The 125000-nt window shown below is 40.6% G+C and overlaps 2 protein-coding genes across 2 annotated transcripts; one reads left to right on the top strand and one right to left on the bottom strand.

Moving 5' to 3' along the window:
* The first annotated feature begins 38045 nt into the window (after positions 1 to 38045).
* LOC127002299 (putative neural-cadherin 2) lies at positions 38046 to 92748 on the top strand. The gene is made up of 28 exons (XM_050868113.1): positions 38046 to 38094; positions 46169 to 46330; positions 66105 to 66221; positions 67643 to 67761; positions 68554 to 68718; positions 74434 to 74571; positions 76877 to 77288; positions 77608 to 77771; positions 78280 to 78435; positions 79286 to 79462; positions 83291 to 83479; positions 84474 to 84687; positions 84805 to 85013; positions 85401 to 85561; positions 86191 to 86354; positions 86750 to 86934; positions 87143 to 87438; positions 87570 to 87957; positions 88221 to 88508; positions 88846 to 88946; positions 89028 to 89189; positions 89266 to 89457; positions 89606 to 89787; positions 89885 to 90074; positions 90158 to 90267; positions 90354 to 90482; positions 90679 to 90876; positions 92346 to 92748. Exons 1-28 carry the CDS (start codon positions 38046 to 38048, stop codon positions 92627 to 92629), a joined length of 5301 nt encoding a protein of 1766 aa, XP_050724070.1. The 3' UTR covers positions 92630 to 92748.
* Positions 92749 to 97865: 5117 nt separating this feature from the next.
* LOC127002119 (xylosyltransferase oxt-like) lies at positions 97866 to 116041 on the bottom strand. The gene is made up of 17 exons (XM_050867705.1): positions 115755 to 116041; positions 113138 to 113365; positions 112499 to 112553; positions 111069 to 111222; positions 109943 to 110085; positions 109344 to 109507; positions 108898 to 109100; positions 107972 to 108138; positions 107358 to 107488; positions 105708 to 105884; positions 105456 to 105561; positions 104772 to 104986; positions 104356 to 104472; positions 104030 to 104260; positions 103248 to 103402; positions 102105 to 102275; positions 97866 to 101956 (listed from the first exon to the last, which is right to left on the bottom strand). The coding sequence occupies exons 1-17, from the start codon at positions 115959 to 115961 to the stop codon at positions 101764 to 101766; spliced, it is 2817 nt and encodes a 938-aa protein (XP_050723662.1). The 5' UTR covers positions 115962 to 116041; the 3' UTR covers positions 97866 to 101763.
* Between the last annotated feature and the right edge of the window lie 8959 nt (positions 116042 to 125000).

Genomic DNA, 125000 nt, shown 5'->3' with positions numbered 1-125000 from the left:
TTCTCAATGCATATAAATACTCCTTCCTACACGAACTAGTGAGATATGGAGGTTCTCTCTCTCTCTCTCTCTCTCTCTCTCTCTCTCTCTCTCTCTCTCTCTCGAAAGAAGCTGCCTCGGGGGATGATTCTAAGTTTATTAGTGTAAATTGCGTGTTTGAGGTTGTAATTAACGAGAGAGATGAGCTTATGACATGGGTGAGGGCGGGAAGGAAGGAAGGAAGGAAGACTGGAAGGAAGGAGGGAAGAAGGAAAGCAGGAGAGCTCAGAAGGAAGGTTTGAGGAAGGAAAGTAGGAAGTGAGGAGATAAAAAATGAGGTAGAGAATGAATGAGTGAAGGAAGGATTGAGAGGAAAGAAGAAAGGAAGGTAGGAAGGAAGGGAGAGAAAAACAACGAGGATAGGATGAAGGAAGAAAGGAAGGAAGGAGGAAGGGAGGAAAGATTTAAAGAAGGAAAGTAGAAAGAAAGCTAGAAAGTGAGAGAGAAAGCAAAATTATGAATGATACAGGAAAGAAAAAATGAAGGATGAAGGAAAGAAGAAAGGAAAGAAGGAAGGAAGGAAGGAAGACAGATAAGAAAAAGGAACAGAAGGGAGGAAAGAAGGAAGGATGGAGAGAAAGGAAGAGAGGAAGAAGGAAGGAAGGAAGGCAGGAAAAAAGGAAAAGAGGAACAGAAGGGAGGAAAGAAGGAAGTAGGAGAGAAAGGAAGAGAGGAAGAAGGAAGGAAGGAAGGAAGGCAGGAAGAAAGGAAAAGAGGAACAGAAGGGAGGAAAGAAGGAAGTAGGAGAGAAAGGAAGAGAGGAAGAAGGAAGGAAGGAAGGCAGGAAGAAAGGAAAAGAGGAACAGAAGGGAGGAAAGAAGGAAGTAGGAGAGAAAGGAAGAGATAGAGAAGGAAGGAAGGAAGGCAGGAGGAGAGAAAGGAAAAGAGGAACAGAAGGGAGGAAAGAAGGAAGGATGGAGAGAAAGGAACAGAGAGAGAAGGAAGGAAGGAAGCAAGGAAGGAAGAGAAGACAAGAGGCGAGAGACGATATATCATGTGTACCTTCATCAATTAAACACACACACACACACACACACACACACACACACACACACACACACACACACACACACACACACACACAGAGCCTCTCCTGCACACCTGGATCTACACCTTAATTAACCTGAGCCTAGGATTCACTTTCCCCTTCATCTTCTTCCTCTCACAACCTGCTCATATGATTTCTCCTCCTCCTCCTCCTCCTCCTCCTCCTCCTCCACTATCTATTCCTCCTCCTCCTCCTCCTCATCCTCATCCTTCTCGTATCATCTGTATATTCTTTCAGTTTCTCTTTACTTATCTTTAAAATGCATCTTCTCTTTTTCTTTTCCCTTTTGAGTTCAGAAAATATTGCTGGTGAGGGATGAAGAGTAATAGGCCTCTCTCGCACATTTCTCCAGAGGGCTGAGAGAGAGAGAGAGAGAGAGAGAGAGAGAGAGAGAGAGAGAGAGAGAGAGAGAGAGAGAGAGAGAGAGAGAGAGAGAGAGAGAGAGAGAGAGAGAGAGAGAGAGAGAGAGAGAGAGAGAGAGAGAGAGAGAGAGAGAGAGAGAGAGAGAGAGAGAGAATGGCTATCTATCCTATCTTTGTACTAGTAGTAATAGTATAGTCCGTTTCATTCCGTCTGTCCACTCGCGGAAGTAGATGTGTCACCTGCACATTGTTAGTTCGTGATTGCAGGAAGATCAACTTTATATTTTTAGTGTTATTATTTTTATATGAACCGCAAACATGCCGATTTGCATCGATAATCTACCATATAAGCACACGAAAGAATAATTTGTATATCATATAGTATAGTCTGATCACACTCGAATCATTCATAGCCTTTCAGATACCCATATTTCATCTCACTCAGGTACATAAAGTGATATCTGACTCTGCAAGTGTCTATACAAAAGGAATTTTGATGCGTTGCATGTAAATAACACGGGCAGCCTAATATTCGAAATAGCCTAGTATCGTATTCAACAGTTATTATATACTATTTCATCTTATTCTCATTATTAATCATTAATTTACATGCAATTAATTATTAAGATATACTTTACATGCACTTCTAGAGCCAGATGTCTTTTAATTTACCTGAAATGAGCTATCAGTCAATGAATTTGAAAAACCATAGATCGTTCGAGCATGACGTGACTGCGTTATTTGATATCAGCTTGTCTTTTCGCGTGCTTGTATGTTAGATAATTATCAATGCAAATGACTCTGTTGTTTTTTGTATACATAAACATTCAAATATATTATTGAAAGCTTGAATGTCTATCACAACAGTTAATTTTCACGTATTCACGAACTAGAAATGCGCAGGTGCCACATCCATCAAAATTCCCGCTTTGTTGGTGGACAGATGGAATGAAACAGACTATAGTAGTAGTAGTAGTAGTAGTAGTAGTAGTAGTAGTAGTAGTAGTAGTAGTAGTAGTAGTAGTAGTAGTAGTAGTAGAGTCTTACTACTGAAAAAAATGTTATCTCTAAAAATCAAAGGAAAAAAATGCTTCGAGTATTTCAGGATTTTTCTTAAGCTTACTTGAAACGTTTCTCTTGAGTAGGACTGGGGGGGGGGGGGGGAGAGAGAGAGAGAGAGAGAGAGAGAGAGAGAGAGAGAGAGAGAGAGAGAGAGAGAGAGAGAGAGAGAGAGAGCACACAACACACACACACATACACATGCAAACCCAAACAAGCACAACACATAAACAAACAGAAACACACACACACACACACACACACACACACGCTCTACCCCCCTCTCTCCCATCCTTCTTCCCTCCTTCCCTTCCCTCCTTCCCTTCACTATCCCTTATACCCAACCCATCACGCACAACATAACACACACACACACACACACACACACACACACACACACACACACGCAAGCCCACTCTATTGTTATACCAAGCGCAAGGATGAGCGTGACGCCGACTAGTGAACCATTCGTTAGCTGGCGAAGTCCGGCGAGGCAGCTCCAAACGACCCTACCTAAGCCTTGTTGTTAGGTAGAGAAAACAGAGGACGTATTTACAGGGGGGGAGCCTGGGAGGGAGGGATGATTGGGAAAGGTAAATGAGACTAAAAAAAAAGGAGGAAAAAGTAAAGAGCGGTGAGTAGCGAACTTCTTTTTTTTTTTTTTTGCACTCTTTTTGTTGCCCTTGAGCCGACTCCTTTGCTGTAAAAAAAAAAAAAGTAGAGAAGAGAGAAATGAAACTAGCGAATCAGAGTGCCGATAGAAGGAGTATTAAGAGGAATGAAGGTAGGCGAAAGGAGAAGAGGATGAATATAAGAGAAATGTTAGACTATAGGAGAGGAGAAGAGTACGAAGGATACAGAAATTGAGGGATAGAAGTACAGAAGTGATAGGAGATAAGAAAGAAATGAGAGGAAAGGATAGGAAGAAAGAGAAAGAAATTAGAGACATAGAAAATAGTGGAAGTATTTAGAAAAGGGGAGATGATAGGACGGATAGAAGAATAGGAGAAAAGAGCGATAGATGTTGATAGTTATTGAAAAGTGTTAAGAGAGCAAGGGACAGAGAGAGAAGTAAAAATTAAGGAAGCAAATAAGAGGATAGGAGGGAAAGTGAGCAGGAAAGAGTGACAGAGACAGAGATGGAGAAGAAACAGGAGGTAGGAAAAAATAAATAAAACTAGGATTTGAGGAAAGAGAGCATGAAAAAGAGAGAGAAATAGATGAACGGGACTGAAAGAAATGTGAGAAAATAATAGAGAAATGAGAAGAGGAATAAGGATAGGATAAAGGAACAGGAACAGAATGAGGGAAAATATATGGACCTGGATAGAATGAAATGTGAGGGGATAATAGAGAAATGACAGAGGGATAAGGATAGCATGAAGAAACAGGAACAGAACGAGGGAAATAAGGAAACAGACAGAAATGAGAGACGGAGAGTGGAGGAAAGAAAGAGAAATAAAGGAGGAATAAAGGAGGAATAAGGGAGAGAAGGAAATAAAGAGACATAGAGGAGGAATAGAGGTAGCATAGAGTAGGAAAGAAAGAGAAAGAGAGGAGGAATAGAGGAGAAATAGAGGAGGAATAGAGAGTAGGAAAGAAAGAGAAATAGAGGAGGAATAGAGAGTAGGAAAGAAAGAGAAATAGAGGAGGAATAGAGGAGGAATAGAGGAGAGTAGGAAAGAAAGAGAAATAGAGGGACAAGGATAGATGGGAGGGATAGAAGGTAATAGAGATAAATGAGGGGCGAGATATATGAGACACCGTAACGTTAAAAAAAAAAATATTCCTACACACAACGTTTCACTGTTACTGTTTTCGTTTTTTTGCACTGGAGGAAAATACAAAACGATAGAGAAAGGTTGACAAAAAGGAAGAAAACGATAGAGAAAGGTAGAGGAAAAGGAAGACAACGATAGAGAAAGGTAGAGAAAAAGGAAAACAACGATAGAGAAAGTTAAACAAAAAAGGAAGAAAACAAAACGAGAGAGAAAGATAGACAGTAAAAGGAAGTAAACAAAACGATAGAGAAAGGTAGACAAAAAAGAAAGAAAACAAAACGAGAAAGTTAAATAAAAAAGGAAGAAAACAAAACGATAGAAAGTAAAAAAACGAAAAAAAAAAACGATAGAGGTAAACAAAAAAAGAAAGAGAAAATGAGAAAAAGGTAAACAAAAAAGGAAAAAGCAAAACGAAACAGAGATAAACAAAAAAAAATCAAATCACCAACTAAACAACGCCTATTAAAAGATGAACAGATACAACAATAAGTAAATAAAAAGTCTGAAGTACACACAAAAAAGTTATTAAACTCTACTCCAAAAAAAGTGGAGAATTAATAAAAATAAAAATAAGCGTCAAAGAGTTTAATATTAAAATACCGATAAGCCCGATCTTTTCCACTTAAATGCAAATTGAAATAGATGATCTGATAGTAACGTTTTATTATATAGTTTTGTTGGGAAGCGATGAAAAAGAACGCAATGATAGTGGAGATATGACCTTACGCTAATTACACATACATACATACATACATACATACACATACATACATAGACAGACAGACACTCAAAATCACGTCTCATTTCTCTCATTCATCACACACATACATACAAACATATAAACATTCATGGACATAGACATACGCAGACAGACAGACAGATAGACAGATATACAGACAGACGCTCATATTCAATCATCATTTCTCACGTCCATCAAAGCAAAATTTTTTCTTAACCTGATCAGAGTTTTCTTATTATTAGCGAAGTCCAGAATGCAGTTTGTGTTTGATTACGATTTTCTTGCAGTAAAACACACACACACACACACACACACACACACACACACACACACACACACACACACACACACACACACATTACAGAGCCAGACGAATCATATAGAGAAAAAACAGACAATTAGCAAACACAAACAACAGACAGAAACCAGACAAACAAACAAATTTAAGCACAAACAAAACACACACAAACACATGGATGAACAGACACACATACAGACACACACATACATACAAACAGGGCAATACAACACAGAAAAATACGATACACAAACACACACTCTTAGATTAACAAACACACAAACACAAAGACAGAGACAGTAAGACACACACAGACAGACACAGAAAGAGACAGACAGACACACACACACACACACACACACACACACACACACACACACACACACACACACACACACACACACACAGACTACCTAATATCAGAAAGAAAATCCAAAAAATTCAATCCCAATAACAACACAATTAGAATCAGAACCCATTATATTTCACGCTCATCAAATTGTCCTGATAGTGAAACCGATTTTTTTGGTGCCCCGCGTGACTCTTATCATAAAGAGGAAACAAATATAATGGACTCGTTTATCTGAGGCATTTTTCAGGTGATGGGTTCGGGCGCCGCATTTTGGAACGAGGCGTATATTGAATTACAGTTTTACCCACCGTTAATATTTAGCGGGGAATGCTGAGCCGCTCCTGCTTCTTTTTATAATTAATTGGGTTTCGTATTACTTTTGGATTGTTTTTTATTGGTATTATTATTATTATTATTATTGTTGTTGTTGTTGTTGTTGTTGTTGTTGTTGTTGTTGTTGTTGTTGTTGTTGTTGTTGTGCTTCTTTTTTAAACTGATTAGGTTTTGTATTACTATTTTATTTGATTTTTCTTATTTCTATTATTATTATTATTATTATTATTATTATTATTATTATTATTATTATTATTATTATTATTATTATCTTTACTATTGTTTTTTTTCATTATTATTATCATCATTTTTGTCATAATTATATTTTTTTTTCTTGTTATTATTGTCCATATCGTTTATTATTCTTATCAACCTTTTGTTATTATCATTTATTCTATTTGTTTACTGGTAATTTATCTGGTCGTAATTTTGGGTATGGTTATCTATAATTAATGTTGTTCTTTTTATCAGTTATATTCAGCATAATTAGTTTTTTTTTTTTTTTTTTTTTTACATGTGATCAATATACTCCAATTACCTGCTGCATTTTTTCCTTAATTAGTCATATTTAATTATATCAGTTATTTTATCTATTTTTTTATTGCCAATCAGCGGTTTCATCATTCATCTTTTCATCATTAATTATTATTTTTTCACGAAGTTATTTTATCAATATTTCTGTCATTTTCATCATTATCGTTCTAATATTTATTCAGAGCTTTCATAAAGTATATATTATTTTATCAAGACATATTTTTTTTATCATTTTCACAATATTATTCAGTTTTATCACATTTATCATTAAAATTTCATCATCAGGTTTTAGTCACTAAGAGCAAATTCCAAAGAACTCTACATTTCCATAATTCCCAGGGAGGGACTTCATAAGATTTCTCCGTATCGCTTGGTCACAATTTCCGTCAACCATTCACTCATTTTATTATCAACATTATTAATAAAACGAATATTATCATTTAAGGAAGTAATAAAAACAGGATTTCTGAAATACGTCCTTTGCATTTTTTTCATATTAATATTTTTTGGCTATCACATCCTTATATAGTAGTAGTAGTAGTAGTAGTAGTAGTAGTAGTAGTAGAAGTAAAGGTAGTGGTGGTGGTGGTTACAGTAGTAAATAGTAGTAGTAGTAGTAGTAGTAGTAGTAATGATAGTAATAATAATAATAATAATAATAATAATAATAATAATAATAATAATAATAATAATAATAATAATAATAATAATAATAATAAAATTTCGCATTCTCTTCCCACTTTCTATGAGCATAACCGTTTTCTTTTCATATTCCCATTTTCTTCGTTAATTACTTTTCCACCTATGCGTTTTTCCCGCTTACCGAAATTATTTTACGAACCCGAAAAAAATATATATCGGAGAAGAGAAAACGGAGGAGAAAAAAGGAAGAAAGAAAAGTGAAGAAATTTGAGAGAAAATGAAAGGAAAAAGAGGGAGAAAAAAGTGAAGATAAAAGGGAGGAGGGAAAAATAAAGAGAAATGGGAGATAAGATAAGGGAAGAGAAAAATGAGAATAGATAAATGAAAGACCACAAAAAAGGTAAGAAGAGAAAAGAGGAAAGGGAAAACAAGAGAAGAGAAAAGAGTAGAGAAAAATGAAGACAATATAGAGGTAGAGAAAATCGTAAACAGAGGAGCAAAAATAAGAGAAAAGAGAAGGAAAAGAAAATGGGAGAGGAGAAAATGAAGAAGAGAAAGGAAAATAAACAGAAAATAGATTGAAGAAATTGAATAAAGAAAAAAGAAAGAGAAGATAAAAAAAAAAAAGGAAACGAAGAGAGAGGAGAAAAATATAGAAGAGAAAAAGGGAGAAGAAAAGGAAGAAGAGAAAAGAAGAAACCGAATGAGTACTAAAGAAATTGAATAAAAAGGGAAAATAAAAATAGGAAGAGAAAATGCAGAAGAGAAAATGTAGAAGAGAAAATGGAAGAAGAAAAGGTAGAAGAGAAAAGTATGAGAACTGAAGAAATTGCAAGAAGAATGAAAGGAAGAGAAAAAAGGAAACGAAAAAAGAGGAGAAAAAATGTAGAAGAGAAAGAGGGAGAAGAGAAATGGAAGAAGAGAAAAGAAGAGACCGAGTAAGGACTGAAGAAACAATGAAGAAAGAAGAAAGGGAAGTGAAAATTAGGAAGCGAAGAAAGAGAAGAAAGAATGTAGAAGAGAAAGAGGGAGAAGAGAAACGGAAGAAGAGAAAAGAAGAAACCGAATGAGGATTGAAGAAATTGAATGAAAAAAGAAAGGGAAAATAAAATAGGAAGAGAAAATGGAGAAAAGAAAATGTAGAAGAGAAAAATGTAGAAGAGAAAAAAGGGAGAAGAGAAAAAGAGAAGAGGCAAAACAAGGATTGAATTCCCTCTCCACCAGCACACAGTCTGATATTATTAAATTACTAGTTCCTCCTCCTCCTCCTCCTCCTCCTCCTCCTCCTCCTCCTTCTCCTTCTCCTCCTCCTCCTCCTCGTTTTCATTCCTAATGTTTTTCCTCTTCCTCCCCTTCGTGTTCTTTTTTTTTTTATTTCTCCATTCTCTCTTTTTCTTCTTCATTATTATTTTTCTTTTTTCTTTCTCGTTTATTATTTTTTATTTATAATTAATCCCCTCCTTGTGTTCCTGATTCCTCCTCCTCCTCCTCCTCCTCCTCCTCTTTTATTTTATTATATTTTCTTCATATTGGCATTTTTTTTTATCATCTAGTTCTTATTTTTATTATTTTGCTTTTTCCAGGTTTTATATTTCTCCCTCTTCTTCTTTTTCTTCATTTTTCTTTATCTTCTCTCTCCTCCTCTTCCTCCTTTTTTTCATCCAATTCCCCTTCTTCCTCTTCTATATCTTCTTACACCCTTTTTTATTGCCTCTTGGGGGCTCGTAAAAATGACTTCCTCCACCTCTTCCTCCTCCTCCTCTTCCTCTTCTTCCTCCTCCTCCTTCTTCCTTAAGTGACTCGTGAAAACAATGTCGTTCTCTCTCTTACTTTTGGGTCAGTAAAGAGGAAAATGGAAGAAGGGGAGGAGGAGGAGGAGGAGGAGGAAGAGAAGGCAGAGGACGCAATTCCGGAGGAGAAAATAAAGATAGACGAAAAAGGAAGAATAAGAACAAGATAATAAAAATCGTTTGTCAAAGATAATAATGATAATAATAACAAGACGAACTTCATGAATAATAAAAAGAAAATAACTTGAAATAAAGGAAAAATAAATAAATAAACGAATGAAAAGCTGACAGAAAAAAGAAAAAAAGAGGAAAGAAAGATAATGAATGAAAGAAAAAAAGAGAAATACAGACAGACAGCAAGACAGATTGATAAATATAGATTAATTCATACAGATACAGATACAAGGATAGATAGAGAGAGATAGAGAGATAGATAGATAGATAGATTGAAAGACTGATGGATAAGAAAAAGAAGTAAAGAAGAAATCAATTAACTTCTGAATGAATGAAACAAAGAACCATAAAAATAAGAAGGAAAGGAAAAAAAGAAAGACAGACTGAGTGAAAGGCAATATGATACGGCGAAAAAGAAAGCGAGAGAAGGAATGAGAGAGAGAAAAAAAGGAGACAGTAAGAAGCAGAAAGAAGAAAGACCAAATAAATAAAGGAACAGACAAGAACGAGACTGCAAGGAACGGAAGAAAGAATGAGGATGATAAAGAAAAACCAGACGAAGGGAAACAAGAAAGAAAGAAGAAATAAACAGAAAATAATAAAGAATTGTGAAAAAATATACAGTAATAGAGACAGGGAATAAGATGAGGAACAAAAAAGAGAAAATGAGAAATATAAAATGAAAACGGATAATTATGAAAAGTAGTGAAAATATAAGATAATTGACCGTAGACTAAGAAATAAAGATAATGAAAGCCTAATTGAGGAAACCGTAGAGTTAAAAACGAATTAGGAGAATGAAAATCAAATAACAAAGAGGAGATAGGAGGATAAAATAATGGGAAAGGACAAAAAGAGAGGGAAAGAGAAGGTAAGATAGAGGAAAAATATGTAAATTAAGACAGGAAAAAGAAACGAAAAAAAACATCATGAAATCATAGCAAAGGAAATTAAGAGAGAGGAAACAGAAGAAAATATAAAGAAAGGGAAAAAAGAAAGACAGGAGAAGGGAAAAAAGAGTAAGAAAGATTGAACAAAACAAAAAAACAAAGTAACAAACAATAAAAAATACTAAACAAACAATCAAAACAAAAGAGAGAGAGAAAGAAAGAGAGAGAGAGAGAGAGAGAGAGAGAGAGAGAGAGAGAGAGAGAGAGAGAGAGAGAGAGAGAGAGAGAGAGAGAGAGAGAGAGAGAGAGAGAGAGAGACTAACCCACGCCCTTGGGACACGCAATAACGCAGAAAGAGACACTAACGAAGAAGAAGAGAAAGAACCTAATAAACAAACGCCAGGTATTGGAAGAGGAGGAGGAGGAGGAGGAGGAGGAGGAGGAAGAGGAAGAGGAGGAGGAAGAGGAGGAGGAGGAGGAGGAGGAGGAGGAGGAGGAGGAAAAGCTCGTATCCGTCTCTCCGTTTTCTGTTTATTGACATGATGCAATTGGCTTCCCGTTTTCTCTCTCTCTCTCTCTCTCTCTCTCTCTCTCTCTCTCTCTCTCTCTCTCTGTAATAAAAAATCAATTAACAGGTAAAAAAAAAATGAAGGAAAGACGAAAGTGGAGTGGGATAAAAAAAGTAATTAGGAAGAATAAGCGAGAAAAAAATAAAGTATCATAAAGAAAATAGAGGAAGGAAAAAGAAAGAAAAGGTAAGAGAAGATCAAGAAACAAGTAAAGAAAAAAAGAAGAAGAAATGACAGAAAAATGAAAAAGAAAGTAGGAAAAAATCGAGAAAAATATAGAAAACGGAAGAAAAAAGACAGGAAGAGGGAAAAGGGAAGAGAAAGCACAAGAAAGAAGATCGAGAAAAAGATAAAGAAAAAGAAAGACAAAGAAAGAAAGAGAAAGGAAATAACCGAAAGTAGGAGATGGAAAAACAAGGAAAGAAAAAAGAAAAAAAAAGACAGAAAGAGAAAGGAAGAGAAAACACGAGAAAATCGAAAAAAAAAGAAAGAAAAAGAAAGACAAAGGAAATAATCGAAAGTAGGAGATCAAGAAACAGGCAAAGAAAAAAGAAAAAAAAAAGACAGAGTGAAAAAGGAAGAGAGAAAAAAAGAAAGAAAAAGAAAGACAGACAAAGCAAATATTCGAAAGTTGGAGATAGAGAAACAAGCACAGAAAGAAAGAAAAAAAAAGAAAGAGGGTAAAAGGAAGAGAAAGATGATCGAGAGAAAAAAATAAAGGAAAATATAAACAGACAATATAAATAATCGAAAGTTGGAGATGGAGAAACGAGCAAAGAAAAAAGAAAAAGAAAGAAAGAGGGAGAAAGGAAGATAAAGCAAGAGAGGATCAAGAAAAAAATAAAGAAAAAGAAAAATAGACAAAAGGGAAATAATCGAAAGTTGGAGATGGAGAAACAAGCAAATAAAAAAGAAAAAAAAGACAGAAAGAGGGAAAAAGGAAGAGAGAAAAAAAGAAAGAAAAAGAAAGACAGACAAAATGGAAATAATTGACAGTAGGAGATTGATAAACAAGCAAAGAAAAAGGGATAAAAAGACAGAAAGAGGGAAAAAGGAAGAGGGTAAGAGAGAAACAAAAATAATGGACAACCATCAGAGCGCAGGAAAATACACATTGACGCAGGAGTTTAGTTTCACAGCTTCGGGATGAAACTTTTTATTTCTTATTGTTCGCTCAGACAGACAGATAATAAAGATACAGAGACAGACAGAAATGAAGACAGAGATAGACAGGCGAAAAGGTGACCAATGAGTAAATAAGTCAATGAAATGGTTTATATTTTTTGAGACTTTAAATTTGACATAAAAGTTTAGACACGTTTTTTTTTTTTTTTTTTTGTTACTGTCAGGAGTGTGGTGGTGCTAGTGGTGGTGGTGGTATAGGTCTCTCTTTCTGTCTGTCTCTCCGTCTGTCTGTCTGTCTGTTTCTGTCCATGTATGTGTGTGTATGTGTTTATCCGCGTGTATGTTTCTTTCATCTGTCGGTTTGTCTATCTCCCTTCCTGTTTGTCTCATTTTATCTACAACTTTGCCATTTTGCCTGTCTGTTTTAATTCGTAAGTCCATATATTTGTTTATCTATCTACCTATTTATCTATGTATGTCTATTAATTTGCCTACCTTCCTGTCTATCTGTCAATCTATCTATCTATCTATCTATCTACCTATCTATTTATCTATCTACCTATCTCTCTGTCTGTCTATCTGTGGTGTAGGATGCCAGATTACAAGCCTCAAATATCGGGGTTACCCAAAACTAATAAAAAAGTGCTGGAATGAGTTTGGTTTGGTCATAGTGTGTGTGTGTGTGTGTGTGTTTATGATGTGAAAATGGAAGGGATTATGTTTAAATTTCGTTGTTCCTTTTATTTCTTTTTTTATTTGTTTTTTTTTTCATTTCTGTTTATATATTATTGTAAGGACTATCTCTCTCTCTCTCTCTCTCTCTCTCATGGTATGTAAAAATATCCGGGGTTAGGTATTTTTACTCTGAGATTAAAACAAATCGAGGGAAATATTTTAGCGTTCTGAAGTTTTGTTCATTTACATTACAAACATCATAATGAGGTGACATGAAGGTACCTACTGCTACTACTACTACTATTACTGATATTGATGGTAGTAGTAGTAGTTGAAGTGGTAGGGATAGCAGTGGTGGGAGTGGGAGTGGTAGTGGTTTTGGTGGTGGTGGTGGCGGTGGTTGTAGTGGTAGTAGTAGTAGTAGTAGTAGTAGTAGTAGTAGTAGTAGTAGTAGTAGTAGTAGTAGTAGTAGAAGTAGTAGTAAAGCAGAAAAACATATAGACTGAAATGAGAAGCAAAGGAAAAAATACTCAACGCCCAATTGCAAGACAGAAAATAAAGAGAAGAGAAAAAATAAACGAAAATGCCGGAAAAAAAAGAAAAAACAGAACAGACATATCAACAAGAAGGAAAATTGCACCCTTTACCTAGCAGACTAAAACAACAAAAAAAGCAAATTAAAATAAACCAAACACAAAATAATAATACAAATACTCCAACCTTTGAAAGCACGACTCGTCAGCTTCAAAAATAATAACACACTGATTTTATTTCTCTCTCAATCATTAAAATATTCTCTCTCGTACGTGCGTGTTTTTTTTTTTTTGTTATTTTTTTTGGGGGGGGTGTAGTATTTCACATCAGTAGGAAAAGCGAAAAAAAAACAACAGGAATAAGAAAGAACGAATCCGGATGAGCCGAGGCAGAGAATTGTTTTGACGTCGAAGAAGAGAAGCAAACGTTGTCTTTTTACAGGAACGTTTTTTCTTCATGAACGTTTTTTTTATAGTAACGTTTTTCTCGTTGTTGTTATTTTTATCGTTTTTTTTTAGTGTTCGTTTTCTCGTTCCGTTCGTTCGTTCAGGGTTATGAAGTCTATAAAAAAGTGCAATGTAGTAAAATAACTGAGAGAGAGAGAGAGAGAGAGAGAGAGAGAGAGAGAGAGAGAGAGAGAGAGAGAGAGAGAGAGAGAATGTGTGTGTGTGTGTGTGTGTGTGTGTGTGTGTGTGTGTGTGTGTGTGTGTGTGTGTGTGTGTGTGTGTGTGTGTGTGTGTGTGTGTGTGTGTGTGTGTGTGTGTGTGTGTGTGTGTATCTGTCTGTCTATCTGTATATGTTTGCGTGTCTGTGTATATGTGACTCTACTTTCTTTCACCTCTCTCCCTCTCCCTCTCTCTCTCTCTCTCTCTCTCTCTCTCTCTCTGCGCAGTGTTCCAGTTAGTCGGTCATTCAGTCAGCCAGTCAGACCGTTAACGAGTGACTTAGTGAGATAGTTAGTCCGTCAGTGTGTTCCTGAAATGCTGTGTTGCACTGAAAGAGAGAGAGAGAGAGAGAGAGAGAGAGAGAGAGAGAGAGAGAGAGAGAGAGAGAGAGAGAGAGAGAGAGAGAGAGAGAGAGAGAGAGAGAGAGAGAGAATGTTTTTTTTTTTTTTGTGTGTGTGTGTGTGGAGTAGATAAAACGTTCTGAATATAGATGAGACTTGCGATAACTGTTTCTATCCGTACGAAAAAAAAGGAAAAAAAAGGAAAAAGAAATGAATTACGAAACTAAAAAATATACAACAAAAGTAAAAAATAAAAACAACAGAATATTAACCAACAGATAAAACCAATAAATTATACCAGGAAATGAAACAATTAAGTCTGCATAATCATAACGTTATCCTGTCTGTCTGTCTGTCTGTCTGTCTATAAAAAAAACTACAAAAAAAGACAAATAACGTTATTCTCTGTCTGTCTGTCTGTCTGTCTGTCTGTCTATAAAAAACTACAAAATAAGAAAAGACAAAAGGAAAAGAATGGATGAGGAGCAAGTACAAAGAGAAAGTGGAAAAGTATATACAGAAAGAAAGAAATAGAAGTCCATGAAAGAAAAGAAACAAAATAAAACCCAGAAAAGAAGAAAAAAAAATATCCCAGAAAATTAAAGAAGAAAATGGTAGACAGGAAAAAAACACGAACAGAAAGTGAAAAAGTAAAAAAAAAAGGAAAGAAAACTGTCCAAGGAAGAAAAGAAACGGAATAAAAAAAAGAAAACTAGAAAAGACATAAAGAAATAACTCAGAAAATGAAAGAAGAAAAAAAACAGAAAGAAAAAACACTTAATTATCTAAACCCAGAAATTAAAAGAGCTTATTTTCGTGTCTATATAAATGAGGAGCTTTGAAATGGCCTGCCCACGAAGCTTTTACCTGATGCTCATTAGTGGGGCTTCGGACAGGTAGGCAGGCAAGCAGGCAGGTGTCTCAGATTGCAGGTGGGGTCTAACGAGGCACAGGTGAACGTGGGTGTGTTATTAAAGGTGTGATTTTGAGGGTGGTGGTGGTGGGGGTGATGATGGGGGTGGTGATGGAGGTGGTGGTGGTCGTGGTGGTGATGGTTGGTGGTAATGTAATGTAATGTAGTTGTAGTAGTAGTAGTAGTAGTAGTAGTAGTGGAGGTAGAAGAATAGCAACACTAGTATAACAGGAGTAACAACAACAGCAATAACAACAACAACAACAACATCAATAATAATAATAATAATAATAATAATAATAATAATAATAATAATAATAATAATAATAATAATAATAATAATAATAATAAAAGGAATACAAAACAGCTCAGAACCCTTTCTTATCCTGACATTTACTCTCTCCATTAAAAAAAAAATTCACAGTCAGTCCTACGACTAGTCCACACAGCACAAAAAGAAAACGGGGTCAAAATATCCACAGTAATAGTTGCTAAAAGAGAAAAAAGAGGAAGCAAAAGAAAGGAAATAAAAAGAGTCAAAGAACATTATACATATCATTAACATACTCGGATATTCTTGCGCGCATTCTCACATTCACACACCGGCAGTTAACATTTCCGAATCTTAACGACCAAAAATAACAGGAATCCAAATATAAAAGAGAAAAAACACCAGTACATAGACAAATAAGGAGAGAAAGTGTAAATATCACGAGGAATTAAAACTTTGAAGAGCAGAAAAAAGGTATGAGGGATAAAGGGGAGATGAGACAAAAAGTAAAGGATGGGAGAGAGAAGAGGGAAGATTAGAAAAGCTTAAAAGTGAAAATTGAGAAGGGGACATAGCGAGAGTGAAATCATGGTTGAGAAAGAGAAAGAAAGGAAAATAAAAAAGAAAAATAGAAAATTAGAGACGAGGGTAAATAAATAAAAGGAATGCGTGTAAATATTTTGAGGAAGTAAGAATTTGGAATCGTTTTTTTGACGTTAAAACGAGGAAAAACGAAAAATACAAAAAATAAGAAAAATAAAAAAGTGAAAGAAAGGAAAAATTATAAACAAGGAAAAAAAACACAAACTGAAATAGAGAAAAAGTCCAAGAAAGAAATTAAATGCTACCAAAAAACAAGACAGGAAAAGCAGAGAAGTAAAAAAATATAGTTCAAAATAAAAAAAAAGAGGAAAAAGTACCAAAAGGCAGAAACAATACCATAGAAAATACTGAAGTGCAGTTAATAAAAGTAATCAAAACAAAGTTCAAAATAAAAATAGGAGAGACAAAGTACCAAAAAAGACGGAAATAATACCAAAGAAAATCATTTACTCCAATTAATGAAAATATAAAAAAAGAAAACACTAAAAATAAACAAAAAAATCGGAAAAACTACAAAAAAAGAACACAAAAAACAGAATATATAAACCAAGAGATAACACGTATGAATAATCACAGGGATTAAAACACTCGACTCAGCAAAAAAAAAAAAGCATAACGTTGAAAAATAAATCAAAAAACGTTAACAAAAGAACGTGAATATTCACCTCTAAAAAATATGAAAATACATTTGTCACTCGACTCATAAATTCTCGTTCGTTTTTTTTTTTTTTCTTTCATTCTGTAATCCAGTTTGTCCTTTGAATTTATTACGTATGCGCATCTCTCTCTCTCTCTCTCTCTCTCTCTCTCTCTCTGGTATTTATCTTCCTCTCTCTACCTTCTCTCTCTCTCCCTCTCTTCTTTTTATTTCTTTCATTTGTTGCCTTTCCTTCTCTCTCTCTCTCTCTCTCTCTCTCTCTCTCTCTCTCTCTCTCTTCCCTCCCCTTCTTCATATCTTCCTTTTTTCTCATTTATTTTCTTTCCTCCTCTCCTCCTCCCTCTCGCATCCTTTATCATCTTCTCTATTTCTCATTTCATCAGAGTTTTCACTTCTCTTATCGCTTACATTTTTATTCTTCCCTTCCCTTCCCTTCCCTTCCCTTCCCTTCTTCTTCTCCCTCTTCTCTCATTCACTGTTGACATTAATCTCTCTTACTGTCAAATATTTCACTCGACCATATGTATAGTAGTAGTAGTAATAGTAGTAGTAGTAGTAGTAGTAGCAGTAGCAGTAGTAGTAGTAGTAGTAGTAGTGGAGAGGTAGTCGTGGTAATGTCAAAAAAGTTGATTAATCGGGAAAGGAAAAAAAAAAGTTGGCCTATTTTTTCTTATTTTTTTGTGTATAAGGAAAGTGCTTAAAAGGATACATTAGAAGTTTACCTTATGGGCTGTCAACTTGCCCTAAAGGGAGGTGATGGAGGGGAAGGTAAGGAGGGAGACTTTGACCTTCTTATCGCAGGGAGGGAAAAAGTATAAGTGAAATAATAAATAAAAAAATAAGGATTAAGAAATTATGTAGTGTGTGTCAGGTATGGTATAGATGGCGCTACGGTGGTACTCAAGATATTTATTTTTTCTTTTATTTCAATGTTCAAAATCAATTACCTTTTTAGTTCTATTTAGTGAGAATCTCCCTTTTTTCATTCCTTTATTTCCTTCCACCATTTGCATTCTTTCCCTTCTTCTTCTTTTTCCTCAACTTTCTCTCTCCTTCTCCTTCTATTTCCTTCTTCTCTAATTTTCTTTCTATTTCAATATAATTAATGAGAAGCTTCTTTTTTATCTCCTTTCTTTCCTTCTACCATTTGTTCGTTTTTTTCCTTCTTTCTCTTTCTCCTCTTCTTGTTCTTTTTCTTATTTTTCATTTTTTTTCTTTTTTTTTGTTTTCTTCTTTTTCTTCTTTATCTTCTTTTTCTTCTTGTTCTTGTTCTTTTTATTCCTCCACCTCCTCCTTCTCTCTTTCGTCTTCATTTATTTTTAAACTAATCATCATTATTTTTTTCCGATCCTCTTTTTCATCTCACGTTCGGCCTATAACACTTCGTCTCCTCCTCCTCCTCTTCCTCTTCCTCTTCCTCTCTCTTCATCATCATCATTATAATTTTCTTCTTCATCTTCCTTGCTGCCTACTTTCACTTTTGTTTCTTTTTCCTCCTCTTATACATTCTCCTCTTTCTCCTCCTCTTCCACCTCCTCCTCTTCTTCCTCCTACTCTTTCATTTGTCTCCTAAACTTCCTTCGCTTAGTTATATTATTCTCCATCTTTCTGTTGTTTCATATTTTTCCCTTTTTCATTCTTCATCTCCTCTTTCTTCTTTTTCTTATTCTTTTTCTCTTCCTACTTTACCTATTCTTCTTCATACTAATATTCTCCATCTTTCTGTTGTGTCATTTTTTTCTGTTTTTCATTCCCCATTTCCTCTTTTATTCCTTCTTCTTATTCTTTTTCTCTTCCTCCATCTCCTATTCCCCATCCCGAATCCAACACCACCTCCCCATCTCATCCCCATCCTCCTTCTTACCATCCTCGTCCTCCTCCCTCTTCCTCCTTCTTCCGCTTCCGATTTCTTTCCCCGTCCTCTCTTCCTCCTCCTTCTCCTTGCCTAACAAAACCCGGAACACTTACGATACGTCTTGACACAGAAAACTCATCTATGCTTTCTTACTAATGAGATTTTCTATATAACAAAATGAAGGCTTCCTTAGTTGATTTCTGCTATAGGTTTATGGATATCATGTGTTTGAAAATTTCCTAAACTTAACCTAACCTAACATAACATAACCCCGAACAGTTACCATACGTCTTGACACAGAAAACTCATCTATGCTTTCTTACTAATGATACTTTCTATATAACAAAATGAAGGCTTCCTTAGTTGATTTCTGCTATAAGTTTATGGATATCATGTATTTGAAAATTTCCTAAACTTAACCTAACCTAACCTAACATGACCCCGAACAGTTACCATACGTCTTGACTCCGAAAAAACTCATATATGCTTCCTTACTAATGAGATTTTCTATATAACAAAATGAAGGCTTTCTTAGTTGATTTCTGCTATAGGTTTCTGGATATCATGTATTTGAAAATTTCCTAAACTTAAACCTAACCTAACCTAACAAAACCCCGAACAGTTACCATACGTCTTGACTCCAAAACATATTTGCTTCCGTACTAATGAGACTTTCTATATAATAAAGTGACCTCATTCTTTGTTGATTTATACCATAAGTCGCTGGCTGTCGTGTGCTAGATGAGACCCTTAACCTTACCTAACTATAACCCAAACAGTCACTATATATATGCACTCAGTAAATTCATAAATGCTTCCTTACAAATTAGACTTATTATCTGACACAGTGAGCTCTTCCTTTGTTAATCTGAGGTATAAGTTTCCGCCTATCTTGTGTTTGAAAATATTCTAAACTTAACCTAACCTAACCTAACATAACCCCAAACAGTTACTATAGGTCTTGACTCAAAAAATCCATATATGCTTCCTCATTAATGAAACTTTCTATACAACAAGGTGAGGTCATTCTTTGTTGATTTATACCATAAGGTGCTGGCTATGATGTGTTTGAAGATACCCTAAACTTTTACTGTTCCCTAACTTAGAACACTGCTATATTTGTATTCGAATTAAAACCATTTCAGTGTATATGAGTTTGCATTCGTATTCTATGGAATTTAAAGTATTTTTCTTCGTATTCGGATACACAACTCTTGTATTCACTCCATCCCTGTTCATCACATTATTTTCCCTCCTCCTAACGCACCCTTTCTTACCTATCTCTTTCATTCCCCTATTCCTCCTCTTCTTCCGTTTCCTTCCTATTTGGGGGGCTTTTCCAGGGGTGCTTTTATGACCCTGGTGATAGTTTAACCCTTCTTCCTATTTTCCATATTCCCTATTCCAAACACACAACTCTTGTATTCACTCCATCCCTGCTTATCCCATTATTCTTCCTCCTCCTAACGCACCCTTTCCTACCTATCTCTTTCATTCCCCTATTCCTCCTCTTCTTCCCTTTCCCTTCTCAGTTCCCTCTTCCTATTTTCCCTATTCCCTATCCCAAACCCACAACCTCCCCATCTCATCCTGCACCCTCCTCCTCCTCCTCCTCCCCACCCTCATCTTTCAGCATGCACGCCCAACGCACTCACTCTCGCACACTCAATCACTACGCTTCATTATTCCTCGCTTCGCCGGTATTAACACGCGCCTATTCCGCTCACGCACGCATCAGAGAGAGGGGGGGGAGGGAAGAGGCATAAAGGAAGGAGTGGAAGGAAAGGGAGAGTAAAGGAGGGAGAGATGAAAGGTAGCTAGACACGGTTTTGGTTCCTTAAGTACATTAGGAGAGAGAGTGTGAGGGAGGGAGGGAAGGGAGGAAAGAGGTATAGCTTTAAGGGAAGGAAGAAAAGGGAGGGAAGGAGAGAAGGGAGGAAAGAGGTATAGCTTTAAGGGAAGGAAGGAAAGGGAGGGAGGGAGGGAAGGAGGGAAGGGAGGAAAGAGGTATAGCTTTAAGGGAAGGGAGGAAAGGGAGAGAGACACGGTTCCGGTTCCTTAAGTTCTTAGTATGTGGATCAGGGGAGGAGGGAGAGGAAGGAGAGGGAGGGAAGGAAAGAAGGGGAGAGATGTGAGTGAGGTAGCTTTGCACAGTTCCAGTTCCTTAAGTTCTTTATATGTGCATCAGGAGAGAGAGGGAGAGGAAGGAGAAGGAGGGAAGGGAGAGGCCTAGCGTTGTAAAAAGGAAAGGATGGAACAAAAATAACTGGAAAAATAGTAAAGGATTGATTGATTGATTTAAATTAAGCGCCGCAACAGCCAGGGTCATATGGCGCCGAAATATTAAAGGATGAAAAATGTAAAAATCAAAGAGTGAAATCATAATGCGAGCTCCTAGATATGTTTTTTTTTTGTGTGTGTGTTCCTTTAAGTATAGTAGCAAAGTAAAGTAGTGTATAGTAGTAGCAGTAGTAGTAGTAGTAGTAGTAGTAGTAGTAGACCAAACGAAAAGTAATTGTAAGTGAAGTGTAGTGAATTTAACGAAGGCGAAAATCAGTTTAGAAGCAGCCGTTGGTTTTCGAGTCGACAATTGACATATCGCAGCGAGGGGAAGCTTAGCATACGGGCGGGAGGGAGCGGATTAGAGCTGGGAGGGGGGGAGGGGGAGGGGGAGCACGGAGCGGGGGCGTCTCTCTGGCAACACTAGCGCAGGATAAGCCAGGCGGCGGCGGGGTGGACTGATGTATATTGTTTTGATTCATAATATTGTGTTTGAATATGTATGCCAGTACAGAACCCCTACGGATCATATTCTGCCGCTTAGATGATCGCGGTGCACATCAGTATGGTTTCGAGACAGCTACTGAGGCCTCGAAATAGCTACTGAAGCCCCGAAACAGTTATTGAAGTTTTGAGATAGTTATTGAAGCCTTGAAACAGTTATTGAGGTCATGAGATAGTTAATGAAGACTCGAAGCAGGTACTTAAGCGTTGAAACAGTTGCTGAAGCCCCGAAACAGATATTGAAGTTTTGAGATAGTTATTGAAGCCTTGAAACAGTTATTGAAGCCTTGAAACAGTTATTGAAGTCATGAGATAGTTAATGAAGCCTCGAAGCAGGTACTTAAGCGTTGAAACAGTTGCTGAAGCCCCGAAACAGATATTGAAGTTTTGAAATAGTTATTGCAGCCTTGAAACAGTTACCTGAGGCCATGAGATAGTTACTGAAACATCGAAACATTTGCTTAAGCTTATCTCTGTATCCCAAACTCTCCTCTATCCCCTTCCTTACCTCTCCCTCCATCACTCATTCTTAGAACATTAATACATAGAAAGACTTTATTAATATGGCAGTTTATACCACGAGAATATTGTTAACTTGTCTCAGTTAATTTATTTCATCTTAATTCTTTTTACTTCTTCTTCCTCCTCCTCCTCCTCCTCCTTCCTTTCATCTTCGTCCTCCTCTTCTCTTCCTCCTCCTTAATGAATGATCAGTTGTAGTAGGAGTTTTTCTTCTCAATTTCTGCAACATTCGCGGTCTTCGCCTAATTTTCATTCTGTGGAAACATCATCTCTCCTCTCCTCCTCACCTTCTCTTCTTCCCTTAAACACAGAACAGGGAGGCTGGGAGGCTACTGACTCTCTCTACTACTCTGTTCCCCTATCTCAATCCACCTAGAATTTCCAAAATGTTGCGCCTGTTGCGCCCTGCGCAACTGCACACTCGTGCCCACTCCCTCTGAATTTTCTCTGAATTCCATTTCCACTTCACTGTCATTCTATTACTAATTACATACTAATCTGTACTGTGCTGTAACTCTAACACACCTAATACCAACAATGACTAAATTAAATGAAGTTGAGAATCTTGAAAGTGGAGCACTCCTGAGACCATTTCTCCTCGGAGATTTCAATGTTCACCACCAGCTTTGCTTTTCATCCATTTCACTGACCATCCCTTTGGTCCATATACAGAAAAAAAAGTAAAACATTCAAAGTGTCTCAGCAGTCAATATCAACTCAGAAATCAATGTCTCAAACCTTCCTTGCTCTCCCTTCAGTAAGAGATGTCAGGTAATACAAACTGAAATTTCAACGATAACTACTGATCTGTTTTCCGCCCTTGTTACTCTCCCTTAATAACACATCAGTTTGTATTTACTCGAAAACCAAATGCAGTTGCTAATATGTTTAACGCCTTCATTGAATTCCACGAACATCACTTCTAATCACTTTTCTCCCTGGCTTATTCTGCGTCTTACTATTACACTACTATAACATCATTTCATACCAAACTGCGTCTTACTCGTAACGCCATTAGCACGTAAAAGCGGTTCATAGAATGCTCACAGGCAACGGACCGGGCTGAGTGACACTGTTGGAATCGATATGAAAGGAATGGCCAATGAAGGGAGCTTGTATTATGGGAGCTAATGTCTACGAGCTTTTACAGTACTAAGAATTGTGGACCTCCTCCCCGTCTAGTATTGTATGACCCGAACAGCAGCCTTTTGTGACCCTAGAGAACCCTGGAGTATGCTGCGCCTCCTGTTGAAGAAGGGAGGAATGGAATGGCCTATGAAGGGAGCTTGTATTACGGGGGCTAATATCTACGAGCCTTCACAGTACTAAGAATTCTGGACCTCTTCGCCGTCTAGAATTGTATAAACCGAACAGTAGCCTTTTGCGACCCTGGAGAACCCTGGAGTATGCTGTGCCTCCTGTTGAAGTATTAAGGGTCACTTTCACAGTTCGCCATGATGAGTTAGTTAGCCTCCGTACCAATACCAAAGACTTCGAAAATTCCTTGTGTAGTGTTTGGTGATGGTATTTAGGTTAACAAATTTGAGGAAGCTATACGGGAAATCTCTTGTGTACCTGGTGTTGCGTCGATAACTTAACCATACCGGAGTGTAGAAGATTAAATAGTTTGGTTCGGGCGACTACAAAGCCACTGTGTTAGACTGTGAAATTGGCCCTAAGACTTGTGCACCTTTTCGCCGTCTAGCATTTTACGACCCCAAACAGTAGGCTATCACGACCCTGAGGAACCCTGGTACCATATGCTCAAGCCTTTCAACACCCCAGCGCACATATTTGACACGGTTTTCGTAGGAGTTTAGGGCTTTTCCAGGGGTACTTTTATGACCCTGGTGATAGTTTGACCCTTCTTCCGTACCATGAACCTAGAAAAACCCTCATGAGAACCCGATTAATCTGCTTTTTTGGACTTTGGAAATAGTTGATGTGGGAGATGGAAGTGGCTGAGAGTGCCGACCCTGGAGAGCAAGGCGAGGCAGAGCAAAATAGCATAGTATGGGAGAGAAATTCCGTGCAAGGCTCCCGTTTTCGTTTCCACTATTTCGTTTCGCGTTCAAGACCACATCTCGCTTTCCCGTCACGAAATGCATTAGTTAAGAAGCGAAGGAAACGGACTTTTTTACGCCCTACCTGGAGATTTCTTGCCACCTGAACCCCAGTACTGCCAGATTGTCGTACTCAGCCGCTTATGTTTCCCGACTTCCTACCCCCAAACTGTCTTCTGGGCTCCAATAACGGAACTCATTTATAGTTATCGTTAAAAGAGTTAGATCCTGATGTTTCTTGGCAATAGTTAGGCGTCAGAAACCGGTAAATACTATGCTCTGAGCACGAGAATCTGGCAACGGTGCTGAACCTTCCCTGTGGCGAAAGATCAATAGAATATAACTGTCCTGCCTATATATATCACCTGTCTTAACTTTTTCATCCTTTACCATCTTCCTTATTTATCATTTCATCGGAGAATTCGTTTGCTAAAGAGAGATAATCAAAAGAAACAGAAAAGGAAGACAGGAAAGTATAATATTATTCTCATTCTTCATCATCTTCTTATTTATCATTTCATCGGAGAATTCGTTTGCTAAAGAGAGATAATCAAATGAAACACAAAACAAGGGATGGAAAGAAAGTATACTTGCTCACTCTGAAAGTCTTAGGAACTCAAAAAGAACACAGTGTACCAAAAGAAACACACCAATTCGTCTGCCATAAAAGGAACACAATAAAAAAAAAACACAATGGAAAAAGGAAAACTATAATCATTAACTGGAAAAACACAAAAAGGGCAGATAAGCAAAACGAACTTCAAAAAATCCAAAAATCAAATGGAACAAAAATCAAAGCAAAAAAAACAGTGGCAAAACACAATCAAAAGAAAGAAAATCATATCTGTTAACCGGAAAACCACAAAGGAACAAACAGGCACAAACAACCACAAGCCTCAGTTGATCAAAAAGAAACCCACAAAAAGTAAAATATAATTGCTACCTGGAAAACCCCGAGAGGAAGGAAGGGGAGAAGGAAACGCCGCCACTAACAACTCCATAAAAGTCTCAGGAAATCAAAAGACCACGGCGCCATTAGACTCGAAAACCCTTCAGATCCCAGGAACTTAAGACCCTTGGTAAGACCCCCCTTGGTCCCCGCTGCACCGCTTTCCGCAATCGGCCAAGTAAATGAAATGACCTGATGTTAAGACCCGTTTTCTCAGCCGCTCCCTTCCGCGCAATACGAAAAGGAAGTTAAACGGCTTCTCATGGATTTCTTTTCACGTTCACGGTATAGAAGGCTTCGTCAAACTGCTATCAAAAACTACTATCAACAGAGTCATAAAACTTACTATGGTGGAAACAGCTCAAGGGAAAAACCAAAAAGAAAACATAGAAGTCCACAAAAGAAAACATAAAAAAGTCCACGAAGTGAAAAACGCAGAAGAAAAATAAAAGTCCGCATGTGATGGTGTTTTCAGACGCTTCTTTCCGCCTCCTGCATCAACTATTTGCAAAGGCCGAGAAGGAGTTTATTCGGGTTCTCATGAGTGGGTTTTCATGTTCATGGTACAGAGTCTTTGTCGAACCACCACCAGGGTCATAAAACTACCCCCCATGAGATTGCTCACCACAACTCCTACGAAAGTCCTGTCGAATATGTGTGCTTGTGCGCCGAAGTGTTTTAAGAGGCCCTGAGTCGCCCACTGGTTCGGTCCTGAGTGGCAGCGTAATGTTGAAGGAAAAAGTCTTGCTGGGTAGATGGATGTCCTGAGGCAAACACTGGAAGGCTTTACTAACTTTAAAAGATTTCATTCTAAAGAGAGTTCGATTTGGAGAAAGATCGCATTGAAAAGAATTGAATGGCAGTTTTGTTTTGTTTTCTTCTGTCTCAACCTTTTTATTTTTACATGGTTTGTGAGTCAAGAAGAATTGTTGTTGTTTAGTGGAAAAATGAATAAGTCTCAAGAGTTCGATTTTGAGAGAGAAATCGCTGAAATGTATTGAACGGCAATTTTTTTTCTCTCGTATCTCACTTTTATTACCGTATTACATGATTTGTGAGTGAAAAACAAATACTGAACGGCATTTTTTTCCTCGCATCTCACTTTTATTATTAAATGATTTGCGAGTCAGAAAAAAAATATCATAAGGCAAGAATCTTTTGTTGTTGCTTCATAAAATCTCAAAAAACGCACTGAAAAACACCGAATGGCTGTTTGATTTATTTTCCTGCGGCACCATTTTCAGTCTTATTGGTGAACCTCGACAAAAGGATACATCGGCAAACAAAGGAAAGATTTGGGTTGCTTCGTAAAGGTTTCATTATTCAGATTTCGATGAAGTGAAAGAACGCATCGAATTACATTTCCTCCCAGGCAATTTAATTTATCACGTGTCATGTACGATTCTTTTCTTCAATATATATCTTGAAAATCTGAAGACTAAAGTGTTATGAAAAGAATTCTTACTCAAACTCTCACGATTTCATCTTCTGAGACACCTTGAATATTCTACCACAACTGATCATTCAATAAGGAGGAGGATGAGAAGAGGAGGACGAAGATGAAAGGAAGGAGTAGGAGGAGGAGGAGGAGGAGTAGGAGTAGGAGGAGAAGACGGAGGAGGAGGAGGAGGAGGAGGAAGAAGAAGTAGAAAGGAATGAAGATGAAATAAATTAACTGAGACAAGATATCAATATTCTCGTGCTATAAACTGACATATTAATAAAGTCTTCCCATGTGTTAATGTTCTCCTGGGAATGACTAATGGAGGGAGAGGAAAGGAAGGGGATAGAGGAGGAACGAAGAGAAGGAATAAGGGAAATGATTAATTATTTAGTGTAGCAAGACGTATGGACTAGTGAAATGTGTGTGTGGGAGGGAAGAGGGAGAGAAACACGAAACAGACATGAAAAAGAAAGGAAGAAAAGGAGGGAGGGAAAGAATAAAAAACGAGCGGAAAAAAGACTTAGGAGTGTGTGGGCGGAAAGAGAGAGAAACACGAGAAAGACATGAAAAAGGAAGGAAGGAAGGAAGGGAGGGAGCGAAAGAATAAGAGAAGAACGGAAAAAAGAAAGAAAGAGATACACAAAAAGAAGAAGAAGGGATGGATAAGACGAATCACGAAATGGAAAAGAATGGAAAAGAATACAAGAGAGAGAGAGAGAGAGAGAGAGAGAGAGAGAGAGAGAGAGAGAGAGAGAGAGAGAGAGAGAGAGAGAGAGAGAGAGAGAGAGAGAGAGAGAGAGAGAGAGAGAGAGAGAGAGAGAGAGAGAGAGAGAGAGAGAGAGAGAGAGAGAGAGAGAGGAAGGCAGGAGAGAGCATAGTCCATTGGCAGTCATGCATAATACAACTCGTAACAGCAAGCATTAAACTCTGTCTCTAACTATCCATCCATCTATCTATCTATCTATCTACCTCTGCCTCACACTCACACACAAACAAGAAGCTATACATCATCAACAACAAACAACAACAACAACGCTAACAAACCCTTATCCTCAACCACCACCACCACCACCACCCTCACCAATCACTGCTATCCCACCGCTGCCACCAATGTACGTAAATGCAATCCTTCGCTGCCACCAATTAACATCGGCCAACATGTATCCGGGGTTGAGTTAAGCCGCTTTTCTCTTCACTGGTTGTAGCTTACTTTTGTCGGCCTAGCGAGCAAGTCCGCCACTAACACTCACTCAAGCACGTTAATTAGGCAGGAATGAAATTATGAGTGGAATGCAGATATAAATTAAATAGAGAGTGTTGATAAAATAAATGTGCTGCTGAAATTACATACGCAAGATGAAACGTGAATGAGAAAATATGAGTAAGGAATATATTAGTAGTGGTAGTCTAGTAGTAGTAGTAGTAGTAGTAGTAGTAGTAGTAGTAGTAGTAGTAGTAGTAGTAGTAGAACAATCGCTGAGGAGTAGAAAATACCGTGCAATGTAAGACAAAACTATTACGAAAAATTAAATAGAAAGATTTCAGACAAGCTTTATATACATTTTCCTAAACTTAATCTCTCTCTCTCTCTCTCTCTCTCTCTCTCTCTCTCTCTCTCTCTCTCTCTCTCTCTCTCACACACACACACACACACATCACTATCCCAGCCGCTCCTTTTTTCTCTCTTTTCACATTCCCTTCCTCCTCCTCATATTCTTCCCTCGTCTTTCTTTCTATCGGTTTCCACGTAGTCTCAAACTCATCACTTATTGCAAATCCCATTCGTGCGCTTTTTTCTTTTTCTTTCGTCCACGTTCCCATTTTTACCTTGATATCATTGATTGTCTAAAGTAAAAAAAATATTACCAGTTCAACCACACAGTTTTTTTTTTTTTAAGTTTGCTTCTCTCTCTTTGTGGAATGTGATTTTCTTTTCCTCTTGATCATGTGTGTGTGTGTGTGTGTGTGTGTGTGTGTGTGTGTGTGTGTAAAATCCGTCCCCACATTCTTTTTTCTCCCTTATTATCTATGATCGTGTGAGGAAAATCAGTTACAAGTTCAACCACTCAATTTTTACGGATATTTCTTTCTTTTTTATGGAATATGAAAATTAGGTTAGCTCGACCTTATGTAAAATCCGCGAGTTTTCTCATATATATTCGTCCAAATTCACAGTTTTCAATATATTCAAATGGTTTTAATGTGGTAGTCAATCCTTTTCCCATCTATATGTTTTCTCCTAAGATTCTCATGTATTATATTCGATATGTATCCTCTATCAATACGTATCATATATTTAAACGGTCTAGACATTGAAAAAGGGAAAGGATAAGACGTGGGAGTCAAAAGAGGAATAATAGAGGTTATATCACACACAGAAAACAGGATTGGAACGGGAATGAAAAAGAATAAAAAGAAAAGAAAAAGTGTACCACGTATCGACATTTTTCAATTCATAAGTGTAACATTCGCTTTGACATAAACAACACCATACTTTTTTCTTCTTTTCATTTTTACTTCTTATCATATTTCCTCTTCCACGTATCGACATTTTTCAATTCATAAGTGTAAAATTCGCTTTGACATTAACAACGCTATATTTTTTTTCTTTTTTTATATTTTTACTTCTGATCATATTTCCTCTTCCACGTATCCACAGTTTCGATTCACACGTGTAACATTCTCTTCCACTTCCCCATAAACAACATCATTTTTTTCTCTCTTTTTCATTCTTATTTCTTATTCTCTCCATTTTTTTCTCTCTTTTTTCATTCTCAACTCTTTTCCTCTCTATCCTTTTCCATGTATAGACAGTTTAATTTCGTAGGTGTAATATTCTCTTTCTCCTCCACAAAAACAACATCATTTTTTAATCCTCTTTTTCATTCTTATTTCTCATTCTCTCTTTCCTTTTTCATGTACAGACAGTTTAATTTCGTAGGTGTAATATTCTCTTTCTCCTCCACAAAAACAACATCATTTTTTAATCCTCTTTTTCATTCTTATTTCTTACCCTCTCTTTCCTTTTATATGTAGAAAGGTTCATTTTAAAGGTGTAGCATTCTCTCTTCAACATAAACATTTTTTTTTTTGGCTCCTTTCATTTGTCTCTTCCTCTCCTTTTCTCTTCCTCTTCCTTTCATTTTTTTCTCCTTTTCATTCGTTTTCATCCGGTTCTTGTCAGTGAATAGAGTTTTTCAATTCCCATATGCAAGATTCCCTCCCTACTACACACACACACACACACACACACACACACACACACGTATTCTCATGCATAGTAATAAGTTTTTTCATCTGCTTTTCCCTCGTTCTCATTCACTGCTGTCCCCATATCACCCAACAATATCCACCTCAAGGTTACTCTCTCCACCAATTTCAACACGCGAGAGGTTGCTTTTTGTATTTCATCATCTCCCCCTTCAAGATATTACACTTTTCCTGTCACATTTTCCCATTCTTTATCCTTTACCCCCCGTCTTCCATTTTCGCAATACGTGTCGGATTGTATTTTGCTACATCAACCATTCCAGAGCACACACACACACACACACACACACACACACACACACACACACACACGTACACAGACCACTTAAGCGCCTCAATACCATCCACGACTTATTTTCTATCACACTTTTCTTCTAAATTCATCATTATCATCATCATCAGCATCTCTCTCTCTCTCTCTCTCTCTCTCTCTCTCTCTCTCTCTCTCTCTCTCTCTCTCTCTCTCTCTCTCTCTCTCTCTCTCTCTCACACACACACACAAGGTAAGACCCACAAGAATCGTTTCCAGCAGCGCCAAAGGAGTCCAATGCTCTTTAGTTCTTAACACCTGTGAGATCATTACGGGAGCTTGCATCCAGGTAGGGGTATCAACAACACAGGTGGAGGAGGAGGAGGAGGAGGAGGAAGAGCGAAATGATGTATCACGAAAGGCAGATGGAGAAGACGAGGGTGATCATGTGAAAGAGGAGAAGAGGAGGAGGAGGAGGAGGAGGAGGAGGAGGAGGAGGAGGAGGAGGAGGTATAGTTGAATGAGGAGGCGAAGGAAGATGCGGAGGAGATGGCAGGTGTTGATGGTTTTGATGTGTGTGTAGGTGTGTGTGTAGATGTGTGTGTGTGTGTGTGTGTGCGTGTGTGAGTGTGTGTGTGTGCGTGTGTGTGTGTGTGTGTGTGTGTGTGTTACTTTGACTGGGCTTTAATTGCAGGTGAAAAAAGGGGTAAAAAAGTGGATTGCTGAGAGATGAAAGGGGAGAGTACGAGAGCTTAGGGACAGAGGGAGAAAAAAAAATAGGAGATTGGAAACATACAAAGTAATTAAAACAGAGAAGTCAGGCCAACACATTTCCACTAAACATTACCAGTTATACATACAAGAAAAAAACACAGCAACAGGGACTGAGAGGTGAGAATAAAAATGTCTATAAACTGATGCTAATCCGTACCTAGCTGTGGTGGAAATCAATTAAGGTAAGGACAGGTGATACTAAAAATAAACTTAGAGGAAATGAAAAATGTGAAAAGTAATCTAGAAACCGGGAAAAAACGTAGTGGCAGAAAATAAATACTTGGATGAAAGTAATCTGAAAAAAATAAACGGAAAAGCAAAAGTTGATAAGCGAGATGTGACAAAAAAAATACATAAAAAAACATGACTTGAAAAAAAATAAGAATCTAAAGATATAATTGAACTGAGAAGCGAGAGTTTATACGAAAGACAAGTGACAGAAACGAGAAAAACAAATAACAACAAAAATATAACTAAAAAAAGGAGAATTAACCGGAGGAGCAACAGCTGATAAGTAAAACAAGTAACAGAAAAGACAAAACAAACAAAAAAGAAAAAACAAAAAGAAACAAATTACAACCAACAGCAACAATTCCTACCCAAAACAAGTGACCGAAAGAAGAGAAAAAAAATAAAAGTAGTTTGGCATAATTAAAAAAATGAAAAGAAAATACTGAAAAAAAGATAATTACAAGGAAAACCAAGTGACAGTTCAAATCCGTAATTAACTAAATATGTACCAAAAACAAGTTAATCCGTACCGCACCACCTGTGAGGAAAACTAATTAACGTGGAAACAGGTAACACCAAAGACAAACAAAATAAAACTCAAACCAAAACTACAAAAAACTACAAAAAAAATGACACACAAGTGAAAAAATTATAAACCTGCATCAAATTAACTTTAAAACCAACTTAATAAGAGACAGGTGACAGTGAATGAAGGACTCGAGCCAAAGGATACTCCAGGATACCCAAGGATAACTCAAAGGACCTTCTTGTGTGTGTCCGAAGATAAAGGAGTGACAAGTTGAAGCATTCCTGAAGGACTTTGTTTCTTTCCCACTTTTTCTGTTCTCTTACAACCTATATTTTTCTGAAGCTTTTACTCTTAACCTAATCTAACTTATACTAATATCAACCTAACCTAATCTAAATTCTACTTAACCTTACCTTTTCTGTTCTCTTACAACCAATACATTTTTTAAGCTTTCTATTACTCTCTTAACCTAATCTAACTTAAACTAATATCAACCTAACCTAATCTAAATTCTACTTAACCTTACCTAATATTAACTAAACCTAACTTAATCTGAACCTAACCTAACAATCCCAACCTAACATAACATAAATCTCACTTAAAAACTAGCCTTACCAAACCTTACCTCAACCTAATCTAACCTAACCAAACCTAACCTAACCTTAACTTATCCTAACCTTAACATAACCGAACTTAACCTCACCTAAATTAACCTAACCTAACCCCATCAAACCAAATCTCAACCTAACCTAACCATAATCTTGCACCCTTTCCTCAATCATATTTATTTATTTATCTTCACTAAAGTAAGAGGGAGAGAGGCTAAGACAATCTTATCTTACTCCTCCATCCCTCAACCTTTCCTTACCTCTTCTATACCTCCTCTTACACGACCCCCAACCAAAGCATCCCTTCCTTATACCATCAAATTTAACATATCATTTTTTCCCTCTCTCTTCCTTTCTGACACCACTTCTTTAACCCATCCAGTAGCCTCTCTCTCTCTCTCTCTCTCTCTCTCTCTCTCTCTCTCTCTCTCTCTCTCTCTCTCTCTCTCTCTCTCTCTCTCTCTCTCTCTCGTCATGGACCCAGCAAGAATTCTTCAGATTATCACCAACAGCACATGGATGGGTAAGTAGTAGATGAGAGAGAGAGAGAGAGAGAGAGAGAGAGAACGTAAGGTGCTCTGATATTTGAAATTATGAGTTTCTTGGTATGTCTTGTGATCTGATTGCTCTCTCTCTCTCTCTCTCTCTCTCTCTCTCTCTCTCTCTCTCTCTCTCTCTCTCTCTCTCTAATAATCAAAAGAACACGTGGGAGTTATTTTAAAAAGTTTCCCATTATGTTTCCTTAAGTTTCATTCCGTTTCATTAATTCTAAAGTCAGTTTATGTGAGACGAGTTTCTTTTTTTTTTAATATTATAAGCATTTTATTCTTTTCTTTTATTATCTGCATATTTCTTTTCATCCTCTTCTCTCTTTCATTCATTCTTTCTTTCTCTCATTTTCTTCATTTGTCTCTGTTCCATTTCATTTTATCTGCGTCGGAGAGAGAGAGAGAGAGAGAGAGAGAGAGAGAGAGAGAGAGAGTGTGTAGTGTGTGTGTGTGTGTGTGTGTGTGTGTCCGATACCATAGCTGTTACCTGAAGTGTTTGCCGTCCTCTCTCTCTCTCTCTCTCTCTCTCTCTCTCTCTCTCTCTCTCTCTCTCTCTCTAAGTTTAAGACGACGAAGATATATGATAAGAGAGTTGAATTAGTTTGATAAAATAAATAACGTGTTGTGTACTGAGAGAGAGAGAGAGAGAGAGAGAGAGAGAGAGAGAGAGAGAGAGAGAATAGCGACACAAATAACGGAATAAATGGAGTGTGAGGAACAGGGAAGAGAGGGTGAATGAGAAAGTTACAAAAGAGAGAGAGAGAGAGAGAGAGAGAGAGAGAGAGAGAGAGAGACTTCCACCCTCCCACACAGAAAATCCAGCATAAGGAACGCGAAAAGAAATAATAAAATAAAGAGGGAAAGGATTAAAGAGGATCATGATAACGGTAGAAGAAGAAAATAAGAGAAAAAGGGAAAATAAAAAAATTGAACAAGGGACGAAATATGGAATTGGAAGGATGTTAGAGAAAAAAGGAAGAATTACATTGATTCGACTTCTTGGGAAACTTTAATAAATTCGTACACACACACACACACACACACACACACACACACACACACACACACACAGAGAGAGAGAGAGAGAATGGAGCAAGAGAACTATGCACCAAAAAGCCCATTAGGTCCATAGATTCTAACGCCACATTGCTCTCTCTCTCTCTCTCTCTCTCTCTCTCTCTCTCTCTCTCTCTCTCTCTCTCTCTCTCTCTCTCTCTCTCTGGAACAATAAGCAAAGAAAACCAATAAGACTCTGCAATGATCTTTCAATTTCTCTTCATATCGAATGCTATTTAAACCTCCCGCCCAAATTAAGACGAGTCCAGTAGGCTATTGCTCAGAAGTAAGATTTTTAGGATACCAATTTTGCCAAGGAAAAGGGAGAGAGAAAAGGCTTGAGAATGAAAGGCTGTTATGAGGAGGTCTGTGTGCTCTGAGTGGAGGAACTTGATTGAATGGTATTGATTTTTTAAGTGTTGATAAGCGAAGGCCAAGAGAAATGAGAGTAAAGAGAATTAATGAAGAAATACCAAGCCTATTTTTTTTTAGTGATAGCCAAGGCGTACCCCCAACACGATTACAAAATTTAATAGGCTATAGAGTATCCATTTTTACTTACTAATCATTTTTAATACAAGAGCTCCAAAAAAGCAAGTAACAATAGCCTTTTTCTTTTTAATGATAGCCAAGACGAACCACCAACACGATTACAAAATTTAATAGACTGAAACATCTCCATTTTCACTTATTGTCATCAGTTTTAATACAAGAACTGAAAAAGCAAGTAACAATAGCCTATTATCACACATTTCAGAGCTTACACACCCACATATATTAAGACTTTCGTAGAGGTTGTGGTGGTTATTTCCATGGGTAGTTTAATGAGTCTAGTGATAGTTTAACAAGGCTTCTGCACCATGAATGTAATAAATCACTCATGAGAACCCGACTAATCACCTTTGTGGCCTTTGAAAATAGTTGTGAGAGCCGAAAGTGCCTGCGAATACGGGTCTTTTAATATCGTAACATGTGTCCACTAGTTGTATCAATGCTAAATATATTCGAGAGTTCAGAAGAAAGTTAAATCAATCTTATTTCTCAGACAGCATTTATATTTACATGATGGCCTGTGGAAATAGTTATGAGGCCCGGAAGCATCTGAGAATTCTGATCTAAAATTTATATCTCATTACGAATTCGATATCTAAAATTAAACGGACCAATGGAACCCTGTACTTTGACTTGCCAAATACACATAAATCAACACTACCAGAAACACACAACGTTCAGAGGCAGTTTATTCGCATTACAAGGCCAAGGAAAAACAGTATTGCCAGTGCTGCGAGATCCCTTGTGATCGGGACTCGGGAAACACAAGCCAAAAACACACTATTGGGTTGTTCTTGTTTTCCTTCCTTGATTAGTACTTCAGAACGACGTGTTTGTCTCAGTCTCTGTGTGGATACAAACGTTTTCTTTCTTTCATCTCCTGACTTTGTGGCCACAGAGAGAGAGAGAGAGTTTACAGGTAACAATAGGGAGAGAGAGAGATTACAGGTTACAATAGGGAGATTACAGGTTACAATAGGGAGAGAGAGAGTTTACAGGTTACAACAGAGAGAGAGAGAGAGAGAGAGAGAGAGAGAGAGAGAGAGAGAGAGAGAGAGAGAGAGAGAGAGATTAACCACGTACTTTAAAATCATTGTGGGTTTTCCTTTTTTCTTTAAGGTGAAACTAAACAACATGTATTCTTCATTAACACAATAAGATAAAATGCAACGGTACGCTCTATTACAGAATAACAATTAATGATAAATAGATGCCTTTGACTGAGCTGTACGTATTTATTATTTTTATATAGTTCAGTAAAAAAGGTTAAGTTTCCTGAGGTATTTCATGTTAGGTTAGGTTACGTCAGGTTAACTTTGCTTTTTTAATGTTAAATGGTTGTCTTTAAATGCCTTCGTGTTAATAGCATAGTTTTCTTTCTCTAACATTACGTCTTACACCAACGGAAAGATAAATATAATAAACTGAACAATAATATGAATAGGCTATCATACCAACATTAATATTCCGCTAACTGTATTAACGGCAAGCCATCAATTATGCATATCAAAGAAAAACTAGTTCATTCCCCTTACCCAAGTCACACACCAACAGCAGCAAAAACAATAAAATAGACCTAAGCATAATAAATACCCAACGAGCTGATGACTTAACCACCTTCAGTACACACACACACACACACACACACACACACACACACATTCCAATATATGATTATCACTGAACCCCATTTTAGAACATACCAAACCACAAAATAAACACTAAAACAAGATACACAAACATATCTCTCTAAAAAAATAATGATAACAACACGAAACAGGCAATACAACACTAATTAAACAAAATACCATAGTTACTCACCAAAAGAAAACGGGAGTCACTTCACAAGGTATTATTTTCACATTATTTTCTTCTTTTCTCTTCTGTCTTTCTCTCCTTTACTCTTGTTCTTGGCTATTCTTTCTTTCTCTTCCTTACTCTTGCCTTTGTCTTTTACCACAAAAACACACAAACACACCTTTCTCGATACGTGGCTCGATTCGTTCTGTCCACGTGCAAACTTGAAATACGTGAACTGGCACCTTTGTAATATCCAAATTCCCTTATTTTCACCTCTCTGCTCGTATTTAGACGCTTCAAGAGGTTTAAACGGACGTAGGATAAATTAAGGTATTTTAATATGATGTTGCGTAATCCAGATATGCGTGTGTTGTGAAGTTTTAGCCTAAGATTGTTATTAATTTGCAGGTATTTAAAAGGTGTACAGCCATATGAAAAACACCAACATCACAAAACTGTCTTCTACTTTTTCTATGTTTAATTCTACTAACTAAATGAACATGTGCACTATATTTACGTAGATGTTTCATAATGATAAACGTTAAAAATTACTATACATATCCATTATTTATATTATTACTGTTATTTACGTTTGTAGAGAAAGATCATAGATCGGTATAGTTGGTATGTGCAGGCAGTAAAAATACCAACATAACAAAACGGATCATCGTATTTATACCGCGTGTAACTTAACAAACTAAACAAACGCTAGCACTATATTTACGTAGACTTCAATACTAATAACACTAAAAACAGTTATACGTACGTAATTTTTTTATAGTTATTATCATTTACGTTTTTAGATGAAGTTTATAGTTCCGTAGGGTTGGTACCTTGTGAGCGTTGCCATAGAAACCATGCCCGCGGATGGAGAACTTTAAAAAAAAATAATAATTGCTCGTTCAGTCTCGTTCGGATCGTTCCCTGTGTAGTCTAATACCGTTTCGTTGTCAGTGAATAACCAACGTAGGCTTCATTATCCTTTGTGAATTAATTGTATAAGCCTTGAAAGCCTTAATTAGATTTATTTGAAAGTTTGTATCAGGATTACGTCACTGTTAGCCTATTCTCATTTGCTATTACATAATTTCCTAGCCTCTAAACACCAATTATTATCACCCTCCTTGTTCCTCGTTCATTCTTTTTTTTTTTTCGTCTTTGTTCTCCTTTCCTCTCCTCTCCTTTCCTCCCTGTTGTCTGTTTCTTCTTCCTGTTTCGCCAATTTTAACTTTTCCTTCCTTTCCTTGTTTGTTTGTTTTTCCTTTAAGTCTCGTTTTATTCACTCCTCTTTCTTCCTTCCTAGTGTCTGTCTCTTCTTCCTCATTCGTTTATTTGATATTTTCCTTTCCCTTATACTTTTTTTTCATCTTTTTTGTTATCATTCCTCTTCCTTCCTTCCTATTGTCTGATCCTTCCTCTTGCGTCTATGTCATAACTTCCTTCTATCTCTTTATTCTTCCTAAATTCCGTGTATTTCATTTTTCTTGTCTTCTGTTTCTTGTTAAATATCGTCACTTCCATAGCCTATCATACTTCCTATCTCTTCCCTTATATTCTCATTTTATCTCTTCTTGTTCTTCCTCATCTTCCTCCTTCTACCTCACTTTCTTTTTTTCTTCGTATCTCCTCCAATTTCTCCTCTTCCTCCTTCACTTCTCATTTCGCCTGTCAACCTCTTCTTTCTTAATCACCTCCTTCTCCTTTTCCTCCTCCTTCTCCTCCTCTTCTTCCTTCTCATCTTCCTTTCCTGTTTTATTACATTTATTATTCAGTACTCCATCTTGTTCTTCATCAATGTCTTCCTCCTCCTCCTCCTCTTCCTCATCCTCCTCCTCTTTAACATTCCCAGACAACGAAGAAAAAAATATATTAAATCACAAACTTCATCTTCTCTTCTCGTTTCGTTATAACTTTCTTACGCTGTGCAAATTTCTTAACATCCTTTTGGGTTTCGTCTTTTATTCCGTTTTATTTCGAGGCTACGCTTTCGTGAATATTATCCGCTGTTGTAATAGTAGTAGTAGTAGTAGTAGTAGTAGTAGTAGTACCTGTTGTTGTTGTCGCAGTAGAAGAGAAGAGCAAGATTTCTTGGGTTAGAGCGAGGAGAAAGTCCATTTAACCGGGTCTGTGCTGCCACGTTCTCCCTCACAGCGCACTGAAGGGGACACTTGCTTAGAAATAAAAGTGCAATCCTAAATAATGAATTGCAATTCTTCACATGCATATAATAAAAGCTACAGGCATAGTCATATAATTATAAGTATTTAATGCAACACAAAGACAGCCGTTAAGACTTACTACTCATTAGCCTTACTCATATTTTACATAAGAGTGGATCAGGAAAACAATGCTGTGCTCATTAAAAGATAAACTTAATTTACTGCAAGTCATTGCAACATTGTCTACATATTGGACATGTATGAACATTTGGGAGGTGTGGTGCCCATGGTCCACCTCATACCACGTTAATGTAGAATGAGGTCCGTTTCGTACCGCGCCTGACCGACTCGACGGCTCTCTCTCTCTCTCTCCTGCGACATAATATAACGCGAATTTCGTAATAAATATTATGAATTAGCTTACACGGAAGAGGGCAAGGCAGGAAAAAAAAGGGAAAATATTGGTCGTTGTGAATGTTTTATTACTAAGTGCAAGAAGAGTGTAATTTATATAAGCTCAGTAAAGTAGGAAAGCGTATTAGATGCGAAGTTATGTCGAAATATAGCCTACTGTAAAATTATGGTTGTGTATTATAAAAAAAAAAAACATTGTTATTACGAGAAATCTTATTATGAGGCTATTCAGACTGGTAATTTGTTTCATTATGATCTTACTATCGAAAAAAAAAAATAATATTGAAAACAGACTGCAAATTACAAAGTCTTGAATCAGCTCTACCAAGAATTTATTATGGTAAACGTTAACCCAAAATTATATATGTCACAGATGAAAATATATGAATAGCACTTATTAATAAAGATAAAAATAATATAGACAAAGCTTTCATATGATCACGAAAAACATACCAATAACTTTAAAAGAGAAAAACGCAAAAATTTATTCAATATTGGCTGATAAATTGCGTAGAGGTAAAATAAAGCAATGTTATATTTAATACGAAAAAAAATTGGCTCGCAAACTTGACAGAATAAGTAAAATTGTAAAGCTGTATAAAATAATGTAAATAAAAAACAACGCAATTAATAAAACAAAGGAAAATAAACTAAATACCCGATAGAATTAATATGAATCACCAGGAACAGCGTAAATATGTATCGAAATAATGTTTAAAGTCCAACAAGAAGATTACAAACGAGTGTCCATGAGAGTTGAAAATGTCCCGTCTCATTCCTCCCTCACGTATCTTGTTAAAAACTTTGTGTGTGCTCTCATATTTTTCTCTGTCTGCTTGATTTACGCTCTCTCTCTCTCTCTCTCTCTCTCTCTCTCTCTCTCTCTCTCTCTCTCACTGAATTGCCAATAAACTCCCTCCATTGCGCACTAAATCATAAAGAAATGAAGTGGCGGAAAGAAAGCGAGGTGACGATAGCTATTACCGAATCTTCCTTTGCCCTTCCTGGCGAAATTGAAGTCGAAAGTTGAAAAATTGTGATAACTTTTTTTGTATATATAAGTTACATCGCTCGCTCGTTCTGTGCGTCTTATAAGGTGAAGTAAGTGGAAGTTAAGCTTGGAAAAGGATAACTGAAGGGAACAAAATATGAATGATAATCTGGATGTACTTTTAAGGCGGTAGGTTGAATGTTTCTTTGTGTTTTTGTCTCAAGGTGAAACTAGTGAAATATTAAGCTTGGCAAGGGAAATTGAAGGGAGCAAATCTGGATGCATTTAAAACATAGGAAGAGGTAAATTCAGGACAGTATGAATAGGCAATAAAACAAACGAACAAAAGAAGCAAGGAAGAGGAGAAAGATAAAGAGTACGGAGAGCAAATGTGAGAGGAAGGAAATATAACAATGACGATGGATGAGGAATAAGAAGTAAGAGATGAAATAGAATGAATATGATTAAACAGTAAGGAGAAAAAGATGAAATAGGCCAATCTATTTCATGGTGTTTTCACTCTGTACAAATGATTTTTTTTTTGGTCAGTGAAAAGAGAGAACCAATCGAAAATACCTGGAAATTAAAACAGCACAAGGGAAAAAAATATGAAACTAGGAAAAAAATGAAAAAAATGATAAAGTACGCTATTTGAATAAAAATCATTTGTTCTCTCCTGTAGTGAAGAGACAGAATTCAATCAAATGAAGCAGAAACGAAAAAACTTGAAAAATAATTTGACCTCTCTTTCGGCCACCTCTTTGGATTCTTTTTGGGAGCAGCGAGTAGCGGGCTTTTTTTTAATTATAGTTTACTTTTTTTGTGTGCCCTTGAGCTGTCTGTTGTAAAAAAATAAAAAAATAAAATTCCCATGAACAAAACGAAATCCAAGGAAGAGTGATAAAAAGTGCAGCATAGATCAAAAAGCTAATAAAATCCTCGCTCAATTATCGTAGGAATGATGGAGTTTCAGAACGTAAAAAGCAGGTGAAAAAGAAGCACCGAAAAATTCAAGGGAGAGAAAATTAATTATACTGAGAAATTAAGGTAAAAAGTTCAACTAAAACGGGAGAAAGATAACTCGTAAAATAAATCTAAAGGAAACAGAATAAAATATAGAGAAATAATGGTAAGAAATGGAACCAAAATAGAGGGATGAAAAAATGAAAAGCAATTGAAGGGAAACAAAACTAATGTAGAAAGAAATTAAGGTAAAAAGTGCAGCAAAATAGGAAAATTAAAGCACCCAAAAGCAATTCAAGGGAAGCAAAACTAAATATATATAAAAATTGAGCTAAAAATTGCAACTAAAACAAGAGGATGAAAATATCAAAGGCGAATTTAAGGCAAGATGAAATTAGTATATTGAAAAAATGAGATAAAAAGTACAAAGTTAATACAGTAGGCTATTGTAACTCTCTCATCTCTAACATATCAAATACCAATTAATATTCTCCTAATCTTATCAGCAAGAACTCCTGAGTTAATTGGATTCATTATCTGGTTACTTAAGACAAGATGTAAAAAAAAAAGTGGTATAGTCTACATTTCTGTTATTCTCTGTAAGGTTTTCAAGTCTGCCTCTGTCTGTTTGGCGGGCTTTTTATTTTTTTTATTTACACAGACACTTAGTTACATCAGGGCCTAGTACCTATAACATTACATTATATGGCGGCACTAATTTCTAGGCTAAAGGGAACAGAGTCGATATCCCCTATCTGAAAGCCTAACCTGTTCACAAATTGTTCAGCCACTGGTTCACAAACAGTTTATATTGTTGCCGGTGTGTGAACTGCTGAGGCAGCTGACCGGACGCAAGGAGACGGTTCCATATCTGCACGTAAGTGTTTATGAACTGCCTCTGGTAGTGAGTCGTCCGTTATCGCTGTATCACCAGAGCCGTGGGAGCCGCTTCCACTGACCGGGTGTTGGCTGTCACTTCCCGCTCCGGCTGGTGCAGCGTCCTCAGGTGTTCCACTTTCTCCTGCTGTATTTTGTACAGAGTGGTGAGGCCGGCCACGTCTCGCCGGTGTTGGAGAGTCTGCAGGCTCGGTAGGTGCTCCGGTTGTCGATCCGTGATGATCCTCCACGCCCTCTCCTGGACCTTGTCGAGGAACGCGAGATGGGTACTGGCAGCTCCCCCCATCGTAAGGCACGAATACTCAAGGAAGGATCGGATCTGTGCCTTGTATAAGACCTCGCGCCCTCGACTGTCCATCAGCCAGGAGATTCTGCGTAGGGACGTCAGCTTTCGTGAGGCTGCCCTTGCCAGCTGCTGGATGTGCGTGCGGAAGGTCAGCCTGGAGTGTGAGGCCCAGCACCTCCACTCCCTCACGTGGCGTCAGCTTGAGTCCCTCGAATTCAAGCTGGAGATCCACAGGTGTCCTGGCCTCTACCAGCAGCTGAGTTTTAGCTGGGGCAAACTTCACTTGCCACTTATTCTCCCAATCTGCAATTCGCCGGAGTGTGGCCCTTAGTTGGCGTGCTGCCTGGTCCTCTCCTCCTGGCTCTATTTTGTGAGTCACAGTGATGTCATCGGCGAACGCTTTGGCACTAGGAACAAGATGGAGGAGGTCATTTATGTACATGTTCCATAGTAGTGGCCCGATGACACTGCCTTGTGGCACGCCGGCGTGGATCCGTTGTGGGGAGGACTTGTGCCCATTCAGGACCACTTGGAGGTGGTGTTCCTCTAAGTAATTTTTTATCAGGAACAGAAGCTTTCCCTCCAATCCGGCTGCTCTCATTTTTTTCTAATAGGGCGGTGTGCCACACTCGGTCAAATGAGCCCTCAATGTCTAGTGCCAGAGCAGCAGTGGCTCTTCCTTGGTCCAGCTGTGAACTCCATTCGTTGGATAGTAGTAGGTGGAGATCGGCTGCTGACCGGTTTTTCCTGAAGCCAAACTGCCTGGCACTCAACAGATAGTGCCTATCCAGGTGTCTGGTGATCCGCTCAGCCACTATTCCCTCCAACACTTTTGCCACTGCTGATAGGAGGGACACCGGCCTGTAGTTTCTCACGTCCGTTCGGTCGTTCTTCTTGTGCACCGGAACAACATGGCTAGTCTTCCAAGTCTGCGGCCAGGTGGAGGTATGTAGGCAGTGGTTGAATATCTTGGAGAGGGGAAGAGCGAGTTCCTTGGCACAATGACTCTCTCTCTCTCTCTCTCTCTCTCTCTCTCTCTCTCTCTCTCTCTCTCTCTCTCTCTCTCTCTCTCTCTCTCTCTCTCTCTCTCTCTCTCTCTCTCTCTCTCTCTCTCTCTCTCTCTCTCTCTCTCTCTCTCTCTCTCTCTCTCTCTCTCTCTCTCTCTCTCTCTCTCTCTCTCTCTCTCTCTCTCTCTCTCTCTCTTCCTTTGTATTTTGTTTCTTCTTCCTATCTTGTCTATTGCATGTCTCCCTCGCTTCTATCTCTTTCTTTATTCTGATTTTCGTCTCTCTCTCTCTCTCTCTCTCTCTCTCTCTCTCTCTCTCTCTCTCTCTCTCTCTCTCTCTCTCTCTCTCTCTCTCTCTCTCTCTCTCTCTCTCTCTCTCTCATAATCATAGCAATAAACTCTCGTCCCACGTCACAAAATGGTCCATATATAATTTTCATATTTTTTTTAACCATTCTCTTTTACAACGCGACAAAGTTCATGGACAATCAGAGTTTAATATCTCTTCATTCGTCTTGGTTTTTTTTTATATAACATCTGATAATAACCTGCAAGTATAAAGAATGATGTACTTCAGGTTTAGAAGTTAAATTTCCCATGATTCTTTTTTTTCTACTCTATTTTCATCAGTCCTACTTTTTTATCGATTAAGTCATTTTTTAGGCTCAGAAGTCAAAGTTTCCATGATTTATATTTTTTCGTATTCTCCATTAATCTATAACACTTTTTTTTATCGATTATGCAATGTTTGAACAATTTATTTTTAGTTCATAATTCAAATTTCCATTCATTCCATTTTTATCCTACTTATTATTTACCAATCTGTTATACTTTTCGTCTATTAAGTAAAGTTTTATCATTTTTTTTAGATTCAAAAGTCAAATATCCTTTCACTTCTTTTTTTCCTACTTATTCTTCATCAATCACTTATACTCTTAGCAATTACATAAGGTTTTAAAAGTTATGTTGCTCTTCTATTATTTCAAAATGACTAACATCAGTACCTTAAAAAAATATCTGAACATGCAAACTATTTCCTACGCATCAAAAAGTCAAGTGACATTTTACAGAAGAAAACTTTCAAAAAACGCCTAATGCAAGCCTTTTTTCTGTAATTAAATCCTTCTCAGGCGGCTGATTGGCCAAGTTTTAAGCGTTTGCCTTCACGAAATTAAAGAATGTCTGATTTATGACCGTAATATTCCGAGACTTTTCCTTGCATATCGATTATCTGAAGCAGAGCGATGACTGGAGGGAAATAATAGCAGGAATGTGGCTGTTATTATTTATTCGTATGTTATTAGGCCAAATACCTCTTTTTTTCATTAAGGGGGACATTTAGAGATGGGCCAAATACCTTCTTTCTTTCTTCCTTGATGGACTATTTTTATTATTTTTCATTATGTTTTTGTGTGTGTGCCTTTAATAGCTACAAAAAATAATGGATTGTTTTACGTATGAGTGTAGCCAAAAATTCGAAGGCTTCATTTGTGTCTTAGGTTGTTAATAATATTCCTTTGAGGTCGACAAAGTTAGTCTGCACATAAAATAAAGGGATTGTTTTATATAGATGACTTTGACACTCCAGAATTTCATATTACTATATATTGTTCTCTCAAGCTAAACTGAATGTAGAGAAGAGTTATTATTGCCATGCTTGTAATACACTTCTTCTTTTATAATAGTTTTTCTCTCTTCTTTCATAGTTTTTTTTATTTCAGTTTTAGTTCTTTTATTTTAGTCTGACAAAGGCCGAACAATGGCTATTAATTATCATGGAAAGTTTAGTTTTTTCGCTCTGAATTATTCTTTTTTTTTATTATAACATCGTAGACCATCCCTGAAAGTTAGGCGTTATCTTGAGGGTAATTCGTTTAGGCTCAAATTCTGTCACCATTAACATTATAAAAGAAATTACTGTCACTCTATCAATGTAGCTTTCTTAATGTATATATCCACTTATTCCCCTCGCGTAGCTGAGTCGAAATAATTACCTTACTCCGTTGCTGTTATTAATATATACTTAGCGGATTATTAGCTAAGATGGAGTTGTAATACTAATGACAATAATAACAACGCTAATAAGAGGAAAGAAACAGAAAAAGAATGAAGAAGAAAGACATAATAAGATCCTTTGTGAATTGAAAAAGAGAATAGGGAGAAAAACAAAGAAAGATGATGAGGAAGATGGATAAAAAAGAGAATACATGAATGAAAGAGGAAAACAAAGAAGATATCACACACACACACACACACACACACACACACACACACACACACACACCTTCATATATATTTCCCCTTCCCTTCAAATGCCACCATGTATTCAGACATCACAGCCCCATAACCTTACTAATATCACTCATTACAATCTGCTTAATCACCCAAATGCCTCGTGGCAAGAGGTAACGAGGGTCTTAAATAATAGGGACCAGCAATACGCATAATGTAACCTAATAACATCATTTCGACAATAGCCAAGCATTTGTTTTCTTTATGTCTGTTCTCGTTTATCTTCTCCTTTTCATCTGAGAATCATATAGCAAAAGGTGACAATCTATTTAACTGTGTGTCTATCTATCTGTCTATTTATCTAATGCTTCACACATTTCCAACATTTAAACAATAGCCTCGCACATGTTTTCCATATATTTATTTCCCGTTGCCCTTACCATCTGAAAAATTTATAAGAGTAACTACGATTTATCTGTCTGTCTGTCTGCCTCTATCTATATATCTATCTACTGTATCTGTTTCTGTATCTATCTATCTAAAGCTTCACACAATTCCAACATTTCGACAATAGACTATCATTTTTTTTTCTTATCCTTATTTATCCTTTCCCTTCTGTTTTAAATCTATACAACTAAGGGTAAATTTTTATCTATGTATCTATCTATCTATCATTCTGCCTGTTTATCTATCTATCTGTCTATCTACCTTAAGCTTTTTCGGCGTTTGTGTTTGCGTGAAAATAACAGTTGGCGATCGTCGAAATGTGTGAAAAGTGACCAATTAGGTTTATTATCTCTTTCCAGGTACGTGCAATCAGAGTTTCGAGGCTTCGGGGCTTTGTTCATGTGATTTACGAAACCTTTGCTTCATCCCACCCGCTGACCGCCCGACACACCTCTCTCCTCCTCCTCCTCTTCCTTCTCTTTCGTACCCTTCCCCTCCCTCCTTCATCTCAATTCGTTTTCTCCACACTACGACCTCTTTTCACCGCCTATTCTTCCTCCTCCTCCTCCTCCTCTTCCCCTTCCTCCATCTCCTCTTTTGCTCCACTTTAAACTTTGCTAACATCTTTCAACTCCTCCTCCTAATTTTTCTCTCCTTCCCTTCTCCATTTTCTCCATTTGCTTTCCTCTTTCCTCTTCACACCTCAGCCATTTCTCATATTATGTTATTTACGTTCTATTTTGTTTATTTATCTGTTAATTCATTTATATTTGTACCTTTATCCATTTACCTCAAGCTTTTTTTTTCTTTTCTAACGTTCCATAAGCTCCAACAATACGAAAGCTTATTTTAAAACGAAACTCGGCGTCTAAAATAAATGCAGAGGATTATATATATTTTTTTCTGTATTTACACAAACGAATCTCTCATTATCCCGTTTGTCCATTAGAAAGTACGTACTGTACATTTCAAAACTCCCTGCTTTTCATTTTATCTTTATTTTGCCTCCTATTTAAACACTCCAACACCTGCAAACAATTTTCCCCTTTCCACAGCGAACACGGAAAACTTACTATCCCATCCCTTGCAGTCTTTTCCAACCCCATCCTGTCCGTCCTTTCAACAGTGCCCCATAAAATTTAGCCTCTCGTCCCTTTCCCGTTTTTCCTCGCGTCCGCCTTGTGTCCCGCCCTCCGTTTTCTCTCGTTAGATCAGTCGTGGGGTGTTTTCTGTCCTGTGAAGTGTCGTTACAAGGGTGTGCAGACGTTTGGCCCACTCAGAAACGGTGTATAAACTTCGTAAAAGGTAAAGTTGAGGACCCATATACAAAGCTTCACGGTGTAACTTCCTTCCATCTGTGTCTTTTGTGGTGCTCTCTCTCTCTCTCTCTCTCTCTCTCTCTCTCTACAGACTAGACTTCATTTTATTGCCACTTTGTTTGTCTTTGTTTCCTTCTTCATCTCTTTTTTAGTTTGTTAATGGGGAAGACTCTAAGTTAAGGACCCATACAAATAATTACACTTTGCCAGTTGACTTATCTTTGTAAATTTCGTGTCTGTTAGCTTAGAAAATGAAACTTTAAACTGAGGTCCCAAAAGATAAAACTGCGCATTGCTACTTCGCTAATCTCCATCATTTCGTCTTTTTTAGCATATGAAGGGAAAGCATTTTAAACTAAAGTCCCCCAAGCACATAACCACGCATGTTGTTATTTATCTCCTCGTATATTTCCTTGCTTTTAAATTTGTAAAGGGAAAGGATGCGAATTTAAGGACCTAATTACATAGCCTACTACACATTTCCAATTCGCTTGCATTCGTATATTTTGCCTAATTTTAGCTTGCGAGAGGAAAGGATATGGAGTTGAAGTCCTCCACACAAAACAAGGTATTGGTATTATACTCTCCTCCGTTTTGTTTGTTTTTTCGCCCTCTAAGCTTGCAAAAGGGAAAGTATTTGAAAACGAGGCCGCTAAACACATAACTACTGCCTCCCTCCTCTCCGCATTTTACTAAGCATGAGAAAGGAGAACATCTGGAGCTTAAGAACCTATACATGAAAGTAGACAAGACCACTCTACATATCTCCATAACTTAGCCTATTAGCATGTGTGAAAAGGAACATATCAAACTAACGATCCACACTCACCTGACGACACCTTACAAATTCACTCTCACCTATATCATCCGTCCGATTAACTACCTGTATACATTACGCTACTCTCTCTCTCTCTCTCCATAACTTAGCCTATTAGCATGTGTGAAAAGGAGCATATTAAACTAACGATCCACACACACCTGACGACACCTACCAAATTCACGCTCACCTGTATCTCCTGAACCAATTAACTACATATATACATCACGCTAATTACTGTCACTTTCACCCCATAATAATAATGAAAACACTAACAACTTGCATAAACTTTCTCATTTCCCGTCACTCTGTCAGTAATAATAATAAAATAAGGATAGATAATACCAACACCTCACAAACTTTCCCTTTCATTTACCGGTCAGCTGTCCATCACTTTTTCTTTTTTCTTAATGATAAAAAAGAACTCGACATTTTCATCAGGTCTAAAATATAAATGATGTTGATGAATGGACACGAAGCGAAGCCATTACGAGAACTTGTCATGAGAGAGAGAGAGAGAGAGAGAGAACCTTTACTATACCAATACATTCCTGCTCTCCCTTCCTATATCTCTTCCTCCCTCCCCTCCTCCTCCCTTTTCTGTACCGGTTAGAGGAAGAGGAAGAGGAAAATAGATAGATAGATAGAAAGATAGAGAAAAAAATAAATAATGAGAGGAGAGAGACGAAGGGGGAGGAAGGAAAGAAAGGAGAAAGGGAGGGGAAACAAAGGAAGGAAGAGAGGAGACAAGGAATAAAAGGGGGAAGAAAGGAAGGGAGAGGAGAAGAGACAGACAGACAGACAGACATTTTTTTCTCATTACTCTCTTTTTTTTTTAATGGAAGACCAGAACAGAATGACATGTATATAAGAAAAAGGAAAATAGAGTTAAGTAAAGAAAGACACAGATAGATAGATAAATAGATAGATAGTTAGAGAGAGAGAAAGAGAGCATCATCATCATCATCAGCAGCAGCACACCTGTTTTCATTAATTCAAACACCTGCGTGATCGATGTGTTCACCTGCTTGCATATTTCACACACCTGCCTTCATTAATTATACATACACCTGAGAGAGAGAGAGAGAATAATGACATAACAAAACACACATAAAGAAAAACATCCCCTTACTTTACTAACTCTTTTGCCTCTTTTTTTCTCCACTTTCTCATCCTTCCTTCTTTCCTTCTCTTTTTTTTTCTCTTCCTCTTTCTGTAGTACGTCAGTCACAGCGAAAGAGAAATAACAACAACAACATCAACTCCATTACTGATAACAAAACACACACACACACACACACACACACACACACACACACACACACACCTTTATTTACTTATTTACGCTAACTAATTACCAGCAGCGACGTTCCCCTCCATCCCATTAATCTAAGCCTGTTTTAAAATACTCCTGTCTCCTTGTTGGCTTAAGCCCCTGACGTGACATTTAACTTGCACCGTGTTTAAAAGGGTGAGGAAGATCATACGTGGGAGAGAATTAAGTATTTTCATGGTATGTTTTTTTTAATGATAATGGGGGTGCTGGTGGTAGTGGTAGTAGTGGTGGTGGTGGTGGGAAAAGTAGTAGTAGTAGTAGTAGTAGTAGTAGTAGTAGTAGTAATATCACCTCTAGACAGCTCCTTCATCTCCTCCTTCTCCTCCTCTTCTTCGTCCTATCTTGTTTTTTTGATAAGGAAGAAGAGGAGGGAAAAAAGGAAAAGAGAAAAGGTGGGAAAAAAATGGAGGGAAAATAAAAATGGAGGAAAAAAGATATGAGAGAAAGGAGATTATTATAACAAACATATATTTTTACTGTCTGTCAATCTGTTTATCTATCTATCTATCTATTTGTCTGTCTTTTTGTCTACCTGTCTGTCTGTCTCTCCTTCCCTACTTTCTTCTGTTTTTTCCTCCCTTCTTTGTTCTCTCTCTCTCTCTCTCTCTCTCTCTCTCTCTCTCTCTCTCTCTCTCTCTCTCTCTCTCTCTCTCTCTCTCTCTCTCTCTCTCTCTCTCTCTCTCTTCCCCCCTTACCCCACTCTCTTTCAGGTGAAGGAAAGTGAGAGCGATTTCCCATAAGTTCCCACGGCCTGATTTGCAAAGGTAGACTAATTAACAACCTCCTTACCTGTCTCCTTTGTTTTAGTAATTAGCGGGCAGGTAATTGGCCAGGTGTTGGTGATTAGTGGGAAGAAGTCGTGAAGGTGAGAGAGAATGAGAGAGAGAGAGAGAGCAATGTTTTTAATAGTATCTCATTTCTGTCTTTATTTTTCTCTCGCCATTTCCTCTTTTCTTTTTTTTTCTTCACTGTTTATCATCTTTTCTTTCCTTCTTCCTCTGTTTCCTCCTCCCTTTCTTCATTTCCTTTCTTCCCTCTCGCTTCCTCCCTTTCTCTATCCACCTTAATTTATCTTCTTTTCTTCCTTCTCTCCTCTCGCCTCTTTCATCTCCTTCCTTCATTCCATTTCTCTCTCTTCTTTCTTCTTTTCTTTCTTGCTTATATATTTCTTTCCTTCCATCTTGTTCCCCGATTTTCTTTTCTCTCTCTCCTATTTTCATCGCTATTTTTCCTTCCCTTCCTTTCATCATGTTGTCATTCATTCCCTCTCTCCTACATCCTTTCCTGATTTCCCTTCCTCCCTCCAACTTATCCTTCTTCTTTCTTTCTCTATCACCCTCTCTCTCCTCTTCCTTCTTTCACTTTCTCCCTCTCTCCCACATTTTCTTTCCCTTCTTTTTTCTATTTATAATCTATCACCCTCTCTTTCCTCTTCCTTCTTTCACTTTCTCCCTCTCTCCCACATTTTCTTTCCCTTCTTTTTTTTCTATTTTTAATCTATCACCCTCTCTTTCCTCTTCCTTCTTTCACTATCTCCCTCTCTTCCACCTTTTCTTTCCCTTCTTTTTTCTATTTTTAATCTGTCACCCTCTTTTTCCTCTTCCTTCTTTCACTTTCTCCCTCTCTTCCACCTTCTTTTCCTTCCCTTCTTCTTCTTTTTTGCTGCCCACTTCTTTCTCTTTTCTCCTTTCCCAACTGTTTCTCCTCCACCACCATTTCTTTTTCACTCTCTTCTCCTTTCCTTCGCTTCCTTCCCTTCCTTACTTCGTTCTCTCACTTCCTTTCATTCTTTTCCTCTCCTTCCTTCCCCACTTAACTTCCTTTCACAGTCTTTTCTCCTCCTTTCCTTCTCTCCCTTCCCTTCCTTCCTCCGTCCCTTCACTTCCTTTTATTCTTTCCCTCTCCTTTTTTCCCCACTAAACTTCCTTTCACTGTCTTTTCTCCCTCTCTCTCTTCCCTTCTTCCCTCCATCCCTTCACTTCTTTACAATCTCTTTTTCTCTCCTCTTTTCCTACTTCACTTCCTTTCACAGTCTTTTCTCCTCCTCTCCCTCTCTCTCTTCCCTTCTTCCCTCCATCCCTTCACTTCTTTACAATCTCTTTTCTCTCCTCTTTTCCTCCCTCTCTCCCTCCTCCTCCCATGTCATGTAATACAGTTATGTCTACCCTGACGTGGGCTTCAAGTGGCTCGTTAACTCGTTACGATCCTTCTTACTTTAATTAAGCGCATAATTTGAAAACACAAGCTGCAATTTACCTGTTAAAAGGATATTACCTGTCTGCGGCTGTTAATTGGCTCATTACTCCACCTTAACATCTTCGTAGTGGCAGTGGAAGGAGTTATAGTAGTAGTGGTAGTAGTAATAGTAGTAGTAGTAGTAGTAGTAGTAGTAGTAGTAGTAGTAGTAAGTAGTAAATTTATTTTATTTATTTATTTTTTTACGTTGTAGTGGTAGGCATCTTCCTAGTGGGGCCTGATGGTCGTAGTAGTAGTAGCTTCTAGTAGGTGGTGATGGTCGGTAGTAGTTCTGGCGCAGGCGAGTGTTTATAGTGGCGCCATCTTGCATACGAGAAAACAATCAGCCAGAGACGTGCAGACAGACAGAAAGACAGATAGATAGATAGATAGATATACAGACAGACATCCACAGACAGAAAGACAGACATATACAAACATACACAGACAAAAAAGGACAGGCAAATAGAAAGACAGACAGAAAAAGACACAGGCAAAAAAAAAAAAAAAACAGAGAAAGCGATGACACAGACTTTTAAGCACGGACAAACAAACAGGCACAAAAGAAAACAGACAAGAACAGACAGAGACACCCATCACCTCCCCTCACACCCTAAAAAAAAAAAAAACGACAGACAGGAACAACACACACACACACACACACACACACACACACACACACACGCTTTCCTCTTCTCCCTCCCCTCTCTCTTTCCCTTCCTTCCCTCCGTTTCATTCTCCTTTCCTCTCCTTCATTCCTTCCTTCATCTCCTTTCAGTCTCTCTTCCTCCCCCCCCCCCCCTTCCTTCCTTCCTTGACCGACGGGAGAGCAAGAGGAGGAGGAGGAGGAGGAGGAGGTGAAGGAGCTGTCTAGAGATAGTATTATTTTATCATTATCATCACTACTACTACTACTACTACTACTACTACAACTACAACCCCTAGCGAACACATCAGCAAGTCTTTCGCTTCGTCTGGCCTGTAGTTTCTCATTAGGCTCCCCAGGACGCTCTTTTCGGCTCCTGTGGAAAGCTTAGCGTGTCTTATGTAGCTATAATTGTGCTTTTCATCTTGTGTGTGTGTGTGTGTGTGTGTGTGTGTGTGTGTGAGGGAGAGAGGGAGAGGGTAGGGAGGGAGAGGGAGAGAGATAGAGGGTAAGGAGAAAGAATGAAAGAGGAAGAAAGGAAGGAAGGAAGAAATGAAGAAAGAAAATTACGATGATTGAAGGAATGAATATGAATAACTGAATGAATGAAAAGAAGGAAAGAAGAAAATAAGAAATGGAAGAGACTTATAGAGGAAAAATAGAGAAAGAAGGAATGGAGAGAGAGAGAGAGAGAGAGAGAGAGAGAGAGAGAATAAAATAAAAAAATGAACGATAAAATTTAAAGAAGGGAAGAAGAAGAAATATAGAGAGGGATAATTACCAGAGAGAGAGAGAGAGAGAGCGCTATCCATCCATCCATCCATCCCTCCATCCACCCAGACAGAGAACACTATAATTTCAAAGAGGGGTAATACAGAAAAAATGCCTCACAATCTCAGACTCTGTACTTATCCATCAACTGCTCTCTCAAGGTTAAATATAAAGACCAGTGCAAAAGGGAGTGAAATTAATCCAGAGACTCATTCCTTTGTAGTATTGACACTTCTTTGACATTCCCTTGATGAGAGAGCGGGCTACTTAATAACAGACAGACACACAGGCAGATAGACAGTATGAGGGAGATGAGGTAGAGATGAAAGGTGGAGAGTAATAAAGAAGAGCATTGTCAGGCAGTTAGGAGGAGATGATGAAGATAATGAGGAGTGGAGAAATGATAAAGTGGGAGACAATTGACACAGTGGGAAGAGAGAGATGGAGAAGGAAGGAGATGAAAGGAGGAAATATCGATAAAGTAAAAGAAAGGTATAGATAGGGGCATGTGGTGTTTCATGATGGGATAGAGAAAGAAATGAGCTTGTGACTTGAGTATGGGTGTAACAGCAATGGGAATGGATTATGGAGTGGTCATAGGCCATATTATTAAACATTTGGGGGTACACACACACACACACACACACACACACACACACACACACACACACACACACACACACACACATTAATTTTAATGAAGCATATGTAGAAGCTGCGGATATTTCCATGGGTAGTTTTATGAGCCTGGTGATAGTTTGACAGGGCTTATGTCCTATGAATGAGAAAAAAAACACTCATGGGAAGCCAACTAATTTCCCTTGTGGCCTTAGAAAATATTAGTTGTGGGAGTCTAAAGCACCTGTGAACATGAGCCTCAGCCTTAAGCGTGTGATAGTAGGCTACATTGCATTTTTGAAGGATACATTATAACAGTTACCACAAGAAAGTAATATCTGAAGCTGTGATAGATGCTTGACTTGATGGTGGTGATAAAAGTGCCTAAAAAGTTTGAGCATGTCCAGTGATGTGTATGTGAAATCTTTATTATGCAGTCTGTCATATAGAACCTCCATTACGCTACTCCCTGTCAAATGAAGCCAGAGTGTATCATAGCGCCGAATGATAAACAGTGTAAAGCCATTGAAAAGAAAAGTGTGTGAATATGCAGAAAAGAGAATGAAGAGGAAAAGGACCAACGAAGCGATATATAGCGATACAGGTCAAAGAAGAAAAAGGAAAGATAGAGGAAGAAAAAGAAGTAGAAGAAGAAAAAGAAGGTAAACAAATCATCCACGTAAAAAGAAAACGAGCAAATTATTAAAGAAGTTGCCCATAAAATTCCTTCCACAGGTGTTTTGGTAAAGATTTGCATTGCACACGTATTTTCAGCTCCAGGATAAATAGAGTAATGAGTTTCGTTTACTTTTGGTTTCGTATTCTGTTTCGTTTATGATTATTGTTTTAAGTAGAGGATGGATTTTATTTGTGTGTGTTTTATCTTCCCAAGTAATGCTCACTTTTTCCTTCTTTTCTCCCTTCTTCCTTCCATCCTTCCTTCCTTCCATCCTTTCATCTTGTTCTTTACCTCTCCTTCCTCCCCTCCCTTCTCTACTCTTCCTTTCCTTTTCTGCTTTCAACTCTCCTTCACTTCCTACATCCCTCCACCCTTCTCTCTCTCTCTCTCTCTCTCTCTCTCTCTCTCTCTCTCTCTCTCTCTCTCTCTCTCTCTCTCTCTCTCTCTCTCTCTCTCTCTCTCTCTCTCTCTCTCTCTCTCTCTCTCTCTCTCTCTTTTTTCTTATCTCTCTCTTCCACTCCCTTATCTCCATCTCCCTTCTCCCATCTCAGTCTCCCAGCATCCTTACCTCCCTACCTCTCTCTCCCTCTCTCCCTCCCAGCATCCCTCCCTTTCCCTCTCCCTCTCTCTCATTTTCCCTCTCCTTCTCGCGACAGAGTTAACCATCTTTTCAGCTCAAGTCTTCCCCTCGCGACAAGACAATTTTACCTGCCGTTTAACTTGTAATTAACTCTTGCCTTCAACACCTGTCCCGCGGCTTGGCTAATTAGCGAAGTCGAGAAACACCGCGAAGAAGAGTTTGTAAATGGCGTGAGTGGTGGTGAGACGGTGGGGTGGTGGTGGTGATGGTTGTGATGGTGGTGGTGGTGGTTGGGGTAATATAGTGGTTTCTTGATGATGATGATGTTGTTGTTGTTGGTGGTGGTGGTGGTGGTGTTTTCTTTCTTGTTCTTTTTTTCTTCTTCTTCTTCCTCGTCATTTTACATTACATATTGAGAGAGAGAGACGCCCTCACAGACACTTCAGACACATCAGGTAAACAGACACTGATGGCTTTTCGCCCACATCCAGCACCAAAGGACACACACACACACACACACACACACACACACACACACACACACACACACACACACACACACACACACACACAGAAGCATAAACCAGACACAAACAGAAAATAAACTAGAGGACGTACAGAAACAAACTGAAAAAAACTGAGAAAGAAAGAAAAAAAAGAAAGAAAGAAAGAAAGAATAAATGTCAGCTAGAGGTGTTAATAAAAACGGTTTAATCCCCAGTTTTTAATCCTCAAAACAACTACAAGAACAACAACAAGAGTAATGCCAACAAAAACAACAACGTAAACAATAACGATAATAAAAACAAATGCAAAAAAACATCAAACAAACATAAAAGAAAATGCAAACAAGGAAACAATAACAAAAACAACAACAACAGTAACAAATCAAAAACAATACAAAACAAACAAACAATAGCGATAACAACAACCCAAACAGACAGACCAAAATAACCGTAAACAATAACTACAACAAACAAGAACAAAACAAAACAAACAACTTCACAGACAATTAGCAAACAAACAAAAGCTAATCAACAATGCGTGCCAACCCTTCCCTCAAACAAACAAACAAAAAAAAGACCAGTAATTATGCGTCTGTCGAAACCAATAAAATACTAATCCATCATTTTTCCTATTCGTTATTTACACGCGGATTCGCCTCTCCGCGTGTTAATCCCTCTAATGGCCTGAATTTGTGTCACCAGAGGAAATAATAGAGTTTTGAATTGGCTGGAATTATTAAGCGTTATCACCACCAACAACAACAACAACACCGCCACCACTATATTTGTCATTTTTCATCACCGTCATCACTACCACTTGTATCATCACCACGACTTCTATGAAAATGGCCCCAAAATTCACCACCATCACCACCACTACCACCACCACCACCACACCCTCCACCTCCATTGATTACAGTTTAGCTTTCACCACCTCCATCATCACCACTCAAATCACCACTACCACCACCACTACCACCACCACTAACCTAACAATCACCACCACCACCTCTTTTGATAGCAGTTTCATCACCACTACTAATACAACAACTTCACCACTCGCCAACACCACTAAATACATAATCCTTCACCACCACCACCATCACCACCACCAAAAAGAATAATAAAAGATAGTGAAAAGTCATACACCACCGTCGTCATCTATAAATAAAAAGCAAACGCAGGAATCTTTATCAACGAACCTTTTTCTTTGTCTATCTCTTTTTCCATTCTTTTTTATCTTTTTTTTCATTTACATAATTAGCCAACGCTCTTCGGCTGCTCATTTCGTAACTGCCAGAGAGAGAGAGAGAGAGAGAGAGAGAGAGAGAGAGAGAGAGGAGGAGGAGGAGGAGGAGGAGGAGGAGGAGGAGGAGGAGGAGGAGGAGAATTTTAAAAGACATTCCCTCCCTTTTTTCCTTTCCTTTATCCCTTTCCTCAGCATCTTATAAGTGGCTTCGTTTCTCTCCCTCCCTCCTTCTCTCCCTCTCTCTCTCTCTTTTCCTCTCTTCCTTGATTTTCCTCATTTTTTCCTCCTTTGGTATTTCTTCCTCTTTCGTGGTCTACTCTTTCTCCTTTATTTCCTGGCTTTGTATTTCTCTTCCTCCCTCTTTCTCTGCTTCTCCTTTCCTCTTTTCCTTATTTTCCTTGTTTTCCTTCTTTGGCATTTTTTATTTTCTGCAATCTCATTTTCACTCCTTTATTTCCTCCTTTTCTCAGTTATTTTCATCATCGTTTCTTGTTCCTGCCTTCTACATCGCCCTTCATCTTTCTCTTCGTTCTTCTCTTTCTCCTCCTCCTCCTTCTTCTCTTCCTCCTCCTCCTCCTTCTCTTCTTCCTCCTCCTTCTCTTCTTCTTCCTCCTTCGTCTCCCAATCATAGAACCAACCGAGCACTTTGAGAAGCAGGCAATCCATATCTTTCCCTCCTCCTCCTCCTCCTCCTCCTCTTTCTCCTCTTAATTCGCCTCCCAATGATATCACAAAATTAACGTATTCGAAAAGCAAACAGTCTCTTTAAAAAACTTCGCTATATCATTCTTTATCCGCACTCGTAGCCGACTCGACGTTCTCAAAATACCGAAGTTAAAATAAATAAGTCGGTTCTTATTCTTTTCTCTCCCTCATTCTTTCCCTCCCTCTCTTTTTCTCCTCTCCTCTCTCTTCCTTTAGTTTCCTCTTTTTTTCCTTCTTTTCACATTGTTTCCTCTTTCGTGGTCTGCTTTTTCCTCTTCATTTCCTCCGATTTATCAGTTATTTTCTTCATCTTTTCTCGCTATTTCCTTTAGTTTCCTCTTTTTCCTCCTTTTTACATTTTTCTCCTCTTTCATAGTTTTCCTTTTCCTCTTCATTTCCTCTTTTTCTCACTTATTTTCTTCGTCCATTTTACTAACTTCCTTCTACATTGCTCTTACTCTCTCTCTCATCCTTTTCTCCTCTCTTCTCCTTTATTTTCTTCTTTTTCCTCCTATTTACATTGTTCTCCTCCTTCATAATTTCCTTTTTCCTCCATTTCCTTCTTTTCTCGATTATTATCTTCTTCCATTTTACTAATTTCCTTCTACATTGCTCTTCCTCTTCCTCTCTCTCTCTCTCTCATCCTTTTCTCCTCTCTTCTTCTCCTTTATTTTTTCTCTTTTTCCTCATTTTCCATGTTTTCCTCTCATGAGTTGCGTTTTCCTCTTTATTTCCACCGAATTTTCAGTTATTTTCTTCCTTTTTTCACACTGTTTCCTTTTGTTTCCTCTTTTACCTCCTTTTTACATTTTTCTCCTCTCACAGTTTTCTTTTTCCTCTGTATTTCCTCTTTTCCTCATTTATTCTCTTCTTCCATTTTACTAACTTTCCTCTACATTGCTTTTCCTCTCCCCCATCCTCCCTCCCACCCATCCTCTGCGATAAAAATAGTAATAATAATGATAGTAGTAGTAATAGTAGAGGTCATGCCAGTGGAACAGATTTTTGGGTCCGCTCACTAAAACTTTCGAGCCATCAAACTAATTGGTCAAAATACGATAACTGCTCCCCGCTTGTTGAATAAAAATAGATTGAAATGACCGAAACTGAAAGAATCATAACATTTTTTCCTTACTCTCTGTCTCTCTTTATCTATCTCTCTATCTATCTATCTTTTTGGTATTTATCCCTTTCACTCTTATTTTCTTTTCTTATTCCTCGTTATTATTACTTCTCTGTTTTTCTCTCTTCCATTTCTTGTTTTCTTTTATCTCCCTTTAATTTCTCTCTTCTCTGTCTCTCTTTTATCTCTCTCTTTATATAGTATTTTTTTTATCTGATTCTTTTGTTGTTTTAGTCCCTTGTGTCTCTTTTCTTATTTATGTCCATTTGTCTGTGTTTTTCTTTCATTCTTTCTTAGTGTTTGTCTGTTTTGTCAGCTGAGTGGTTGCTGAATGGGTGTCTTGTCTCGCTTTCCTCTTCCCTCCTGTTTCTTTTTTTTTCTTTTTCCAATTTCTATCTGCTCTGTTTTCTCGTAATTTTCTGTCCTTCTGTCTGTCTGTCTGTTTGGGTTGTGAGATATCTTGCCTTTTCCTTTCCTTTCTCTTCTTCTACTTTCTTTTCCCTCCTTCATTCATTAACTATTTCTTGGACTGGCTACTTTCTGTCTGTCTGTCTATCTGTCTGTCTTAGTTGGTTATATAAATATGCTGGGTGTCTTTTCCTGTCTAATACCTCTATATGTCTCTGTCTTTCTATTCCTTTCCTTCTATCAATAATCTAATCGAGCTATCTACTATATCTATCTATTAGTCTATTATGTCTTGTGTATTGCCTCTATAGTACGTCTCTGTCTATCTATATTTTGCTTTTCTATCAATACTTTTTCATCTTTCTTAATTTCCCTCGTTTCTGCTTCACCTCTCAGTCTCTTAGTATTCATTATTTATCTATTATATCTAGTCTATTGCCTCTCTATATCTCTCTACCTATCTACACCTTCCTTTAATTCACTACATTTTCACTTCTTTGTCTTTTTTTTCCTTTTCTTTTCTTTTTTTTTCTTTTTTCATTTCCCTTTTCATGCTTCTTCATTTCCTTTGTTTCTGTTTCATCTCCTTATCTCTCAGTATCCATCTATTATTATCTAGTCTACTACCTCTCTATATATCTCTACGTATCTGTATCTTACTTTCCTTCAATACATTTTCATTTCTTTGTCTTTTTTTTCTTTTCCTTTTCTTTTCTTTTTTCTTTTTTTTTCATTTCCCTCGTTTGTCTTCCTCTTTATCTTTTAGTATTCATCATCCATCTATTATTATCTAGTCTATACTGCCTCTCTATATATCTCTACCTATCTATATCTTACTTTCCTTCAATACATTTTCATTTCCTTATCTTTTTTCTTTTTTTTTATTTCCCTCGTTTGTCTTCCTCTTTATCTTTTAGTATTCATCATCCATCTATTATCATCTAGTCTACTGCCTCTCTATATATCTCTACCTATCTATATCTTACTTTCCTTCAATACATTTTCATTTCTTTATCTTTTTTCTTTTTTTTCATTTCCCTCGTTTGTCTTCCTCTTTATCTCTTAGTATTCATCATCCATCTATTATTATCTAGTCTACTGCCTCTCTATATATCTCTACCTATCTATATCTTACTTTCCTTCAATACATTTTCATTTCTTTATCTTTTTTTCTTTTTTTTCATTTCCCTCGTTTGTCTTCCTCTTTATCTCTTAGTATTCATCATCCATCTATTATCATCTAGTCTACTGCCTCTCTATATATCTCTACCTATCTATATCTTACTTTCCTTCAATACATTTTCATTTCCTTATCTTTTTTTTCATTTCCCTCGTTTATCTTCCTCCGTATCTCTTAGCATTCTCCACTCACTGTCTCCGTATTGCCTGTTCTATTTCGTTATTCGCTATCTCCTAAGTCCTTCCCTTCGTCTTCCCTCTCCCCTTCTTTAGCTATTTATGTCTGTTAAGATCTCGAGGAAGGAAGAAAAGCCGCTGATAACGAGAGGGAGTTTGAATAGGATGAGAGAGAGAGAGAGAGAGAGAGAGGGAGAGGGAGAGGGGGAGGGGGAGGACTTTGAACGCTTCTTAGATACAGGGAATGGAAAAGAATGTGATAAAGAGAAGACTTAGGCGAGAGAAAAAACGATAAAAAAGAAAAAAAACGAAAAAACAAGAGAAAACGAGAACGAGAACTAAAAATACGCCAAGGAAAAAAAGAAAGGAAAAAAAAGGAAGATCACCGAGAAAGATAAAAAAAAAAGAGAAAAACAGAAAAAGAGCGAATGAGTGTGTTTGTTTGTGTGTATGTGTGTATGTATGTATGTGTATGTATGTATGTGTGTGTATGTGTATATGTATGTGCGTGTGTATGTATGTGTATGATGGCGTAACAAGCTGTAATGACTCCCGGGACTGAGACGAGACGAGATGAGGGATGGGTGGGAAAGAGAGGCAAAGACCGCCGTGGGGAGGGGAGGGGGTGGGGGAAGGTCGCCTCGCTCCCCCCCTCCCCCGAAGCCGGATCAAAGGGCGAGCGGCGAGGCGTGAGGCGAGCGAGCGAGCGAGACGAGGCGACCAACAAGCCAGGTAAGGACGTTGGCCTCGGCGACGGCGGAAAACGGTGCGAGGAGGAGAAGGAGGAGGCCTGAGGAGTGAGGGAAGTAAGAGGAGGGAGAGGAGGAGGAGGAGGAGGAGGAAGAGGCCTGAGGAGTGAGGGAAGTAAGAGGAGGGAGAGGAGGAGGAGGAGGAGGAGAAGGAGGAGGCCTGAGGAGTGAGGGAAACATGGAAACATGGAAACATGGAAACGCAGGCAACAGAAAGCCTATTGGCTCATTACGAGGTTGCCCGCTTTGGTGATTTAATCTGCTCGACAGCCTGGGGCCTGGGGAGCAGATGAAAGCACCTCGACATTGAGGAGCAGATGAAAGCGCCTCGATATTGAGGAGCAGATGAAAGCAACTCAATATTCAGTTTACTCCCGACGCAGCGAAGTGACGGTCGATTCTATATTTGAAGGAGTTGATAGTATTCGCATTTACTACTTCTGAAGGAAGATTGTTCCAGTGACGGATGACTCGGTTTGAAAAGAAACTCCTTCCGATGTCTGTGTTACATCGACTAGACTGAATGGGTAAACCGTTATTTCTAGTTCTTAGGTTGGTTTGCAATTCAAAGAAATTGGAGTAATCGACGTTATTGAATTTTTTTTTAGATACTTGAAGACGTGAATCATATCTCCTCGTAGGCGTCTTTTCTCCAATGTAAAGAGATTGAGACGCTTGAGTCGTTCCTCGTACGGTTGAGCCCTTAAGGTTGGTATCATTTTCGTGGCGCGTCGTTGAATCCTTTCCAGTAAATCAATGTCCTTTCTGTAATTAGGAGACCAGAACTGTACTGCATACTCGAGGTGCGGTCTTACCATGGAATTATACAAGGATAGCATCACGTCTGGCGTTTTACACTCGAAGTTCCTCGCTATGAACCCGAGCATAGTGTTGGCTTTGTTGTATGCTTTTTTACAGCGATTCGCGTGTTTCAGGTCACTGCTGATAGTGACTCCAAGATCCTTTTCCTCCTGCATCGCTTGCAGAGGTCTCCCATTCATGATGTATGTGTGGTTAATATTTTTGGACCCAATGTGCATGACTTTGCATTTGTCAACATTAAAGGACATTTGCCATTTTTCCGACCATTCGATAATGTGATTGAGGTCTTTCTGAATGATTTCGCAGTCGGTCTTTGTGAGGGCCTTTCCCCCCACCTTAGTGTCATCAGCAAATTTCGATATTGTGGATTTCAGTCCTGATTCGAGGTCGTTGATATATATGATGAAGAGAATGGGTCCCAGCACTGACCCTTGAGGCACTCCACTAGTGACTGGAAGCCAATCGGAAGGCTGTGCGTTGAGTAGTACTCGTTGTTTTCTGTCGGTGAGCCAATCTCTTATCCACGCGATCAGATTGGCTCCAATGCCCGCCGAGTGCAGTTTCTTAAGGAGTCGCTCGTGCGGTACCTTGTCGAAGGCTTTCTGAAAGTCCAGGTATATAACATCACTGGGGATGTGGGCATCCCAGTTCTTATATATACCTTGGAAGAAGTCTAATAAATTCGTTAGGCAGGAGCGCTTGTTTCTGAAGCCATGCTGGGTGTCGGAGATTACATTATTGTCTTCTAGAAACTTAACAAGTTTGTCTCTAATAATCTTTTCGAGTATTTTTCCTGCCACTGATGTCAAACTTATGGGCCTGTAGTTTAATGCAACGCTTTTGTCTCCTTTTTTGAAAATTGGTGTTACGTTCGCCATCTTCCAGTCTTCCGGGACCTTTTTCAATTGAACAGACTGGTTGAATATGTTAGTGAGGGAAGTAAGAGGAGGGAGAGGAGGAGGAGGAGGAGGAGGAGGCCTGAGGAGTGAGGGAAGTAAGAGGAGGGAGAGGAGGAGGAGGAGGAGGAAGAGGCCTGAGGAGTGAGGGAAGTAAGAGGAGGAAGAGGAGGAGGAGGAGGAGGAGGAAGAGGCTGAGGAAGAGAAGAAAGAGGAGGAGGAGGAGGAAGAGAAGTCAAAGTAAGATTTTTATGTAACAGATGAAACGGGTCTTGGAGATGCGATATGATGGTCCTACTCAGCCTCTTATTATTGCCTTTTACACCCCAAAAACTGTCTCCTGGGCCATTATACCTAGATTTATTTATATTTATCGTTACAATCTTTAATTCCTGACGTCTTGTGGCAGTAGTTGAGTGTCAGAAACCGGTAAATAAGCATGGGGAAGGAAGTTGATTGAAAGGATAGCACTGTGAAATAGCTTGTTATAATTCCGGCAACAAAGTAAATTAGTGGACTCGAAGTGGAGAAAGAGGAATAGGAAGACGAAGAGTAAAAGAACGAAGAGGAATTTAAAACAAGATTTCTTATATAACAGATGAAATTGGTCTTTAAGATGTGCTGTTAAGTATGAAAATGGATAATATACAGAAACAGATCGAAAAGTATAGAAATAAATGTTAAGTATAAAAAAGGAAGTTGGTTGGAAACGGAAAACAGTAAAGTGGTTTGTTATGTAGCTAAGAAATGAAGGTTTAATAAGAGGAAAAAAATATATATAACAGGTGAATTAGATCTTTAAGCCTTGAATTGAGAGCACTAAGTATGAAAAAGGAAGTTAGTTGGAAGCGGAAAACAGTAAAGTAATTTGTTATGTATCTAAGAAATGGAGGTTTAATAAGAGGAAGAAACTTATATAACAGTTGAATTGGATCTTTAAGCCTTGAATTGAGAGCACTAAGTATGAAAAAGGAAGTTAGTTGGAAGCGGAAAACAGTAAAGTAATTTGTTATGTATCTAAGAAATGGAGGTTTAATAAGAGGAAAAAACTTATATAACAGTTGAATTGGATCTTTAAGCCTTGAATTGAGAGCACTAAGTATGAAAAAGGAAGTTAGTTGGAAGCGGAAAACAGTAAAGTGGTTTGTTATGTAGCTAAGAAATGAAGGTTTAATAAGAGGAAAAAAATATATATAACAGGTGAATTAGATCTTTAAGCCTTGAATTGAGAGCACTATGTATGAAAAAGGAAGTTAGTTGGAAGCGGAAAACAGTAAAGTGGTTTGTTATGTAGCTAAGAAATGAAGGTTTGATAAGAGGAAAAAAATATATATAACAGGTGAAATGGATCTTCAAGCTTCGAAATGAGAGCGTGATGCATGAAAAAGGAAGTTGGTTCGAATTACAAAACATAGAAGTGGTTAGTTCATATCGTTACTTACCAAGATATTTACGACAACAAAACAAAACACAACCACAACAGCAAAAGTGGCAACCGTTTAGGGCATTGCGACGCTCTCTCATTCGCACACACAAACATAAATATCGCTACTTACCAATAAATTTACGATAACAGAACAAACCACAATCACAGTAATGAAAATAATAACTGTTTAGGGCATTGCGACGTTCTTGCACTCACCCCCCCCAAAAAAAAAAAAAAAAACACGACCTCGATTCTAGACGGAAAAAGAAGCAGGGAAGTATTTTTATCAGGCGGGTAAGGAACAGCATTCAAGCCGCTTCCTTCCCCTCGCCAAAGGCACATACAGATACCCTAACAAACCAGCGCTGAGGACGAGTTCGTAAGCTGAAGGGAGAGTGAGAAGGTAGTGAGCAATTTGAGATGAGATGAATGGGACGGACGAGGTCTTGAGTTCATTGACACGATGGGTTTTACACGACATTCCAGATATAACTATAAGCAAGAGGGAGGCCAAAGAAACCACCGTTGAGACTTTTTTTTTTTTTTTTTAGTTTGACGTGAGGGAAAGAAGGCTGTGAGGAGACTGACATGAGGTGAATGGGAAGGACAAGAGTAAGAGTTCCTTGACACGACACATCAGACATGACAATAAGTAAAATAAAACAACCAAAAACACCACCATTGAGATTCAGTGTTTTTACTTAGACGTGAGGGAAAGAAGGCTGTGAGGAGATTGACATGAGGTGAATGGGAAGGACGAGAGTTAGAGTTCCTTGACACGACATATCAGACATGTTAAGAAGCAAAAACAAACAAACAAAGAAACCCCCGTTGAGACTCTTTTTTTTTTTTTGGTTAGACGTGAGGGAAAAAAGGCTGTGAGGAGACTGACATGAGGTGAATGGGAAGGACGAGAGTTAGAGTTCTTTGACACATATCAGACATGTTAAAAAGCAAAAACAAACAACCAAAGAAACTACCGTTGAGATTCTTTTTTTTTTACTTAGACGTGAGGGAAAGAAGACTGTGAGGAGACTGACATGAGGTGAATGGGAAGGACGAGAGCAAGAGTTCTTTGACACGACACATCAGACATGACAATAAGCAAAAATCAAACAGCCAAAGACACCACCGTTTGGAGATATTACTGAAACGACACTTTTGGCGCGAAACGACAGAAGCGACACCACACAACAGAAAACACGAAATAAACATCTTACAAGTGTTCTTAGCAACGGTGCCAGATGGTCGTGCTCAGCCGCTTATTTTTGCCTATTTACACCCCAAAAACTGTCTCCTGGGCCATAATACCTCAATTTATTTATATTTATCGTTACAATCTTTAATTCCTGATGTCTGGTGCCAGTAGTTAAGTGTCAGAAACCGGTAAATATGATGATCTGAGTACGACAATCTGGCACCGTTGGTTCTTAGGCCACTATCGAGGGTACGAAGGAACTCAGTCAATAGTCAAGGAAATCAATATAGTGGAGAAGGGAGCGGTGACGTCTCAAGTTCACTGACTCGACTAGTTTGACGCGAGACACCAGACGCGACAAAGACCAAGGCGGGAAACTTAGAGGCGGAGGTGTGGAAGATATGCAGCAAGGGGGAAGGAAGGGAAGAGGAGGCGAAGGACACAGACAGCAAGGGAAAGGCGGAAGATGATGGAAAGAAGGATAACAACTTACGTATGCATTAGACGAAGCGAACACGTACCAAAGGGAAGGGGAAGGAGAGGTGTTGAGGGAGACTGGATATATACATTCTGACCACCCGAGCAGAATTATCATGAGAGAATGACGATGCAGCAGTTGTGTTAGTAAATATATGTACTAGTTTATAAGGATGACTGCACCATTTCTATAAGGGAGATGATGAGGGTGATCTATTACGAACCTCCTGTGAGTGGATAGCAGAAACACGAAGGAGAATTTCATATAGCGAAGAAAAGAAGTTAAAAAAGGGGGGTGAGGTGGGAACAACGATTAGCCGGTCTTTTTTTAACACCTTTTTTGTTGCCCTTGAGCTGTTTCTTTTGCTGTAAAAAAAACGTTGTATAAAATGTGTAAAATGTGTTATTGTGTTGCAGTGACCCAGTAGAGTAAAATGAAGCCACGAAACACTCCTTGACTTCGTGTTCTTGTGTTGCTGTGTCCCGAAACATTCCTTAACTTAGTGTTTTTGTGTTGTAGTGATCTGAAGTACTCCTTAACTGCGTTCTTGTGTTACAGTGACTCAATGGACTAAAACGAAGCCACGAATCACTCCTCAACTTCGTGATCTTGTGTTGCTGTGACCCGAAACACTCCTTAACCTTGTGTTCTTGTATTGTAGTGACCTGAAACACTCCTTAACTCTGCGATCTTGTGTTACAGTGACCCGATGGAGTAAAATGAAGCCACGAAACACTCCTCAACTTCGTGATCTTGTGTTGCTGTGACCCGAAACACTCCTTAACCTTGTGTTCTTATATTGTAGTGACCTGAAACACTCCTAAACTCTGCGTTCTTGTGTTACAGTGACCCGATGGAGTAAAATGAAGCCACGAAACACTCCTCAACTTCGTGATCTTGTGTTGCTGTGGCCCGAAACATTCCTTAACCTTGTCTTCATGTATTGCAGCGACCGAGTAGAAGAAAACAAAACCCAAAACACTAATTAAAGTCGTGTTCCTGTGTTGCAGCGCCAAAATGCATGCCATAATCTCATGTTCTTGTTCTGTAGTTGTTCTTGTTCTGTAGTGACGGAGTGAAGTTCAAGGAAGCCCAGAAGATAAAAGAAGAGAGACATAAAAAAGAACTGTGTCTATTTCTTGTTTGTGTTCTTGTGTTGCAGTGACGCAGTTGGTGGGCGGCGACCCGGTGGAGTTCGAGCAGGCGGAGTACGAGGTGACGGTGCCGGAGAACACGCTCGCTGACCACCTTCTTCGGCTCTCCGCGAGGGTGGTGACAGGTGAGTGTGTGGTGAGGGTGGTGACAGGTGTGTGGTGAGGGTGGTGACAGGTGTGTGGTGAGGGTGGTGACAGGTTAAGTACTTGTTCTTGTAATGTCTTTTATCAAACGTTCTTTCTACTTTTATTTATGTGTGTGTTGTTCTCCTTGGTCTAGTTTGTTATTTTTTCTATTTTTTTTATCTATTGTTCTTTCTGTATTACTTGTTTGTTGTTGTTGTTTTTCCCTCCTGATGGTGTTAAATAATTTTCTTCTTATTGTTTTTTTTTTATATCTTACGTTATTTCTGTTTTACTTCTCTGTGTGTTGTTTTTATCCCCGGACGTGGTTATGTAATTCCTTCCTAATGTTTTTTTATTTTTTTATCCAACCTTCTTCCGTGTTATTTGTATTGTTTTTCCATGTTGCATTTTTCCCAAGACGCTGGCAGGTAGTTTTTTCCTAATGTCCTGATCCCTTGCTGCGTTATTTTTATGTGTTTTGCTTTTATTCACCCTAATGTTTTTTTTTTTATATATTGTTCTTTCTGTATTACTTCTCTGTGTTGCTTTTTTTCCGCCTCCTGATCTATCTTTTACCTAACTTTCTTTCTGCTTTACTTCTGTGGTATTTTTTTCCCCCTTGATGATGTAGATCCTTTCTTTTCTAGTGTTCTTTCATCTATCGTTTTTTCTAGTTTATTTTCCCTGTTCTATCGTTCTTTCTGTATTCCTTTTCTATGTTTTTTTTTTTCTTCTTCTGATTAATCTCTTATGTAACTTTATTTCTGCTTTACTTCGGTGGTATTTTTTTCCCCCTTGATGATGTAGATCCTTTTTTTCTAATGTTCTTTCATCTGGCGTTTTTTCTAGTTTATTTTCCTTGTTCTATCGTTCTTTCTGTATTCCTTTTCTATGTTTTGTTTTTTTCTTCTTCTGATTAATCTCTTATCTAACTTTATTTCTGCTTTACTTCGGTGGTATTTTTTTTTCCTCTTGATGATGTAGATCCTTTTTTTTCTAATGTTCTTTCATCTAACGTTTTTTTCTAGTCTATCTCTTATCTATCTTTTTATAATATCTTTTATCTAACTTTCCTTCTACTTTACTTCGGTGGTATTTTTTTCCTCTTGATGATGTAGATCCTTTTTTTCTAATGTTCTTTCATCTAGCATTTTTTCTAGTTTATTTTCCGTGTTCTATCGTTCTTTCTGTAATCCTTTTCTATGTTGCTTTTTTCGCCACCTAATCTATCTACTTTTTTTATATCTTTTATCTAACTTTATGTCTGCTTTACTTCGGTGGTATTTTTTCCCCCTTTATAAAGTAGACCTTTTTTTCCTAATGTTCTTTCATTTAACGTCTTTTCTTGTTTATCTTCCGTGTTTCTTTCCCCCCCTGATGCTGTTACCTCTAATCATTCCCGCCTTCATCTCCTTCCCAGGCGGCGCGGCGGTTCGGTACAGCATCAGGGAAGGTAACGAGGAGGGTCTTTTTTACCTGCACCCCGCCTCGGGAAGCCTCGCCCTCAGGCAGCCCCTTGACTATGAGTTCAGGCAGCAGGTGAGTTTGTGTGAGAGTGAGAGCGAGAGGTTTACATAGATTTACATAGATATACTGGCCTCGCAAACTCTATGGTCCAGACTTTGCATTTTTAACTTAGTAAATGTTCAGGTGGAGAAGTGGGTGTTGATTTTTATTTTTATTGATGATGCATATAGTTAGATAGACATATATAGAGAAAGGGAAGTTTACATAGATTTACATAGATGTTCAGACCACAAAAATCCTATGGTCATCACTCTGCATTTTTAACTTAGTAAATGTTAAGGTGGAGATGTGGGTGTTGATTTTTATTTTTATTGAAGATGCATATAGTTAGATAGACATATATAGAGATAGTATATGATTATTATTCTTGGTCTGACATTTAAGCCATAGATTTTACCTACCTGAGCAAACAAGACTCAGGTAAATTGTCAAAGATTTTACCTTTAATTAACTACTCACCTGCAGTTTCTTATAATAAACTTTTCTTCTTCTTCTTCTTCTTCTTCTTCTTCTTCTTCCTGTTCCTCGTATTCTGTTTTTCCTTGTTCTTGTTCTTGTTCTTCATCATCTTTTGTATCTTCATCTTTTCTTTATTCTTCTTGTTCTTCTTTTTCTTATACTTGTTCTTGCTTTTGTTCTTCTTATCCTTGTTCTTGTTCTTCTTTTTCTTATACTTGTTCTTTCTGTTGTTCTTATCCTTGTTCTTGTACTTTTTCTTATACTTGTTCTTGCTTTTGTTCTTCTTATCCTTGTTCTTGTTATTCTTACCTCTTCCTCTTCTCCCTCCTTCTGCCCCTCCCTCAGTACGAGCTGGTGGTGGAGGCGGCGGCGGGCGAGGCGCGGGGCGAGGCTCGGGTGTTGGTTCGGGTTGACGACCGGAACGACCACGCGCCGGTGTTCCTGAGGGCGTTGCACGAGACCCAGATCACGGAGGAGGATAACAGACACCTGCCCAAAGTTATCCTGAAGGTGGGTCGCGGGTGACTGGATTTTACTTTCCCATCGACATCCTGATTTTTCTTCCTTATATTCTCCGTCTTTTTTTTTTCTTGTTTCCTTCTCCATTGTAACATTTTTTCTTTTTTTTTCTTTTTTAGTTTATTTCTTCTTTCTTTCTTTCTTTCATTCATTCATTCGATCTTTCTTTCTTTATTTCATTCATTGTTTTTTCCTTTTATTTAATCTTATTCTTTATTTCTTATTAATCTTCCTTTCTCTCATTCATTTGTTTTCTTGTTTTCATTTTTTCATTCATTCATTCATTCAGTCTTTCTTCATTTCATTTATTTTTTTCTTCCTTTTATTTACTCTTATTCATTTTATCTTATTAATCTTCCTTTCTCTTGTTCATTCGTGTTCTTTTTTTTCATTCTTTTTCTCATTTATTCTTTCATGGTTTCTTTCTTTCTCTCATTTGTTCTTTTGTTCTTACTTTCCTTTTTTTCTCTATTTTTCTTTCTCATCTTATTTTCTTTCCTTCTTTCTTCCCCTTTATTTCGTCCTATCATTCTCATCCTCTTCCTTTCATTCATTCTATCGTTCTTTCTGTATTACTTTCCTTCCTTCTTTCTTTCTTTTTTCTTTACTTCTCTCACCTTCATCGCTTTCACTCCCTTCCACTCACACTCCCTCTCCCTCTCATCCTCATCCTCCTCTCCCTCTCCCTCCTCCTCGTAACCCAGTCAGGCCGGCCCTCCACCGCCTCTGTTTATACCTCGCAAGACTTGTCCAGCCCCGATCACTGCCACCCACCGACAATAGATGGCAGCACTCCTCACACGCCACCTGGCCACACTTCCTCCTTCTCCTCCTCCTATTCCTCCCTCCTCTCGCCTCTTTTTCTCCCTTCTCTCCTCTCCTTCGTTGTCTCTTCTTTCTTTCTTTCTTTCCCACTCTCCTTTCTTCCTCTTTTTCCTGACCTGCCCCAAGAGAGAAACTGATCACTTTTTCATCTTTTTTTTTCTTCACTTCAAAACGTCTCTCATGTCCTTCCTCTCTTCCTCTCTTCTCTCCCTCTCTCCTCTCTCCCTTGTTATCTCTTTCCCTGTTCTCTCTTTCATTCTTTCTTTCTTCGTTCTTTCCTGCTCTCCCTCTCCCCTTTCTCCTTTCCCTGAACTACGTTAAAGAATTAAACAACTAATTTTCTCCTTCTAACTTGAATTCCTCTCCACTCGTCTCTTCTTCCTCGTCTCTCTTCTCCCTTTCCCATCTCTTACTATAGCTTTCTTTCTTCTTCCTTCTTTCTTTCCTGCTCTCCCTCCCCATTCCTTTTTTTTAACCCAAAGCAAACAAGAAATAGACACAATTACTTTTCTCTCTCTCTTATCTTTTCAAAACGCCTGTTATATCTTCTTCCTCCTTTTACTCCTCCCTTTCTCCTCTCCCTGGTGCTCTCTTTCTCTTCCTTCCTCCCTCCTTCTTTCCTTCTCTAATCCCTTTCCTCCCCTCCCTGAATTACATTACTGAAATAGACACAACTCCTTCCTCTTTCCTCCCTCTTTCCTTTTTCCTCCATAACGCCTCTCATCTCTTCTCTCCAACAAGTTCATTTCTCCTCACTTTTGTAATTTCCTCCTCCATCCTCCTCCTCCTCCTCCTCTTCCTCCATGTTCCCTTCCTCCCTTTTTCCTCTCTTCCTTCATTGAATATTGGGTTCCCTTTCCTCCCTCCCTCTTTCCCTCTTCCCCCTCTACTTTTCCCTCGTCTCATCGCCTCTTCCTTCCTCCTCCTCCTCCTCCTCCTCCTCCTCCTCCTCCTCCTTCCTTGTTTTCCGTTTTTTTTACCTTGTTTTCTCTCCTATTCTTCTTCCTTTTTTTCCTTTCCAGTGCTGCTTTTCTTTCTTTTCTTTTTTTCTCCTTCCTTTTCTCCTTCCTCTTTCCCTTTTCCCTCCTTCGTTTTCCCCAGTTTCGTCGCCTCTTCCTTCCTCCTCTTCCTCCTTTGTCTTCTTGTTTTCCTTGTTTTCTTCTGCCATTATCCTTCCTTTTTTTTCCCTGTACTGCCCTTCTTTCTTCTCTCTCTCTCTCTCTCTCTCTCTCTCTCTCTCTCTCTCTCTCTCTCTCTCTCTCTCTCTCTCTCTCTCTCTCTCTCTCTCTCTCTCTCTCTCTCTCTCTCTCTCTCTCTCTCTCTCTCTCTCTCTCTCTCTCTCTCTCGCTCTCTCTCTCTCTCTCTCTCTCTCTCTCTCTCTCTCTCTCTCTCTCTCTCTCTCTCTCTCTCTCTCTCTCTCTCTCTCTCTCTCTCTCTCTCTCCCTCCCTTCCTTCTCTTATTCCTCCCTTACACTCATTTCTCTCTCCCTTTCTTCCCTCACCCTTCTCTCTTTTTTCATCCAAATTACTTACCTTTCTCTCTTTCCTCTCCTCCATATCTCTCTCTTTCTCCTTCCCTCTCCCTCCCTTCCTCAGCCACCTCTCCCTCTCCCTCCCTCTCCCTCTCTCTCAGCCAGACAGAGAAATGAGTCCTGGTTCTGTTTTAGTTATGTTCGCTTCGAGTCCCCTCTACGGCAGGTGTGTGTGTGTGAGATACAGGTGTGGGCGGGAGCTAATTTCCTACCTGGTATTTCCATTCCTTTGTGTCTCGTTCTGTCTGTCTGTCTGTCCTGTGTTCGTGTTTTTCTTTTTCTCCTTATTTTCATATTCGTCTGTCTGTCTGTCTGTCTTTCCTGTGTTCATGTCTCCCACGTTCGTTTTTCTTTCTTTCATTTCATTTCCTCATCTATTTTTTTGTCTTTTTTTTTCATCTGTTTGGGTCTATTCTGTCTACCTTTCTTTACTTGGAATGAACAAAAAATAAGGTATCATCGTATTCCCAAGATTACACATTGGTAGTTTTCATTTCTCTCGTCTTTCTCTTTCTTTCACTTCCATCTCCATCTCCGTGTAACTGCTCTGGCTTACATAGTTCACAGAAAGAGAGAGAGAGAATGGCAGACAGGAAGAGGAAGGGGGAGGGAAGAAAGGGAGAGAGAAATGAGTTTGTCGGAGAAATGAGAGAAGGAAGGAAGGGAGGGAGGGAGGGAAGACTGTCTGCTATTTGTCATCTAGAAACGTTTAGCGTGGTTGGCTTAAACGTTTTTCCTCTTCTTTTTCTTCTTTTCTTCCTTGTAGCTCTTACCGTAAGCCTCAAGGCACACAAAATATATGAAGACAAGGAAGGAGCTACTCTAATTAACTGATTTTACCTGGGGAGAGAAAAAAAAAAGGTGTGTGTGTGTGTGTGTGTGTGTGTGTGTGTGTGTGTGTGTGTGTGTGTGTGTGTGTGTGTGTGTGTGTGTGTGTGTGTGTGTTTCCGTAACCCTATTCTCCTATTGTTTATTTTATCCAATTCTTCCTCTTCTTTTTCTTCCTCCTTTTCTTCTTCTCCTTCTTATTCTTATTCTTGTTTTGTAACCTTATTCTTCTAGTTTTCTTTCATCCATTTCTGTTTGTGTGTGTGTGTGTGTGTGTGTGTGTGTGTGTGTGTGTGTGTGTGTGTGTGTGGAGGGGAGACCATTTTATATCTTATCTCCTGTTAGGTTTATTTTGTTTTCTCTTTTGTCTTTCTTTTCGTTTTCTCTTTTATTGTCTTCTCTCTTTCTCTCGTTTCCTTCTTCCCCGGAACCAGCTTCAGCTTGTCTCTCGGAAGCCTGATAACACACTGCCTTTTCTTTTCATTTATTTTATTTTACTTTTCTTTCTCTTTTCCTTCTATTTTCTCTGTCATCCTTTCGTTTATTTTCTCTTTTCATAACCTTATTCTTCTTCTTAGTCTTCCATCAATTTCTTCTTCCTCTTCTTCCTCTGTTTTCTATTTCTCCTTATTCTTATTCTTATTATCATTATTATTATTCTCACCCCTTTTTATGAATCGTTTAGTGTATATCCGTTTTCTATATTCTCTCTCTCTCTCTCTCTCTCTCTCTCTCTCTCTCTCTCTCTCTCTCTCTCTCTCTCTCTCTCTCTCTCTCTCTCTCTCTCTCTCTCTCTCTCTCTCTCTCTCTCTCTCTCTCTCTCTCTCTCTCTCTCTCTCTCTCTCTCTCTCTCTCTCTCTCTCTCTCTCTCTCTCTCTCTCTCTCTCTCTCTCTCTATCGGTTTTTCTCTCAAGGTCTGGTGGTCAATGTATTCTTTTTTTTCATTTTCTTTCCTTCCTTCCTTCATTTTTTTCCTTCATTCATTCATTCCTTCTTTCCTTCGCCTCCATGTTTCGTATTTTCTCTCAGTATCTGTTTCCTTGTCATCTCCTTCCTCTGTTTTTATCCTCAATTTTTCCTATCTCTTCTATTCTCTTCCTCTCTCTTTCTCTCCTTCTATTCTTCTCTCTTTCCCGTCCTTTTCCTTCCAATCATAATAACTTCCTCCTTTTCTTCCTTTCCCTTTTGTTTCCGATTTTTCCTTCCTCTCTTCCTTCCTTTCCCTTCCTCTTTCTCTATCTCTCTCTTCTCTCTTCTCATCCTCTACAGCATATCACCTTACTCTCCCTTTCTTTTTTTCCTTTCTTTCCTTCATATCATTTTCTAGTTCTTACCTCATCGACCCTCTTCTCTGATCTCCCTCTTCTTTTTCTCTCCTCTCTTCCATCCCCTCTTTATTCTTTTATTCTCTTCTCTTCCTCTCTCTCTTATATTATCTTCCTTTTTGTCAATCCCTCTCTCTTTCCAGTCCCTGTTCTCTTATCTCCACTTTCTTTTTTCTCTCCTCCTATCTTCTCTCTCTCTCCTTCTTCCTCTCCAACATAACACCTTTCTCTTCTCTGATATCGCCTTCCTATCGTCTCCTCTTTCCCCTTCTCTACCTCTTCCACTCCAGCACAACGCCCTACTCCTCCTTCTCCTCTTTCTCTCTTGTCTCTCCTTTCTCTCCCTCCTCCTCTTCCTCCTCTTTCTCCTCTTCCTCCAACACATCTTTAGCTTTCTCCATCTTTTTTCTCGGCCGGGCGGTCCAGAGAGAGTATTGCTCGTTTTTTCATCACAGACACAAGTTACGCTTTCGCCGAGATTAGAGATTTTCTGGGCCTTTTTTTAACTTTTTTTCCTATTTTGATATATACGTGGGTGGGGGAGGAGGAGGGGGAGGGGTAAGAGGGAGGGGGTGACATATACACACACACACACACACACACACACACGTCTGGCTGCATTTCATTTGGTAATTTGATAACACACTAACTTTTCTCTTTCTTTTTCTTACTTTCATTTGTTTTTTTTACTTTTCTTAACTACTATTTTTCTACCGTGTCCTCTCTGTGTTTCTTTTCTTTTTCGTAAGCTTGTAAAATGATAGAAATTACGGTAAATGCCATCTGTTAAAGGGAGAAATCAGTGCTCTATTCAAGTACAAGAGATTAGTTAGTATTCCCTTTAAAATTCACTTGACTACACTTGACTTTCTATACCATTAATATTACCACTTAGTCCTCTTTCCCTCCCTTCCTCTCCCTCTCTCTTCAACATTCATCCTCCTCCTTACCCATCTCTCCTTCCCTTCCTTCTTCTTTCCCTCCCTCTCTATACCTTCAACATTTACCTTTCAACTTGCCCCTCTCTCTCTTTCTCTCCTCTCTCCCTCCATCCCTCCCTCCATCCATCCCTTCTTCAACATTAACCTTCTTACTTACTAATTTCTCCTTTCCTCCCTCTCTCCCTCCCTCCCTCTTTCTCTCTATACCTTCAACTCTTACCCTCCCTCTTACCCCTTCTTCCCTCTCCCTCCCAGCACGTGACGGCGGTGGACGGGGATGCTGGTCGGTTCGGCAGCCTCATCTACAGTATCTCCGGGGACGGCATCTTCAGCAATGGGTCGCGGCCTTGCTTCTCGCTCGACGCTGCCTCCGGGACTGTGCTGCTTCTGAGGGTAAGACGACGAGGTGTTGGGGACGAGAAGAGGAGAGGAGAAGGAAGAAAGCAGGAAGAGAAGAGAGAAGGGAGGGGGATAAGGATTGAGAAAGAGAAGAGAGGAAAAGAGTCCAGGTGTTGAGAAAGAAATGAGGAGAAAGAAAAGAAGAGGAGAGAGAGAAAGGGAGTCGTGAATGTATTGAGAAGGAGGAGATGAGAAAGAGGGAATCGTAAATGTGATAAGGAAGGGAAGATGAGAAGAGAAAGGGAGGGAGTCGTGAATTATTGAAGAGAGGAAAGAGAGAGGAAGAGGAGAAGAGAGGGAGAGAAAGGAGGTCGTGAATGTATTGAGAAAGAGAGGAGAGGAGATAGAAAGTTGTGAATGTGTCGAAAAGAGAAAATGGAGAGGAGAGAGAGAGAGAGAGAAAGAGAGAGAGAGAGAGTCGTAAATGTGTTGAAAGGAAGAGAAGAGGAAAGGAGAGAGGAAGTCGCGAAGAAGCTGAGGAAGAGAAGAAAGAGGCGTGAGAGGACTGAAGAAGAAAAGAGAGAGAAAGAAACAGAGAGAGTTATTTAGAAGAGATGGAAATAGAGAGAAAAGTTGTTATTCATTTGGAAGGAGAGACGGAAGAGGAGAAGGAGATTGAACGTGGAGAAAGAGGAGACGGTGGAGGGGATGAGGGGGTGGTCTGAAGAAGAGTTAGAGGCAGGGAGAGGAGGAGGGAGGGGAGAGAAAGGACAGTTAGAGGACACACAATTGAAATAAAACACACTGAATAAGTAGCAACATATCAACATTAACAGACTAGGATGAGCAGGTATTGGAAAAGAGAAATGTGAACGTTTGACCTCCTCTCTTATTAATGTGGGAGACCATTGACTGCATCCTTTGCTCTAAAACACACAAACACATACACACACATTAACAATCATACACTAGGAGAAAGATTCACAGTTTGATGTATATATAAGTAAGACTAGACCAGAAAGACGAAGAGTGCGGGGAGATCTGATAGAATTATTCAGATGGGTCAAGGGTTACAACAAAGGCGATATAAGTAAAGTTCTGAGAATTAGCCTGCAGGATAGAACACGCAGTAATGGATTTAAATTAGAAAGATGTAGATTTAAGAGGGAAATAGGCAGGCATTGGTTTAGTAATAGAATATAACGCTTCATATCTTCGTTACAATCATGCATTAGTAGACAGATTTACGTTCTGAAATATATAAGAAGAACTGAGCCAAGGAGATTTGTAGCTTGATATATATAAGTAAGACTGAACCCCATAAAAGAAGGATGCATATTTCTGTTACCATCATACTCTTGTTGAAAGGCTTACGGGTTGATATATAAGTTGAACTGAGTCCCCCCAAAAAAAGGATTCATATTTCTGTTTTCTGTCGAGGGGAATTCTGTTAGTGCAAGGGGAGTGGAGTGCACCTGCGTTCTTCCCTTCCCTTCCCCCTCCCCCACCTCCATCCCTCCTCCCTTTCTTCTGCTCAAGCTGTGAAGGGAGAAAAGGCTTTGAATCGTTATTGAATGCGTTTCCGGTTCTAGTAAATGTTTATCCGGGAGAAGGGAGAAGGAATAGGAAGAGGAGAGAGAGTGTGAGAGATTTAGTGACGAGGGATATAAGGGAAGGGAAAGGTGGGCCGTATATTTGGGAAGAGAGACGGAAGGATTGGAAGAAAGAGGAGGAGAAGGAAAGGGAAGAGGAGAGAGAGGAAGCATTAACACGACTGCATATACCTGTCTTTTTCCCGCCAACTGTGCGTCTCCTTGCCTACAACCTCTCTTATCTTCAAGCCTACAGGTCCTCCATATCGACAGCCCTTTTTTTCCCGATTTCAAAAGCCCATATCTATTCACCTACGGCCCTTCCTTTGTGCCCTCAGCTCCCTCTCTCTCCCCGCCCTCCTGCTCCTCCTCCTCCTCCTTTCCCTGCCGCCAAATCCCCCCTATCAAGGCCCCTTTTTTCCGTACCAACACCACCTATCACCTCCTCTTTTGCCACCTCCGTCCCTGCTCTCCCCTTCCTCAGCCTCCTTCTTTCTTTCTTTCTTCCCGCTTCTCCTCCCTATACACAACCCGTTCTTTCAATGCCAAGAGCTTGTTTCTATCTATCTACAACCTCTATTTTGTGCCTTCTGTCCTCTCTCTCCATCCCCTTAGCTTCCTCCTCCTCCTCCTCCCTCTGCCTCTAGTTCTTCTTCAGACTGCCTCCACCTCTCCCCCACTGTCCCCTCTTTCCTCACTCTCAGACTCTTCCTCCTGTTCCTCTTCCTCCAATTCTTCTTCACACTATTTCTCCCTCTCCCCCGCAGCCCCTGGACCGCGATCCCCCCCACGGACGGCCACAGTGGCGCCTCCGGGTGACGGCCACGGACGGGGAGCTTGAGGCGCACACCGACGTCCGTGTTAACCTCAAGGACGCCAACGACAATGCGCCCTTCTTCCCCTCGCGCACGACCGTCGCCGCCGTGCCCGAGAACATCCCCGTCGGCACCTCCGTCACGCGGGTCGAGGCCACGGACTACGACGACCCCGATGAAGGAGACAACGCCAAGGTCACGTTTTCGCTGGAGAAGAACGCGATCGACGAGTCCACCGGCAGGTCCATTTTTGAGATCGACAGTGAGCTCGGCGTCATCAGCACGGCGCTCTGCTGCCTCGACCGGGAGAAGACGCAGCGCTACGTTCTTCAGGTGGTGGCTACTGACGGCGGTGGGCTGAAGGGTGAGTGTCTTGCGGTCTTTGCCATGCTTGAAGCCCCACTGACTCTGTTTTCTTGGGGTTCTGGATAAAGTCTCTGCCACATTTGAAGCCTCAGGAACCATGGACTTTCTTAGGGTCTTCAGTAGAATCTAAGGTACACTTGAACCCTCAGTAACTTTGGATTATCTTCGTATTACATAGCATTGGGATCTGTTGCAAAGGCCATTCTACCAACTACTCTTATGTGACCTGCCTTTTATATGCCAACCGGCCTCTTGCAGACTCCTTACGTTCTTATGTTCTTCTGCCCTTTCCCTTCCCTTCCCTCCCTTCCCCCCAGGCACAGGCACGGTCGTAGTGGACGTGGACGATGAGAACGACGTGTCTCCGAGGTTCTCAAGGTCGGAGTGGACGCTGGACGTGCCTGAGAGCCTCGAGCCGGACCAGGTCTTGGCCACCCTGACTGTCGTGGACCCTGACGCCACCAACGACTTTGCCTTCAGGGTGAGAGGAAACATATACTGCCTAAGACTACTGTTAACTGGTCTCTCTCAGGCTTCATGGTACTTTGAATTTCTTTGTTCTGTGATTTGTTGATTTTTCTAGTGCGAGTTTGCTTTCACGGCTTGCATTCCCATCTTCTTGTTCTCATTTTCTTCTATTCTTGTTCTTGTTGTTCTTGTCCCTCCTGTTATAGTTCATATTCTTGTTCTTGTTCTTCTTATTCTTGTTCTCTTTTATGCTGTCCCCGTTAGAAGTCATCACGTAACAATAATGAGTAATCTGATAGGGCAAACTTGACATGTTCCTGCCCCTGAAACACACATACAGTTCCGTTTCACAGTAGTATGTAAGAACCCATTTTCATCCATGTTTTTCTTTCTTAACCTTCATGTTAAAAAAAATTGTGGTCCATCTCCTTCGAATAAATTGCTGGTTTGAATGTCTGGTTTCTGGCCGTTCCCTTTACTCTATCTCCTCGTAAGTGTCTCTAGTGCTGGCTGTGTCTTAGGTGGTGCCGGGCAGCGGGCGGGGTTGGCAGATGTTCCGTGTGGAGGGCGTGCCGGGGGCGCTGCCTGCCGGGAACCTGGTGTCCGTGGAGCCGCTGGACTACGAGGACCCGGACCACCGCCAGGGCTTCACCTTCAGGGTACAGGTGACCGACAGGGTGAGTCAGGCGTGAGGCAGACATTCCTTTCGTTTTCATTCAGTCGTTTTGGTGTTGTCGTCGCGATCTCTGTTTTATTTTAACTTTTATTTTCTTCGAAGTTTCGCTTTGTGTTCATGTTTTTCAGAAGGGAGTTTGAGAGTGGAAATGGAAAGAAGATTTGGGGAGGTAATGTCTATTCAAATATATACCTTTCGTTTTCAATCAGTCTTCCATATCTCGATCTCTTTATATATTTTTAATTTTTCTTAGATGGGTTTTTTTCAAGATTCTGATTTGTTTTGATGATTATGTTCTCCGGAAGGGTCTCTCTCCTCCCGAAATTGACCTATCTTTCGGCCACTCCTATGAACTCTTTAGGAGCAGTGAGTGGCGGGCTTTTTTTTTCATTATTGTTTCTTTTTTTCTTTTTTTTACCCTGAACTGTCTCCTTTGCTGTAAAAAAAATGTTTGAGAGTGAGAGTGGAAAGAAGATTTTGGGAGTCATTTCAGTTTTTAGGAGCAGTGAGTGGCGGGCTTTTTTTGTTTTCATTATTGTTTCCTTTTTTTACCCTGAACTGTCTCCTTTGCTGTAAAAAAAAAAAATGTTTGAGAGTGAGAGTGGAATGAAGATTTGGAGGGTCATTTCAATTCAAATTTGCCTTTCTTCTTCATTCAGTTTTCTTGTCTTAATCTCTATATCTTTTGTATCCTGTTTAGATGATATACAGGATTTTAATTTCTTCGTGCTCTCCAATTAAAATAGTTCATCGTTACTTTATCTTTCTTTACTTCTACTTTACCTCGTTCCTTTACCTTCTACATTATCTTTTACTTTGCCTTCACGTTCCTTTACCTTCCTTTTCGCCAGGGTGAGGATGGCTGGGGGCGGAAGGAGCACGTGGCGGAGGCGTGGGTGAAGCTGAGCCTGGCGGACGAGAACGATAACGACCCCGTGTTTAGCGAGGACGCAGCAAGTCTATCCCTTCCTGAAGACACCCCGCGCGGCGCCCTCCTCGCTTCCTTCACCGCCCTCGACCCGGATAGAGTGAGTGAGATATGAGGCTTTGATTTTTTATTGTCTTTTTCCACTTATTTTTCTTTACCTTCCACTTTATCTTTATCCTCTTCTCTTCATTTTTCTTAATTTTCTTCTTTCTCCTTTATCTCTGTTCTTTTCTTCATTTTTTTTCTTTCTCATCTTTTTCATCATCTTCTTCGTCTTCTTATTCTTATTCTTTTTTTCTATTGTTCTCACTTTTAATCTTCTGCGTCTTCTAGTTCCCATTCTTTTTTCCTCTTCTATTTCCTTTTATTTTTCTTCTTCTCGTTTTTATAATTATTCTTCTTCCTTTCCGTTTTTTCCATTTTTTTTCTTCTCTATTTTCTTCTCTTTCATTTTCTTTTTCTTATTTTCCTTCTTCTTCTTCTTCTCCTTCTTGTTCTTGCTCTCCTTGTTCCTGCTGTTCTTGTTCTTCTTGTTCTTCTTGTTCTTGTTCTTGTTTTTGTTCTTGTTCTTCTTCTTCTTCTTCTTTTTCTTTCGCTTTCTTTCCCTGTTTATCATTATTGCTATTCTTATCATTAGTATCATTCATTATTCTTATCTCGTTTGTTCACCACCTTCCTGTGTTTCATCTTCTATTTTTATTTTATTTTCCTCCATTTTTATCTCATCCTTTTTACACTCCTTACGTCCTGCTTCAAAACCTTTCTCTCCGTTCTTTTACTATTTCGCTAATTAACCAACCCCTGTGTGTGTGTGTGTGTGTGTGTGTGTGTGTGTGTGTGTGTGTGTGTGTGTGTGTCCCTTCTTTCTTTGTTTCTTTTCTTCTAATTAATTACTACACACACACAATCTTTACCTTTGTTTTCTATCTCCTGTTTATCCTTTTTGTTGCCGGTTATTCTGTGTTTTTGTTGTTGTTGTTGTTGTTTTTGTTGTTGTTGTTGTTGTTCCTAAGATGCTAAGCTCACAAATCTATCTTTTTTTAGCCCTTTTTTTATGCAGAGTCCCAGTCACTTTGTCCTTTCCTTTCCCTTTAGCTGTAACTATAGCAACATTACTTTTCTCTCTCTCTCTCTCTCTCTCTCTCTCTCTCTCTCTCTCTCTCTCTCTCTCTCTCTCTCTCTCTCTCTCTCTCTCTCTCTCTCTCTCTCTCTCTCTCTCTCTCTCTCTCTCTCTCTCTCTCTCTATCTGTCTATCTGTATCTGTCTTTCTGTCCAACTATCTGTCTCTTTCTGCTATCCGGACGCCTGTCTCTCTGTCTATATCTCTGTCTCTCTGTTTAGCATCTCATCTCTGTCTCTCACGTACTTGTAACACCTTTCAATACTAAGATGAGACAAGTAGAAGCATTAGATCTTTTATATATATATATGCGTTCTAATCCTTCACGCCCCTATACAAAGACATCTCGGATAGACACTTCAATCCCCTTATATATTCATTCCAATCCTTCCCTCTCTCCCTCAGTCCTTCTCTCCTCCTCTATTAAATCAGCTAATCCATGACACGTTCCTATACTAAGACAACTTCAATAGAGACGTGAATCAGCTTATATCAAACGTTCCAGTCCTTCCCTCTCTCCCTCTCTCCCTTTCCTCATCTACAACAGACCAGCTCTTACTTAGCATTCCTAATTCACGTTGCTCCTCTCCCTTCCTCCCTTCCTTTCCCCTTTGCAATATGCACCGGTTCTCATTCCAGTCCTCGTTTCTGTCCCCCTTCCAGTCCCTATTTCTGTTCCCATTCCAGCTTCTATTCAAGTTTCCATTCCAGTTCTTATTCCATTTCCCATTCCAGTTCCTATTCCAGTTTCCATTCCAGTTCCCATTCTAGTTCTTATTCCAGTTCCCATTCCAGTTTCCATTCCCGTTCCCATTCCAGTCCCCCATTCCAGTTTCCATTCCAGTTCCCATTCCAGCTCCCATTTCAGTCCCCATTCCCGTTTTCATTCCAGTTCCATTCCAGTCCCCATTCCAGTACCCATTCCAGATTTCATTCCAGTTCCCATTCCAGTTCCCATTCCAGTCACCATTCAAATCCCTATTCCAGTTCCCATTCTAGTTACCATTCCAATTTCCATTCCAGTTCCCATTCCAGCTCCCATTCCAACTTCCGTTCCAGTTCCCATTCCCACCAAAAGCCAGTCCCAGCCTTTCCGCTCTCTTTACCCCTCTGCGTTTAACATTCCCACGCACTCTCCGCCCATTACCATTTAACAAGCCAGCCTCCCCCTGTCCCTTGCACGACTGACGGCTTACAGTACATACAAGAGACTTCGAGGCAACTCACGTACACACACACACACACACACACACACACACACACACACACACACACACACACACACACACACACACTCTCTCTGTTCCTACATAATGCACTATACAGTTCGCCCTCCACAAATTAAGGCTCAAACTCGGTACTGTCAGACGCTTTCACTCCTCCCATTAACTATATCCAAAATCCGAAAAGGAGATCAGTCGGGTTCTAATGAGTGTTTTTTAGGTTCATGGTACATACTACATAAAAAGGTAGCATGTATGAGTTTTCTGAGTAAAGACGTATGGTAACTGTTTGGGATTTTGTTAGGTAAAGTGATTTTTTTGAGTGAAGACCTATAGTACTGTTTGGGGTTTTGTTAGGTTAGGTTAGGTTAGGTTTAGTTTAGGGAATTTTCAAACACATGATATTTAGAAACCTAGAGCATAAATTAACAAAGAAAGCCTCACTTTGTTATATAGAAAGTCTCATTAGTACCAGAGTCATAAAACGTTCATGAGTACGTTCAAGAAGTATTCGTATTTGTATTCGAATTAAAACCATTTCAGTGTATTTCAATTCGTATTCGTTGGAATTTGAAGTATTCGTATTTGTATTCGAATACATAACTCTTGTATTCACTCCATCCCTGAACATAACATAACCTAATAAAACCACAAAAAGTTACCATACGTCTTTACTCCGAAAAACTCACTCATGTTTCCTTACTAATGAGACTTTCTATATAACAAAGTGAAGGCTTAATTTGTTAATTTATGCGATAGGTTTCTGGGTATCACGTGTTTGAAAATTCCCTAAACCTAACCTAACCTAACCTAACCTATCCTAACAAAACCCCAGACAGTTACTATAGGTCTTCACTCAAAAAATTCATATAATCTTCCTTACTAATGAGACTTTCTATACAACAAAGCGAGGTCATTCTTTGTTCATTTACACCATAAGGTGCTGACTATCATGAGTTTGAAGATACCCAAAACTTTACCAAACCTAACCTAACAAAACCCCAAACAATAACTATATATCTTGACTCAGAAAATTCTTATGTGCTTCCTTACTAATGAGACTTTCTATACAACAAAGTGAAGGCTTTCTTTGTTTATTTATGCTATAGGTTTCAAGATATCATGTGTCTGAAAATTCCATAAACTTAACCTAACCTAACCTAACAAAACCTCAAAAAGTTACCATACGTCCTGACTCCTAAAACCTCATATATGCTTCCTTACTAATGAGACTTTCTATACAACAAAGTGAAGGCTTTCTTTGTTTATTTATGCCATAGGTTTCTAGATATCATGTGTTTGAAAATTCCATAACCTAACAAAACCACAAATTGTTACCATACGTCTTTACTCAGAAAATTCATATATGTATGCTTCCTTACTAATAAGACTTTCTATATAACAAATTGAAGGCTTTCTTTGTTATTTATGCTATAAGTTTCTGGATATCATGTGTTTGAAAATTCCCTAACCCTAAACTTAATCTAATCTAAATTCATTCCTTTTCTTCCTCCCTCCCTCACCCTCGTTTCATCCATCAACTCATCTTTTCTCTTCATCCCTTCAGCCTTCTCTTCTTCCTCAGGGCGGGCAGAGTCGCGTGCAGTACCAAGTGGCTCCCTCTAGTGACCCCGCCCGCCTGTTTGCCGTGGACGAGAGCGGGGCGGTGCGTCTTGTGGGAGAACTCGACAGGGAGGCCGCGGACACTCACAACGTGCTGGTGTTGGCGGTGGATGACGGAACGCCGCCCAGAACAGCCACCGCCACCCTCGCTGTGAGTACTTGTGTTTTGTGGAGTGGGTGAAGAAAGGAAGGAAGGGTAGAGGGGTGGGTAGGTAGAAGGAGTGAGAGGGAAAATTAAAGAAATGGATGGAGGGATAGAGAAATAGATTAGGGGATAGGACGAAGGAGAAGGAAGAAAGGTGGTTGAGACGAAGCTAGAAAGTAATGAAGGAAAGGAAAGGAAAGGATGGAAAAGTGGATATTTAGATTGATAGATTGATTTGACCAAGGAGAGGAAAACGAAGGATGAGAAACTTAAAAGAAATGAAGCAACGGAGGAATGAACGGACAAGTGACTGACTATACGGTTGGAAGGAAAGGAAGGAAAGGATCGCATAGAAGACTGGCAAAAAGAAAAGGAATCCAAGACCTTCGCAATATTAGGTTCCTCGACACAACAGCTCAAGAAAAAAATATATAAACACTGAACTTTACGGTGCATTGAATTAGCCGACAGGGAAAAAAAAAATATCGACTTTGATGGAGGTTACTTTTGTCAATTATGAAGGATTTTTTGGCCCTCCTCAAACAAGACGGAAAGAAATGAGCAAGGAATTAAAATGTGTCTCATCACCTCCTGCGCCTCGCCGGTGTCAGGGCAGCTGGGCCTTGATGAAGAGAGAGGAATGTAAATAACTTGAAGGTGTTGGGGAAGGAGATTGGTAAAAGGGAGGTGTTAAGAAAAAAAAAACATGAATGGGAAGAAGTTTAAAAAAGGGAGGGAGGGAGGGAGGATGGATGAGGCAGAAGGGAGGAAGGACGAGACTAGCAGCCAGTATGGCGCGGCTGGGATGCAAATAAACTCAGGAAGGAACAACAAGAGGTAAAAAGAGAGGGATAAACGGAGGCAAAAGAAGGTAAATCGGGATCAAAAGAAACAGATGGGTGGAGGGAGGTTCAAGTGGGAGGGAGGATGAACCAGACGGGAAGACGAGAGGAGCAAGGAGGTGTAGCACCAAGGGAAAGTACCAACACCCCTTCGGCAGATCAACGTGACAGACGTGAACGACAACCCGCCGTTCCTGGCGGAGCCCCGCGAGGTGCAGGTGACGGAGAACAGTGAGGCGCAGCAGGTGGCGCAGGTCAGGCTGGGCGACCCCGACGACTGGCGGCAGGGCCACGGGCCGCCCTTCACCATCGCCCTGGACCCCCGCGCGCCGCCCCACGTCGCCGAGAGCGTCAGGGTCACGCTGGACACCCGTGAGTCAAGAGACAACACTTTTTATGACTGAACTGCCATCTTCCTCATCATAATCATCATCATCACCACCATCATCATTATCACCCGTGTCTGACATCTCCCCGTGTGTGGTGCAGGCGGGGACGACGGGCGCGGCGTGGGCGTGGTGTGGACGCGGGCGGCGCTGGACCGCGAGGAGCGCCCCGCCCTGCTGGTGCCGCTGGTGGTGGGCGACGCCGGCTGGCCGTCCCTCAGCGCCACCGTCACCCTCACGCTGCACGTTGCCGACATCAACGACAACCCCATGGCGCCCGCCGCCAAGACGGTCACCGTGCACACGCTGCAGGTACTGACGCACCATACATAAATGCCCTTTGTACGCCCTCCACAGACTCACCCTCTCAACCATCCTTCTTTTATACGCGCTGCCTTTCCTCTGACGCACATAACACAGCAGCAGCTACCTCACTCAATGCAGCCAGCAGATCACTTCCCTCATACACTCCATTACACACGCTACAAGCTCCTCCCCTCGAACACAAGGCTGGCCGGCCATGTAACACACACCCCGCCCGCCACCCGACACACCCTTCACACACATTACAATCCTCTCTTCACTTATCAGCACAACCTCACCCTCCAAGCACTCTTGAGTCAGTGAGCATCTTCACTACACCCCCCCCCCCCCCCCACACACACACAGACATAGCTTACGCCCTCGTCCCTCCTCCAGCGCCAGGGGTCGGCGGTGCCCCTGGGGCGGGTGTACGTGCAGGACCCCGACGACTGGGACGCCGCGGACAAGACCTACGCCTGGCAGGACCCTCAGGCGGGCTTCTTCCTCGACACCACCAGCGGCCACCTCACCATGGCGCCCTCCACGCCGGACGGCAGGTGGGGACAGGGGTAGGGAGATAGATGGGTAGATAGATAGATGTACAATTAGATAGATAGATACGTAGACTGATATATTAATTGGTCTAGTGATTGGTAGACTAATTGACTGATTAATAGATAAAATAATTAGCTGATTGGGTGATAGATAAACATATAGATAGATAAACTGGTAGACCGACTAACTAATAGAGAGAAAGAGTGATTGATTGACTGATTGTTTCGTTGACTGAATGGTAAATAGATAAATAAATAGATCAAGAATAAAAACAAATCAGACAGATAGACACGCACTCTCTAGTAACTCTGCCTACACCAATGATCTATTAGATTCAAAACAGCCCAAGGAAGATGTAACATAAAGAACTCGTACAAAGCCTTGGCACTTCCCTTATCTACCCCCCTCCACACAGGCTATCAACTAGAAACTATACTTCGGAATACCTTAACCCTTACCTTTAACTCCCCAAGAAAACTCTCAACAGGTAATCAACAGGAAAATGCACTTCAAAATACCTTAACCTTTACCTTCCACTCTTTCAAGTTCCTCTCCACAGGTTCTTAATAGGATAATGCATTTGGAAACACCTTTACCCTTACCTGTCACACCTCAAGGCTCCTCCCAACAGGTATGAGCTCAGGTTCGTGGTGAGCGACAGCAGCCAGGGACAGGAGGGCGTGGAGGCGAATGTGACGGTGCGAGTCATGCTTTTGTCCCGCGACGAGGTGGTCCACGCTACGCCCGTCACGCTAGCCGTCCCCAGTCACAGCGTGGTGCGGCGAGAGAGAGAGAGAGAGAGAGAGAGAGAGAGAGAGAGAGAGAGAGAGAGAGAGAGAGAGAGAGAGAGAGAGAAGTCCATATCATCCATTATTTTTTCCTATTACAACAGAAAAGTAGAATTAATATCACAGTACGTTTGTTTTTGCCATGTAGCTGTTTCCTTTGCTGTAATAAAAAAGGAAATATCTCTTAAGTCGCTTTCCCACTAAAAGAACAGTAGGCACAGCAAGGCACTTTTTTTTTTATCTCATTCCAAAAATAAACTTCTCTGCTCACCGTATATCTACCTGAAAATGCTCTCGTAAGTGTTTTAGGGCCATCAATCGGCGGTCTTGAGAGCCTTTTTAATTAGATGTACAAAAGCGTCGAAACGTTTGAGAATATGGCCCGGTTTCTCTTCATCAAGGGCGGAGTTTCGCTGCTAAACCGCTTGGTGTCCGCCGTGGCCTCGCGTGTGGGCGGGGCTGACGGGGCGGTGCGCGTGGTCACTGTACAGCCGCTCACAGAGAACGGGATGCCGGCCACGCGCGTCTGGCTGTCCGCCGTGGGAATCGCTAATTTCGACTACATCCTGCTGTATCACATGAGAGAGGTGAGTGGCGGCAGAAGACGGGTGGGCAGTGGTATTTGTAAATATTGTAGCACAAGTAGGTATGGTGGCTGTTGTAATACAAGTAGGAGGAGCGGGGAAGACCGTCACATATATCGAATCACTCGGTGCCCAGTTTGAACACATGTTGCTAAAGCAGTCATCATATTTGGTCTTGTGTTCGATTTCCTTGTTTTCCTCCGCGCCGCAGCTGAGCGAGTCGCTGGGCGTCAAGGTGCAGGTGGGCGTGGTCACGTGCCGTGAAGACCCCGCCCCGGAGGCCGTGGCAGAGGAGCGGTGTGTGGGCGGCTGCTGGGTGGGCCTAGCCGACGACTTCACTGTGGTGGAAGCCGACTCCTCGGCGGTGGTGGGGCCGCGGGTGGTAGTGCGGGGCTCCTGTGGCTGCCCCGCCACCGCCACCACCACCACGCCTGCCCGGGCCCGCCCCTGCACCCCTGAGACCTGCTTCAACGGCGGCAGGTGCCTCAGCACCTCCTCGGGAACTCGGTGAGTGTGGCGAGTGTGGCGGGCTGCCGCAGTGAAGTTTGGAACGTGAAGGGCAACAAATAATTTGACCAAAGGGCCGCGGAGCTCCAGTACTTGCAGTGTCGCCGCTTGACGCCTCCCTCCCTCCCCAGGTGCATCTGTCCTCACGGCACGTGGGGCTTCCGTTGCAAGGTGCTCGCCAGACACTTCGAGGGCGGCGGCGGCGGGCATAAGGGCAGCGGAGCCGAGGGTGCGTGGGCGTGGGTGCCGCCAATCCCGCCGTGCGCCGAGGTGCACGTGAGCCTGGAGGTGCTGAGCACGGCGGGGGCGGCGGCGCTGCTCTACGCGGGTCCAGAGCAGCAGGGCGCCGAGCAGGGGCCGGGCCGGGGCCGCCGCGACCTGCTGCTGCTGGAGCTGCGTCAGGGGCGGCCGGTGCTGCTGCTGGACCTGGGCGGCGGCCCCGTCACGCTCGCCCTCAACTCCTCCGCCTCGCTGGCCGACGACACGTGGCACAGGATAGACCTCATCTGGAAGGACGAGGTGAGGCGCGGGGCGGGGTGGGGGTTGGGACTTGTCCTGCCCTAGTGTGTGTGTGTGTGTGTGTGTGTGTGTGTGTGTGAGAGAGAGAGAGAGAGAGAGAGAGAGAGAGAGAGAGAGAGAGAGAGAGAGAGAGAACGTGTGTAGGGCGGGGTATAAACACACACACACACACACACACACACACACACACACACACACACACACACACACACACACACAAACACAAACAAAATATACACACACGCTCATCTTTCCGCACACAGCTGGTGGAGATGATCGTGGACCTGTGTCTGGGGGGCCGCTGGGACGAGCCGCCGCCCACGCCTCCTCCCACCGCCACCAACACCTCGTTCACGCCCGTCCTGCCTGAAACGCACTCCTGCCGGGCCGTCACGAGGCTGCCTAGGGGCGACCGAGTCCTCAACGCCGGCGGGGTGCTGCAGGTGGGCGGGCTGGTGCACCCCCTGCCTGCCTTTACTGGGGGCGGAGGGCCACAGCCACGCCCCCCACACTTCCGCGGCTGCATCAGGAACCTCAGAGTCAACGGCGAGGTGAGTCTTGGGAAACTCTCCGGCTGTGGAGGTTCCTTTCGCAGACGTAACTTAACAGAAGTACATACAATGCGTCATGTCATTGTCAGATTGGTGCCATTTTTGTAAATATTTGATATAAAAGAAGTAACATAACTAGGTAATGACGTATATATGAGAATGTAGCATCTAGGTGAGCATTTTAATGTTTCACCGTATCTAAATTTGGTAACCGAAATATGTGTCGGAATATAGCGAAAAAATCAACATTCTAGCCTTGCAATTTGAGGTTATCGTCAGACACGGTGATGAAGTTCAGCTGACATGGATCTTGACATGGATATCTTTCTTTCCTCAGCTGACGGACTTGGGCAGCAGCGTCCTGGGCCGCGGCAGCACGCCGGGCTGCCCCGCGGCGGACTGCCGCGCCCACCACGTCCCGTGTGGCCTCCACGGCAGGTGAGCAGCGGTACCGGGCCGTGCAACGTAACACACAGGCAAGTCTGTATCAACACCTCATTGCTGTCTTCTCGCCCGTAGGTGTCGCGGGTCGCCGGGGTCGCTGCGGTGCGAGTGTCAGCCGGGGTGGGGCGGGTCGGGCTGCGCCTCGCCCACCACGCCCGCCGCCTTCCTGCCCAACAGCTACGTCAAGCTGGCGCTCTCCTTCTCGCCGCTGGCCTACACCACCTCCATCAGCCTCAGGTAGGAGCGGCGCCTCACGGCGCTCTGTGCTATAATTGTCGTCGCCGCCACACCCTCTCAGCGCCTCCTTCGGCAGGTTCCGCACGCTGAGGCGGCGCGGCGAGCTGGTAGTGTTGTCGTCCCAGCACGGGCGGGACAGCTGGTCCGTGCAGCTGGTGGGCGGCCGCCTGTGCGCGGTGCTGCACCTCCACCCGCGGCCCCCGGCCTCGCTCTGCCTGTCGCGCGCCGCCCTCACCGACGGCCGATGGCACGCCCTCGCCGCCACCAGGTAGGTGGGCGTCATGCTGCACTGTGGCGCGGGTCACTCCTGCAGTTCGTTGCTGTAGTACTTTCTATAAAGTATTTAAAGAACACTGCTATGGCCGTGAGGTGCACGTGGTATGTTAGTCAACATGTAACAATGTGTCGTGTATTAGGTACGGCTCGGCGATCATCCTGACGGCGGACGACGGGGACGGTGACCTGTACAACGCCTCGCTGCTGCTGCTGGAGGGGCGGCAGCTGCTGGAAGTGGACAAGCAGGAGGGCGTCTACGTGGGCGGGTCTCCACACTTCCACAGCGCGGGGCTTCTCAGGATCCACAGCGATTATTTCGACGGTGAGACACAGGCCTGAGCGACAGCTTCATATCGTGCACGAGACAAGGAAAATACAGTGAGAAGTGATTGTTTACAGGAACGTTTTCATTGGTTCAGGCTGCATCGACGACCTGCGCATCGCGGGCCGCAGCGCTCCGCTGCCCCCCGCGGTGAACAGCACGCCCTGGGGCCAGGCCAGCGCCTTCAGGGGCGTGGAGCAAGGCTGCGGCGCCCCGTCCGCCTGCACCAACGTGACCTGCAGACGACCGCTCTCCTGCATCGACACCTGGAGGTCCTACCACTGCGGGTATGTGTGTGTGTGTGTATGTGTGTGTATTGAATGGTATTGTAGCTCAGGGAGCGTTGGCTGACCCCAGTCCGCTGCCGCAGGTGTGGTGAGGGCCGCGTACTGGGACGGAGTCGCGCGGCGTGTGAGGACGAGGACGAGTGTGCGTGGCGGCCGTGCCTCAGCGGCGGCTCCTGCCTCAACACCCAGCCAGGTGACCCTCTGTTCTTGAAGTCTATGAAAATAAACCTGTATACCAGAATTCAGATCCACGATAACACTGAACCCTCCACCATGCAGGCTACGTGTGCTCCTGCCCTGCGGGGTTCAAGGGGCAGCACTGCCAGCTGCCCGAGGTGGGCCACACGTCCATCCAGCTGCCCGTGGGCGTCCTGGTGACGATAGCCGTGTGGTGCGTCTTCCTTCTCTGTGAGTAGACGCCGACCAACTCGGCATACCTGCAGCTTTCAGACACGTCGGCGGTTGCGTATTGGGATAAGGCATGGATGAAGTCGGTGCCTCATGACCACCTCAATGTTTGGTCATGTAGATGTTTTATATATATTTATAGGTTTTAATTTATACTCACGAAAAAAAAAAAAATCACGGAAACCCTCCCCGACAGTGGTGCTATGCGCTGTCCTGTTGCATCGTCGGGCCGCGTTGCGCAGAAGTTTTGCGGACGCCAAGGATATCACGTCGGGCTGCAAGGGTGAGCCTCTCCCGCCGCACAGCCAGACGTCCAGCATCATGGAGCTGCAGCTGCTGAAGCCTCCCCCGGCCAACGGCCAGCCAGCCTGGACCAGGAACCCCAACATAGCAGGTGAAGGGTGTCAGGGTGTCTGGATGGCAGGGCAGGGTGTCTGGGTGGCAGGGTGGCAGGGTGTCTGGGTGGCAGGGTGTCTGGGTGGCAGGGTGTCTGGGTGTCTGGGTGGCAGGGTGTCTGGGTGGCAGGGTGTCTGGGTGGCAGGGTGTCTGGGTGGCAGGGTGTCTGGGTGGCTGGGTGGCTGGGTGGCTGGGTGGCAGGGTGTCTGGGTGGCAGGGTGGCAGGGTGTCTGGATGGCAGGGTGGCAGGGTGTCTGGATGGCAGGGTGTCTGGGCGGCAGGGTGGCAGGGTGTCTGTGTGGCAGGGTGTCTGGATGGCAGGGTGTCTGGATGGCAGGGTGTCTGGGTGGCAGGGTGTCTGGATGGCAGGGTGTCTGGGTGTCTGGGTGGCAGGGTGTCTGGGTGGCAGGGTGTCTGGGTGGCAGGGTGGCAGGGTGTCTGGGTGGCAGGGTGTCTGGGTGGCAGGGTGTCTGGGTGGCAGGGTGTCTGGGTGGCAGGGTGTCTGGGTGGCAGGGTGGCAGGGTGTCTGGGTGGCAGGGTGGCAGGGTGTCTGGATGGCAGGGTGTCTGGATGGCAGGGTGTCTGGGTGGCAGGGTGTCTGGGTGTCTGGGTGGCAGGGTGTCTGGGTGGCAGGGTGTCTGGGTGGCAGGGTGTCTGGATGGCAGGGTGTCTGGATGGCAGGGTGTCTGGATGGCAGCGTGTCTGGGTGGCAGGGTGTCTGGGTGGCAGGGTGTCTGGGTGGCAGGGTGTCTGGGTGGCAGGGTGTCTGGATGGCAGGGTGTCTGGGTGGCAGGGTGTCTGGGTGGCAGGGTGTCTGGGTGGCAGGGTGTCTGGGTGGCAGGGTGGCAGGGTGTCTGGGTGGCAGGGTGTCTGGGTGGCAGGGTGTCTGGGTGGCAGGGTGTCTGGGTGGCAGGGTGTCTGGGTGGCAGGGTGTCTGGGTGGCAGGGTGTCTGGGTGGCAGGGTGTCTGGGTGGCAGGGTGTCTGGGTGGCAGGGTGTCTGGATGGCAGGGTGTCTGGGTGGCAGGGTGTCTGGGTGGCAGGGTGTCTGGATGGCAGGATGTCTGGATGGCAGGGTGTCCGGATGGCAGGGTGTCTGGGTGGCAGGGTGTCTGGGTGGCAGGGTGTCTGGGTGGCAGGGTGGCAGGGTGTCTGGGTGGCTGGGTGGCAGGGTGTCTGGGTGTCTGGGTGGCAGGGAGAACCAAGTGAAGGCTCTCCCGTCCTCTCTGGGCACTTTTGAACTCAAGAGCATGGGAATATCAAAAGTTATCTTGGCTGTCTCCCTCACCTGACGTACGTGGTTCATTTTGAATGAGTTGCAAGTCACACTCAAGAAACGTTCCTCGCGTGCTTCTTAATGGGGGTTTTCTTCCTTATTTCTACGATATAAATCTTGAACCTCAGGTCGGAGAGGTACAAAGTCTTCAAAAAGAACGTAAGGTTGACGAGGCTTTGTTCTTGTGGCGCAGATGTGGACGTGCTGCGCGTGGACGCCATCACGCCGGCCAGCAGCGGCGAGGAGGCGGGAGAGGGCGGCGTCAGTCGTGGGTGCTCGCCGCAGCAGCGGGTGGGCAGGAGAGGCAGCAGGGGCGGCCCAGGGAGCACGCCGCCCGCCAGGGATGACCTCAGGAACTATGCTTACGAGGGCGACGGCTCTTCCCCGGGGTCGCTTTCCTCCTGCGAGTGTGTGACGAAGGACAGGCTCCGCGGCGGCTTCCTGAAGGGGCGCGACAAAGGCCTGACGCAAGTTTGATGGACAGCGTCGGGTCGTTATGCAGTGCAGGGAGGCTTCGGCGAAGAACGAGTCGCGTTACCTAACATTTTATACATTTATTTTTGCAAAAAGAGTAAAGTTTTAATAAAAATTATCGGAAATTACTACAGAGTTTTATAATACTCGTGTGTGTGTGTGTGTGTGTGTACGGAAGCCAGTCACTTCCATCTAATTCACCTTTGCTATACACAACATGCATAATCTGCGACCCTACATTTGTCTTTTAGTTGTAATGTACATGAGTAATTTTTGGATTGGAACTTTTTTAAATAACTGTACCTTGGAAAAGCTCAGGTAACAAAAGACGCATGCGCACTGACAGATGAGTATCCAGATGTCACCAGATATTAACTTCATACTCCCTAAATATCATCGATGAGAGAGTATGTGTAAGATTCACTTATCTTATATAATAACATTGATTTTATAAAGGTATCAATACGTAAAGGAATACTGCTAGTCTCCTTGGAATGAAATTACTAATACTTGACGTGGCGACTCCTGTGAAGCGAAGCGCCGAACACAAACTAAAATCAAAGGGTCAGTGCAAGACGGCAAAGCAACGTAGGAGGATGCACGTTGATCCTCTCTCATTACTTCCCCTTGTGTTGCTTCCCCGCGTTCCTCCCTCCACGGAGGTTGACATGGCGTTCAGGTGAGTTATAAACGTTACTGTGAGGAACTATGTGACTTTGGTAGATAGCGTTTTTCTAGGACGTAATTGTGGTTCACAAGCTTGTTAAACCTTGCTTGTGAACTATCTTCCTGCTCGTAACATCTTAACTTATTTTTATCCCACTAAAATTTTTACTCTTATTACATCTTACCTTAGTACATATATTATTTAATTTATCAACTTTCTTCCTTTTTTTTCACGTGCCAGCTTATAGAGCCGGTAGGCTTTCTGGAGGGGCCTGGATGGTAGTCGGCCCCAGCCCGTCATGGCGCAGGCAAGTGTTTTATAGTGGCGCCATCCTTCCTACTGTGACATCTTATTTTTCATATCTTATCAACTTTATTCTTACTCTTACATTTTACCTTACTTATATCTCTACTCATACAACTAATTGTTTATTCAACCTAATTGTTTGTAGCTTCTCAACATGATACTTGCATGCGTAGCTGACATGTATTACTGAGTAGAGTTAGTGTAGTTTTCCTGTGATGTGTACCATTATTTTTCTCTAAAGTGCTGTGGTCTAAAGTCTTTTAAATTTCATGTGCCTGTTAAGCTCTGCAGTAATGTAGCTAACTGCGAGACCACGTGAAGATAAGGGACTATGGGCCGTATTTTAAGACACCATCGCTTCTCACATCAACTATTTCTAAAGGTCAAAGAGGGGATCAATCTGGTTTTCATGAGTGTTTTTTATGGTTCATGGCATAGAAGAAGGGTCAAACTACCACCAGGGTCATAAAACTACCCCTGGAAAGGCCTACAGCTCCTACGAAGGCCATGTCAAATCTGTGAACTTGGGCGACGAAATGTTTTAAAATACGACCCTATATTTACTGAGTACTACCTCACTGAATTTCCTGCTTCAGATAATAACATAAATGGCTAACAGACAGTAGTCCCGCAAAAACTAGGAGGTAGTTGGCCGTAGCGGTGGTGGTGCGAAGTGCTTCGTGTTGCTTCAGATCAGTTTCATTCACGCTGCTCGTCTCGCTGCTCGTTCCTCAAATTTGCACCCCCCTTCCCCCCTCCTCAATGGTTGTTTTGGTGTCAGTTATCTGTATCTCCTTTTTGTTCTCCATCTATGGTTGTTTTTATGGTTATGTTCATATAATAATATTGATGTGTCCCAATAGTTTGAAAAAAGTATGCGAGATGCCTCGTTGTGCTTATTTGATGGGGAACTTGAATGACCTTGTTTGATAATTTGATCTCTTAGGCACATGTTTGACCGTTCCAGAGGCTACTCCAATATCCTCTGAAGCACTTGTTTGATAGTTTGATATCCTAGGTACTTGTTTGATCGCTCCATAGGCTACTTCAATATCCTCTGAAGCACTCGTTTGATAGTTTGATATCCTAGGCACTTGTTTGATCGTTCCATAGGCTACTTCAATATCCTCTGAAGCACTCGTTTGATAGTTTGATATCCTAGGCACTTGTTTGATCGTTCCAATATCCTCTGAAGCACTTGTTTGATAGTTTGATATCCTAGGTACTTGTTTGATCGCTCCATAGGCTACTTCAATATCCTCTGAAGCACTCGTTTGATAGTTTGATACTTGTTTGATCGTTCCATAGGCTACTTCAGTATCCTCTTAAGCACTAAGTCTTGTTTCTTTTATCTTCGAGTTTCCTACTTATTTGCGTGTTCTTCTCCTGTCTCTTGGAAGTTTTATATACTAGTGACCACATATCCAACAATGTTTCTGGAGCTCTTCCATACCTCGGGACTACATCAGTGGGTTTTGAAGTAGTAATTCTTGTAATACTAGGTCTAGTTTCGACTCAGTGTTTGGGTCAATGGCACTGAAATAAAGGGGTCATTCAGGGATCAGGTCGTTTTATAAGGATGCGAGTGCCTGAGTGCTCGTGAAATGGTAGCTGATTGAGTGTTGGCAATGGTGTGTGAGACAGGTGTGTGTGTGATTTCACCATGGCGTTTTGATGTGTAAATGAATGGTTGTATAAGAGAAATGAAACCCAGAGTAGGGGAGGTATGTCCAAGACTGAGAGAAATATCGAACATTTTTTTATGGCAGCCCCTTTTGCATATGGTAGTAATGCTCGCAGAAAGTCAGAGGATTGTGGATGAATTTTATGTGTGCAAGAGGAACAAGTTGAGTGGCAGGTCAAGTTATGAAAAGTTGGAAAGTTTCATTTAGTCGATGCAACATCTGTGGTCATATGCCGGGGTCAAGTTGGGAAAAAAAAAAAAAAAAAATAAATAAATCCACTTTAGTGCTGATCCCGCTGACAGAGGGTAATAACAGGAGGAGAGGGACAGGTGAGATGTGGTTAGTGTCTTGTTACCCCCTCTTGTAAATGTTCAATCCATTGGAGGAGGAAATACAAAGACAGCATATTTTACATATTTCATTATTTTATTGAAAATGTACATTATAGAATTTTTATACATTATACTTTTGAAATCTACAATAATATATAATAATTTGTGCAATTTTCAACCATTTGTTCACACTTGTACAAACTTTCAACTTCAGCATTTCAGAAGATCTCTCCTCATGATGCAATAACTGAAATTAAATGTATAAACTGTGACCTTCAAGCACTCGGAGGTCATTCTTGCCGATGAGACTAAAGTAATATCACTACTATGGAACGGTTTATGAACAGAAGAAATATGATGAACTTAGTAACAAATAGCACTACCAGTAATGTATATAAGAGGGGATAACTCAGCCATGGCCATATTCCTTACCCATTATGTTTTAGGTGAAAAATTAAATGGGTATCCACTATTTTTACATTAAGTGCCCATATCTTTACTCTTGAGACTTTGGGCCAGTTTCTCAAGTCAACACTCATCTCTTACCCCTGGTACAATTATCCTTCCATACACTACAATGTCTATCCAATATATCTCCATGGCACTCAACATTACTATTTCTCTCCATCTAGCTGCAGTGTCATATTGCCTTTGATGCCTGGCACATATTGTTCCCCCACTGACTCCCTCTCAGTCCAACAGTGTCATTGTAACCTCCCAAACCAAATTCTGCTCTTCATAGTGGTCATGTTTTTTACTCAGCACGCAATACTAAAGAAATTTCATGTATTTTCACCTCAATTTTCTTATCTACTATATGAACAACCATGCAATGATTTCCTTTTGGTTTGGAAGCTTACTAACTCACTGTGTTGGGCTGTGGAATTGGCCCTTAGCCCCCCACCCTCTTCTTATGAATGTATATACACCACTGGGTACTGCTGTGATAAATGACAAGCAGGATATGACACAATGATAAAATTATAAAGTAACTACTGGACTACAGAATGAACACAATAAAACTGGCCTCATTCATCCACTCCACAAGGAAATTAAACATACATGGCAATGATTTTGATGGCAAAAGCTCTTTTGAAGAAGGTGAATATATTTTAACAAGTGGCTTAAAACAACAGATGGAACACATTGCACCTAACACCACTAGATCAGTTTTGGTAAAGGCTCAGTATACTGTACACCTAAATGGGAAAAAGAGCACTGCTCCTGCAAAAGAATTAGAGAGATAATCAATTTTGGTTGGAGGTGTCAGAGTATGCTTGTAGAAGGAATGAGAATAACAATGCTGGTTAACTCTTACATTAGGAATTTGGACAGTATAGGGGAGAATTAGAGCAAAAAGTAGAGTACAGTTTGTTTTGGAAGGGTTACTGAACAATTGAGTTTGATAGAACAGAGCCCTGCAGATCCACATGTATGATACTGATTAATTTATACTGAACCTTCACCAAATCCCAGGCAAGTGAAGTTATTGGCCTCATGGTTAGGTGTTTAAGCCTTTTGACACACCACTCAGCTAGACAACCTTACGTATGACCTTAATTCACTGCAGAGGAATGGCATTGTTCAATTGCCTGATTATAAATACAAACATTGATTTTATGGTATGCTTGTTAACTGGTGGTCACCCTTCCAGCCAGTACTTACAGGAATAATGCTACACTTGATATCTGAGCCAATGCATTGAAATGAACTGCAGTAAAAGTCTGTTACTCGAAATTCTAGAGGTTTGAGAATTTCAATATCCCAAATTCTTGACTGGAAATGAGAATTCACTAAATTTTATGTATATGTTCACGTTTGCTGTAATTTGGGCTGCCACTGAATAGTCTTAACAACTTGCTGATCTAAACAGACGAGGGTTAAATTCTCTTTGGATTAACACTTTACTTTATGTACTGTCAAAACAAGGATTGATATGCCCTCTTAATTTTGACAAGTTCATTTTCAATCTCGACTCAGTTTGCTAAATTAGCTCCTCTGAGTACTAATGGGGGACTTTCAACAGTGTTTTTATGTTGATAACAGCACTGTGCTTACTGGTCCCTCAATAAGAAGTGTGTGACAAGTAAATAGATGTCCAAGGCCTAGAAACTTCTTAAAAGTCCCCACTGGAAGGAAGCATATGAATTGGTGGACATGTCTTTTCTAAATTCAAGGTAAACTATTCAAGAGCTGTAACAGTAGCACAACACTTCTCATTCAGGCTTATTGGACAGAAATGGCAAAAAAGTGAATGTTAACAACTGTAATATATTGATTTATACTTTCAAAAATTTCACAAAATACTGATACAAATTTGATCTTACAACTTCAGAATAATAACTACAACCTCAAACAAAGTGATACCTTATGCATACAGTTCTTCCCTATACCTAATGTAGTAGAGTGAATCACAGTCTCTCGCCACCCAAACTATGATATGGTTACAAACATGATAGTTTGCTCATTTCTTATTCTTTGGCATTTTCACTAACAAACAACCATAAAAATATATGTAACTGGCTAGACTCTCTAAGGACAGACTAATATATAAGAACAGGAGCAACACTTAAAGGTGATGACAGTAGGTTGTGCACACAAGACCTCGGAGTAGCTACCACAAAATGAGTATTCTCTGTCCATATGAACTAGATACACAACAAAACATTACTGTGCACTATTAACAATGTGCCAGAAGAGTTTGGGGGGAAGGAAAACAGCCGAGACACAACCAACTGAAATTGTGATGCTGGCAGATTGGCAGGTCAGCCGTTTTATCTACAGTTCATGGTTCTGTACTCAGCTGCATTGTTCCATCAACAACAACAGTACAAATAACTAATTAAATTCTTTACACTGCCCTGGGCAGAATAACTGTAAAAATGCAGCATCACAACACTCATGCTAGTGTATTAGCCAGGTGTTTGAAGGGAAACATGTACTTGTGGAAAATTATTGCCGATGTCAAGCAACATGAATATTGTTATTCTGATGCTGGCAAATACAGTTCATGAACAAATCACAAACTCTCAAATTGCAAGATGAGACATAATTATTGATTTAATATTAATAAATGCCACTAAACAACTGAAGACCGGTAACTATGATACACATTGCATGAAGTAATCTCACCACAGGTAATTTTACATGTACTCAAGCGAGGTAATGGAGACTGGCCTCTTAAAGGAATGCAATACAGTGGTCCCACAAATTTTCTGATAAACTTGAAGATGTAGAAATGAGCCTAAAACCTCCTGTGATTACTAAGACAGAGTTATGAAAAACAAAAGGAAAAAATAGTAATCTTTAGTCTGGGTAATAAAGTTCATAACAGCATGGCTAGAATTGGGAGAGTAACTTCAATTTTTGCATTACCATGTTTATGATGCTATGATGCTTGCATTACCATGTTTTTGATGCCACTTGATATGCCACCTCATGCAGTATAAAACATGTTTTTTGTAGCTGCACTTTTCAGTTTTTATGCTCATAGTATGGCACTTGTTGTGTAGTATTAAGTTGAATTGTAATTGTATGTCCCTCTTTTCAGATTTGCTCTGGTGATGACACTGTGACTGACGTGCCTTGATGGGACTCAGATTGAATGAAATACTGCAACTGACCTCTTCCTCGTGTCACAATAGAGGTTTGTTATATTTTTGAGTAAAATACAGAACTGGTGCTGTGGGAAAGTACCAGCGATTGAGTATCGGGAGAATGGTTGGTTTAAAAAAATTTGATGACCACATATTACATGACTCCAACTACAACATTCTGAGACCTCTATGTAAGTTATGTCAGTTCAACTCTTTCAACCTTCATGCTTTTGTAAACATATGGCACAAACCATTTTTAATATTGAGCAATTCATAAAGTTCCAGCTGTCATAGAATTAACCTCCTATAAGTAAAAAAGACATTTGTGCAAGATATGTAATTTAAAAGTTTTTTTGTGAAACCTGAAAGTAACTTAATCTCCCACCTCTGCCATGAACAGGTTAATGCCACTCCCTCCCCCCTAAAGGTGAACGACTCGGGTTCAGAAACAATCATGGCGCTTCTCATCACAATTTTTCGGATACAAATCTATCAACAAGTTGGCCGCTACCCTATAGTAGATATCACACGTTTCCTTCAACATGCTGATATGACATTATTTATTGCTCTAAACTTGACTCCATTTGTGCCAGAGCCAGACTGACTAGGGTGAAGTAATGGGATGAGTGGAGACAAGTTACTCTGTACAATATTGTGACCTAGTAAAGTAGAATATCAGTTTTGTGATCAGATAAGCTTAGCCTATGTAATAACAACTGGCATTTGTAACTCCTCACAAACACCTAATCAGTTAGAAATAGAATCAGAAGTGACTGCTTAGTTATATTATAAATCAGCATTAAGGGGAGAGTATGCCATCAAATATTGAAATAAAAATTGAGTTACATGTTGTCCCAACATCTACTGGCTTAGAGGCATTGAGTGGTGGTGTATTTTTTTGTCTACCATGAATTTAAATGCCCCTAGCGAAGGAGTTTAAATACCCTGCGTGTGGGCGTGGAACACTGGGTATCTTTACAATGTGCTTTTTTCAATGAATAATGCATAATAATCACACATCAGTGCATTCTAGTGAGTCTCCCAACTCAGTTAGCGCCTTTCATTATGGCACGCCATGGCCTCCACCCTCTGAGCGTGGGGAACACTGGTTGGAAGGGAACCTTAGCCGCACACAAAAAACTAGGATTAGAACTCTGAGAGAAAAGAAAAACTCCAACCAAGGGGATGAAGAGGAAGAAGGACAGTGGAAGTAACAGTGAGGAATATGCACCGGGGAACTGTTAGACCAAACCTGGCAACAACGAGGGGCTTGGTGTGTCCTGACACACTCGCCCTTGAACAGCTATTACCTTTTATAAAAGGGGACCAGGCATCATATCATTATGTACATGCATTGGTATGTGATTATTGAATCCATACCATTCATATAAAAGGAGATTTGTGACACTGCAACTTCACTGGGGCATGAAGATGGAAACCAAACTTTAATTGCGTTTTTCTGAAAACTCGAAATAAATAAAAAAAAAAGATCGCTTTTTTTTTGCATGACATTGATAAAACAAACCCCAAGTTCAACTATTAACGAAAAAACATATATAAAAAGGCCACCTTTTTTCCATATCTAATATCAAGTAAATGAAACCAGATATTAAAAAAAGTAATCACATAGGTATGTTTGTTATGATAACAGGAAAGTATATAATTTGCGAGTAAGAAAAATTGGTGAACAAATGACTGAGGAATTTGACTCCATTTTTTACAAAAGTGAAAAATAAATCTTAAAAATTTGTTTGGTCATTATTTTGAAATTATATGATGATGATGGTGCTCCTATACACACAACATTGCCTAATCACGACCGTAGGTGCAATTTAAAGCTTCAGCGTACTGTTACTGTAACTTCAATGTCACTTGTGTAGAAAAAAGGTTTAAATGCAAGTCTAAGTAAACTAGATTTTTGGTTCTCCATGTTTCCAGCATGACACAGCTCCCTACACATATAAATGTTCAATACAGGCAATCCTCAGGTTACGACAGTCTTGACCTACGACGTTTCGTGGTTTCGACTTATGATGCTTACGCGGGAACTAGTTTGTTGAGTGCAGTGGAAGAATATGTCATCACCAAGCGTTGCACTGAGGCTGGCATGTTGTTTACATTCCACTCGTATGACTTTACTACTGCGTTAGCATAAGTGGGTGCTTATTTAGGTGTGTTCCGACACGTCTTAAGGAACGTGTCTCCGTCGTAACCCGAGAACCTCCTGTATATCATTTCTATAAATATTAACTGTCAACTGAAGTATCACAATTTTTCCTATCTCTCTCTAAGACTTGAAGGCTTCCTACGTACCAACAGAACACAGCCAACACTTTGCAACATGCCAGAGCATCAGATACTATCCATATATCTATTGGCCCCAGCAATGTAATGTAAAAGGACACTAAAAGGGTAGTAGAAGGTACGTGGGAAGATATGAAAGTGGAGACATTACAGCTGCCTTCCAAGCTCGGGATGATATGGTTGATGATATTTAGAAAGGGCTCTAGATTAGTGATAATAGTTGAATATATTAATAAAAATAGGTCTTCTAAAACTCTCTATTTCCGATGCGATATGGATCCGAGATTCTTCCAGTTCTGGCGTCAACCTCACCGAGATCAGCTTTGGGGTCCGGCGCCAGGGAGCTCCAGGAGGAGTGGGAGCAGGAGTCCAGCAGAAAGCGGACACACTCGGGGACTTGCTCGCTGTCCACGTAACATGAGTCTTGGATGGTGTAGAACCTGTTGGAGGTAAGGTATGTCACTTTTCCTTCTTTTAGAATGATTATTGTGATTTTACAACTGTCAAAAAAACATTCAGGGGATTTTTCATGGGAGGGTTCTAGTAACATTTTTATAATAGAACATGCTTTAAGTATAATAACATTACCTGCTGACAAGTTCATCTATCCACTGAGAGAGTTGTGGACCATACAGGTTGGAGTGGTGGCTGATCATCTCCTTGGCTGAGGCATTGCCCGGATTACTCAGGCTGAGCAGAGCCGTGAGGTGGGAGAGGTCGTCATCTGTGTAGGGTTCTGATGGCCCACGATGTAGCTCCCTGGAAAAGGTGGAATAATTTCAGCACTATCACTTCCTCATAAGCACCCCTAATACAGTACTGTCTCCAGGATTGCGAGTTTCAAGTTTGCGATTCACCGAGTTTGCGATAGGGACCCCAAAAATTTGATTTTTATTGAAAATTGAAATCGCGATATGCCCTGAAAGGAAAAGGAAAAGGCTGTTAAAACTGGGAATTTTTCACACCTTGTTGTGGTCCTTGACTTTCAATCTCACTCTTACCCACCCCCTGGGCCTTTCCATTGGCCGCGGCATGGTGAGTGGGATACGGGCAGCCAGGCGCATGTGTGCGAGCAGCCCTGACCGCGCACTGGGCTTGAGAAGCTGATGATGGTGATGATAAGTGTCGGCGGCGTGGCCTTTGCATCGGCGCCACCCAAACGGTATTTTCATTGGGGCCCGTGTTTGTGTGGCTGTGTTTATTGTGGGCCCAGGCTCCTCAATTTGCTAATTCTTATTTTCCACATGTTGTGCGGGACTTCTTTCTTTTCTTCTATCTCCTTTTTCAAAAAGAAGAGATGGAAGAAAGAAAGGGGTCTCGTGCAACATGTGGAAAATAAGAATTGGCAAATTGAGAAGCTCAAACCCATAATAAACACAGCCACACACACACGGGCCCCGATAAAAATACCGTTCAGGTGGCGCCGATGCAAAGGCCACACTGCCGACACTCATCATCAGCCGCCCATCAGCTGTTCGGGCCCAGCGCGCAGCCGGGGCCGTCTGCACACATGCGCTTGGCCACCCGGATGGGTGGCCAAGTGCAAGATGTCGATGGTTTTCAATTTTCCCCATAAGAATAATGGTTCAAAGTTTGTGATTCAACTTCGACCTATTTATCGCAAACTTGGAGACAGTAATGTACCATACTCAAGACAGAAGGACCTACAGAGACAGGCTAGAGCTCTACGCAAAGGGTGTGTAATTAGCCTCGTTTTCTTGCCCTTCATACCTGGCCTTCTGGACCGATATCTGGCGACCCTGGATGAACTGCTGGGGCAGGACCAGGAAGGCGTGAGAGGCCACAGCAGCACCGTCAATGATGACCCTGACCGTCCAGGCCCCTGGCAGGAGTGGCTTACGCAGCGTGAAGGTGTGCGGCAAGATCTGTAGGAAGGAGGTGAAGAGTACACGGAGAAAAATGGTTATGTGAAGTCAAGAGTAGTCATTATTATTTGGGTGCCCTCAGCCAACCAGTTCCCTCCACACAAGCTTTACTTTATTCTCAAGTAGCCAGTCTTATTATAAAAATGTACACGGAGAGTCAGGAATCAAACCCAGGCATCAGAGTAGATGTCAGAGCAGCAAACCAACTGAGCCCGGGGCCACTTCTGCGTTACTTAACCTGACACCCCAGCCCACACTGTGGATAGGAAAGAAAGGTGACCCCACTCACACTTGACATTGTGGCCTGATTGAAAGCTTTGCCAGCTACAAGTGCAGGCAGGGCCACCTTTCCTTCATGTCCCCAATGTTTGACTGGGTGTCAGGTAAAGTGCCAAAGAGATGGCCCCTGGCACAGTGACCTTTTGGCTCACCAGTGGCTCAGTTGGTTTGCTGCTGACTTCTATTCTGAAGACTTGCATTCAAGTCCAGGCACTTGGTGGTTTCTCTGACAGTCTTATCTACTTTATTCTCCAGAACCCAATCTCAATAAAAGAAGAAAATGTCTTATTAGTTCCCTCTACAATGTACGGTCGAATAATGAGACTTGTGTTCTTCCTCATCTCCTACCTGTTCTCCAGACTCCAAGGTGAGGAATTCTTCAGCCACGAGTGTCATGGTGGGGTCTGCCAGGACGAGGTGAGGGTGCTGCAGGCTGTCCTCCTCTCCGGCCTGCTCCTCCACGGCCACGTCCGCCGACCAGCGCGTCACCACCGTCACGTCACTGTTGGGCCCCAGAGGAACCCCGAAGTTGCGGAAGACCTGCTCCTTCACGTCAAAGTCTGTTCCAACCTCAAGATCCTGTAGGGGCACAAGTAGTAACAGATTCAACAGCCCAATCAAATAAAGGAAGAATAAAGGTAAGGGGATCCAAGAAAAGTGTTAACATTACTTACTGTCAGCCTGTGATTGGGCTTCTCAAAGGGTGGCATGTATTTGACGTGGGGGAATATCCAAGTCTCGAGGTGGAAGGTTGCGTCATCAGCCCTCGCCGCGTACTCTATCAGAACACCCTGGAACAAACGAAGACCTTCAATCATATCCCATTCATACAGCATCCATTTGAACTTGTATTTACATCTACCAATAATTATTTACACATTTGGTTCCTCTTTACGTGAACTTTATTACACGATCTTTCATCACAAACACACAAACCTTTATTAATGAGAAATATATACAGTATCCCTTTGAATTTATAACTACATCTACCAATGGTTATTTACACATTTGGTTCCTCTTCACACACTTCAGTTAACCCTACTTTAAGGTCCACAGAAAGTCATGAGGAACAAATGCAATGATTACCAACCTTCAGAGTGTCGCTGTGGTGGTAGGAGTGGGCCGTCAGCACCGTGGTGGCGTACACTTCACATTTGTTCCTGCTGGTGGTGGCCAGCTGCCCCACCGCCCGGGTGCTGAGTCTGGCCCCGGAGTGGTGCAGGGTGAGGCCCACATCCATGCTGGTCTGTGGCATGTCTTCGTGGTGGTAGCGATTCTCCCAGTAATTCTCAAGACCGGGCGTGGCTGTAAAGAAGCAGAGTAGATTATGGTAAACCTGAGCTGGAAAGTGAAGTGGCATATATCTATCTTTCACTCTATAATGCTTTCTACCTTGGTGACATGACATCCTTCTGTCTCTTAAATACCAAAACTCTCACACAGCTCCCTATCTATGCAAGAGGTCATCACACACATCATCTAATAAATTCCAAGTTGGAGCGTGAAGAAGCATATTTCAATCTATAATGTTCTTTACCATGCTGTCTCATACACCAACACCAAACACTCCTCACAAATCACACCGAAGTAACTGTACTCCTGTAAATGTTTGATCCCTGGGTGTGTACTAGATTTAGTGCTGTTCAAATTAAAAAACTATCAATGTATATAACTACTGAAATCGACAAACTATCACTGTATATAAAAAGCTATTCAAATTTACAAACTATCACTGTAAAATGTAAATAGATGAGTATAAATAACATGGACTCACAGGTGTAGTATGGAGTGTAGAGCCAGCCGTCCACTTGGTTTATTATGGCCTGGCTTATGACGGCCTCAAACTTACGTGCGAAGAACAAATTCCTCGAGGTTGAACCCTGAAAGTAGAAAGACATTTGTTGTATATCTAAAAGAGCAATAACACTAATGGTGGAAGATTAAATTTGCTTACACAAATCTTTTCTGTCTACCACTAGGATCTTATCAAGGCAATGCAATACAATGGCAACTGAATGGGGCCTACCTCCAGCTTCCCCCAGTCAGACGGAGTGAAGTCGTTGGGGGAGCAGCCACACCAGTCCACGATGTGTTTGTACTGGCACTTGCAGCCCAGCTTCCTCTTCCAGTTGGTGATGTGCAGGTTGTTGTCGGTGAAGCTTTGGCAGAACTCAGAGTTGCGGAGGACAGTGTGGAAGAAGGACTGAAAAATGTAAAAGGCACTGCTAGAAACGAGTTGCAGAGGACAGTGTGAAGAAATAACAAAGAAATAAGAACCACTGATAGAATTGAGTTGCAGAGGACAGTGTGAAAGAAAGACTGGAGGAAACAAGAACCACTGATATATAGCTGATGTTTAAAAATGGTTGTCAAAAGTGATAACCACTAATAAAAAGGACTTCTGAAACTCACTATTTGATTATCCTTATGAGCTTAATGTTCATTAAATCACTATGGTCAACTGCTGGAGAGGTTATGAGTGTGAAAGAAAGACTGGAGGAAACAAGAACCACTGATATATAGCTGATGTTTAAAAATGGTTGTCAAAAGTGATAACCACTAATAAAAAGGACTTCTGAAACTCACTATTTGATTATCCTTATGAGCTTAATGTTCATTAAATCACTAAATCACTATCACTATGGTCACTATTTTTTCTTCCCACTCATGGTGTTATGCGGATTCATGGAGAAGATACAGAAGCAGCTAATCTTGTGTCTTGTGTCTCTTCAGGTATTCGTGTGGTTCTTGTTTCCTCCAGTCTTTCTTTCACACTCATAACCTCTCCAGCAGTTGACCATAGTGATTTAATGAACATTAAGCTCATAAGGATAATCAAATAGTGAGTTTCAGAAGTCCTTTTTATTAGTGGTTATCACTTTTGACAACCATTTTTAAACATCCATACAAGAATCCCCTTACAAAATTATACGTTCCTCTGCCTACACAGCAAGGAAGAAAAGTAATTATATGAATGAAAACTATGAATACTTGCACATTTTTTCATTATATTCCCTTTTTCATCACTTTCAAACATCCATACATGAATCCCCTTACAAAATTATACGTTCCTCTGCCTACACAGCAAGGAAGAAAAGTAATTATATGAATGAAAACTATGAACATTTGCACACTCATAACCTCTCCAGCAGTTGACCATAGTGATTTAATGAACATTAAGCTCATAAGGATAATCAAATAGTGAGTTTCTATATCAGTGGTTCTTGTTTTTGACCATAGTGATTTAATGAACATTAAGCTCATAAGGATAATCAAATAGTGAGTTTCAGAAGTCCTTTTTATTAGTGGTTATCACTTTTGACAACCATTTTTAAACATCCATACATGAATCCCCTTACAAAATTATACGTTCCTCTGCCTACACAGCAAGGAAGAAAAGTAATTAAATGAATGAAAACTATGAATATTTGCACATTTTTTCATTATATTCCCTTTTTCATCACTCAAACATCCATACATGAATCCCCTTACAAAATTATATGTTCCTCTGCCTACACAGCAAGGAAAAAAGTAATTGAATGAATGAAAACTATGAACATTTGCACATTTTTTCATTATATTCCCTTTTTCATCACTCAAACATCCATACATGAATCCTCTTACAAAATTATACGTTCCTCTGCCTACACAACCTGGCAACTTTCTCCTCACTAACCTCCGCCGGCAGGAGAGTGTAGGAGTAAACTTTCTTCAGCCCCCGCACCAGCTGACTCTGGCTGGTCACCACGTAGTCCACAAAGGCGCGGTTCAGACACAGCCAGTCACTCCCACCATCCACACGAATACCTGAAGAGACACAAGACACAAGATTAGCTGCTTCTGTATCTTCTCCATGAATCCGCATAACACCATGAGTGGGAAGAAAAAATTACGTCCTGAGTGATGCATTCTTTATTATTGTAGTTTTGTCCTTGGAATGTTTACTGCAAGAAAAATCTACTTCCTAGTCTGAACAAGCGATATATTTTTTACATAATAAGCCTAGTCAGAACAAAGGCTAAAGCTCTGCAGAGGAGGATGAGTTCCTGGATTACATTAATGATCCTTTCAAACTTCCTCCAACTTGCACTCTTTCTAGAGGGGAGAATCAGGTCACTTCTCAAACCAAAATCAATTACTCTTATGGCACTTTGTGTTATTTTCATAGGAGCAGTGTGCTGTGGACCTCCTTTATAAACTAGTAATTTGTTTTGTGCCCTGCCTACTCCTTTACCACTCAAAAAGGCCGAGTCAATAAAGAATGAGACTAAAGTTTGAGGGGTCACTCACCAAGGGGTAGATGGCGCTCCCCGATCCTCCACATGTGGTTCTCACACTCCAGGAAGGTGCGGTCCAGGCCCTGCTTCTGGAGGAACTTGTTGGTGTCGTGGCCGTGGGACTTCAGGAAATTACGTTCTTTGTTGTTTGTTAGGAATGTCACCAGTTCCTCATTCTTCCTAAAAACAAACAGAAAAAAAGATATACAAAAACTGAACAAATACTCAACTAACAAAACAATAAACACAGGGATTTGTTTCTTACAGTAAAGGAAGCAGCTTAAAGGGACAAGTAAAAAGGAACAAAGGAACCCCCTAAGTGCTGTTCCTGTAAATAGATGACAGCTAGAGTGGTTAAAGAGGGATACACAAGGATATAAGAATACAAGAGGCTGCTATATACCAAACCAAACCCTCAAACTTAGAGCTCAACAAGATATCTTCCAAGACAGAGATAGTGAGAGAAGATAAATAGAAAACTAAACCATTACAATCATACTTGATGGGATAATCCAACTCACAAAGATTAATGACAAGATAAAGATAATACAAAGAGATGGAAAGAGAAGAAAACTAGGCCGTGATGGGGTAATCTGACTCACTAAGGTTAATGACAAGAGATAATGTGAAGAAGAACAGAAAATTGAGCCAACACACACTTACTTGATGGGGTAATCTGACTCATTAAGGTTATTGACAAGACAGAAAATATAAAGAAGACGAACAGAAAACAAAGCCAACATACACTTACGGTACTTGATGGGGTAATCTGACTCATTAAGGTTAATGACAAGACAGAAAATATAAAGAAGACGAACAGAAAACAAAGCCAACATACACTTACGGTACTTGATGGGGTAATCTGACTCACTAAGGTTAATGACAAGACAGAGATAATACAAAGAAGACAAACAGAAAACAAAGCCAACACACACTTACTTGATGGGGTAATCTGACTCGCTGAGGTTGATAACGAAGTCCCAATCCCACTCCTTGATGTGGGTGATCTGGACCATGCAGTGGAGGAGGATCTTGAGCAGCGAGGCGCCCCCCCAGATGGTGGAGAGGCGGTAGCGAGACACCCGGATGTTGCTGTACTGTTCCTCCAGCTTCAACACCTCACGGTACATGTATTCTTGCCTCTGTTGAAAGGAAAAGACATTAATTTATATTTCTACAGTAAAGGAAGCATCTACACATAATTACAATAATGAAAAACTAAACAATAAAGAAAATAAGCTAATAATCATAATAAGTAAATGCATGACTTCCTATTTACTAGAACGATGAAACTAATACCAATGGAAAACAAAAACTAATCTATCACTCAATAACTTGTGCATGCTTCACCTCCAAATGCATACAAGATTAAGGTCAATAATTACGGAGTCAACATGGATGAAGAAGTAGTGGTCCCGGTGGTAGAGCGCCTTGACCAGCCTCCTCAGCTGCCGTATAGCCCGGCCATTCACGGTGAGAACAAAGGCAATCCTCACAGGCTTGTTCGCTGGGTGCGTGGACGACCCCTTCAGTGCCACCGGTGTGTACTCTGTGGAGGGGGAAAGAAATTGTAACTTGTAAATTTTTGTCTCTTTTTATAACTTCAGGACATCCTTATAACCTGGTGCTACTATAAACGCTGATGCCACAATGGGCTGGGGCCAACCACCAAGCCCAATCAAGAGAGTCTACCGGTGTCAGAGGCGAAACATAAAAAGTAGGTGAATAAATAAATATGTGAAAAAATAAAATATGTGAATAAATACAATAGGTGAATAAATATAAAAAAGGAAAAAATAGGTGAATAAATAAAAAAATGGGTGAATAAATAAAAAAGAGTGCAGCAATATGACAAACTTTTGTACAGTATCTTTTTTTTTGGCTTTTGAGTTACCTAATTTCCTTAAAAAACATATATATACATAAAATAATAACAAAACTATAAGAAATCACAACAAAATTCCATCTGGTTGGGGTTACTCACTGGCCAGTCCTGTTTGGTAAATGCTGATGTAGAGGTAGTCGCCACACTTGAACTTGGCGTCCCCGCTGCACGCCATGCCACACATATTGTCCGAGGCCTTCATCTGGAGGGGCAGGTCCTCGTTGCCGCAGAAACATTCCTTCCTGATGAACAAAAGGGGGAGTCATGTTATTTCTTTTATGGTATGTTTGTGCACGCCATTCCAATCAAAACTCACAAATGGAGGAGAGTACACTAAGGACCAGTTCGACAGTCCAACAGAGTCATTGTAAGTGCCCCCAAAACTATATTCTCTGCAATGATCTGTTATTTCTACTCAATACCAGATGCTAAAGAGATTTCCTGTGTGGTTTCCTAAAATTTCCTCCTTTCTATATAAACGGAAAACACTACACAAGGAATTTTTGTAGTATTTTGTTTGGTTGGGGAGCTACAAACTTGCTGTACTGGACTTCAAAACTGGCCATAAGTTCCTAAAAACCACAAGACTTTGGATACACAAGCTTGTGCAATTTGATCTCACACTATCCTAAACATGTAGTATGTGGGACATGCTATTATAGTCATAGAATAGGCAGAAAGTTTATATGTTTTGCTATATCAAGTCAATGCCATTAAAAGGTTCATGCCAGCCAGTCTTTATGGTATTCATTTCAACAAGTATCATGTAAAAACTGCTTACCCTATTCTCCTTTTACTAGCCACCATGGAAGACAAACAGGTATGCAATGAGCTATTATCACAAAGAAACACTGCTAAGATGCAGCCAAATAAGTCTACATAATGGACAGGCTTGTGGCTATGTCTGCTCGCATGAACTTCATAAATCAGTCCCTCTTCATTCACCATTCAGATCATTTGACAGTCCACAAGTCAGCCACATCCCTTCTCTAATTCAGCCTCCTTGTGACTATTAGATGCTGGGAAAGGTTAAATCTTGAGTGATGGTTAATGGGCTGACGGGCTTTTTTGTTTAGTTTTTGTTTTTGCCCTTGAGCAGTCTCCTTTGCTGAATAAAAAGGGCATATTCACAATGTTAATGCCAGCAGAGTATAGCAGTGGCATGTAGGAATATGTATAAACAGTATCTTCTCTATGGTTTACTACATTGGCTCGCTCCACATACCCATACTCCACGCCGGCATACATGTAGCCGCGCTGGAAGCAGATGTCGCAGCACAGGTTTGGGGTGTTGCGCCTCAGCTGGCCGGCGTGCCCCCTCAAGATCCGGTTCTCCCGGCTGTCCATAAAACAGCCCATGTACTTGCCCCGCACCTTTCCTGAAAAACAAACACTCATATGATTTCTAAGTGCATAAACTGTTTCACATATTTGAACAATCTCCTGTGACTGATAAAGAGTATGTGTAGAGTATATAAAGTCATAGTTATCTTGTGACCTGAATAGAGTACCAAGGTAACAAGCACTTTTTGTATGCATACTGAGAATGATTCAACACCGGTGCTCAAAACGGACACAAGAGTGCATGACATGCCACGTCAACAAATAAATGCATGTAGAAATTATTTTCTTTCCAAAGTAACTAGTCAGATAAAAGAAGTAGTGCTGCTAAAGTCATGTCAAGGCAATAAAATATAAGAAAAAAACATTAAAATACTGTGACATTCAGTTGTGCCAGGTCATACTATAGACAGTGAAAAGTAAAAGAAGAAAGGGAAATGAAGGAAAACAGATATGGAGAAGCTCCTTAATCAAGTAGCATTACATCATAACTAAAAGAAAGAAGAGAATACAGTAAAAAAAAGGCATAACAAACTAAAACACACAAAAAGGTGCCCATAATAGGGTCAGGGCAAAGAAAAATAGTGGATGTGCTATAAGTGCCCTAAATATAATTTGTGCAAATGCCAAAATAGAATATACATGTGCCATACATATTCAATGGAGTCGCACAGAGCATCGCCTCTAGGTTCAAATCAAAGGTGCATTTTCTAGCCAAACGCTGCTTAAAAACGTAATAAGGCAACGTGATGTCTGGCATTCCCTTACAACTTACTTTTAAATCCTGGAAGTGAAGCAAGAGAACAATTACTTTTAGGGTTTCTATCCTTATGCTTCAGACTGTATATATATTAGTGTACACAGAATTTTCATGGATATACTAGTTAAAATAAATCAAAGATCAAACTGTTACTTACTCACAGGTAGCAAGGAATATTTTAATTAACCATGACAGGCCTATTATATACAGTAAATGTCCATTACTCTCTACATTTCAATAAATTCCTGTGCTTCAGATTTCAAGTGACTGATATTTCCCAGGATACATTTTCCTGACTTTGAAAATTCATTGGTGTTTGGGGGGATTATAATTTCCCATTTGCATGATTGAAGGCTATTAAATTTTATGATCAATAATATTCTCATTAATGAGCTTAAAATTCAAATAAACCTAATTCAAAAGTATATGTTTTCACTATTTTCATGTCTTTCATCAGGTGATAAAGTCCACATATCCATAAAATTAGGCAGAACACGACATCCACAGACAGTGTTAGACTCAAAATCAGAGGACGACGAGAATTGCACTCTTACCATTGGAAGGACAGGAGCTCTGAAGCCGTTTGGGGTAAAAGGTCCCGGCTTGAATCTGTCCCAAGAGGCAAAAAGAACTGTTACTCAAACGACAATCAGCAATGGAAAGTAAAAAGTCAAGGAGGAGGCCGGGGTGAGGTCTGGCATTTTGAGTGTATTTTAGTTGGATTCATGGACGTTTTTTGTTTGAATACCCAGGGTAAGTTTAAATTTCTTGTAATGATTTTCTTTGTATTTTTGATATTTGTGCCTTTCATGTACAGCAACAAACTAAAGCAGCCTGAAAAACATTGGCCAATTATCCTAGAGAAAAAAGAAAAGGATTAAAATGAAAGATGAGATATGATAAAAATAACAAAAAAAAAAAAAAAATGAAGGATAAGCTAAGCAGTATCAATAATTATGTAAAAGATATACAAAAAATAAATAACAAAATATTTCCCAGCATTAAAACAAGGAATTAAAAGAAAAGTCAAACAAAATACAGAACAATTAACCTTTAAAGCCATGAATTCTACACAGGTCTAATAAAGCCATACATCCAGCCATAAATCTTCATAAAAGTCTAAAGGAATAAAACCTACTGAATATTGCAACTTCAAACAGTCAACAACAGAATATCCTTAGCAGTTCACCTACATGGCACGTAATGTTGGCGATGAGGGCCTTGCAGTGGTCCGTCGTGGCCCGCTTGATGGCTGACAGACTCTCCCGACTCCTGATGGTACATGGAAGGTCGATGCCCAGCCAGTCACGACTCAACTCTTGGCTGCTGGCCTCCACAGGGTCTGGTGGCCCCTTGTTGTGGCTGTCGGCATCCCCTTTGTCCACCTGGTACACTCTGCTCTCAACATCCACCTGAGATTTCTGGAATATGTGAATCTTTTTAATATAGTTGTAAGTCAAGGCCAAATAGACATGTCCGCCTGTGTGCATAAATAATTCTGCTTATAGTCAGGATCATATTCTCAAACATTAATGGGATTAAACACCCAGAGGAGGAGGAGGAGGAGGAGGAGACAGGTGGAAATACTCAAATCTGAATCACTGATTTCCTTTAGTAATAATAATTTTAACAATAGTCATAATAATAATGTTACATATTTCTCCAAAGGATCAATTCTTTTGGAAAATTCATTGGTGCTTGACAAAAAAATAAATAATCCATTCAAAAATTATTCCAAACTTCTCTAAACTAGTGTTGTGTATTCCGAAGGCATGAAAATATGATGTGTCACTGTCCCTGGAGCTGGTGCCGAGATACAAAATTGCTGAGGACACAAGAACCAAGTGTTATCAAGAGCAGCCACCACTTCCTGCCTTTCTCCCATCACTGCTCTCTATCAGGATATAAGTCAACCCTACATCTCATTGCTAAATATCTACAATTTCAAAAATCACCTAATAACAGAACTATTACTAATATAACTATTTGTTGATGAATTACCCTGAATATCTAAGACACTGTGTTGTTCCTCCAGTAATGCAAATATGTCCAGCAGTGCAAACTTAATATTTACCGAATGTTCAACTCAATGTTACACAATTTAACACTTTCCCTACCTGGCCTAACCTAACAGTTCACTCACACTGACATCATTAGGGTATTTTTCAAGTTTTACACCCATCACACTGCAGAGTTTGACCATTGTGAGACGGGTGAAATTATAGATGTTTATCCTCATTGGGTTGAGTGCATGGCTTAAGACCCTCTCAACAGGCAACTCATCTCAGACCTGGGGCAGCACATGGTAGCCAGAGTACTCCTAAGACTTACCACAGTTCACCTACATATTGTCACTCCTTACCCTTCCTGGTCTAACCTAACAGTTCGTCCTTACACTCATGTCCTCATTGGGTAGTGTCACAAAAAATACATGTGAATATATATTAATGTTTAGGTGAGTTTACTGCATATTTACCCTAAAATCACCTTATGCATCTCTAAAAGGTGATATTTTGCCTCCATAGTAGAGTTAAGTAACTGAATATGTTTCTGAACCAAAATATGAAGGCAAAAATAGATAAATACCACTGCAAAAGTCATACCAAGACCAAGACGAAGACTTTAGATGGTGGACGGCAGAGCGGGGAATATTTATCAAAAATTATTTGTTTGTACAAGCTTTCATTTGAGTTCTTATTTACCCGTTTGAAAAGGCAGGGTGAACGAAGACTTCCTGAAACTAGCCCCCAAGCACACACACCTACAGACTTTGGGCCACACACTAAAGCTGCTAAAATCAAGGCAGGGTACACATAATAGGAATATGCTTTTCTCCTCCAGTTATGAACACCTGGAACAAACTGCTGAAAGGGGTCATCAACAGCAGTGGTGTAAATGCATTTAGAAATAACTATGAGCGGCACATTGACAACCTTAAAAGAGGCATCCCCTTGTCAGCACTGCCTCCCTCGCCTTTTAACCCGGTAGCAGCGACGGGCCAAATTTGTGGATTTACTGTGTACCAGCGACAGGCCAAATTTTTGCCATGATATAAACCCCAAAAATAGATGATGCATAAACTAATCACAAATGTGTTGATATTATATTATGAAATGGTTTGCGTGAGTGATTTTTTTCATGATTTTTGCTTAGAGGGGCCTTTAATTAAGAAATATGATGCCCACAGCTACTGGATTAAGAAATCACTAGGTAAGGCAAACATTAAGAAATTTAGCCCTTTACTCCTTTGAAAGACCTAAGTTTATCTTTACACTGTCATTCTTACTGGCGAGCACTAGGAAAATAGTGAATGTTCATTTCAGGCTACTCCCAAAACATTACTGAATTCAACCCTTGCCTTGCCTGACCTAACCTGCCAGCATCCCCTCCTGTCCAGTGTGTCAGTGTCATAGCAGGCTCTTACTTATGTTTTACCCTTGAGATGGATAATTTACTGTAAGAAAAAGACTCGGTTCACCTAAATATTACTTAACCCTTTCCTAACATGACCTGACCTACCAGCATCCCCTCCTCTCCTGTGCTAGAATGTCACAGCGGGCTTTTTTTATTCATGATTTATCCTTGAGATGGTTAATTTACTGTAAGAGATGCCAAAATCACCTAAATATCCCTAAAAACCTAAAACCACCCTTCCGTCGCATGACCAAACCTCCCAGAATCCCTTCCTGCCACGTGTAAGAGGAATGTCACAGCGGCCCTTTTATTCATGATGTACCCTTGAGCTGTCAGATCTACTGTAAAAAAGGACAATAGCGAATCCTTGCTCCATGGCACCAGCCTGGCACTCACACTGGCATCCTCGCTGGGCAGGGCACGGCCGAGCTCCCCCTCCTGCGGCTCCTCCCGCGCCCGCCGCAGCCCCTGGTAGCCGGAGTATCCCTGCAGCAGCACCAGCGTGAGGCCCAGCGCCAGGTAGAGGCCGTATTTGCGGCACAGCACCCGCAGGATGTTGAGGGTGACGAGGAGCACGGCGCGGGCAGGCACCACCGCGGCCATCCCGGGACATGGCCACACACTGCCCTGCCACCTGGCCAGGGCCGCCAACCCTCCCGGCACGCGGCGCGGCCAACACACTTTCATAAACCTTAATTCACTCCTTCCGCATCTATGAATCACACTGGTGACCTTCAGGCTTCAGTTTCCTTGCCAGCTTTTTACACTCACTGCCCCGAGCAGGGGGGATGGGCGCGTTATTCCCTCACGGTCTGGTCACGTGCTGGACTCGTCACCGCCTGTCACCGCCTTCCCGGAGAACTTTGGGCCTGTCAGCTGACCCAGGGGCCAAGGTGGGACCCGATACTCTAGAATCCTTGGTGGGACCTCAGCCACCACCCTGCCACTCCCCCTTACCCAAGGGGGAACAATACAATTGCCTTTTTTTATTAAAAACTGCCTGAACAAGGCGCTCAGCGGAGTCTGACATGTAGAGCTTGCACTGTAACACTGCAAGCACCACGGGGACAGAATAACATTAATAATAGTATACATGCACGTTAATTGTAATGAAGTTCTATGTAGTAGCAATGCTTTTAAGGGGGAGGAAGGAGAACTCGGTGAAGGGGGAGGGGAGGGGGAGGACTCGTGCGTTAGTCAAACTGTTTTGTCATTCCTGCAATTCTGTATATCTTATAATCTCGTACACACACACACACACACACACACACACACTGACACACACACACACACACACACACAGGGAAACGCTGTGACCTACAAACCCACGAATACAAAAAAAATCTACGTAGCTGATCATGACATTATGAACGTTCTTGTAATGCAATGACAAGCAGGTGAAAGAAATAACATACGTAAAACACGCTTACTTAGGTTGTGGTTACCGTAAATAATAAGACAGCGGAGTCGTGTGTGCTGATAACGAACGGAAATAATGACCGTCAGTATGAACGCCACGTGACAAGGAATAAAATAGTAGTACTCAGCAATGAATGAAAACCGAGAGGAAATACAGACGACTAGAGCGTGCCAACAGATTATCATTATTATTATTATTATTATTTTTTTTTTTTACGTGTACGCCTGTAGCGCCGGTAGGCTCTCTTGAGGGGCCTGGATGGAAGTCGGCCCCAGCCCGTCATGGCGCAGGCATGTGTTTATAGTGGCGCCATTAGGATTGCGATGGCCATTGCGATTAGGAACAAACAAAATCACTTAAAAGTAAAATTTGGGGCATACGGTAAAGCTACGCGTGGCCTCGGTTCTCATCTCCGTCACATTGGCCCTTGATCCTGTGGCGGGAAATAACCCATTACCCCGGACACACTTTTAAACGAGTCTTAATTAATCCGTACCCACTTTTCCGCACATTAATGAACAAGCAGTTCGGAGGAGAGCAGAGGGAGGGTGAGGAAGGGAGGGAGAAGAGAGGGGACATTATAACCTGGGAGTGGGGGAGAAAGAAATGGGAGTTTTGGAAAAGAGAACTGCAGTTTAGAGTTAGGTAGACTGATATTGTTGACGGCGCCTCTTTCTTTATTGCCATTATCATCGAAAATTGCTAGTTTGTGAGATCTGAGCAGCTGATAAAGCGGCGAGTTAGTATATTTGTGTATAGGGAGGGGGGGGCAGGTTCCTACCCTTCGCGGAGATATGTTACAATTTTAGCAGGGATTGAATGTATTTCCGAATGTTTTTTTAGTGAGCACGAGTGTCTTTGATTTATTTTAGTGTCTTTCGTGAGCCCAATAGACGTTGATATAATTTCATGTCATCTTTCCCTTCAATTAAATGCCGTGTTGTCTTTTCCATGAATGCGAGTCTTTGATTATTTTAATGTGTACGAGCTTTTCTTCTATATCTATTTATGTATATTTTTTGTGTGACCGTCTTTAGTTTATGTATATATCCCGTCTCTATCGTAGGGGGCTTAGTCTTGTGTTTTAAGTGAATATTTTAACTGTGACGTATCACTTTTGCGAGCTTACTTTTTTCATGGATTTTGCTCCTTGAAAAACAAATAGAAGAGTGGCTAGGAGAGTTCAATAGTGGATGTGAAGGTGTAAAAATAAGACATCTAAGTTAAGTCTCTTCTCTCCTGCTTTTATTGAATAGACGAGAGAGCAAGGGGGTGAGGGAAAGGTCAGGAATGTGAGAAAAAAAAAGAGACACAAGAAGTATGAGAAGTGGGATAAAAGAGGGAAAGATGAGATTTAAGGAGATGGAGAAAAGGGAGGGAGTAAGATTAGAAAAGAAAGAAGGAAATGACAGCAAGGAGGGAGATAGAGAAGAGAAAAAGAAGAGAAGGGAGAAAATCACTGAACTATTTTTGTATTACGTCAACTTTAAGTGAAGAAAGTATAAATGAAAAAAAGTGACTAAATGTGTAGACAGGATGAAGAATAAAAGTTAGAACAGTTGGAGCAGATAGAAATAAAACTAGAATATTAAAAAAAAATTTTGCACAGTAGATTGCTAGATAAAGATGTAGCTAAAGGTAGTGATGGATAAAAGAACTACACCAGAAGGATGACGGTGGTCAGCGTACAAGAAGAAAAGAAAAGAAAAATAGTCCCAATACTTTATCGTCGTCAGGGAGAGTATAATATATTTTTTCCAGAGGGCGAAGGAAGCGATCGAGATAAACAAACGAGAGAAGAGGAGGCTTGTCCCTGCCGGCTTATGTACGGCTCAAGGGAAGAACAAATGGTGGCGAGGCTTACAGAAAACGCCACAAAGAAGCTTATCACCATAGTCTTAAACATTTCGGCGCCCAGACACACATATTCTACTAGGCTTTCGTGGGAGTTGTGAGGCTTTCCAGGGGTACTATTATGACCCTTCCGGTAGTTGAATCATTCTTTTGTGCCATGAAACTAAGAAAAAAACAGGCTTTCATGGGAGTTGTGAGGCTTTCCAGGGGTAATATTATGACCCTTCCGATAGTTTAATCTTTCTTTTGTGCCATGAAACTAAGAAAAAAACAGGCTTTCATTGGAGTTTTTGGCCTTTCCAGGGGTAATATTATGACCCTTCCGATAGTTTAATCTTTCTTTTGTGCCATGAAACTAAGAAAAAAACAGGCTTTCATGGGAGTTGTAGGCCTTTCCAGGGGTAATATTATGACCCTTCCGATAGTTCAATCTTTCTTTTGTGCCATGAAACTAAGAAAAAAACAGGCTTTCATGGGAGTTTTTGGCCTTTCCAGGGGTAATATTATGACCCTTCCGGTAGTTCAATCTTTCTTTTGTGCCATGAAACTAAGAAAAAAACAGGCTTTCATGGGAGTTGTAGGCCTTTCCAGGGGTAATATTATGACCCTTCCGGTAGTTCAATCATTCTTTTGCGCCATGAAATTATGAAAACACTCATTAGAACCCGATTGATCTCCTTTTCGACCTCTGGAAATAGATGATGTGAGAGGTGGAAGCGTGTGAAAATACCCATCCTAGGATACACGCTTTCTCTCCTACACCTTTCCTTTCACACGCTACACACTGGTGGCTGCTTAACGCTTCTTCCCACGTAGTCTTTTAATAGCAGAGAACGCAGCTCAAGGGAAAAAAAAGAAAAAAAAAGTAAAGTCTCTTCTCTCCTGCTTTTATTGAATAGACGAAAGAGTAAGGAGGTAAGGGAAAGGTCAGGAATGTGATAAAAAAGAGACACGAGAAGAATGGGAAGTGGGATAAAAGAAGAAAAGATGAGATTTAAGGAGATGGAGAAAAAGGAGGGAGTAAGATTAGGAATGAAAGGAGGAAATGACAGCAAGGAAGGAGATGGAGAAGGGAAGAAGAAGGAAGGGAGAAAATTATTGAAATACCGAACTGAACGGAGAATACAGAGAAAGAGAGAAAGAGAGAAAGTGAGAGAAAAAGAGAATCAAATGAAAGATTATGATGTTAGCGGCAACGGATGAGGAGAAAGAGGAAGAGAAGAAGAAAGGAAAGGAGAAAAAAAGTAGAAAAGAGCAAAAATGAAGGACAGCAAAATACAAGGAAAAAATAAAGATAACCAGAAAAAAGAAAGAAGATATGGAGCAAGGATGAACAGAAGAAGGAGGAAAGAAAAAAATAAACAGAAGAAGGAGGAGGAGAAGGAGGAGGAGGTGAAAAAGGAGGAAAAAGAGTAAAAAATGTGAGGTTCCATCCATAAAGTACCAGAAAATATCAGACCATATGTCATCCCCAGTGCCAGTCAATTCTCGATATTTTACGTATAAATCAACCCTTGTGGGAATAATGTATGTTAGTGGCCATAAAAAGCATTCCCCTTGAAAATCTAAAAGGAGAAGGAAGTGAAATAATATTCTTGGTTTAAAGGAGGTATTGAAATCGTCTGCGCAATATCCGTGGAGTTTATTAATCTTTTTATACCTCTTTTGAAATGCATGCATGTTATAAATTCTTTTATGTCAATTAAGAGCATTCACCTTCAACATTTACAGGAAGAAATTGTAATACTCTTAGTCTGAGGAGTATTGAAATTATTGGCGCTGTTTCCGTAGAGTTTATTACCTGTTTTGGTTTTTCGGAAGTATTTGCATGTTATATTTCTTTGGTAGGATGAATGTTTGGGTTGTTTTAGCTTCACCAGAGTAAGAAGCAGGTGGGATTTTCATTATAATACGAGCTAATAGGTAAAATGACCGGGACTACGGGTTAAATATGAGACGGCGTTAAAATTACTATTATTTACGACTTAGAAGCCAGAAGTAATAGGAAAAATGTATGAATTTTAGCGTCACCAGAGTAAGGACCAGGAGGGATTTTTATTTTAATACGAGTTCATAGATATAATGACCTGGCACTACGGGGTTAAATATGAGACAGGGCGTTGAAATTACTCTTATTTACGACTTGGAAGAGAGCTATGATAGGAAGAATGTATGGATTTTCAGCTTCACAAGAGTAAGGAGCAGGAGGGATTTTTATAATAATACGAGTTCATAGATATACTGACCTGGCACTACGGGGTTAAATATGAGACAAGGTGTTATAAGTTGCTGTTATTGACGACTTGGAAGCGGGAAAAGAAATCGTAGAATAGTTGAATTACACTGCCCTTTCTCTTTTTCTTTCTTTCTTTCTTTCTTTTTTCCTCTCTCTCTCTCTCTCTCTCTCTCTCTCTCTCTCTCTCTCTCTCTCTCTCTCTCTCTCTCTCTCTCTCTCTCTTAAGGAAAACAACTAAATTACTGCGTTAATTAACAAGGTTCTGCACTTTAGGTAGTTTGTTCCTTTTCTTCTCTTTTTCTCTTCATATACACCAAAATTTCCTTCATTTTCTCTCTATTTCTCTCTATAAAAGCCGCATATCGTTTATCATTTTTTCTTTCTCCATTCTCTTTCTCTTCCTCTTCGTTAAGCCACCAATTTTTATCACATTCTTTCTCTCTCTCTCTTTCCATACAGGTCGGATATTGTCGTTTTCTTTCTTCGTTCTGTTTCTCTTTATATACACATCTTTTTTTCTATATTCTAACTCTCATTCTCTTTATATAGGCACCAAATCGTCCTTTTTCTTTCAATCTCCATTCTCTTTCTCTTTATACAGGCACTATTTTTTATACATTTTTCTCTCTTTCTATTCGTATATGTACCGAACTGTCTTTTTTCCTTTCTCCTTCATCCTTTCTCTCTCTTTCTCTTAATAAAAGCCACCAAATCACATCTTACATCAATAGCTAACAAGGTACACTATATATATGACCTTACCTAACCTGACCCTCAAATAGACTGAAAGGTAACAAAAGGAATCAAACAATCAATCAATCAATCAGTTAATCAAGACACCTCTCGTCTGTCAACTCCTTTATACTCCTTTTTATTGGATCAGTGATTAGCGGGCTTTTTTCTCTTTTTTTTGCCTTGAACTGCTTCCTTTACTGTACAGATATCACTCATATTCTCATTGATCATTGCGTCATCTTCAAAGAGACGTCGAAGTAAGAAAGGGATTAAGTCATTAGCACTCTCATTAGCCGTCGTTACGTCATCTACAGGCGTTACGAAACTTACCTGTCCGCTCGTTACTCCACACTAATTAATCTGATGTTACCTGATAGTTAGTGAAGTGACTCGGTACCCACTTTGATCTTCTAGGAATCGCGTCTGACAAACTCTAGTACAGGGAATTGGTATATGATCTCTCTCTCTCTCTCTCTCTCTCTCTCTCTCTCTCTCTCTCTCTCTCTCTCTCTCTCTCTCTCTCTCTCTCTCTCTCTCTCTCTCTCTCTCTCTCTCTCTCTCTCTCTCTCTCACCTGACGTGCCTCATTAAGCAAGGAGAGCACCTTTGACGGTCAACATCCTGGTTCTCTCTCTCTCTCTCTCTCTCTCTCTCTCTCTCTCTCTCTCTCTCTCTCTCTCTCTCTCTCTCTCTCTCTCTCTCTCTCTCTCTCTCTCTCTCTCTCTCTCTCTCTCTCTCTCTCTCTTTCTATATTATCATTTTATCTCCTTCCTTCCTTCTCCTTCCCCTCCTCCTCTTTCCTTTTCCTCTCTCTTTCTCTCTCTTCCTCTTCTTCTTTATCTGTTTTTCTTCTTCTTTACTCTTTCTCTTCTTCCTCTTCCTCTTCCTCCTCTTTCCTTTCCCTCTCCACTTTTCTTTCCCTTTATGCACCGTGGAAAAATGCAAAATTCAAGGACATTAGTTTCCATCCTCCTCCTCCTCCTCCTCCTCCTTCTCCTCTTTTATTTTCCTTCCTTCAACTATCATTTCCTTCCCTCTGCCCTCCTTCTCTTCGCAAAGTATAGGAAAATGTAAACATCAAGGATATTTTGTTAAATATCACAAAAAAGAGAAAATGGAAGAAAAATGTAGCTTGAAGGAAATATAAAGATTTTTTTAATGAAGAATGAGAATGTGCGAGGTGTTATTTATTCTCAATTTTTTCTTTCTTCTTTCTTTTTTTCTTTTTCTCTTTCTTTCTTTACTTACTTATTTCCTTTCTTTCTTTTTTCCCTTTCCTTTCTATTTCTTTCTATTTTTTCTTTCTTTATTTATTTACTGATTTCCTTTCTTTCTTTGCTTACTTATTTCATTTCTTTCCTTCTCTTTCTTTCTCTTCCTTTCTTTCTTTACTTATTTCCTTTCCTTCTTCCTATCTATCTATCTTTCTTTTTTTCTTTGCCTCTTACTTTCTCTTTTACACTCTTTCTTTCTTTACTTTATTTATTTTCTTCCTCACTTTCTTTTTCGTTTCTTCTTTACTTATTTCCTTTCTCTCTCCCTCTCCCTTTCTCCCTGCCTTCCTCTCTCCCTCCCTCGCTCTCTCGCTATGATTAACACTTTTTCACGGCCCAGGGCTTCACATCTCTCTCAGGTGGATAATTAATGATGCTACCTTACCTGTCCCTTCCCCGATGATTAATTACGGACAGGTAAAGGAAAGGGAAGGAGAATGATGTGGAGATAAGAAATAGGTATGAAAAATGTTCTCCTTCGATTCAGTGAGAGATAGAGAGGTAGATTAATAGGGAGGTGGGTACGAAGGGAAATGATAGATAGAATGACAGACAGATTAATAGACAGTTAGTTGAATAGGTAGATTTACAGATGCACATATAGATAGATAGATAGATTGATAGATACCTAAATTAGACGGGCACAGACACAGAGACAGACAGAAGGATATATACAGAGAAAGTTATATAGAGAAAAATATGAAAAAAATGAAAATGAATTGACAGAATCCTAAAAAAAATGTATGAGGTATATAAACAAGTAACGAGACGAAGATAAATAAAAAAAAAACAAAAAAAAACATATAAGTGAATAAAATGAATATTGAACCGAAATCCCTAATAGACCCCATATAATAATATACACGAATCAAACCAATATTATTTCCCATCAATTTCTTCCACTGTCTAACTTTGTGGAGACCGAAATGGTAAAAACGTTCTTTCTAATCGTTTAATCATTGGTTCTGCCTCCACGAACCGTAGAAAAAAGGAATTGAGTGAAAAAAAAGAAAAAATATGTATAAAATGAAAAAAAACCCCACCTATCAATATGTCTTACACACCTCACGTAAACAAATTATATCTATTCAAGCCCAGTAGTAAGGAACGGCCCTAATACCCTTCCCCCCTCCCCCTTATCCATCACACCTGTCCGCGTGATTACTTTACCTGCAACACCTGAGAACTCACCTAGATGACGCAGCTGTGTGGGTTCGTAAAGGTGTGTTGAGGTGATTACGGGGTGGTCAGGTGGTGATGGAGACAGGTAAGGAATGGGAAGTGGGAAAGGGAGAAAAGCTTGCCTGAGGACGAGGAGTGGAGATAATAGAGGGAGCGGCAATAGAAGAAAAAAGAAAAGGGACAAGGAGGAAAAGGGAAGGAAAGATAGGAAATATGGAAAGAGGAAGGAAGGTAAGGAAAATGATAGAAAAATTTACTGCTACTTCTACTTCAACTCCTCCTCTTCCTCCTCCTTCCTTTCTCTTCTCTTCCCTTCCATCCCTTCCTAACATCTTCACTTTCTCTCTCCTAACCTTTACTTCCTCACCCTTCCTTCCTGGTTCTTCCCTTACCCTTACACCTTACCTTTCCTTTTCCTTCCTCCTCCTCTTCCCACAACTACTTCTGCTACTATTACTACTACTACTACTACTACTACTACTACTACCACCACTACTATACAAACACACATGCATACACTCCCAAGGTATATATAACTTAAGGAATATAGAAAAATAAGTGTAATACTATTTGCCACAACATATCAAGTCTGGTAAAAATTCACATTAAGTCGACTTTCAACCGTCCCACGCACAAGCATCGACTTTCTTGCGTACCGAACCGAGTCATCGAGTTCGTAACGCCAGACTGCCCCAAGGAAATACTAATGTGAATAATCTTCTTTGCAGCCTTTTAGCATCAAAGAAGACATCAAAGACATTTAATTATGGAGAGAAACAAAAACGGGAGAAGATGTAGGGAGTTTGAAAAGGGATACTTGGAAAAATAAAAAGGAAAAGAGCAACAACACTCGTAATAGTAATAAATATAAAGACAAAGAAAAAAATAAATCTAGGAAAAATAAAAGAAAAAAGAACAAAAAAATAGCGATAAATGTAATGG

The sequence above is a fragment of the Eriocheir sinensis genome, chromosome 22 (genome assembly GCF_024679095.1).
Source record: "Eriocheir sinensis breed Jianghai 21 chromosome 22, ASM2467909v1, whole genome shotgun sequence".
Lineage (NCBI taxonomy): Eukaryota > Metazoa > Arthropoda > Malacostraca > Decapoda > Varunidae > Eriocheir > Eriocheir sinensis.
This window is presented reverse-complemented; position numbering and strand designations above follow the sequence as displayed.

Coding starts and splice junctions, on each gene's coding strand:
- LOC127002299 (XM_050868113.1), top strand. CDS start 38,046: ATGTATGAACATTTGGGAGGTGTGGTGCCCATGGTCCACCTCATACCA. Junction 74,572..76,876: donor GGACTGTGCTGCTTCTGAGG/GTAAGACGACGA, acceptor TCTCCCCCGCAG/CCCCTGGACCGCGATCCCCC. Junction 89,458..89,605: donor CACGCCCTCGCCGCCACCAG/GTAGGTGGGCGT, acceptor GTCGTGTATTAG/GTACGGCTCGGCGATCATCC.
- LOC127002119 (XM_050867705.1), bottom strand. CDS start 115,961: ATGGCCGCGGTGGTGCCTGCCCGCGCCGTGCTCCTCGTCACCCTCAAC. Junction 107,489..107,971: donor GGAGCGCCATCTACCCCTTG/GTGAGTGACCCC, acceptor GTGTCTCTTCAG/GTATTCGTGTGGATGGTGGG. Junction 102,276..103,247: donor ATATCGGTCCAGAAGGCCAG/GTATGAAGGGCA, acceptor CACCTTTTCCAG/GGAGCTACATCGTGGGCCAT.